The sequence below is a fragment of the Andrographis paniculata genome, unplaced genomic scaffold, assembly GCF_009805555.1.
Source record: "Andrographis paniculata isolate CXL003 unplaced genomic scaffold, ASM980555v1 Contig54END, whole genome shotgun sequence".
Lineage (NCBI taxonomy): Eukaryota > Viridiplantae > Streptophyta > Magnoliopsida > Lamiales > Acanthaceae > Andrographis > Andrographis paniculata.
Genome location: NW_026137589.1, coordinates 3,028,218 through 3,131,667, shown reverse-complemented (window position 1 = coordinate 3,131,667; position 103,450 = coordinate 3,028,218). Strand labels below are relative to the sequence as shown.

The 103,450-nt window shown below is 31.7% G+C and overlaps 8 protein-coding genes, 1 non-coding gene and 1 pseudogene across 12 annotated transcripts in view; 2 read left to right on the top strand and 8 right to left on the bottom strand.

Moving 5' to 3' along the window:
- Positions 1-650: 650 nt before the first annotated feature.
- On the bottom strand, positions 651-5,396 carry LOC127255463 (protein EARLY FLOWERING 3-like). Of its 2 annotated transcripts, none has more exons than XM_051280994.1 (5): positions 5,080-5,396; positions 4,648-4,973; positions 3,373-4,157; positions 1,896-1,947; positions 651-1,819 (listed from the first exon to the last, which is right to left on the bottom strand). In XM_051280994.1, exons 2-5 carry the CDS (start codon positions 4,861-4,863, stop codon positions 989-991), a joined length of 1,884 nt encoding a protein of 627 aa, XP_051136951.1. In that variant the 5' UTR covers positions 4,864-4,973; positions 5,080-5,396; the 3' UTR covers positions 651-988. The 2 variants fall into 2 exon arrangements, with proteins under 2 accessions (XP_051136951.1, XP_051136952.1); XM_051280995.1 differs by having other exon boundaries at positions 5,110-5,396.
- A 6,925-nt stretch (positions 5,397-12,321) lies between these two features.
- On the top strand, positions 12,322-15,071 carry LOC127255462 (glycosyltransferase BC10-like). Its single transcript, XM_051280991.1, has 2 exons — positions 12,322-13,475; positions 14,070-15,071. The coding sequence occupies exons 1-2, from the start codon at positions 12,897-12,899 to the stop codon at positions 14,682-14,684; spliced, it is 1,194 nt and encodes a 397-aa protein (XP_051136948.1). The 5' UTR covers positions 12,322-12,896; the 3' UTR covers positions 14,685-15,071.
- A 19,823-nt stretch (positions 15,072-34,894) lies between these two features.
- LOC127255461 (vacuolar-processing enzyme-like) lies at positions 34,895-40,429 on the bottom strand (annotated as a pseudogene).
- Positions 40,430-58,943: 18,514 nt separating this feature from the next.
- On the top strand, positions 58,944-64,950 carry LOC127255421 (uncharacterized). 2 transcript variants are annotated; one of them, XM_051280932.1, is made up of 8 exons: positions 58,944-59,038; positions 59,134-59,586; positions 59,762-60,334; positions 60,653-61,897; positions 61,981-62,051; positions 62,827-63,232; positions 64,191-64,570; positions 64,668-64,950. In XM_051280932.1, exons 2-6 carry the CDS (start codon positions 59,440-59,442, stop codon positions 63,152-63,154), a joined length of 2,364 nt encoding a protein of 787 aa, XP_051136889.1. In that variant the 5' UTR covers positions 58,944-59,038; positions 59,134-59,439; the 3' UTR covers positions 63,155-63,232; positions 64,191-64,570; positions 64,668-64,950. The 2 variants fall into 2 exon arrangements, with proteins under 2 accessions (XP_051136889.1, XP_051136888.1); XM_051280931.1 differs by having other exon boundaries at positions 58,956-59,586.
- Positions 64,951-65,574: 624 nt separating this feature from the next.
- On the bottom strand, positions 65,575-68,334 carry LOC127255774 (probable protein phosphatase 2C 61). The gene is made up of 4 exons (XM_051281501.1): positions 68,119-68,334; positions 67,269-67,544; positions 67,029-67,155; positions 65,575-66,162 (listed from the first exon to the last, which is right to left on the bottom strand). Exons 1-4 carry the CDS (start codon positions 68,284-68,286, stop codon positions 65,771-65,773), a joined length of 963 nt encoding a protein of 320 aa, XP_051137458.1. The 5' UTR covers positions 68,287-68,334; the 3' UTR covers positions 65,575-65,770.
- Positions 68,335-72,477: 4,143 nt separating this feature from the next.
- Positions 72,478-79,846, bottom strand: LOC127255914 (uncharacterized). 2 transcript variants are annotated; one of them, XM_051281688.1, is made up of 4 exons: positions 79,652-79,846; positions 75,338-75,744; positions 74,017-74,175; positions 72,478-73,071 (listed from the first exon to the last, which is right to left on the bottom strand). In XM_051281688.1, the coding sequence occupies exons 2-4, from the start codon at positions 75,635-75,637 to the stop codon at positions 72,709-72,711; spliced, it is 822 nt and encodes a 273-aa protein (XP_051137645.1). In that variant the 5' UTR covers positions 75,638-75,744; positions 79,652-79,846; the 3' UTR covers positions 72,478-72,708. The 2 variants fall into 2 exon arrangements, with proteins under 2 accessions (XP_051137645.1, XP_051137646.1); XM_051281689.1 differs by having other exon boundaries at positions 75,338-75,698.
- LOC127256032 (small nucleolar RNA R24) lies at positions 78,818-78,936 on the bottom strand. The gene has a single exon (XR_007839758.1). It is a non-coding gene; the product is annotated as a small nucleolar RNA R24 (small nucleolar RNA).
- A 1,454-nt stretch (positions 79,847-81,300) lies between the features above and the next one.
- On the bottom strand, positions 81,301-86,988 carry LOC127255538 (uncharacterized). The gene is made up of 6 exons (XM_051281109.1): positions 86,575-86,988; positions 85,682-85,971; positions 85,403-85,495; positions 85,254-85,325; positions 85,028-85,144; positions 81,301-82,784 (listed from the first exon to the last, which is right to left on the bottom strand). The coding sequence occupies exons 1-6, from the start codon at positions 86,870-86,872 to the stop codon at positions 81,651-81,653; spliced, it is 2,004 nt and encodes a 667-aa protein (XP_051137066.1). The 5' UTR covers positions 86,873-86,988; the 3' UTR covers positions 81,301-81,650.
- A 3,131-nt stretch (positions 86,989-90,119) lies between these two features.
- On the bottom strand, positions 90,120-91,333 carry LOC127255763 (abscisic acid receptor PYL2-like). The gene has a single exon (XM_051281482.1). It carries the CDS (start codon positions 91,179-91,181, stop codon positions 90,573-90,575), a length of 609 nt encoding a protein of 202 aa, XP_051137439.1. The 5' UTR covers positions 91,182-91,333; the 3' UTR covers positions 90,120-90,572.
- Positions 91,334-97,467: 6,134 nt separating this feature from the next.
- LOC127255757 (K(+) efflux antiporter 6-like) overlaps positions 97,468-103,450 on the bottom strand; it is an 8,051-nt gene continuing 2,068 nt past the window's right edge. The window contains exons 6-20 of the mRNA XM_051281476.1: positions 103,285-103,360; positions 103,117-103,191; positions 102,605-102,676; positions 102,294-102,377; positions 101,968-102,036; positions 101,808-101,885; positions 101,430-101,518; positions 100,267-100,363; positions 100,042-100,095; positions 99,710-99,805; positions 99,329-99,517; positions 99,160-99,237; positions 98,915-98,959; positions 98,254-98,343; positions 97,468-98,060 (exon numbers count right to left, since the gene is read on the bottom strand). Of these exons, the coding sequence (XP_051137433.1) occupies positions 97,971-98,060; positions 98,254-98,343; positions 98,915-98,959; positions 99,160-99,237; positions 99,329-99,517; positions 99,710-99,805; positions 100,042-100,095; positions 100,267-100,363; positions 101,430-101,518; positions 101,808-101,885; positions 101,968-102,036; positions 102,294-102,377; positions 102,605-102,676; positions 103,117-103,191; positions 103,285-103,360 (1,282 nt within the window). The 3' untranslated portion in view covers positions 97,468-97,970. The remainder of the gene's footprint in view (positions 98,061-98,253; positions 98,344-98,914; positions 98,960-99,159; positions 99,238-99,328; positions 99,518-99,709; positions 99,806-100,041; positions 100,096-100,266; positions 100,364-101,429; positions 101,519-101,807; positions 101,886-101,967; positions 102,037-102,293; positions 102,378-102,604; positions 102,677-103,116; positions 103,192-103,284; positions 103,361-103,450) is intronic.

Sequence of the window (103,450 nt, the reverse complement as noted above, 5' to 3'; positions counted from 1 at the left end):
CTTGTTCAAGGATATTTGATTAGATCAACTGCGAATAAATTTTAAAATTTAAATTTCTAAACTCTTAAAATTACAAATATATTTATTTTTCGTCTAAAAATACAGTAAAAAAATAAAAAAATAACTATTTTTTTGAGTATATTTACTATTTGTAGTTTTAGAAATTTAAAAATTGAGATTGTAAAAGTCAAATACAGTTAATAAGGACCACCGAACGATTAGACGTAGAATTTATAAAAGCACAACAGAGTTAATACGAAGAATTTTGCACAATTTCGTGAAACTGCTTATGAATTTTATATTATTTAGCCTTATTAAAAGGCGTTAGAATTTGGTATATATTATAATTTATTTACTGTTTATAAATAATACTCAGAACATATATATTAGCACAATAAAGAGTGCATTTGAGCACAATCCTTTTAAAGGATAGCCTTCAGGTATGAGGGTTGAATTTGAGTGAAGTCATGGGTTTATCTCATGTCATCTATCACACATGATTTGTTTGTTCGGCCAAAGGTTAAGTTCGCTTCATGTCACCTACCACACATGATTCGCTCAGCCAAAGGTTAACCCGTTGCGCACTTTCGAGTAACAGCTATAGATCCCACTGACAAAAAATAAAAAAATAAAAAAATAAAAAATAAAAAAGAAGAAAAAGTACATTTTAGCACAAAAACATTGAAGAAACAATGAGTGCAGTGTAACAACACAAAGCACTCTTTGACACTACCTCACAAACATAGAAGAAATCTTGCAATAAACAGCTCTGCAATGTGTCGATTACGAAAGGAAAAGTGCATTTGAGCACAAAAATAAACAGTGAAGAAACAAATATAACGAGTGTAGTGTATACACAACACAATACACTCTTCAACACTACGTCACAAACACCAAATCAGTCCGAAGGATCCATGGATGGACGGACAGGATCATTCGATCCAGTTCCAACTTACACCCGGTCAAACAATCGACGATCGATCGACAATCAATCACGCTGTTTTCTTCCTTCTTGGATGGCCCGGAAGATTCTCGCGGCAGACTCCGATGCCGACACGGCATTGTGCGGCACAACTCTGATAACCGTCGTTGGGGCGTGGTGCTTCGACGAGGACGTCACAAAAACCGGAACCACATCCCCTCCCTCCGCCGCGCCCCGCCATCTCTCGCTCGGGCTACTTCCGGTGCTTGCCTGCACTTCGATGTCCACGGAGACGTGCGACTCCAAGGCGTCTACAACAGCCCCGGAGGCGGCAGCGGCGGCGGCAGCGGCGGTATTCCTTCGACTCGTCTGTTCGATCGACGACCCAGAGAAAACAGCTGTGTTCATAACCGGCACTGGGTAATGCGGGAAATAGCCGTGCGGGTACGACGGTAGCTGATAATACGCCGGAGTGAAGAAGTTGCCCATCATCGGAATCGACCCGGGAGGGCCACAGCCACCGCAACCTTGGCCAGAAAATCCAGGTCCGGCGTACGGTTTGTATATCAAACCTTCGGAAGGAGACATCACAGGAACCAACCACTGGTGCCCTTGCGGCGGCGGAGGCTGGTGGCTGTAACACCATGGATTCATATTATGGTCGCCGTTCATGGCAGATGTTTCTTGAGGTTGGCAGTTAGCAGGCGGCGCTCGATTCTGAGTAGAGGAGAAAGGTGAGTTCTTGTCTTTCGGCTTCTTGGGTTCGTCTTTTTGCTTGACGGGGTTTCGAAGAGGTTTCGCTGGTGTCTTCTTTTCGGGCAAAGGTTTAAAAGGTTGATCAAGAAACGCGGAGTCCTCAAGCAGAAGATGCGGTGATGCAGCAATCAGCTTCTGAACCTGATTTAATTCCAACGCCTAAGTCAGAAGCAACGCCGGAAAACAGTATCTACGAAAAGAGGGTTCGAAAACTGACCTCGATTAATCGATGCAACTCGAATACTTGAACTGCAAAGACTCTTTGCTGACTGCAAAAAAGGACGGTCATTAGACAAAAGGCACCAGGCATCGAAAAGCAACAAGAAATCAATTTCAAAGCACGATCTTACAGTACAAATAACTTTAAACACGACGGAAACCAGATGAGGAAGGGAAAGAAATGTACAATGCAATTACCTGTAGAGGGCCTAAAATTAGGCCTGTATATGTAAGTTAGCTATAACGTATATGCAGTTAGAACAAAATTATAGCAGCAATTAATTTCAGTTGAATTCCTCCCAGCTTCCGGATCGAACTTGAACAAGAATCGAAACAGAAATTTAAAGCAACGTGAGTTTTACGTATTTCTTATATCATTCACTAGAAGAATTTCGAGATGCGCCGCTTTTTCCGAACAGACAGGCAACCAAGGTAATGTCCCCAGCCTTGCCTGTTCTTGATGCTAGACCACTAATCCATCTGCAACAAATTCTCTAAGCTACTCCGGATAAATGAAAATTTAAGAATAAAAGCATATCCCAAAAACGAAGAATATGGATAATTAAGTGGTCATGGCTAACGGACTCACCTTATATCAAAAGAGTATATTCTCACGTGAACCCACCATAATGAAAAAGACTATGCGCTGTCCGAACACACTCCGATGGCTGAGAAATAAATGTCCTCACTTTGAGGATTTAATTAGACTCTGCACCAGTAAACCCACCCACCATTTAAATATGCATAAATCACATTTTTTTCATATTGCAGAAAAAAATTTGGCGCAGCCCTTAAATGACAATGAAAACCAACATCAATAAAATCAGGCAAGCTTCTAGTTTGGTGGCTACGAGAACCCATCGGTGAGCTAATCACGGGTCACTCTCCAGCATCGTCTAGTAATCTTCTGAATGTTTGTGTTTGACCAACCAGTCAACGTTGAGGCCCCGTCAAATAATCTAAAACTGTTCGAGTTCTTAAACAAGCCTTTTGAAGCTGATGCTTGCCAAGCAGATGTAGGAAGATTAATAGTCTATACTTAACACCATAATCAGAGACACTATAGGGGTTGGTTCACGGCCAATTCATCACCACAAAAAAGATCAGACACGTTAGAGGAATACAATATTTTGGAACAATAATTTACATCTAAAAAAGCTCGAAAAAAGTAACCACACAATTACTAAAGAATTCAAATGCATTGACCTCCACAAACATATATATTTATATGCATGTGTTAAAATAGCATGTGCGAAATAGGTGAAGGGTAAAAAACAAACAGCTTCATTAAATCCTTACATTCCTGTTATTCTACTTTTTCTTGTCTAACTCCTACACTGTCATCTTCATGACATTTGACTCTTTTGGTGCATTAATTGAGAGCTTTCGGAGAACTACTAGATTCAAATAACTTCCATTTAAATCCTCTAAAAAAGAACAAAATTAAATGCGGCGGGCTAAGGATAAGAACTTACTTGGCAATTGCTCTTCTGGCTTTCCAAAAGTGTTTCTGACCTATTATGCCTACGACATCATCAGGTGTTATATCCACAGGGTATACGGCATCCAAAATGGAAGTTTCGGAAACACTGTCGACCCTCTCCAAGTCATTAGAATCAGAGTCATTACTGACATCATGGATGATATCACAATCTCCAGAAGGTAAACCTTTCGTCGAATTTTGTAAATTTCTCCTGGCAACTGCTGCCATATTTTCTTCCACAATAATGTGTACACCATTGGAAGGTCGTGAATCCGTACTGACCTCAGTTTGTAGACTATCATTTTCTGTTAATCTGTCAATATCATTTCTACGCTTTTTTCCAGGTTCATGACTTAAACAAGAAATTGCTTGCTTCTTGGGACCTTGAGACTTCCCAATGGATGATGAATATGAAACGGATTTACCCCAACCAGCCGCAAACTCTTGTGAATCATTTTCCTTCTGGTTTTGGACTTCTTGCCTCATACCATGCTCAATCGTGACTGTTTCCTGCGCCTTTTGCGAGTGAGAGGAACTATGGGTATCAGAAGGCGAAAGACTTTCCCGATTGACGTCATTACTAAACTTATCAAAGTCCTGACAAGATGTGGAGTGATCAAAAACTGGAACTCTATAGTCATCTTCATCCAATTTCTTTCGCTTCTCCACTTGTGCTAATGGAGTTCTCAAATCAGAATATTGGCTGCCTTGCTGTTTAGATGGTAGTCTCGAAGGCAGCTGACCAGACAAAAACATGCTCCTCTCAATTCCGCTAACCTGAAAGTAACAGTTTCCAGATGCAAGAAGATCAAAAAAGTGTTCGAAACAATAAAAATAGCACATCAAAATGCATTCTCAAATGGAGTTGGCATCTTACAAGCCTTACAAATGGGCATCATTCGAACTAAATTCATAATCTAAAGGACTCGAAGGAAAACTATATTAATTTACCAGCATTAGTCAGTTGAGGGTTTCTTCCTTGAGCTACCAATACTATAAACTAACAAACAAACAATTCAGCACACCAGACAGAATATCTATAAGCTCTAATTTAGTTCATTTTTACGACATCAACCAACCGAAAACAACCCACAACGAAACCAGACCAATCACGGGACAGTAAACACCATATACCCTAAAAATGGTTGAATCGACTTAAGCTAAATTAAACCTATAAAAACCAGCAAACACAATTTTTCAACTCAAAGTCAAACTTATTAAACATGCCGAATATCAAGATCAAGAAATAAAGCTTCTCAAACAACACCTGACTCCTCGGAGGCGCCGAATCGGCCGGGGAAGTGTTTTTCACATCACATGGAAGCACCACATGACTGAATCTATGAGAAGGGATGCTTAGCTGCTCATAAAGCGCCATTTTGTTTCTCGGAGGCGCTCTTGGCCCTCCCTTCTCGGTATCTTTCACATGAAGCCGAGGAAACATAGGCTCCATAATCTTCTCCCCATCTTTCCCTCTCTTCATCCTCGCAGATGTTGCAGCACTTTTTAGCCTTCACCTTCTGGTTTTGACTCCACAATTTATCCGTTATTCAGAATCCTCTCCAACCGTCGCAGAAGAGGGGAAAAAAGCACCTGAAAATTCGCAGACTAAGAAGATCAAAACCCTTAACTACACGCGAAAATCACGGAACGACACCTCCCGAATAAAAAGTGTCTCTACCAATTAAGAAACACATACAAATAGCAACGGCAAGTTTGATTTCCATACGCAATCAGAGCAGCAGAAGCACCGCCTTCCGTAATCGAACAAAATACACCAAACCCAATTTCCAAAGCAAAACCGGTCGGATTCGATCCGATCCGATCCTCCTTTGCGCAAAATAAAAAACCAACTACCGACAAGGAACAGCCGCCGATTAAGTAGCGAAGACGACAAGGAAAGGGAAGGGAGGCAAGGGGGTTTGCAGAAAATCTGCGGCCAAAAAGGGAAAGGCGAGAGAAATGGAAATGAAGATAGATTGGAGAGTACGGATGGGATGGTGAGTAAGAACGGGAAAAGAGCGAAAGGGCAAAAAGTGGTGGTCTTTGTGGGGCCAACATTTGGATAGAACAGACCTCATACTACACAGCCTAACCTAAAAAATAAAAATAATAAACCAACGTATAAACACTATAATTGTGTTCTTTGTATTTTCAAAAATTTATTATTTATTAACTTTTTTTTAAAAAAAAATACTAAATTAAATATTTTTTTATTTTTATATTATATTAAAAATTAATTTTATATTTAAAATATAAATACTTTATATCGCATTAGTTTAAAAAATTTATTATTTAAAAATTAACTCAAAATCTAAACCTCTAAACTAGTGCACCTTTATATATAGATAAATTTTATCTTGATTTCAAATAAAAAAGATCATTATGTTCTCTCAGTAGTATTTTTAAAATTGCGGTTCTTAGAAAATAGTAATAAAAAATAAAATATTTTATATAAAAGTCAAACAAATTTTAAATATTTATTACAAAAAGTAAATAAAATAAAAAAAATTAAAAAAAATTCAAATACTTTATACATAATATATAAAAATTAATTATTTAATTTAAAATAATATATTTTATAATTTTCATAGAATTATCATACCATACATAAAAATTGTATGTAATATAAATTAATTTTTTGAAAAAAATATATTAGATATTTTGGAAAAAAAAAAAAAAAAAGCCACACCCTAAAATAGATAATTTGGTTGCAGACGGGACGGGAAGAAATTAATTAAATGAATAATAAAAATAAAAAAAAATAAAAATCCCCAAACAAAAACAATTGGATTTGTTTGGTCTATGTTTTAAACCTTTTTACTGTTAGGTTTGATTTTTATTAAAAAGTTAGATTTATATAATAAATAATTATACATATATATTATTTAATTTTTTTAAAAAATAAATAAATAAATAACCCTTAATATTTGCTTGCCATTTTTACACCATTGAATTAAATCATAAATACTCCTTCTGTCTATATACACAAAGTATACATTTACTTTTGAATATTTAAAAATAATACTATCTTCGTCCCACGTACCCGTGTATGTTGCAGTAGATACAGTATTTTAAGAAGAGTGTATTAGTAGATAATTAAAAATATATTAGTGAAAATAATTATCCGATAATATAAATAATTATAAATTAAGATTAAGATAACTAATTAATTTAATTAAATTTTTTTAAAAAAAATAAAATTAAAAAGTTTAAAATAAAATTAAAGTATGTAATCATTTTCCAAAAAAGGAAAATGACATAGTATATGGGACGGATAGAAACAACAACGTGGATATGATATGTGGGAAGGAGGGAGTAGTATTTTAATTATAATAGATAGTTAAAAATAGTGTAATGATATTTTTATCTTTACTTTTTTTTGTGTAAAAATAATGATGTAATATAAAATAAAAGTATTTGTGGAAAAAAAATAAAGTATTTAAAAAAATATTTATTTTATAATTAAACGTATCAAAATAAAAATATGTACACTTTCTAACTGCACGAAACGAAGGAAGAAGTATGCAGTTTTTTTTCACCTTCGTCATGTGTGTTCGATATTTTTTCTTACCGCCCCACCTGCTGCTGTTAACATTATTAAAAATACAACCAAACACATTACACATATGTTTGAACATGTAATAAAAAATAATAATAATAAATAAATAAATAAACATTTAGATAAGTTAAAGTAATACTGTAAAGAGGAATATTTATATTTTAATTGTTGTTTTCAATTAATAAAAGCGATAGCATTGTGGATGTTTTTATACATTAATATTTTTTAAATAATAATAATAAAAATAAAATAAGAGAGGGTCACATCGGTTTGATAAAAACTAAATCAGAAAAGATACGGAAATATTGGACACGTAATAAAGATCTGGCCGTTGATTGGTGGGAGTTGGGACGAATTCTGGACCGGATATTGTGTTTTATTTATGTTTGTGCAATGCAAGGTTGTCCAACTTAGGTTTGTAGGGCCCGCTGTTGAGAAGATAATAATTAAAATTATTATTATTATTTTATTAAACTTCCTCCGGCTCTCGGAATAATTGGGGTGTGTAAGCGATTTTAAATAAAATATCATCTCATTTTTTTTATACAAAATATTAAATTAAATATTTATTTTTTATTTTTCATATTCAAAATATCATATTAACATATATTTATATCACATCATACAATTATTGTAATTTAAAATTTTTACTATTTAAATCTCAACTCAAACTCCAATCTACTTTCTTTTAAAAATATTAATACACATTCGTTTATTTTTATATTTTCATACAATTTTCGTATTTCATATAAAAAAAAACTTTTTTTTTAAATTTTTACAAAATACACGCACCGTATTTGTTTCTAAAAAAATTAGATATATTTCTCAAAATAACATATATACATACATATTACATCTTTTTATATTATTTTTTATTTTATTTTATTTTAAAAATAATTATATATTTTAATCTTATTTTAAATTTTATATATAATTAACTTTTAAAATTCCAACTAAATTAATAATTATTTTAATTTTAATTTATAACTATTTATAATATATAATTATTATTTTTTTAATATATTTTTTAATTATTTATTAATTATATTTTTTTTATTTATAATCATAGAAAAATTGGACATAAAAAATACAATGGAGGAAATAATAGTTTACATTTACATTTGTCTAATATTTTAATATAAGATATTTTAAAACATTATATAAAATTATATCGATAACATAAAAAACAATATTTTATATTAAGTATTAATTTTTTGAGATAAATATAATTTATCTATATATATTTGATATTGTAGACACTATAAATATCATATATTTTAGAAAAAAATAAAATTTTAATAAAATAAATATATGGTATTTAATTATATACGTATGTTAATTTTTATACAATAAATATCAACAATTAATGCAAAAATCTGTTCAAAATGAGAGATATAGTACAAATATTACGTACATAAAATAGAGTCATAATAAATTTGACAGCAAAATAAATTAATCTTGTCAATAAATGAAGTATATAAATTAAGATCTTCCGAAAAAAAATGCAATGATATAAAGATATTAAGGAGGAAGGAAGGCGCGCAATCAAATCCGTCAAGAATGAAAAACGGCATCTGATAGAAAATAAAATATTATAAAATCTTCCTATGGTCAATCAGGACGCGCCACGTGACATCATTCTAAAAGGAAGCCGAGGTCACCCATCCCCTATAAATAGGAGTCATGGTCAATTCATTTGACACACCAAAGTTACATCGAGGATTCAAGTAAAGGGGTAAGTCTCTACACCCTATTTGTATTGTTCTTCATGTTCTTCGTGTCATTCGAACCGTTTTTCGTCGAAAGTCATTGATTTCGACAAATGATCCAATATTGATTGACGAATAGATGGAGTTAACATTCTTCGACGTATCTCCGAGCCGGAGGAAGGATCAAAACTCTTAGAGTCGTTGAAGAATTCGTCAAAGTCAAGGGAATGTCTTCAAAGTTCTCTCAAAACCGTTGAAGAACTCGTCAAAGCCAAGAGAAGGTCTTCAAAGTTCTCTTAAAGCTTCAAGATGTTCATCGTGTTCTTCACCAAAGCATCAACTCGGTCCTCTTCGATCCAAAAGTTAAAGGGATACTCCACCAAAAGTGTTATGGAGCACTAAATTCATTTTCTCAGAGATCAAAGCCGCGGATCGTCTAAAGAAGACATCAAATCCAAAGCCGACGATCAAATTGACCACACGGAGACCGAAGCTCTCCAAAAAGTGGAAAAGGCAAACCAAAGATCAAAGCCACAGATCGTCCAAAGAATATCAAATCAAAAACCGACGATCAAATCGCCTACACGAAGACCAAAACACTCCAAAATCCGGCAAAGTCAAATCAAAAATCAAAGTCTCGGATCGTCCAAAAAAGACATCAAATCCAACGCCGATGATCGAATTGCCCACACGGAGACCAAAGCTCTCCAAAAGGCGGCAAAGACAAACCAAAGATCAAAGCCGCGGATCGTCCAAAGAAAACTTCAAATTTAAAGCTGATGATCAAATCGTCCGCACGGAGACCAAAGTCCTCCGAAAAGCGGCAAAGCCAAATCAAATATCAAAGTTTCGGATCGTCCAAAAAATACATCAAATTCAAAGTCGATGATCAAATTGCCCACACTGAGACCCAAGCTCTCCAAAAGGCCACAAAGTTAAACCAAAGATCAAAGCCTCAGATCGTTTAAAGAAGACATCAAATTCAAAGCCGACAATCAAATCGTCCACACGAGACTAAAGCCCTCTTAAAGGCGGCAAAATATAAAGCAAATATCAAAGCCTCGGATCGTTTAAATAAGATTTCAAATCCATAGCCGATGATCAAATCGTTCTCACGGAGACCGAAGCTCTCTAAAAGACGGCAAAGTCAAACCATAGATCAAAGTCGCGAATCGTCTAAAGAATACATCAAATTCAAAGCTAATGATTAAATTGCATACACAGATACCAAAACTCTCTAAAAGGCGGCAAAACCAAATCAAATATCAAAGTCTCGGATCGTCCAATCGTCCAAAGAGAACATCAAATCCAAAGCTGACGATCAAATCGTCTGCACGGAGGCCAAAGCACTCCGAAGTCCGGAAAAATCAAACCGAAGACCAAATCTTTTCGGATCAAAGAAGTCATCGAAAACCAAGTTGAAAAACAAATCAACCCGGAAGGAGAATCAAAGAACTTATTTAGAATAGAACTCGCTTTATATCCAAATTAAATATAATTTGTACAAATTTTTGTATTTATTAAAAATAACACAATTTTGTATCTAAAGATATCAATATTCTAATTTTTGCCTTCTCAATTTTTTTTTAAAAAAACTTTTAATATATTTTGTTACAATTTTTTGTGGAATTCTGGAATAAGTGGAGTTTACAGAAGTAGACAGTTTTGTGAGTAAGTTATTTGAATACTATGAAATAATATTGTTTTGGAACCAAAATGAAATTGTGATTAAAAAGATAGGTTTTGTTTACTTTTGAGGGATTTTATTTTTGATTTTAATATTTAAAAAAAAAATCTCCAAAAATATTAAATTAAATATGCATTTTTTTATTACATTAAAATTTAATTTTACATTCAAAATATTATATCAATACATCTATATTATATTAAACAATTATTTTAATTCAAAATTTTCCTATTCAAAATCAAAACAAAAAACTATTACATTTAAAACGCAGTGAAGACAACATCGATTATGGAGAGACTAACGGAACCCGAAGGTGGATGATGCGGTCGGTAGCTTTGTGTATAAAATGGTATATTTGTAATTTAAATATAAATTAAAAATATTTTAATATTAATATAAAATTACTTTTTAAAAAATTGAAATGAAACATAATAACAATGATATTTTAAATTGATACAAAACTCACTTTTCAATTTTGTTTAAATTTATTAAAGAAAATCAGTTTACATTACTTTGTATGTAAAATATATACATTATTATCTATTATATAAAATTTTAGTATTTTATAAATTTCTATTAATATTAAATAGGAGTATATTTTCTACTTTTTTCATATAAAGTGACAATTTTCTTCCATTGTTCCCCATAATTTTTTTTTAAAAAATAATTATATATTTTAATTTTATTTTGAATTTTATTACATTTTTTTTAAAAAAAGGTAATTATATATTTAATTGCATTTTGAATTTTATTAATTATACATTTTTGTAAATTTTTGTATGTATAGTAATATGAATATTTTTTAGTGAATAAAATAGTTAAAATATATTTCTTCCGTCCTAAAAAATTAGAACATTTGGATTCAGTAAGAAAATTTAAAAAAATAATATTTTATGAGAAAATGATAAAAGTAAAAAAGTAGTTGAAAGTATTTTTAAAGAGTAAGTTATGAATTAAAAAAAAAAAAAAAAAAAGAGGAGATAGAATGTAATAAATATAATGACATTTGTTGTAAAAAAAAATATAATAGTTAGATGTTGATTTGTTGACTTTGTCAAAATTAATAATACTGTAAATTTAAGGGATAGACTAAAAAAAAATAGAGTAAATTTGAGGGACGGAGGGAGTAATACACTATGCCTCATAAGAAGAGTTTTATTTTCATTTTGTCCGATATTATTTTATAATTTAATAATTATACTACGCATAATGTATACCTTACAATGTATAATATATTATACAAATATCATTATTTTTATATTATACAATACTAATATAATATATTTGTTTTTTCTACTACTTCCTTCGTCCCAACTAATTTATCCACTTTAGTTGAGGCAAAAGTTTTAGGTATTATGTAATTAGTAAGTAATTAAGAAATGTATTAGTAAAAATAATTATGTTATAATAAAAATAATTATAGATTAAAATAATTAAATAGTTTAATTAAAATAAAATTTATATATTGTGAATTTTAAATTTTGATTAAAAAATAGTACCATTATATTTCCATAAAAAGAAAAAGACAATTTAAGTGGGACGAAAATAGAAAGAGTGAACAAATTAAATAGGATAAAAAGGTAAAAATTAATATAATACTCCCACCGTCCCAGGTAATATGAGACTATTATTGCAGTTACGGGAATTTAAATAAAATATAATTAGCAAGTGTATTAATAAAAATAATTATAAATTAAGATAATTAAATAGTTTAATTACAATTAAAAAAATTATAAAATTTAAAATTTAAAATGTGATTAAAATATATTTATATATATATAAAAAAATCCAATTATATAAAATAAACGAAAATAAAAATTATGAATAAATTATGCGGGCTATGAGAATAGTAATATTAAAAAATTTATATAAAAAAACAAATATTAGGAGCCGAAACAGTATTTAAAATATAATTTTAATAAAATATACATCCGGTATATTTATATTTATATCAATGCAGATTTTACAGGACCCAAAGAAAGAAAAAACATTTATTACTCAGACATCTCTTTCATTTCCGCTAGATTTCGTCATCTTCTTCTCGTGTGTGTGCCCTTCCCTATTAAAATTCCTCCTAATTCCCATTCAAACTCGGCGTGCATCTTATTCTTTGCCATCACCATCTCCAGCTGACGATGATAATGATTGCCGGAATTTTTCTGCATACGAGGTTCCCGTTTCTGTGACGATGCGATTGAATATTTGGATACCGTGATATTTTGCGACGAAAGTCAAATCGGAGAAATCAATAAGTTTCCGCTTCAAGTCCTTGGCTGCATTCAGAGATTCGAAACCGACAGTTTTGTAGAGGAGGGAATGCTATTGCCAACCCCTCGAATTCGCCGTCTATCGATTGCACGATCCGAACATTATTTATATTCCCAAATTGAGGTCGGCTGCGACGGTTACTTGTTTCTTTCCCCTCGATTTGCTTAATTAATTTTGTATCTCACGCATACACATGTTGAATTTGTATGTAATTAACGAATTAGGGATTGGTATAGTTTGGTGGAATTTTAATTTTGGGGGTTTTGTGGAGAATTCAGAGAATCTTATAAATGCTGGAGATTTTGAGACTCAGAATCAGAGCTGTAGGTAGACATTTTAGAAAATGGTTTAAAGGTTTGCCTATGGAAGAAGGCAAAGATACTGTTATTGGTGTAGGCAGAGCCTCAGGGCAAGCTAGGGTTCTTCCCCAAAGGCTGATTCGATTACTTGCATTTTTTGTGGCTTTGAGTTTCACCTTCTCTGTTGTTAGCATTTACATGATTAGGTACTTTGGAGTTATTAATAGTTCTGTAGCTTCTGTAAACCCTACATTAGTGTCCTGTGATGAGGAGGCTTTAAGTATGGAGGAATGGATCAAGCCCCCATCCAATTTGATGCATAGAATGAGTGATCAGGAGTTGTTGTGGAGAGCATCTTTGGTGCCTCGACTGAACGAATATCCGTTTAAGAGGGTTCCGAAGATTGCATTCATGTTCTTGACCAAAGGGCCATTGCCCTTGGCACCACTTTGGGAGAGGTTTTTCAAGGGTCATGAAGGGCTGTATTCGATCTACATTCATTCATTGCCTTCGTTTGAGCCGAATTTTCGGTCCTCGTCTGTTTTTTACAAGAGACATATACCTAGTCAGGTACGTCCTCATAGCTCCATTTCTGGTATTTTTCTTGTCTGTGATGGCATGTTTACATCTTTCTTGCCTTCATTTGTGTTTCTTGAAGTAGTTCTTATGGGAATTCATTTTCTCTTTGTCTGGTAATAGAATGTAAACTTGTGTAATTTTTACGTTTTTTAGGCATGCGCAATTCGTTTCATTTCAAATGCTTGTTGCTCTCGATTATGATAGTTCTACATCTTTTAGTAAAGTTGATTGGTTGGACATCAGCATTTCCTCGTTAGGTACTATGACATGATAACGACCTTCTTAATCCTTCCACCACTTCTAGTTGAATCAGTAACAAACATTCCGATCAAAAAAATAAAATAAAATAACGATCATTTTTCATTGGTGCATTTAAAACTATTTATTATACATGAGTCCTCTAGCAAATCCAAACGGTATCCTCCAGCTCAAGTCACCGTATCAATCTTTTCGTTTCTTACGAATATGCATTATCTGTAAAATAAATAAATAAACTAATATATGCAAGTTGCTCGGTGAAAGTGATTTCTTTAGCTTCTATTGAACTTTGGCGTCTAATATGTTACGGGGTTCTATTCTCTACAGGTCTCCGAGTGGGGGAAAATGAGCATGTGTGATGCCGAAAGAAGGCTACTAGCCAATGCCTTACTCGACATATCCAACGAACGGTTTGTCTTGCTATCCGAATCCTGCATCCCTCTCCACAACTTCACGACAGTCTACAACTACATAGTAAGATCCAAGTACAGCTTCATGAATGCATTCGACGACCCGGGGCCGTACGGGCGAGGGCGTTATAACGAGAACATGTATCCGGAGGTTAACATTTCCGACTGGCGCAAGGGCTCACAATGGTTCGAAATCAACAGGAAGCTCGCGGTATATATCATCCAAGACACAAAATTCTATCCCTTATTTTCGGAGTTCTGCAAGCCCGCATGTTATGTGGATGAACACTATTTCCCGACCATGCTGACCATTCAAGCGCCGAATCTCTTGGCCAACAGAAGCATCACTTGGGTCGACTGGTCGAGGGGAGGCGCTCATCCTGCAACTTTTGGAAGCTCAGACATATCCGAGGAATTCATGACGAGGTTGTTTGAAGGCCATAGCTGCACGTACAATGATGAACCTTCCTCCTTGTGCTATCTTTTCGCGAGGAAATTCTCTCCGAGTACCTTGGAGGCTTTGCTCGTATAAGCCCCAAAATATCTTGGCTTTTAACTGACCGAGGTTTAGTTTCGATGAGAATTTATTAAGCTAATCTATAGTGTACAGGAAGCAGAAATTGGAGGATTTCGACGGATAGATTCATGGAGGTATTTAGGTAAGAAAGTTTTGATCGGTTTTCTGTCGAATATTTTTGAATTCTCTAATCTTTATTGAGCTGCCCTTTGCGGTCTTGGTTATTCTATGTTTTGTAGAATTTATATCTATATTTAGCTTTCGGGTATTTTTAGTTTAACAAGATCGTGATTTAGTTTATCGTTTTGGCTCCTTGGATAGGTGCCTATGGTTAGTTGATCGACTTGTGTTCTTGATATCGCATATTTTTGAGCTTATTATATAGTCTTGAAGTTTCTCTCATTTAGCGAGCATGATTACTATTAGATGTTGTAGCGTAGTCTTGAAGGTCTTTTTCGTGTAGACGATTTTGTAGTTTGATAATCCGTAACCCGGTTTTATTTATCAAGATTTATTGATACAAACTAACGTTTTTGGCAATTTCTAATATCATGCATTTAGGTGAGTTTACTTCTGATTTGATTTTGTCAAGGGAATGGAATAGAATCGAGTAGTGTTTTCTTTTAGGGTGTGTTTGTTTGAGGGTTTGAATTTTAAGTTGGGATTTGAATAGTAAAAATTTTGAATTTGAATAATTGTATGATGTGATATAAATAGGTGTTGATGTGATGTTTTGAGTGTAAAATTGATTTTTAGTATAATATAAAAAAATAAAAAATAGGTATTTGATTTAATATTTTTGGGGAAAAAAATAAAATGAATAGTGAAAATCCAAACAAATCCCTCAAACAAACACACCCTTATAAGATATTACCCAAATTTTACTATTGATTAAAAGTTTTTTTTTTTTTTTTTTAAACATAAATTAAGTTCTTATTTTTTATTATTCAAATTTCAAACTAAAAACCCAAACTTCCAAACAATAGCATCATTTTATAATTGTTTGGGGGTTTGGATTTTGAGTTGGGATTTGAACACTAAAAAATGTATGGTGATATAAATAAACGTTGATGTGATGTTTTGAATGTAAAATTAATTTTTAGTATAATATAAAAAATAAAAAATAGGTATTTAATTTGATGTTTTTGAAAAAAAAAAAATGAAATGAACAGTGTATTTAAAATTCAATTCCCGAACAAAAACACCCAAAGTAGACACGTTCTTCATTAGTTTGTATCCGTTATGCAATTTGAATGATATGGTTTCACGAAACAAATGTCTTTGTCTGGCTCACTTAACCATGCCTTCTAATATTGGATGACATTTCTTTATTAAAAATATTACTACAATGTATTTAAGCGTATCAAAATATAATATCTGAATTTTGAATTATTATTATTATTATTATTATTATTATTATTATTATTATTATTATTATTCTTTAGTTTAATTAATTTTATATATAAATTAATTCATTTTACTCAACAATACTGTCTTGAAATTATACTCATTAATAAATTTTAATATTAATTAACAGAAAACATGTAATATGTAAAGAGGAATAAGGTTGGAGATGAGGTGGATCGAAATAGACATAATCATAAAAAATATGATTCCATATCAGATCAGAACATGTTAGTGCTGTACAAAATTTTGTTAAAACGTATATACTAATAATAATAAGGCAAAAGCCATTGAATTATAATAATATAAACTAATTGTTCATTTAAGGATGCTAAAAATAAATATATTTTCCCCTGAAAGCTGTATATGTAAATGGACTGTGTAGCCCCCCTCCCCCCCTCCCCCTTTTTTTTAAGGCAAAGGTAAGTATGCATTCATTCTCGTTATGCACGGGAGTTTTAAAAATATTAATATTATATTAAAATATAGTATGAATAAAGTAAAAATAACTAAAATAATTTTATTAGTATGTGTAATTGTTATGTACGAAATTTAGAATTAGGTTAAAAGCCCAAGGTAAAAAGAAGAATGAGCCTGGCAATAGAGTTGATTGAACTGGCTGAAGGACGCCGTGAGGAAATCAAGGAAAATAGATTTATTTCTAAGGAAAATTCAGGACGGAAGGACCTCAGGTCGGTAAGTCCTCAGGACGGTAGGTCCTCAAGACGGAAGGACCTCAGGTCGGTAAGTCCTCAGGACGGTAGGTCCTCAAGACGGAAAGACCTCAGGTCGGAAGGTTTTCAGGTCGGGAGGTCCTCAAGACGGAAGGTCCTCAGGACGGAAGGTTTTCAGGTCGGTAGGTCCTCAAGACGGAAAGACCTCAGGTCGGAAGGTTTTCAGGTCGGGAGGTCCTCAAGACGGAAGGTCCTCAGGACGGAAGGTTTTCAGGTCGGGAGGTCCTCAAGACGGAAGGTCCTCAGGACGGAAGGTTTTCAGGTCGGGAGGTCCTCAAGACGGAAGGTCCTCAAGACGGAAGGACCTCAGGTCGGTAAACCCTCAGGACGGAAAGACCTCAGGTCGGAAGGTCTTCAGGTCGGGAGATCCTCAAGACGGAAAGTCATCAGGATAGGAAGTCCGCAGGTCGGGTAAACCGTAGATCGGATAGAAGACGAAGTCGGGCATACGCGGAGGTCTGTCAAGAGGAAGGTCGGGCAAGGAAGAGGTACGGACAGACGCGGAGGTCTTTGATCGAAGACAGAGGGCGGCTGATGCGGAGGTCGGCCCAAGTGAGGTCGGGCGAAGAAGCAGGACGGGCGAAGGACGAAGTCGGGCCAAAAGAGCGGAAGGTCTGTGGTCGGCTCGAAGAGTGAAATATAGGGATAATTTTGGTCTGCTGGGGACACGTGTCAGCATGAAAGGGGTTGGAAGACGGTTGGGAAGGAGACGTTGTAACCGTTCGGGTGACGGTTTTCAGTACGGTTTCCCAGAGAATATTTAAAGGTTTGGATCATCATTTGGCAAGGCATCTTCAATCAACTTCAACAAAGCAAAGTCAGATTTGGGGATCACCACTTTAAATTTCAGTCTTTTATTTTCCAGTTTATTTTCTGTACCATACAGTGTTTAGAGATTCCTAATCTCAGGCACTAATTAATCAAGTTTAAGGATATTTTCTATATCTTTGAATTTTACTTTATTTTTGTTGAAAAATTACATCAACAAATTGGCGACCACAGTGGGAGCAAGACAAAATTGCTCATTCCAATTCCGGCGATAATTTCATACGTCTTAGATCCGGCCGTATCATCGGAAGGGTCCATATGGCAGGTTCACAACCTCAATCATCTTCGGCACCGGTGGGAGAATCCGTTCCACCACCTATTGGGCCAACTGCCGGGGAAATCCCACAACCACCAGTTGAATGGTGGTCTTTTGTTCAACAAATGTTGCGTGAGCAACAAACGAACATGTTGCGTGAGCAACAGAATCTGATGCAGAACATGATAGATCAAGCACTGTCAAGGGTTAGTCTTCAACCCACTCAAACTCCACCAGGAATATCACCATCCAGACCACAGGCAAATTTCGCAGGGCCATCATTCGTGGATAGTACATTTCCAAGTGCCACAAATCCCAACCGAATGGATAGGGGAAAGTCTCCTCTGACTTTTCCCAACACTGTTCCACTGGGACCAAGGGTTACCAATCCGCAGACGAATAATACAAGGGAGGACAGGCCTGAAGGATATATACATGATCCTATTCATATTCCTGTGCAGGATCCGTTCCATGTTCCTGATCATCAACGCTTTCATGTAGATCCTGATGAGCTTGCACATATATTAAGGGATCAGTATGGATTAACTCCTCAGATGGCTAACCGCCCTGCATATCAGAGACCTTTCCCAGAAAGGATCATTAATGAACACCCTCTCCCAAGGAATTTTCGACCACCCGACTTTCATGCATTCTCAGGGGAGGACGGATCTTCCACCATAGAACATGTTGGTCGGTTCACAGCACAATTAGGAGAAGTTGGCAATAACCCTTTTTATAAGTTACAGCTGTTTGGGTTATCTCTTACTAGAACGGCGTTTTCATGGTTTGTAAGTCTGCCTCCTGGACAAATTCAGACTTGGGAAGGACTGGAGATGGCATTTCACGCTAGATTCTTCAATCCTTTACCAGTTGTTTCTTTAACTGATCTTCTAGAATTGAGACAGTTTCCAGAAGAATCTGCTTCACAGTTTATAGAAAGGGTGCGATTGATGAAGGGACGATGTCCTACGGTAATCAGTGAGAAAGAGATGACCAATTTAGTGGTCCGGAATATGCATACTCGTTTAAGAAAGGCACTCACTGCCCTGGATGTTGAGGATTTGGCAAGTCTTGCATCCAAGGCAGGACGTCTAGAGTCTTTGTTCAGAGAGGAAGATCAGCATAACAGGCGTAATAGAGGCCAACATATGGCGAGTATGGGAACAGAAACATGTGACTTTGATTTTAATCAGTCAGAAGAGATGGCAGCCGAAATCCTTTCTGGAAAACCGTATGTATGTCCTAAATTGAAGCCAGTACCAGGATCTGAAGGAAAGGAGCAACCGACCTTTGATAGTTCGAAAGCTGATGAAATCTTTGATATCCTACTGACTGATGGGCAGATCCGTATTCCAAAGGGGCAAAGACTTGCCACTAAAGAAGAAATCAAAGGGAGACCATATTGTAAGTGGCATAATTCTTTCACACACACTACAAGTCAGTGTACTCATTTTAGGAAGGAAATTCAAAAGGCCATCAAGACAGGTCGGCTCAAATACATCACTCTAGGTGTAGACCAGCAACCGTTTCCGAATGTAACAACGGCAATGGTTGACATCCAACCAAGTTCGGAAACAAGGAAAAGTTCGGCCAACGATGGACAAAAAGGGGAACGAACCCAGCCAAGCCCCGAAACAAAAAAGGGAAGTCGGCCAAACAGCAGCCGACCGGAAGAACGACTCAAAGTTTGTGAGAAGCCAGTTGCTGAAAAGTGGGACCATCCAGACGGTTCGTTTAATGTGGAGGTGAAAGAAAAGGTTTTGGTACGTGATCACCCGACCAGAAAAACAGGGTCGGTCGGGAGCAATTGGGCTCGAAACAAAAAGCCTTTACCAGTTGATATAGATCCTCGGTTCCCAGGTATGAATCGTACACAGATTCGCAATGCCAAACGCAGGTATGCTGCAAAGTATGGGAAACGAGTTCCTATAGCAAAACGACTAACCGACGAACAAAAAGCAGCCGACCACTTGGCAAGAGATCAGTCTATTAGAGTCTTTACAGAACAAACGACTAACGAGCAAGGAGCAGCCACTCAATCTCCAAAAGGTCGGTCCAGTCGGGTCTGTTCAGGAAAGCAACCGAACGTCGGATTAGGCGCTTCCGACTACGCCAAAGGAAGTTCGTCGGGACTGGGGAAAGGTAAAGGGATGGCAGATGAAATAATTAAAGGTTTTAGATGCCAACATTGTGAACGAATCAACATCAATCCATCTCTTGAAGAATTCCGTATTGAATCTTTGACGGTTCAATCTCAATCTCGGGATAAGACAAAGGAAGAAGTAGTAACTACAGAGGAAAGTTCAAGATCTGTTAAATCTCGTCTGGGACCACGAATCCCTTGTCGAATGACAGAGATTAATCAGATGAGTGATGAACCGATGTGGGCGAGTTTGGTAGATGAAACTATGGATGAACCTTTATGGGCATTCTTGGCAGATGGTGAATTAGAGGAGACAGAGGGGGCAAAGACCTTAGATTCCGATCCTCAGTCGGAAACACCTTCGATTGTGTTCCCTCCTATTCCAGAGGGTGCGATCTCTCATTTGAAACCTCTGTATGTTAATGCTCACATTTGTGGGAAACCAATCACAAAGGTTTTCGTGGATAATGGAGCAGTCTTTAATGTTATGCCATTGAAGACTCTCAAGAAGCTAGGGAAAGGAATTCATGATCTGTCTCCTGTGGAATTCGAAATGACAAGTTTTACAGGGCAGCCGACTAAGCCTGAAGGCATGATGGTTGCCACGATCGAGGTCGGGCCAAAGAAGATCTCCACTGTTTTCTTCATTGTGGACGCAGATACGACATACTCTCTCTTGCTGGGAAGAGACTGGATTCATGCCTCTCAATGTGTGCCATCAACCTTGCACCAACAATTAATGTTCTGGGAAGGAAATCAGGTCTTCAAAATGGAAGCGAATGACAACCCATTCGATGTATCAGAACAAGTTGAAGAGTCAGTGTTTTATTCCAGTCCTTTGGCTCCGATGTCTCAATTGTATATGGCCAGGGAATACCCAAACAAGGGTTATAAAGTCACTGGCCAGAACTCGATGTTCTATTAAAAGAACACCTTTATTGTATGGCTCATGATAAAGCCACACCCATTCCCATATAATTTGTTTGTAATGGAAGATACAAGCTTAGAAGTATGTAGTTCTCTTATTAATAAGTTCTATTTAAAGCAATTATTACATAAAGCAGAAAATAGTAAAGAAATTCTGGATGTTCACCTCCAAGAAGATGAACAATTTCGTTGGCCCGACTTATTAGAAAAAACAGAACCAACAGCTTCATCACAAGACCCATTATTGGAGTTTAATTTAGGAACCGAATTGGTTCCAAAAGTGATCAGGTTAAGTGGTTATTTGTCTAAAGAGCAACAAACAATGATGCTCGAAGTTATTAGAAACAACATTGATTGTTTAGCATGGGATTATTCAGAGATGCCTGGTTTGACAAGAAGTCTAATAGAGCATCGATTGCCTATCAAAGAAGGTTGTAAACCTTACAAACAACCTCCAAGGCGAATGAGCCCGGATCTGATGCCTCAAATCAAGGAAGAAATCCAAAAACTTCTCAAAGTGGGTTTCATTCAGCCTTGCCGTTATGCGGAGTGGCTGGCTAATATTGTGCCAGTGGTCAAGAAAAATGGTAAGATTAGGATATGCATCGATTTCAGGGATTTGAATCTAGCTACCCCTAAGGATGAATATGTGATGCCTATGGCCGACATGTTGATAGATGCAGCAGCAGGGCATAAAATCCTTAGTCTGATGGATGGTTATGCAGGCTATAACCAAATATTTCTGGCAGAAGAAGACATTCCTAAGACAGCATTCAGATGCCCAGGGGCTTTAGGTATTTATGAATGGACAGTCATGCCATTCGGGTTAAAGAATGCAGGGGCAACTTACCAAAGAGCCATGAATTCAATCTTTCATGATTTAATTGGCAGATCTATGGAAGTTTATATTGATGATGTTATTGTTAAATCTGCCAGTTTTGACGAACATTTGAGAAATCTTGAAGAGGCATTCGAAAGAATGAAGAAGTACAAGTTGAAGATGAATCCAACCAAATGTGCTTTTGGAATATCAGCCGGGAGCTTTTTAGGATTTTTAGTTCATGAGAGAGGAATTGAAATTGATGCCAATAAGGCCAAAGCCATTCTTGATAGTCGGCCACCTAAGACGGTTAAAGAAATCCAAAGTCTGTTGGGTAAGGTGAATTATTTGAGGCGTTTCATTTCTAATGCTGCTGGCAAGGTCAGACCCATTACTAAATTGTTGAAAGCTGGGAAAAATGCTTTTGAATGGGGTCCCGATCAACAGACGGCTTTAGATGCTATCAAGCAGGCATTGGTTCACCCTCCAGTCTTGATGCCTCCTAAACAAGGTCGGCCACTCAAACTTTATTTGGCAAATACATATGAAGTGGTTAGCTGTTTATTGGCACAGGATGGTGATGACGGGAAGGAAAGGGCAATTTACTATCTCAGTAAAACCCTTACAGGACCAGAACTGAATTACACTATGCCAGAAAAAATGTGTTATTCATTGGTCTTTGCTTGTACTAAACTCGAGCATTATTTGCTGCCCAGAAGAGTTGAGGTCATATCAAAGGTGGATCTCATCAAATTGATTTTACAGAGACCTACTATGAAGGGCAGACTCATGAAGTGGGCCATCAAATTGGCTCCTTTTGATCTTCAACATTCCCCTTTGAGGGCAGTCAAGGGACAAGCAGTAGCCGACTTCTTAGCAGAATTTTCACAAGTCGGGTATTCTCTTTGTGATAGCGTCCGACCACTTGGTCGTTCATCATATTTGAATAATCTACAGGTCGGATGTGTACCTTATATAAGTACCAGAACATGGTTGATGTTCTTTGATGGTTCTACCTCTGGAAACAAATCAGGGGCAGGGGTCTTTTTGCAAGGTCCTGACGGTCAAAAGATCAACTTACAACTACGATTGGAAGCCATGACCCATAATTCGGCAGAGTATGAAGCTTTAATTTTGGGTTTGGAGGCTTTAATAGCCAGGAAGGTCCAGTCTGTAATCATAAGAGGGGATTCTCAACTAGTAATCAACCAGGTAAACAATCAATATGTTTGCAATTACCCTCATCTTCGCAGATACAGGGACATTGTGGGTCGGTTACTGACGAAAATCTCAGAAGTAATAATTGAGTTCATTCCGAGGAAAGAAAACCAACGTGCTGATGAGTTGGCTCAAAGGGCCTGTAAAGGAATTCTGGAGGATATGTGGTCGGAGGTCAAGTCGGGCATAGAAGAAAAGACAGACCCAATATGTGACCGAATGGTCGGGCAGGAGACTGTCGGACAGGAGCCTGACTGCAAAGTTATGGTCGGGCAGGAGACTGTCGGACAGGAACCCGACTGCGAAGTTATTGTCGGACAGGAGCCTGATTGCAAAGTTATGGTCGGGCAGGAGACTGTCGGACAGCAGCCCGACTGCATAGTTACTGTCGGGCAGGAGCCCGACGGCGTGGTTATAGTCGGACACAAAGATACAAGCGAAACAGTGCCCGATTGGAGAACAGAGCTTATCACGTATTTACAGAATCCAGGCGCAAGTGTTTCAGTTGCGACACGTTTGAAGGCTTTGCGTTTTCAATTGATAAATGGAATTTTGTATAAGAGATCATTTGAAGGTTTACTTTTGAAATGTTTGGGGTCTAAAGAAGCTCTAGAGGTAATGACAGAAGTACATGGTGGGATATGTGGAGCTCATCGGGCAGGTCTGAATATGCGATGGGCCATTCATCGTTTGGGTTTTTTCTGGCCTAAGATTTTCGAAGATTGCATACAATTTGCCAAAGGCTGCCAGGAATGTCAGAGACATGGAAATTTAAACCATTTGCCAGTAACCGAATTGCAATTCTTGGCAAAACCATGGCCTTTTAAATCATGGGCTATGGATATTATTGGGAAAATACATCCTGCTTCATCGAAACATCATTGTTTCATATTGGTTGCGACTGACTACTTTACCAAATGGGTAGAAGCAATTGCTTTGAAAAATGTGGATCAGAAAGAAGTGATAGACTTCGTTTTGAATCAAATTATTTACAGATATGGTATTCCTCAGTCTATAACAACCGACCAAGGCTTGGTTTTCACAGGGGAAAAGTTCTCTAATTTCTTGGCAGAATTCGGTGTTCGATTACACCATTCGTCACCTTATTATCCCCAAGCCAATGGACAAGCGGAAGCAGCAAATAAGATCATTATTGGGATTATAAAGAAGATGGTTGAAGGAAACCCAAGAAAGTGGCATTTGTTATTGTCTCAGGCTTTATGGGCACATAGGAACACCAGAAATACGGCCACAGGGTTCTCACCTTACCAACTCACGTTTGGCCAAGATGCTGTTTTACCAGCCGAAATTCGAGTATCATCTGGCCGAACAGAGTTTACTGATAGTGATCTTACAAAAGAATACCAACAACTTATGTTGCAACAGTTGGAGGATTTGGATGTTAACCGACTTCATGCAATAGGTCGAAGTGTGAAACAGAGTGAAATCAGAGCAAGGACTTACGGAAAGAAAGTTCTTCACAAGACATTCCAAAAAGGAGACCTAGTCTGGAAGACCATCCTTCCTACATATAAGAAAACTGACCAATTGGGAAAGTGGTCACCGAATTGGGAAGGACCATACATTGTTCAAAAAGATATTGGGAATGGCGCTTTCATTATTGTAAATCATGAAGGGAGAAGAGTACATGATTGTATTAATGCTAAATATCTGAAGAGGTATTATCCTGCCTTTTCAGATAGCAAAACTGCCTGAAACAAAATATTATTTTCAGAACCCATTTATGGGGTTCGGGTTCGAACCTATTTAAAGGTTCATTTCTGTTAGTCATCATGTATTTGTGAGAAATTTTCTGCCTCTGAATCAGACTTTTCATCCCAGTGAGTGGATATTAGCTCTGGTTCTTCTTCAATAAGATCTTCCAAATCTGGTCGGTACCTTTCCCATTGGCTTTGCATGTCGTCTAGATCTTGATGGGTACGTGCTTGCATGTCTGTTAGGGCTTGATGTTCACGGTCAACAATGGTGCGCAATCTTGAAAAGACTTTTCGTTGATTGGAAAATATATTATCCCAACCAAGATCTGGAAGTATGGTTGCTGCGTGATTTTCGATCATTTCCATGTGATGATGAAGATCAGGAATGCGGCTAAGGATGTCACGAAGAGGTTCATATCCCTCGATGATTTTTTCCATCAGGCGGATGACGCGATGAATGGTTCTTCTACCTCGTTGGGAGAATCGGAATTTGAAGTCTAGTTGCTTGAGTATATGTAGCAAATCTTCTGCATGGCCTCCAATAGGGTGATTACCCACAAAGAAGGGTTGAAGAACACCTTCCCAGTTGCTTGATGGAACATGAGGTCGGTCATTCGCCATGTTTGTTAACACTTTAAGTGTTTTTGATTTTCAAAATATGCCTTGGAATGTGTTTCTTAAAATGTGAGAAACAATGTTCTTTTAAAGAAGGAGTTTGTTTCGATTCCTACAAAGTTGGAAATTGAAAGGTGATCCTTGTCTTGAGAGAAGAAAGAAAAAATGGATTACTAAGTCAAATGTTGTTACAAAGGGGGAAATATTACAACAGTGCCCCTAGGGCAGTTTTTATATGTGTCCATTTGATTTCATCCCTGGATAGCCTTCTGGTATTGGCAGCCGTCTGATATCTTATGATGAATTGGGATCGGGCTTGGGTTTTCAGCTCTTGATCCAATTCAGCTTCATTCTTGGTATACCTCTCAAGCAGACACTGCTCATTGGTAATGTGCTTATCCAGGGTAGACTGTTCTTTCCTTAGCTCCCGCAATTCTGCCTCCTTTTTCTGAATAGCTTCATCAACTTGAGCTTTCGTGCTAAGGAGACCGCCCAGCCTTCCAGTAGTCTGCTGAAGGGATTCTCGGGTCTTAGCCAAAGAGTTCTCCAGCGTTGTTTGAACGAAGTCGGGCTGGGGGGTTTCGGCTGACAGGAGTCCAATGACTAGTATTTCAGTCTTGAGCTCTGTAAGTCTTTCCATCAGCCGATGCAGAATGGGGACGGCTGGCGATTCCGTCGGAGTGTAGAAGAGAAGGCCACCAACCGTCTGAATGAGTTTGTCCACTAAGTCGGATCTCAATTCTGACAGGGGATGGTTAATGGCCTCAGTGAATATAGTTCGGGCCTCCGCCGGAACCGGAACAGTCGATAGGACAGCTAAGTCCGAAGGCCCCTGCAAGTCCTACAATATCAATAAGTATTCCAAGGGAGGTGCAAATTTATTCAGATAAGATATGTGTTACCTCTGGGCGGACTGCTGTCAGTGAGGGGGGCAGCAATGAGGTCGGTCGAGTAGGGCAGACCTCTGGTATAACAGCAGCCGACTCGTCGGCTGCTGCGAATGGTCGCTGAGGTGCCGACCTGGGTCCCTATTGAAAGTAGTATGTAAAACAGTTAGTGTTTTCTGAAAGAAACATTGTAGCATGGATTGGTTTAATCTTACCAAATTCACAGAAGTCTCTGATTCGGATGAAGACATTTCTTCCATTTCTGGAGGTTGGGCTGCCGCAGGTGGTTCTTCTGCCTGCCACTCGATGGCTAGAGGGAGCGCCGCTGCTGGCTGGGCGGCTGCAGGTTGGGCGGCTGCTTCTAGAGCCACTGCAGCCGGGATCTCTGGGGCACCTTCGATTTCGGGATCAGCAACATCAAGGATGTCGTTTTGAGGGTCAGCTTCGGCGAGGGCAGTTGGTCTTTCCTTCGAAATGGATGAGTCTGATGCCATGTATGGCGGGCGACCCATCTGGGAAGTAGTCCCCTCGCTGGCTGAAGAGACCCCTGCTGCTGACGCGATGGGTGAAGGTGTCTGTTGAAAAATCATGGAAATGTTGTTGTTAGATATCTCAAAGATGATCATTAGAATCCTAAGTTTTGCCGATGAGAGAACTTACAGGTTCTATAGGCGCTGCTGGTAAAGATTGCCTCCTGGTCGGGTGCCTGGCCCGACCGCTCCTCGGTGCAGGAGGAAGAGTTTGCCTCCTCGTCGGGTCCTCCGCCTGACTGCTCATTGGCAAAGTGAGAAGTGGAGTAGGGGTTTGGAGAGGAACTGCCTCAGTCGGGACCAAAGGTTGGTCGGCTGGGGCTGATGTCGGTTGTGTGGTCGGTGCTGCCAAGGTCGGTTCTGGTGAATGATATGTGAAATCAAAGTTAAGATATAGTGAATTGGTTCACGGTTTTAAGAAAAATTACCTATTCGGGGTCGGATCCTTGCTGATGTTTTAGTAGTTCCAAGGTCCGCTTGCGCTTGCTGGTCGGCCCTAGAGGTCGGGGGTGTTTGCAGCTGGGAAGCTTTCCTTTTTCGTATTGGAACACTAGATCCGGTCCCCGGGGCGGCTGTTTGTTGTTGAGTGCTAGTATGTCTAGCCGCCCCTAGAACCAATCCTTGGGGTGGAAGGAGTATGTTCAGCAACCGACCCTCATCAGGGGAAATCAGGGGCCATACAACCGACCACCATTCATTGAATGTTTCTACAGTCTCAGGGTTGGAGCGGAAAGGAATATAAGAATTGGAAATTATGTACGTGGTGAGCTGGGAGATATAAGAAGGGATTGAATTTGGTAGGACTCGTCGGTCGGGACTTTGAAAAATTATATGAGGACAAGCGACGGGTCCAGGGATACCTTGGCAACAGCCGAACTGGCGTGCCATGAATTGAGGTTCATAATTAAAAGTGTAAAAGGTTTTCTGCCCCTTTTTATCAAGTTTCTTGCTACTAAAAAGAGACCTGGGCTTGAGGGCAACGTCCCAGGCAAAAGAATAGGTGGGATGAGGACAAGGCTCAGGAGTCGGAAGAGGATTTGGTGCTGGAAAGGGCCAAAAATGGTCGGGAGCATAACCCGCATATTTTTTATACATAGAAAATCGAGAGTTACTGCGGGTATCTGTTAAAATTGCGGTTATTATTGGATCGGAAGATTGGAGTTTATTGCGTCCTGAGCAGAGTCGGTTGAGGGCTAATCCCAAATGTTTTTCAGCTATTGGCATAGTGGGCGGAGATCCTAGGTTAAACGCGTTGGGGAAGTAAAGACGGAGCCAAAGTTCTAAAAACCAAAAAGGACCCGACGCGGCAGTGTCTAATTTTCTACTATCATTATCTGTTAGACGAAGGCTAACCCTGGTGAGTCCTTCAAACAGATTGGCTAAAAACAGGGTGCCGAGGGAGAAGAACCGACCTGACGCGATATGAATGGCCAGGTCGAGATGCGAAGGAAGAACACATTTGGAAGGGGAAACAGTTACGTACCTACAAAGCCAAAAAATGATAAAGGCAGTATGCTCCCGGTCGGTTACAGGGGTCCCTGGAGCCCCTTGCTGGTCGGTTGCGAACTTTGTCCAACCCCATTCCTTTACACTTTGTAAGGACCACCCTGGATGGTCTTCTGATGGCTCCTGCCCATCTAGGGCTCCCATTACAGGGTCTTCACCCACGACTGGGAGATGTGCGATCATTGCCACGTCCATAAGAGTTGAACCAAAGGGGCCAGAGGGTAGGAGGAAAGTCCCATTTTCTGCATTCCAGAAGGCAGATATGGCCAAGAGCACCTTCTCATGCAGGTTGATAGGCATGGTGGATAGTAGTATTGCTTGGTCGATTTTTTGAGATCGCCATTGGGTCTGGAAGTGTTCTGCTACCCGTCGATACCAAGCGCGGTAAGGATCTTTTGGGTCCGTGAGATGGGTTTTGATGCTGTCTCGAATGCGAACTGCTTGATAGTTAGGATTGTTGATAGCCAAGGCATTTCGGGATTCCAAAACTTCCCTCATCCGATTTGAATCTTCAGGGGTAGTGCAATATGGGCGGATCGTCGGAGTTAGTACTTTCGAGGCTGAAAATGGGCCCTCTGGGAGAGTTCCGTCGAAAGGAAGGGCAAGAATGTATTGATTCGCCATGTTTAGAGCGTTTTGGGATTGTGATTCACAAAAGCTCGTATTGCAGGGAAGGGAGTTACTCAGGAGTGTTGCAGTAACTGGTGCAGTTGCTAAGGGAATTTTTCAAGAGGGTAATGATTTATGAACTTCCAAACATTGATTGTTAAATGGCGTTTGAAAGTCCCTTGGCGGCGGGCAAGTTGTTACGTACGAAATTTAGAATTAGGTTAAAAGCCCAAGGTAAAAAGAAGAATGGACCTGGCAATAGAGTTGATTGAACTGGCTGAAGGACGCCGTGAGGAAATCAAGGAAAATAGATTTATTTCTAAGGAAAATTCAGGACGGAAGGACCTCAGGTCGGTAAGTCCTCAGGACGGTAGGTCCTCAAGACGGAAGGACCTCAGGTCGGTAAGTCCTCAGGACGGTAGGTCCTCAAGACGGAAAGACCTCAGGTCGGAAGGTTTTCAGGTCGGGAGGTCCTCAAGACGGAAGGTCCTCAGGACGGAAGGTTTTCAGGTCGGTAGGTCCTCAAGACGGAAAGACCTCAGGTCGGAAGGTTTTCAGGTCGGGAGGTCCTCAAGACGGAAGGTCCTCAGGACGGAAGGTTTTCAGGTCGGGAGGTCCTCAAGACGGAAGGTCCTCAGGACGGAAGGTTTTCAGGTCGGGAGGTCCTCAAGACGGAAGGTCCTCAAGACGGAAGGACCTCAGGTCGGTAAACCCTCAGGACGGAAAGACCTCAGGTCGGAAGGTCTTCAGGTCGGGAGATCCTCAAGACGGAAAGTCATCAGGATAGGAAGTCCGCAGGTCGGGTAAACCGTAGATCGGATAGAAGACGAAGTCGGGCAGACGCGGAGGTCTGTCAAGAGGAAGGTCGGGCAAGGAAGAGGTACGGACAGACGCGGAGGTCTTTGATCGAAGACAGAGGGCGGCTGATGCGGAGGTCGGCCCAAGTGAGGTCGGGCGAAGAAGCAGGACGGGCGAAGGACGAAGTCGGGCCAAAAGAGCGGAAGGTCTGTGGTCGGCTCGAAGAGTGAAATATAGGGATAATTTTGGTCTGCTGGGGACACGTGTCAGCATGAAAGGGGTTGGAAGACGGTTGGGAAGGAGACGTTGTAACCGTTCGGGTGACGGTTTTCAGTACGGTTTCCCAGAGAATATTTAAAGGTTTGGATCATCATTTGGCAAGGCATCTTCAATCAACTTCAACAAAGCAAAGTCAGATTTGGGGATCACCACTTTAAATTTCAGTCTTTTATTTTCCAGTTTATTTTCTGTACCATACAGTGTTTAGAGATTCCTAATCTCAGGCACTAATTAATCAAGTTTAAGGATATTTTCTATATCTTTGAATTTTACTTTATTTTTGTTGAAAAATTACATCAACAGTAATATAAAAATAATGATATTTATGTAATATATTGGAAGTTGTAAGAGTATTTGTAAAAAAAATAGATACTTTGTTGTGAGACAGACCGAAACAAAAATATGGATACTTAGTTATGAGAACGAGGGATTATTACTTTAAGGAAATGAGATCATTTACACTACATAGCTTATTAATAAAATAATTTATACAATGTGAATAGCGGCAGCAAATTTACATATTATATAAAAATAATAATAATAATAATTTATCATACAATAAAGACAATTAGTCTGTTTATATATATATATATTTAAAAATGTTATACTACTATTTAATAATATTAAATTTTTAAAATATATTATATCAAATATTAATTTTTTCTGCACAAAATATCAAATCAAATACTATATAATATTTTACTCTTTTTCAAAATTCTCTAAAGCTCCAAAAATTTTATAACTGCTATAGAAACAGAAACAAAAAATGACAGGAAAAGTTTGCTATAAAATAAACATGGATTTGTATTATCAATTACATTTATGTGTGTAATTTTTAGATTTTTTATTTTATTTTATATTTGATTTGAATAATAGTTTAAAGATGATATTTTGACATAAAAATAATTATTTTTATAAATAATCATAATAATTAAATAGTAAAAAATAAAATAATTATTTTTAAAAAAACAGAACTTTATATTATACTAGTATAATCTAAAATAAAATAAAATTTATTGAAAGCATATTGGATTGAATTTTTTTTCTTTTCGAATTTGATGTATGATGAGATATTTTAGAAGAAAAGAATATATTTTTTCTTTTTAAGAAAAAAACATAATCCATATAATTTTCGGAGATGGATGTGTTCCTTTAAAAAAAAATAAAAAAATACACCCATATTTTTCAAAAAATATTAACATATTATTTTTTATATTTATTTTTTATATCTTATATAAAAAATACAATCAAATTTTTTTTTTTTGAAAATCCAATTTTTTTTGTTTAAAAATAATTCCATTGTATTATAACAATATTTTATTTTATTTATATATATATATACATACATAAATAGATAGTTATATTTAGCCAGCGGTAAACAGTGATTATCGCGCTAAGCTGTCGTATCAACGACCAGCTGTACGCCAGTCTGTGAATTCGGGCAGCTGCCCGTGCACAACGGTCGTCTTCCCGCTGCCCTACTCTAAACTAGGGTAGCTTCTTCCGCTATATATACACGTTGCATTTCACCTCTTCAAATCAAATCAATTCAATAACCTTCAATAAAACCAATTGAAACATTCTCTTCCTTTATTCTCATCTACCTCACCGTTCGTCCTAAAACAGCAACAATGGAGGTTCCTCAGATCAAAGCTTTGGCTATTGCAGTTGCGATGCTGACAATTTTCGCTCTCGCGCAGACCTCACTCGCGGCGGAGGCGCCGGCGCCGGCTCCAGAGTCGTCCGCTGGAATCGCGGTTCCGTCGTTCGCCGTCGGTTTCGCTGTAGCGGTACTTTCATTTATCTTTGGATCCGCAGTCAATATCTGAGTTTTCTGTGAGGTGAAGCGCGGATTGTGGAGCGCGCGTACGTAATGACGTGTAGATAGGGAAGCAATTGTTATAGGAATTTGTGGAATTGATTTCTGCAGATTCGTAGTTGTTGCTCAGCATTTGCGATGTTTGAGCTATGTTCTTTGGATTTTTTTTTTCTATTTATTTATTTCATTTATTTGTTTTTGGAATAATGTTGTTTGTAATTTGGTTTATTTGGAAATAAAGTGACCTATGATTTGTTTTGTAAATTGTAATTGCGGTTTCGGATATGATTTCTTTTCCGTTCTTAATTTGGTGTGTTTGTTTGTTTATCTATCCGCATAATGCTGTAGAGGTCGTATCAGATCTAGGTATGATTGTGGTTTTGGAATTGTGCTCTGTTCATGCTATAGCAAAAATAATTTTGAAAGAGGAGCATATTAGCAATTAGCATATGAATTTGTCGGGACTTGCACTGCCATTAACTCTGTTCCTTTATTCATAACAATATTCCCCTAACTTATACATCATTCACATCATAATCACCGACACAAAGGACCGACGGCAACTCGTCTATCTTCACCCAAAATAATAGCACAGACCGGCCATGGCTGAGGCGCAGAGGTTGCTCTCACACCTATAGCTTTCTATAACAATCGTGTTGTTTCTAGAAGCGTACATGTTAACATACTCGTAGTACAATTGTTTCTTCTGACAATTATTACATGCAATTTTGCAGTTTAGCAATTGATGAGGACGAGAGTGGGAAGCACAAACGAAATGAATGCAGAGCTTTGATTGAGGTTGGTAACGCGTGAGCTGTGCCATATATATATGATACATAGTACTATATAGGATGACGATCATTTCATTGTTTGCTAATTAATTGGCAGATGAAGTGTAGTTCCACTAATATGAATATGAGTACTCCTGATTGATTAAGAAGGGGATTTCTAGGATTGTCCTCCAGGCAGTCACGTTCTTAACGAGATTCTGAATATGAAGTGTGTGCAATGCAGTGCAGATGGAGGTAGGTGGTTGTCATCTATCACCATGTAACTCCAATTGCGTGTATGTATGTATACTCATGATACAGCATCCGATGTTCCAGATCTGCTGCCATCACTGACTGACTGACTAGCAAAGGACAATAAGGTACCGGACCTTGGATATATTTTCCAATTTCATGCATTTCATTTCCCTATGAGTATTAATTATTATTTGGGGGGTACTGTTGTATGTATGTGTATCTGGTTGGTCTGTGTGGGGTCGGGGTGAATGTGGTTTTCCTTGGAGCATATATTGTCGTTATACCATTAAAAAAGAAAAAGAAAAGGAAAAGGAAAGGCTCTATTGGCTTACGAGAGTTTTGAGTGTCACAGACACTCAAACTAAAGACATAAGAGAGAAATAATTATACACTGACTTTAGAAAAAATCATGAAATTTACTGATTTAAAGAAAGTCTAGATTGTGCCTCTATATTCTGGCTTTTAAAATTGAGTCACTACATCCTTATTTTGAGAGTTTGTAGTTAGTAAGATTTGCACGCACACTAAAGAGCATACACATACACAATGGAGCTTATATCGTTGTAACATCAAAATTTTGTCTGATTTGATGGAACATTAAAATTTTGTCTTTTGACTTTGCTGTGTGATTGGGGCAACTCTAAGAGCATCTCAAACCGAGCGCCGCTAATGGCGTTGGGTTATTTGGCGTCGGTGGTCTCCAACCGACTCCAAATTTTGCGCCACTTTTTTGCATTGCTACAGTGCAATGTCAATTTTGGTGTTGCACCGGCGTCACTCAATTTTTTTATTTTCAATTTTTCTAAATTTTTAAAAAATTTATTTTAAATTATAAAAATAAAAAGTTGTTTGAAATAGTAGGAAAAATTAAATATTTGAAGAATAATAGTGAAAAATGGAGTTATGATTGAAATAAAATTTTTGTAGCAACTTGGATAAATGGGGTTAACGGATTGGAGATGGCCTAACACTATAATATCGTCTTTTTTGGATCAAATTTGTACGAACTTGCTTTTGAATTTTTTTTAAAAGAAAAAAAAATAAATTTCATACTATGTAAAATTAAATATTATTTTTATATCTTCGATATAAAGCTTGAGTTTATTCTTTATTCTAAACAAATCTTGTGATCACAAATTTACCTACCACACTCATTCGATCACCCTTAAATTCTTCCAGCATTCTGTTTTTCTTTTATCATAAGTCTTCCAGCAAAATTTAATTGTATGAGGGTTGGATTATAGGGTTTTTTTTTTTTTTTAAATTTAACTTTTGAGATTTTACTTTTATTATTTATTTTTGATTCAAAATATTGTTACTAATTATTATTTTACTTTTTAATAAATTATGGATATGCTAATTAGTTGATTTGTATATATGTTTTTTTTTTTTTATTTTGAAAATTGAGTTTTGGTTTAGATAAACATTGAATATGAAAACAAAATTTATATTTGTACAATAGAAAATTATATAACAATAATTCATAGAAAGCATAACCATTATTTTTTTCTTTTTTTGTATTGTAAATTTATATCTCGTGAAAATAGAATTGATATGTGATCAATTTAGTTACATAGGATTGTTGTATAAGAGGAAAATTAAATAGTCTTGAACTTTTATATAAAAGTGTATATGAGTTAATTGGGAATGGAATGGTTATTAACCTACATCAATTGTGGCATGTGAATGTCAATTCATCTATTGTATTATTAAATTATATTTTGTCACTTTATATCCAATAGATTGCTTATATATATATTTATATTATGTACTGTCATGTGACATCAGTCAAATTTCTTCAATACTACAATTTATTATAATAGCAAGATCACGGGTTCAAAAGCTCCTAATTATTATATGAACAGCATAATTTGCTGATTATTCCAGTCAGTTCGGGTGTTCAAACATTTTGCAATAATTTTTAAACTTAAGTGATAATTAGTCAGTTTAATCTAAAAACACATTGTATATTAATAAATATTATATAAACTCTAAATCAAAATGCAAAATCTATCAACCTTATTGTTTTACCTCTTTCCCTATACTGTTCATTCCAACACCAATTATTGTAAATCTCAATTTATCTTAAAAAAACACCCAGGCCAGGGGTTTTAGAACGTAGTAACCATTTATATCTTTACACAAATCAAAAGGGTCCTTTTAGAATACAGTCCCTAAAAACAATAAATAAAGCTCATAAAAACTCTATATATGCTTCTTTTAGAACACAAACGCTCTCATATAAAATATATCTATGCTTCTAAGCCATCTGTATATATACACAAACATAGCCATAAAGATGTAAGTTCATTGTAGTTAAACATCTCATTCCCGCGTTAAATCTTCAGTATATATATATATATACACATATCGATATCGACATATATATGCATATGCTTGCGCGGGAATGAGCGAGCATTAATTAATCCGTAAACGCATACCTTAAAAAAGTCACGTGAAATCAACCGCTGAATCCGGCCTGGAGAGAGCTCCAAGGATTGGCCGGGAAGCTAGCGCAGGCTTGCTCCGATGCCTCAGCCATTCGCTGCTTACTCACGCCGGCATTGCAAAGGTTGGCCAGTGACCGCATGTGTTTAATCCCGTATTGCGACAGCGATCCACAGTGAGTCTCGAACGTCCTAACCTGTAGTCGGAAAAATCCATAATTTAATTACACAGACGCAATATGGCAATAAATGCGAGAGTCGAAACATAACATCATTGACGTGTTACCAGAGATTTGAGGCAATCCCAATCGTCGACTAGAGGCTGTCCGGAGGGTCGAACGGTATTCATCACTTGAGGGCTCGTCTCGGCTCCGAAGAGGAGATTACCGATCAGCATGATACTGTTGTCGACGTGTGTACGGTGAGCCACCGCTTCTCCGAGCTGCTTCTGAGCTAAAAATTTCCGGTCGGAGCCTTCTGGAGCCTTCCGGAACTGTAAGTATAGTAATTCACATGGTTAAATGACCATCTCACTTACAAATTTAAACTAATAAAAAACTGCATCATTAATTTACATATTTCATCCATCAAATTTCTATTGTCCTAAAGTATTTTACTATAAATTGACAAATTTATCTTTTATGGTAAGGTAAAAATTAAAAGTACTAAATGAATGAAAGATAAAAAAAATAGAAATTGTGTTTAAAAGAAAAAATAGAATATTAATTTGTAAACGAGATGATTATTATTATGTAGATATATATATATATATGTAGAACGTATAAAATTATAGGAGTTTAATTATGTTCTGAGAGAGAATGAAGAAACCTTATGCCAATAGTGTAGAAGATCAGCGTCACGCTGATTAACAGCCTTCGAAGATGGCTGGAGAGAGTTGTCATCGACAAAAGTACGATTGTCGTTGGCAGGATCCGTGCCCATATACAGAGAAAGAACCTTGGCATTAAGCTTGAGATCGCCGTACTGCATGACATGGGAACTGTAAAAGTTCGAATAGGCTGTTCGCCGCTTCACCTGAAATTCCCAACGCATAAAAACATCGGTTTCTTATAAAAAAAGACGCAAAAGAGAAAACTTGATATCAAAATACTCCCTATTTAGCTCAGCACGGGAATTAAGGAAAATAAATATTTTATTGAAAAATTAAAAAACGTAAAAAATAGTTGGAAGGTATTTTTGAAAATTAAGTTAGTAACTAAAGATAACGAATAAAAAGAATGTAATAAAGTTAGTAGTATTTATTGTAAATAAGTGTTGAATGAAAAGAGTAATAATTACTCCCTCCTTCCAGCTCTAGGGTCTTATTTACCTTTTCTCATTGTACTTAACGTTTAAAAATATCTTTATATTTGTATAATTTTTTACACAAATGTCATTATAATAGCATCATAAAACACTAATATAAGTATTTTTGTCATTTTCTCTTAATTTGTACTATATTTTCATATAATAATTAATATTCAAAGATCAACATGTAAATGGGACCTTAGAGCAGGACGGAGGTAGTATATAGTGACTTTTTTTAATTTTCCAAATATAGTAATAGGATAAATTTGACGGATGGATGAAAAAGAGAAGTGAAAATAAATTTGACTAACGGAGAAAATATATCTCACCAGCTCGTACTGCTGCTTCAAAGTTTCCGTGCGAAGATTGTGCACATCGCTGATCAATCATTAGCACAATATCAATATTGGCCGAAGATATATATATATATATATAGATATAGATAGAGAGTACCTGTCTTCCATCCAGGCGATGCTATAGAGGTCGCCCAAGCAGACGTCGTAGTCGGGGGGTGGGCTGGGGTACTCCCCCGGGCAGTAGGTTCCCCAGCTACTCTCGACAGCGTTTGATGCAGTTGTGGCGTAAATATTCCAGTCTTTGGAAAGAAGGCCTTCGAATATGCTTCCGGCTTCACAAGCTTCCAAGTAAAATACCTAAAACAACAACGACGATGTCAATTTTCAGCTCTTGCTAGTTAGTTACGACGAAAATTATACGCAACAACCGGCTTACCAAGCTCTTGTATGTTCCAGAAGCATGCTTCTTTTTCAAGACATTATTGAGATCATCGGCGTATATGTTAGGGAAGTTCGGCATTCCTGCACGTATTTAACATAATCATGAACAAGAAAGCCAGTTTGAGCATCGAGAAGAAACATAAAAGGTAAACCGAATGTGCTATGCAAAAATGTCAAAAGGAGTCCCAATTCAAAAGAAGGCTAATATACCGAGGAAAAGACCATCATTTATTAAAGGGTAAATTATATAACATTCTCCTTTGTTTGAGTGAATGCATAAAACAACACCCTGCGTTTTATGTATGGTATGAAACTTTTGTGTTAATGTAAAATTTGTAGAGAACACCCTATTCGTCTAAAAATGATATTTAGTTTTAAATACGAACTTTTTATACAAATAAAAGAAGTAAATATATTCAATAGTCGTTTTTTAATATAATAAACAAGTAAATAATCGATTAATCCTTCCTTTTATAGTGTTTTTTTTAGATGAATTCATTTTAGAAAAAACTATAAAAATGAAGAATGATCAATTATTTATTTATTTATTTTATATAAAAAAAGATTATTTAAGATATTTTACCTCTTTTTATTGTGTAAAACTTGCTTAATTTAGATCGATATTTACAGGTAAATATCAATTTTGGACGAAGAGGGTGTTATGTGTAAAATTTACATTAACACAAAGGATTTTATGCAATAAATAAAATACAGGTGTTTTATGCATTTTTACTATAATAAGTGGGGTGTTACATAATTTAGGATGATCTAAGGTTAATCAATGTAATTTTAACACATTCATAATGCATAAGATGGCTTCTTTGTGCAGATAAGTAAAGATGAAACGACGAGCATCGACAAGTGAACATTAAGTAAAAGGGATTTACTGACCGAGTACCCCAGGACCGCCGTGATCTGTATAATATACAAAGATGTGATCATTCGGGCTGCTGTCTACCACCTTCCCGCTACCCCCGGTCAGAGCAGTTTTATTACCAAGAAGCACGGCATAGAAGTTGGCAGCAGTAACATCACTTCCAACATAATCCTGTTCCAAGATTTCGACCATGTTAGGAAAAGTTGAAGAAATGCAGAGCTGGCACAATCAAGAAACCATTGAAGGATAATTTGGAGTGTTAAACCTTTGGAACTCCATGGTATACGTCCTCGCCCTGTGGGTTGTTGATGATGATGCCGGGCCGAGGGTTCTCCATGTTGTGCGCGATGTCGTCATACATAAATACGATAATATTTTCATCCTTTAGGCCACCTCTTTTCAATATTTGATATGCATGGCATACATCAGCCTGAATGATACAAAGCCAATATTCAGTCTCTAGTAGGAAAATTAAGATGCTGAAACGTAGCTGATATTTAGTTGGTAAGTTTTTTGAATTTTGGTTTTGGTTTGAATACGATGTTTTGAGAGAGAAGAAAAGTGTATTTTTATACGGAATCAATCTTAAGGATTGAATTATAAAAAGAAAATAAAAACAGTTACCAAATGAACACATAAGATAGCTTATATTTGTCCAATACAACAAGCATTATGATTTATGAAGTAACAACAATCACACAATAAATTTGTGAAAGTCGTATGCAGTCACAATCATCTCCAGCAGCAATTAGCATTATTAGCCTTTCAACTGGTCCACCCCACAACTTGTGACTCATTCAAAAGAAATTATTTTTTAAAACAGTATTATTAGCTCTGTTTACATATATTTTTTACAGCTTTAACAATATTCATCAAAACAATATCCAGTAACTTTGTAAAAATCAATCATATTAAATACTTATTTCAATCTATATCCGAATCAAACTTCTTACTATTTCAAAAAATTTCCGAAACTACAAAGCTTTCAAACCTCTGTATCCAAACAGAGCCTTGGATGGCTGAAATATTATATTGAGCCGGGCCCCTAATTCCTAATCTTTCCAAATTCAGGTGAGCTGTTTTGTATGACTATAATTGATTATCTAACACAATATATATATATATATATAGATATTTAACCAATAATATCAATAAATAATTCTGTCATCGAAGGTATCATCACACAAAGTAGCGTATCAGATAACTGTAGTATACCACAAGCAAACGCCCCTTCCAGACAAAAGAGATTTTTAACTTTCTGTACAAAAAGTAGTTTGTATGTTGGTCATAATACTTGTCTCTTTCGCGGGGCCAATACAGTGACAAAAAACTATAAAGTATTTTGGAAGACAAACACTCATTCAAAGTATAATTATAACAATGAAATTCTTTATAGAATAATAACAGAGTAGCAGTAGAAACTTGTAGTCACACTAAATCCATTCTATGGCAAGAACTACATCGAGGATTCGAGGTAGTTTCAAATCGACAATGAAAATCTTAAAACAGAACAAAGTGCTCCGTTTCCAAACAAGCCTACTAAAATTCCTTATAGAAAAATCACAGTAGAAACTTGTAGTCGCACTAAATCCATTCTATGGCAAGAACTACATCTAGGTAATTTCAAATTGACAATGTAAATCTCAAATCAGAGCATAATACTCCGTTTTTCCGAAACAAGCTTACTAAAATTACTTATAGAACAATCACAGTAGAAACTTGTAGTCACACTAAATCCATTCTACAGCAAGAACTACATCTAGGTGATTTCAAATTGACAATGAAAATCTCAAATCAGAGCACAGTGCTCCACTCCAAACAAGCTTACTAAAATTATGCAATTCCACATCGACACATCAACCGATTGCCTCATAATCGAAAGTTTTCCGCACGTAAATCCTAAACGAACACAGTAATCTTAACGCAAGGATCAAAAAGCCTCAAATCGGATCATCAATCGCAACACAACACAAAATAAATCCGAACAAACCAAAATCTTTGTTGAATCTTATTTTAAAAAGAAAAGGAAGAATAAATCGTTGTTACCTGATGCCTGTAATTGACGTATCCATTAGATCCTGCCACGAGGACGGCCCACCTTGTCCCCACGGAATCATCCTCCTCCCCTCCTTGGAAGAATCGGCGTGCGTCTGAGGGAAGGTGGATGAGCCTCGAGTCGGCGAGGATCAGTATGGAGAGCGCAAAGAGTAAAACCGCACCGGCGGAGTAAAAGTGATTCATCTTGGGCCTTGCTGTGAAGCATCCCAACGAACTAATGAACGTATATATAGACGTAGGCACGTAGCTCAGTGATGACGTTCTTGACGGGTGACAATATTTATTTATTTATGACAATATTTATTAATTAATTAATTTATTTATTTATTTATTTATTTATTTATTATTATTATTATTATTATTATTATTATTATTATTATTATCGTTGTTGTTGTTACAAAGGTTCCCAGTATTTTTTTATTTTTTTTGGATAAAATAATTTTTGGGGTATGATAAATGAAATTGTGTTAGGAATGAAAATTTTCAAATAGTTACAATTAAATAACAAATTTTATTTCAAATATAAATGAATTTTAATTGGAAAACTATAAATTATATTAAATATATTTTTATCTATTTATATACTTCTGTCATAATTTAAAATACTGTTTTTATTATTTTAGCTTATTCATTCAAAAGTAATTTTTTTTAAGTAAAAATAATCATGATACATACAATTATTTTATAGTCAAATGACAAAAATATTAAAATTTTTTAAATACTTCAACTAACTAATAAAATAAGAGACGATAAGGTAATGGGTTCAAACTCCGAAAAAAATATTTAAACTTTTTTTCTAAAATATATTTTTTGGTATAATAAATTACTTATATAATATAATTTTAATAATATATACAAATTGTATTAGCACTTTAGTTATTATCTATAAGAGGCCAGTATGAGTTTCGTTACGTATATATATTTTTTAATCAAAATAATTATATTATCACTCATAATTATATTACTTGAAATTCAAAATTTTAAATATTATATTTATAATCAAAATTAAATATAATGTTTATGACCGGAGATTACCTACATTTAATCATAGCACCGACAATTTTGCTTCGGATATTAATTGTTCCGATGCGCATGGTGGAGGTGCCTATAAAGACTATTTCCTCATCACATTTCAATAACACATCAACCTACTCTTCTCGCCGTTTTCCTCATTTTCTTCGACAATATTTTTTTCGGCGAATTCTCGATTAATATTCCATCAACGACAATACATCGTTTTAAAGTATAATTTATTTATAATATTTTATTTTATGCGTGTACAAATAATTTAATATATATTTTTGTATATTTATTGATATTTTCTTGTTATTTATTCTTCAAGTAATTTCCTATATTAGTTTATATTTAATAATTAAATAAAAATTAAAAATTGATTTATTTTTATTTATAATATTAATTATATTTAATCATCGTCAGTTGCCAACTATTTTACTTCAGACATTGATTATCCTGACGTGGGTGACAGAGGTTCCTATAAAAGGCTTTTTCGATTCTGATTAATATTTCGGCAACGTTTCTCTTTTCTTTATCCATCCGATACGGTTCTTTTCCCCCACATTTTAGTTCATCGAAACTCTAAAATATTGGGATGTCACCTAATCCGAACACGATACAATATTTTAAAGTAATTTAGTTATAACTTTTTAGTTTGTTATTATTTTGTACTATGTATAAATAATAATATAATTTTTTGTATATTTATTGATATTTTCGTGTTATTTATTTTCAACCAATTCTTATATTAGTTTATATTTAATAATATTAAAATAAAAAAATAATAATGTGTTTTTATTTATAATATTGATTATATTTCACAATTAAAATTGTTTCGAACAAGTAATTTTTGCATGTGAAACATATACTTAAATATGATATATGAATTCTATTAGTCACGTTTTTATATTTAAATTAATTTTAAATTGAAATATAGATTGATGATTTTTAATGTGAAATTTTATAATTTTATTTCAAATATATTTGTTTATATAAATTTTCAATAAATTCACACTTTTTTTATTTTTTCTTTATTTTTTATATTTTTAATAAAAATAAATTTATATTAAATATTCATAATCAATATATCATTATTAACATACTTAACGTCACAATCAATAATATTATAAATATATAAAATTTGATAAAATTATTAAGAATATGGTATTATAATGTATGTATAGAATACTTATTAATTTATTTTAAAATTAAATATTACTTCTGTCCCGCAAAATAAGTAACATTTGTTTTTTGCACTTAGATTTTTTAATATTAGTATTATATTAGTTTATAATGGAAAATACAAAATTGCCCATATTAGATTGTGTGATAAAGTAATATCATTTGTGTAATATATTGATTAATTATATTAAATAGATAGTACAATTTCTAAATTAGTAATCGATATATTTTTTTTTGGACGGACAAAAATAAAAAATTGATATCCTTTTAGTGGGACAGAAAGAATAATTAATTTTATTTTATATTAGAAAAACAAATACTCTATTATACATATATATTAATTGCATGACTATTGATTACATAAGTTTTAATTTTTACTTTTAAGATAAAATTATGTCTCTTTTTGAATAGATATTTTATTTTATAATTTTATTTAGATCTTTTTAGATGAAAATAATTGTTCCATTAAATATTTTATATATAAACTAAGAATGAGTTTTCTAAAATATACAATTTAATACTCCCTCCGTCCTAGGTAATTTGGGCGTGTTACTGTAGACACGAAAATTTAGGTAAAGTATGATTAATAAGTAATTAAGAAATGTATTAATAAATAAAATTATTGCATAATAAAAATAATTATACATTAAGATTAAGATAACTAAATACTTTAATTTAGATTAAAAAAATAAAACTATAAAATATAAAGTTTAAAATGTAATTAAAGTGTATAAATATTTTTTCAGAAAATGAAAGGACAAATTATGTGGGACAGACGAAAATAAAAAATAGAGATAAATTATGTGGGAACGGAGGGAATAACAAATTTTATTTAAAATATAAATGAATTTTAATTGAAAAACTATAAACTATAGGCTTGTTCCCCGGATATTAATTTTCAATACAGATTCTTCAAAAAATAAAATAATAAATACAAAATACCTTTATTAAAGTAAAAAAGAAAAAAAAATCAAATATTCGTTACAAAAAGTTAAAAAATCAAAATATTAAATTTAGAATAATACTATTTTTTATATTTTTAATACAATTTATCATAACGCACACAAAAAATCAATTCATTTAAAATGTATTGAATGAACGGATGTTTTTATCTATCTATATATAAAGATGTCTGTAAATCCCGTGATTTCAATTTTTTTTTTATATTTTTGCATTTTTTAAAATATCATGCACATAGACCAAAAAATCATCATTTTTTAATTTTGTATTAATAATTTATTGATCTAAAAATATTTACTTTTTTTAATATATTTATAATAAATTACTTATATAAGATAATTTTTAATAATATTTACAAACATGCAATGTATATATAAATAGATAAATAGAGAGTTACTGAGCATATATAGTGCAAGCATAACAATTTTATAGTATATATATATCATGAAATTGGTCCGAAAATCACAAATGAATTTGGACGTATAATAATGATGAATTTGGACGGGAACATGAGCCACGTTAGTGTAGGGTGAGGGTGGCAAATTGAAAATTGAGCTTATATTTAGTAGAGTTATTACACGGATCGAGCGATTTTCAATATATTTTGTTCGAGTTCGACTCAAATATATTATCGTCAGAGACTCAACTCAATTTATTTTGAATTCAAATTAAAACACACTTAACTTATTAGTCTCAATTTTAAATTTGAGATTGGTTCTCAAGATTCAAATTTGAGCTCGAATTTGGTTCCATACAGAGATTGAAATAAATATATATTTTATTAAAAATAAAATTTAGTTATAAATTTTAAAAAATAAAAAAATATAATAAAGATAATGATATTTATTGAGAATAATAATAAAATAACTTTGTGAACATTAATAATTTAATAAATTTAATAGGCAAAAAAAAAAAAGATAAATTTGACTAATTAGATTTTAGTATACATAAACAAATATATCTAATTTTATTTATAAATTCTTATAATAAAATATTCAATTTTAATTAATAAATTCAAGCCTATTTATAAAGAAAATTACATATATTATATTAATATATAAAATAATATAAATACATCGTCACTAACAATCTGAATTAAACTGTCTGCGAATATAGCTTAAGCTTTGATTATTTACGGAAACAATAATTTTGAATTTGAGCTCGACTTGTTTATACTTATAAATAACTTGTATTGAACACTAACCGGCCAACTTAAGCTTGATTCTTGAGTTATCTAATTCGTTTAATAACACTAATCAATATATACTCTCTCCGTCTCGAAACTGTAGTATTAATTGGATTGGGCACGAGATTTAAAGAATATTAATATTATATTGGTAATTGGTAAAAAATATAGATAAAAGATTTTTTTGTCTTTGTGAATATATTAGTGTAAAAAGTAGTGACAATTGTATAATAAGAATGAAAAAGTAAGGATTGTTTTATGGTGATATGGTTATTTATGAAAATAAAACTATTGTTTTGGGACGAACAAAAATAGTAAACAAGACTATTGTATTGGGACGGAAGGAATATATGTTATTATAATATATGATTCTATTTTTGTGTTAAATGAAATATCATTTTTTTATTTTTTTTTTTTGTGTACTTTCTTTGTCTTTAATCAAATGAGTCATTTGAGATTTTGTAATAGATTAATACTGAATCATTAGCATTTTATAAGTAAATGGAAATGTGCAAGAGTTTTAAAAATTTTTACCTTTTGACTTTATCTATAAAATACTTATATGTGTAATGATATGTTTGTAATTTAACTAAATGTTAAAAGTATTTTGGTATTAGTGTATGCTTATTTTTTTTTAAAAAAAATAATAATTTGAAGTTGAACAAACGAAAATTGTAAAAATAGTATTTTGAATTGGGATGAATAAAATATTAAATAGCAATAATTACATAATAAAAATTAAAAATCAAATTAAAAGCTTACGATCAAATCGCCCGCACGGAAGCCAAAGCCCTCCAAAAGCGGCAAAGACAAAGCAAAGATCAAAGTCTCGGATCGTATAAAGAAGATAATAAATCCAAAGTTGATGATCAAATCGCTCACATGGAGACCGAAACTTTCCAAAATACGGCAAAGCCAAAGCAAAGATCAAAGCCATGGATTGTCTAGAGAAGACATCAAATCCAAAGCCGATGATCAAACCGCCTAGAAGACCAAAACTCTCCAAAATGCGGCAAAGGTAAATTAAAGATCAAAGCCGTGGATCGTCAAAAGAAAACACCAAATCCAAAGCAGATGATCGCCCACACAGAGACCAAATTTCTTCAAAAGACGGCAAAAGCAAACCAAAGATCAAAGCCGCAGATCGTTCAACTAAGACATCAAATCCAAAGCTAATGATCAAATCGCCTACACGGAGACCAAAGCCCTCCAAAAGGCGGCAAAGCCAAATCAAATATCAAAGCCACGGATCGTCCAAAGATGACATCAAATCAAAGCCGACGATCGAATCGCCCGCACGGAGACCAAAGCTCTCCAAAGTTCGAAAAACTCAAACCGAAAATCAAATCTCTTCAGATCAAATAAGCCATAGAAAATCAAGTTGGAAAATAAATAGACCCGGAAAGAGAATTAAAGGATCCATTTAGAGAATATGACCCGCTTTAAATTCAAATCAAATATAATTTGTACAAATTTTGTATTTATTAAAAATAACACAATTTTTTGTCCACAGTTATAAATTTAAAATTATTTTTTAAATTTTGACACTGTTCATTAATAAAATACTTTTTTAAAAAATATTATATCATATATATATAATATCATATCATATTCTTAACTATTTACTTTATTCATCGATTAAATATATGTACTATCTTCGTCCCATAAGAAGAGTACTATAGAGTATATTATCTTGTGTATTTTTAGGGTATATTGTATAATTTTATTTTTGAAAAGTAATATATTATTTTTTAAAAAAATATATATATAATTTCTTTTTGAAAAAAAATTATATATAATTTTATAAATAAAATATAAATTATATTATCTTTGTTCCAATACAATAGTCTTGTTTATCATTTTTGTCTATCTCAAAACAATATTTTTATTTCCATAAATAATCATATCACTATAAAACTACTCTTACCTTTTCATTATTCTTACATAATTGCCACTATTTTTTACACTAATACACTCACAAGGGTAAAAAAAAATTTTACCTATATTTTTTACCTACTACCAATATAATATCAATATTTCTTAAATCTCGTGTTGAACACAACCCAAATTGTACTTTTTGGACGGAGGGAATATATTTTTTAGCAATAATATAAAAAAAAAACTAAAATTATTGTGTAATTTACAAAAATAAAAAATTATATAAAATAATAAAAGAGGAATATATAAGAAATATATTCTTAAGATAACAATTGAAGTTTATGACAAAATAAAATTACTGTATAAAAAAATTGTATTGTACTTTTACTGTAGCTATTGCAAAAATAAAATATATTAGCTTATATATATTTCTTATTTTATATTATAATTAACTAATATAATATATTCAAATAATCATAAATTTTATGAACGAAGGAAATACTGTTTTATTATAAAAATTTTCCAAAATTAAAAAAACGGAGCGTAGCGAGCTCAAGCAAACACGACCAGAGATTCTGGAATCAAACATATCTCTTTGGGATATTTTATACAAGATAGTGCCAACTCATAATAATAGTATGTCGAACTCAACGTCATTGACTTTTATTATCATTAATTAATTATATTTAAATAAATAAATATATATATTTATGTTGAAAAAATAATACTTCTGGATTTTTTATTTAAATAATTTTATTATTAGTTATAAAAACTATAACAATATTTATTTTTGTTATTTTTTAATTATTTTATGGAAAAAATACTAATATTGAAAAATAGTAAGCAAACATACCGATAAAACCAGGTATAAGTTTAGTTATTAATTTATTATTTTTAATTTAATAAAAATAAATTATTATGATTTTATAAATTAATTGTAAATATTATTACTCTATCGATTCCAACATAATGTATCTTTTTACTAGTATTATATACTCCATTCGTCGCATTGAAAGGTTGTCATTTTTCATTTTTGTCCGTTTCAAAATAAGATTACTATATTCTAATTTAATAATTGTATTACATACCTAACATAATAAATATTACACAAATATCATTATTTTATATTACACAATACTAATATATAAAACATTGATACAAAATTAAAATTTTAAACACATATATAAGGTTTTATTTACTTAGAATATTGATTTGAGTTTATTTGATGTGTAATTTTTATAATTTTCGGTGTAAATATATTATTTTATCTGATAAAATACTATATAAAAACTATTTGTTATTTCGTTTGTAGGGTAAATATTTATTTTTATCTGTTCAATCTAAAGCTATATATTTTATTTTGTTTAGTATTTAAAATATTTAAATTTACAATTTTCTTTTATCAATATAATTATATTAAATTAAAAAAAAGTAAACACAAAAAACAAAAAACTTTACATACATAAAAATACTACTATCAATTAATATTTAAATATTACTATTTTAACATTTTCATCGAAAAATAAATATATATCTTAAGGAAGAAAGTAGTATTAGTCAAACCTAAATTCAAAATAAAACACAAAGCCAAACATCAATTAAACAAAAATCACCATAATTTGTTTCCTTGATATGTATATGCTTCCTCTGTCCCAATACAATAGTCTTGTTTATCATTTTTGTCAATTCTAAAATAATAGTTTTATTTTCATAAATAACCATATCACCATAAAACTACCTCTACTTTTTCATTTTTATTACACAATTGCCACTACTTTTTACACTAATACACTCAAAATGGCAAAAAAGTCTTTTATCCATACTTTTTACCCACTACCAATATAATATAAATATTTATTAAATCTCGTGTCCAACCCAATTAAAACTATATTCATGAGACGGATGGAGTATATAGCTTCGGTTATAGTACTTCTTGAAAATTTATAAATATTATGCTGATTACTATAGGTAGTAAATAAAAATTTAAGTGACACTATATGCTACATAAAATATTAGTATGTGCTATCAATTTTATTTTATATATGTACTGTAAATTTATATGTATATATTATTATGTTGTAAATACAGTGCTCCATAATCGCCGCTATATATATCAAGAGTTGGTGTGTTGTTGATTGTGTCAAAGTGACACAATCAGTACACATATGATTGTGTCAAAGTGACACTACTGTAAGGGATGACTTGGTGGTGTAGGGGTTGGACTTGTGACCGTGAGGTCATGAGTTCAAACCCCCGACGCTTCAGGTATTTCACTTTTTCTATTTTTGTTCGTCTCACATAATTTGTCATTTTTTTCGAAATATAATTATACACTTTAATCATATTTTAGATGTAAAATTTAAAATAATATTGCTTTTAGTTACTGTGCACATATTTATACAAAAATAACATATACTTCCTTTATTCTACTTAATTTGCCAAGCTTTCCATTTTCGTCACACTCTACCTTTTAATTACTATTTCGTTCATTTATTCAATTATACATCTTCTATAATATTATAGCAATATCATATGCTCTTTATATTTTCATTTAAAAAGGATCAAATGAGTTGTTGTGCCTATGTACAAGTTCATATTTTGTGGATACTACCCAACATACACTTATATACATGTCTTTTATATACATTATTTCTAAAATTTATAGTATATATCATAGTTAATATATACTCCGTCCGTCCGTCTACTAAAATTATTCTATTTGGGCTCGGCACGTGAATTAAAAAAAATTAATATTTTTATTGAAAAAGTGATAAGTAGTTGGGGTATGTTTAGAAATTTAGTTAAAAAGTAAAGTAAATGAAAGAGAGATAATGTAATAAAGTTAGTGATATTTGTTGTAAATAAGTGTTGAATTGATGGTAATAATTAAATATTAATTTGTTGACTTTGCCAAAATTAGTAATGAGATAAATTTAGTGGACGAATTAAAAAGAAAAATGATAATAAATTTGTATATTCTAGTGAAGCAAAAGTGTTGGTAGTATAATATAGGAGTACATGTAAATTCTATAAGGTTGCAAAATTATGTTATTGTATGTTTAATTATACAAAACCAAATTGATGCGGATTAAAAATAACATTAATGTTGTGTTCTTTTGTGAGTTTTAACCCACATTTTTATTATTCGTATTCTTTTTTCTCTTAAAAAATATCAAAGCAAACAATTATTTTTTTTATATTATACTAAAAAATTATTTTATATTCAAAATATCACATCAATATCTATTTATATCATGTCAAACAGTTATTCAAATTCAACTTTTTACTATTAAAAAATTAACCCAAACCCCACAAACAAACACACCCTTAATTGATTTTAAGATAAACTGTTTTAAATGTCATGTATTTAACCTTATTGTTTACCTGAAATTTATATACATTTGATCCCCAACTGCAAAAAGTTGACAAAAATGATTATTCGTCACCAGAATAGCCATGTTGCTGTTTTGTTGGCTAGTCGGTGCTATTTAGCGCTAACGTGGCTGATACAATAAAATTAATATTTAATATGATATTTTTTATTTTTTATTTTTTTTAAAAGAAAAGTTATTGAATAGCATAATTAAAAATTTCAAATATATATAAACATATTCATAATTTTGTTGAATTGCACAATAGTTTTATTGACCTATAGTTTAAATATAATAAGTAATTTTTACTTTAAATTTATCTTCATTTCTTTTAATATTTTTTAATCAATAATATTATATGTCATGATAATTTCATAATTAAATATTAATGTATAGTTATATATTAAGTTACTTTAAATAGAAATAAAAATACTCTCCCCGTTCCATTGAAAGATTATTATTTTTCATTTTTGTCCGTCCTATTGAAAGATTACCATTTTTCATTTTTATCCGTCCTAAAACAAGATTATCATTTTCTAATTTAGTAATTGTACTGTCTATTTAACATAATAAATACCCTTTCAACTTATAATATATTACACAAATGTCATTACTTTTATATTACACCATACTAATAAGGATATTTTTGTCTTTTTTACTATAATATAATATAATAATAATATTAAAAAATCTACGTAAAAAAACAAACATATTAAAAATAAACTATACTCCAATATAAATATAAAAGATAAGATTATGAAAGGTATTAAAAATAATAATCATCATACTATACAATTAAAAAGTAAATATAATATAATTTTATTCAGCATTTAATAAAATAAATTAAAATCTATTTTAATTACTATATTTATTACTCCTTCTGTTCCGGATACCATGTCCATGTTGCCCTTTTTGTCCGTCCCACGTACCATGTCATTTTCTTTTTTTAAATACGATTATACACTTTAATCTCATTTTAAAGTTTTTATTTTTATTTTTTCAAATTTTAATTAAACTAATTAATTATCTTAATTTATAATTATTTATATTATAGAATAATTATTTTCAGTGATACATTCTTAATTATCTATTAATTACACCCCTCCTAAATACCGTGTTTATAGACACGATAGATGGAATGGAAGTAGTACTATTTAATAGATTAAAATAGTTTTAAGGATTATAATGTCCTACGTCAAAATAAATGATGGAGTAGGAGTACTATTAATTTGTAAGATATTTTGTAATGAAATTGAGAGATGATGTAGAAATGGCAACTTGCAATTCAGTTCCGTGCACTACTTGGCTGAATTAATAAGACACGCAATAATTCTACCATGACTATAATATTTATTATAATTAAAAAAAAAAAATATTAATAATTCCAAATTTTATCTAAATATGACTATCATTATGGTAATTTTTTATTTTTTTTATTTTTTTTGAATAAATTAAAGTATATTCTACAATGTACTATGTTATATTGATTAACATTTATTGTGAGTTATATATTGTGTTTTGTTGTATTATAATACTCTATTTGTCTCAATACAATAGTCTTATTTATCATTTTTGTCCGCTTCAAAACAATAGTCTCATTTTCATAAATAATCATATCACTATAAAATTACCTTTACTTTTTCATTATTATTATTACGCAATTGCCACTACTTTTTACACTGATACACTCACAGGGACAGAAAAATCTTTTATCCGTACTTTTTACTCACTACCAATATAATATCAATATTCCTTAAATCTCTTGTCAAACACAGACTATAATTCTGGAGGGAGTATGTTTATTATGTTGAAATTATAATATATTATACTACATGTAATTATATATTATATTGTCAAATATCTTACTATATATTATATTTTAAGATGTGTTATTAGATATACTCATTTTGTCGCACTTAATTTATCTATTTTAGATTATGCGCGGAGTCTTAAAAAAAAACGTGTTACTAAAAATAATTATAAATTAAAATTAAAATAAGTAAATAGTTTAATTAAAATATAAAAAAATATAAAAATGATAAATTTTAAAATATGATTAAAGTGTAATATTTATGAAAAAATAACACATACTTCATTCATCCTACTTAATTTGTCCTATATTTCTACTTTCGTTCATCTCATTATACCTTTTAATTACTATTTTTTTTAATATTAAAATATATTAAATTGATATGATTGAAGGAGCAATTTTTTTTTTCTAAGGGTGTGTTTGTTTGGAAATTGGATTTTAAATACACTATTCATCCAATTTTTTTCTCAAAAAAATCAAAGCAAACACCTATTTTTTATTTTTTATATTATACTAAAAATCAATTTTACATTCAAAACATCACATTAACACTTGTTTATATCAGATCATACAACTATTCAAATTCAAAATTTTTACTATTCAAATTCCAACTCAAAATCCAAATCCCCAAACAAACTAGTAAAAATTTTGAATTTGAATAGTTGTATGATGTGATATAAACAAGTGTTGATGTGATATTTTGAATGTAAAATTAATTTTTAGTATAATATAAAAAATAAAAAATAGTTGTTTGCTTTGATTTTTTTTTTTTAAAAATGAGATGAATAGTGTAAATCCAATCCAATCCCCCAAACAAACACACCCTATATAGAATCCTATTCTATTTTAATAAAAATAATACACAATAATTGGTATTTTATTTATTATAGAAAATTCTATTGTGTTAAATTAAAGTAATATTTTATTCATTCCAAACTGATATTTTATTGTAAACACATATTGAATTATACAAATTTTGTACAAATAAAAAAATACTAAAAATTGTTAAATAATATTTTTTGAATAAAATAAATAAATAAATTTTTTTTATCATTCATTCATTTACTAATTTTTCGTAGAATTATTTTTTACAGAAAATTATAAATGAATGAATGGACAATTATTTATTTTATTCAAATAAAATTATTTAAGAATTTTAATTTTTTTTATTAATTTATATTTACCCGTCTCACATAATTTGACCATATTTTATATTTTTGACTGTCTCATGTAATTTGTTCCTATTTTATATTTTTGTTTGTCTCACATAATTTGTCCTATTATTTTTTTAGAAATATGATTATATATTTTAATCGCATTTTAAATTTTATAATTTTCTTAATCTTAATTAAACTATTTAGTTATTTTAATCTTAATATATAATTATTTTTATTAATATCCTTCTTAATTACTTACTAATTATATTTATCTAAATTCTCGTATTTACAGTAATAGGCTCAAAATATATAGGACGTAGGGAATATAAAATTTGTATTATTAGATGTGTAATTACAATTAAATATCATCTTTAAACTAAGAAAATATTTTATGCAAAATTTAATTTAACATAAAAATTCACATAATAAATAAATACAAAATATTTTATAATCTCCCAGTTCTAATTCAAAGTATTTTTTTTTATCGTATGTCTCATTTCGGAGTATCATTTTTTTTTAAAAAAAAAATTATCATAAAATAATATAAAATACTCTTTAACTTTTTATCTAAATTACAAAAATACAATTACTTTATGCAAAAATTAAATAGCAAAAATGTCAATTTCTTATACACTTTTACTATTTAATACTCCATCTGTTTCAACCATCGTGTCCTCTATACTGTAGACACAAGAATTTATCAGAAATATAATTAGTAAATATTTAAAAATATATTAGTGAAAATAATTATCGTATAATAAAAATAATTTTAAATTAAGATTAAAATAACTAATTAGTCTAATTAAAAGTAAAAAAATTATAAATTTAAAATTTTAAAATGAGATTAAAGTATATAATTATTTTTATTTAAAAAAAATGACAGAATAAATGAGATAAATGAAAATAAAAAGATTGACATGATAAATTAAACGGAGAAAATAAAATATTACTCAATTCGCCTCATAAGAAGGATACCATTTTCTAATTTTGTCCGTCCCAAAAGAAGGATATCATTTTTTAATTTAGTAAATGTACTACATACCTAACATAATTAATGCCCTTACGACTTCCAATAAATTACATAAATGACATTTTTTTTTATCACACAATCTAATAGGGGCATTTTTGTCTTTTCTACTTTAAACTAATATAAGTACTAATATTAAAAAATCTACTTACAAAAAGCAAATATTACTCTTTTTTCAGTACCTCCGTCTCAATACAATAGTCTTGTTTACCATTTTTGTTCGTCCAAAACAATAGTTTCATTTTCATAAATAATCATATCACCATAAAACTATCTCACTTTTTTATTATTATTACACAATTCTCACTATTTTTTTACACTAATATACTCACAGGGGCAAAAAAGTCATTTATCTTTACTTTTTACCAACTATCCATATAATATCAATATTCCTTAAATATTGTGCCCAACGCAATAAGACTATACTTTTGGGACGAAAATAGTATTACTTTTTAATATAGTGTGAAATAATGACCTCCTTACAAGGGAATGGAGGAGAATATTTATACTTGCTAGAAATTTTAGAGAAAAATAATAAAATTGTATTATTAATTATCAAAATAAATAATATATATATATAATACAAAATTGATTCGATATATTCAAATTTAAATAATCTAATATATAAATAAAATCAAATTTAAAATCGAATATCTAAAATATTTCATCGGTATAATTAATTTTAATTTTGAAATAAAAGAAATTAAAACCAAGAGGAGTATTAAAGTGGATCAATAATGACAGGCCACATGGGTGTTCCTACACGCAACTTGAAAATCGCTGTCGTTTTCTGTCTCATTTAGACGACAGCTTGGGATTCCGTTCACACTCACATACTACAAGATAATACTAAGAATCTTTATTTACCACGAAATATATATAATTATAAATATGGAATCTTTATTATCTTTAATGAACCACCGGACAATAAAGCGCTGGCTGTGCTATGGCTGAATATGCTTTTTGTTTGAGTATTTTTATATAAATTTGAATTTAAATAATATTTAAATGTAGTTTTTTTATATTAAAACATTTGTAATTCTTTTGTCCCATTTTAATTATTTTATTTTATTTTATTTTTGTATTATTTTAATTAATATATTTTTATTTTTATAAAATTTATTAAATTTAAATATATTTTACAAATATAAATCAATTTAATTAATTTTATATTATATAATATCACATCACCTCCGACACACTTAAAACTATTTCTTCATATTTAAAACTTCACATTTCTTATAAAATTAATCTATCTTAATTATAAATATATATTTGTATTATTTAAAAATTTATTCACTGATTTTATTATTTTTTAAAAAAATATATATTTTTTCAAAAATATTAATAAATTACACGCAATTATTATTTTTATATTATCTATTTAATTCTTATACCTTGCATTATTTTTTGTTTTTCAAATTAAATCACAAAACAAACGCACTTGTTTCTAATTTACTCTTATTTCTTATTCCCACTAATTAAATAATAACGAGGAATAAAGAATACACACGAACTGGGTGTGTGTATTTGTTTTTTTTAATAATAAAAAAAAATTGATTTGAAAAATTTTGGTTTAAATTTTGATATAAAAATAATATTTAATAGAATATTTTATGATAATAATTTTTTTTATTTAAAAAAAATTACAAAATTCAAATAGAAAAATTAGAGACAAGAAACACTACCTTTTTATTTTTTAAAATATATTTCTATTATTTATCAATTTATAATTTTTTAAAATAAAAGTTATATTCAAACTTAGGCTTTATTTACATAATTATTTTTTATTCGTTTGATACTATTTAATTTTTAAAAAATATTACTCCTTTCGTTCCATAAGTAAATATTTATTTGTTTTTTGCACGTAGTTTTAAAAATATTAGTATTATATTGAAATATAGTATGAATAAAATAAAAATGACTGAAATAACTTTATTAGTACGTGTGATATAAAAGTAATGACATTTGTGTAATACTCCTTCCGTCCCTTAACAATCTATCTATTTTTTCATTTTGGTCCATCCCATAACAAAGTAATTGTACTATCTACGCAACATTACAAGTACCCTTCTAATTTACAATATATTACACAAATGTCGTTACCTTTATATCATACAATACTATATGGTTAATTTAGTCTTTTTACCTTTATTTATAATTTATCTCAATATAATACTAATATTTTTAAAACTCAGTGCAAAAAACAAAGAGATAGATAGATTGGGGATGGAGGGAGTATATTGTAAATTGTAAGGGTATCTGTAATGTTAGGTAGATAATATAATTATTAAAAAAAATTGATATTTTATTATAAGACGGACTAAAATAAAAAAATAGATACTTTATTATGGGACGGAGGGAGTATATCAAATTATAAAAAACAAATCAGATTCTAATATTTTAATTTTTTTTTTCAAATTTTCAAAAACTTCTGTCTAAGCCTATCTAAGTTTTCATCGCAAGAGAGACTGCCCTGGCCTGTCATTTATTCCTTTCCGTGCCGGGCTTGTTCACAGATCACAATTGGGTCATAGATTTGATTTGACGTGGTTTTGTGGTGTGATTTTATTTTTATTTTATAATTTTGATTTTAAATATATAAAACTAAATATTATTTTCGTTCCATTTTAAAATATCATTTATTTTTTTTACGTAAATAATAATTATTATAAAAAATATAGTACAAATAAAAAGAAAAATCATAAAATTACTTTTATTATTATGTTATAGACATTTGAAAAAAAAATTATACATGTGAACTTTGTATATACTTCCTCTTTCCCAAATAAAATGTCTATATTATTGTAGACGTAAAAATTTAAAAATAATATTATTAGTAAAAAATAATTATTATACTCCCTTTGTTTCGGTGCAAGGTTGTCGTTTACTTTTTGCACGTAGATTTTTGAATATTAGTATAATAATAAGTTGTAGTAAAAAGACGAAAATATCCCTATTAGTATTGTGTAATATAAAAGTAATGACATTTGTGTAATATAATGTAAATTTGAAAAGTATTTATTATATTAGGTAGATAGTACAATTACTATTAAATTAGTATTTCTTTCCGTCCACATTAATTTATTGAGACATAGTTTTATAAAACAAAATTTTCGAAATATTAATATATTATTATTAATTGGTACAAAATATTGGTTTTGTTTGTCCAAAAGTTTTGATTTGAGGGTTTTTTTTTTTTTTTTTTTAAATGTGAGATACAAAAATTGTATGAATAATATTTTTGAAAAATAATACTCAATCCGTCTTAATACAATAGTCTTGTTTACCATTTTTGTCCATTCCAAAACAACCGTTTCATTTCCATAAATAACTATATTACTATAAAACTACCCTTATTTTTTCATTATTATTACACAATTGCCACTACTTTTTACACTAATACACTCACAAGGATAAAAAAATCTTTTACCCATACTTTTAACCCACTGCCAATATACAATATCCATTAAATTTCGGGTCAAACACAACCCAGACTATAGTCTAGGACCGAAGGAGTAGTTTATATTGAATATTAATTTTTGTAATAGAATAAAATATATATATTAAAAATTGTGTAAAAAAACTTTTGGGCAAACAAACTCATTGATCAAAAATTTATTTTGTCTATGTAAAAGTGTAATTTAATTCAATTGTAAAAAATGATAACATTTATATAATACTAATAAATAAATAAAAATAAATTTATAAAAGATTACTAATAATAATTTTAGAAAAGATTATTCATGATTTATTAATAATAAATTTTAAAAATATTATACTTCCTCCGTCCCATTGAAAGGTTACCATTTTCCATTTTCGTTCGTTCAAAAACAAGGTTAGTATTTTCTAATTTAGTAATTGTACTACCTATCTAACGTAATAAATACCCTTCAAATTTACACTATATTACACAAATATTATTACTTTTATATTACACAATACTAATAGGGGTATTTTCGTTTTTTTCCAATACGATCCATTATAATATTAATATTCAAAAATCTATGTACAAAAAGTAAACGGCAATCTTGCACCGGGACGGAGGGAGTATTAAATATATATCTATTTTTTTTAAATATCATATCAAATATATATGTTTTATTTTAAAAATATTTTAAAATTCCAAAATATTTCTTTGAGTTTAGTTTAAAAAGATTTTATTTAAATTTTATATTCGTTTGATGATATATTTTAAAAAAAAAACAATTTCCAAATAATAAACTTTGTGAATAATGGCTCCCTTCTAGTGTTTTTGGATAAAATAATGTTCAGTGTGTGATATTAAAAATTATGTCAAACTTATATAATATATATAATTTTAAGTGAATATTTGATTTTTTTTTTACTTTTTTTTATAATGAATATTTGATTTATTTTTTTTTTAATTTTTGTATAAAATATTTTGTATTTTTTAGTATTATATATTGAGAATTACAATTGAAAATTAATAGTGTGGATGCAATGAATTTAAACTTTTGATATTTTTAGATTTTTTCTAGTTTTGCGTATGCTCTATAAGACTATAACACGTTGTTAGTTCATATGTTATAGTTTATACTAATTATATATTATATAAAATTTTATTTTTTTATAAAGATATATTCATATTGCAATGGTATATTTGTAATATATATTGAATAAAACAGATAAAAATAATAAAAATTTAATTTTTGTTGAGACAAAAAAAAATATATATATATATATTTTACATATTATATAAGTATACTATTTAAACAAAAATTAAAATTAATAACCAATTTCAAATATAAATTATAAGAGTATGTTTTCTTTAGCAAAGTTTATAGGATTTTATTATTTGGACTCTGCAATTTTCGAAATAAATACATTTTTTTTTATAAAGTATTCAATCAAATATTATTTTTGTATCAAATCCAAAATATATTTTTTCAAAACTACACACGTATATATTTATAATTCAATTTGATCAATTTAATTTTTCATTTAAAGTTTCTGTTTTATTTTTTATTTTTTGTTTTTTTGTGATACTAAATATTTATATTATTTTAAAATGATATAAAAATGGTTTATATTTTATAATTACAGCCCACTTTAGCATAGCCCAAATCCATTTTCATTCTGTTTTCAACCTCATGTCTTTCCTTCTCTGTTTATTCATTCTCCGCCAGAGCTTCGGCCCAGGCCATCGACTCGTCATCTTCTCCGCACTTCGTATCTCTTTTTTCGACGTCTCCTTCTTTTACGGCTTCGCGGGTCTTTGTAAATTCAAATTTGCCTCAATTTCGAATTGTTAGTTGTTATCAATTTCAAATTATTGCTGAAAGCTGAATGGATTTGCTTTGGCACTTACTCAGATAGGATCGACGACGCCTCGGTCGGAAACGTCGACGCCTCGCCGACGACTCAGGAACTGCACTTCGCTGACAGGCGGGAGAAGAGGCTTGATGCGCTTTTGCGCCGGCCGACGTACTGGTCTTCAAGGATAATGTGGGCACTTCTGTTGATAGTGTGGCCTAAAGTAGGGATAGCGTGATTTTTGTTCAGATTCCTTTTCTCTTGTCGGACGCCGCCGGTCTCGTTGTTGAGCGGGAATGAATTTTTAGCACAATAGCTACATAACACCAAAACGAGACCAGAACCAGACAAACCCTAATTTCGTTATGGTTTCTTCGAATGTCTCCGGCAGTAGGCGTTATGGTCGAAAAAAGAAGACAAACGGCGCTCAGACGACAAGCTTGAATGAAGATTTTTCCGGCAAGTCAGGCTGCTGCTTGAATGCCCTTTTATCCGTGATTTTATCTCCTGTGGTTAGGGCTTCTACTCTGGACTTTGGATTCTTTTTATTTGCTAATCTTATTTTTATGATACATTTACTGCTGAATTTTGATTCTGCGTGGCTGTTGGGTGTGTGTGGTTGATTGTTAGGGCAAATAAATTTGCTATCTGGAATTTCGTTATGTGATACATGTTTCAATATTTCAGGGAATGAAAGCACCGGTATTGAAGGATTTGTATGAACTCCTCCTTCGTTTATCTTATGATTCGCAGTGGGTTGTCAAGAATGCTGCAGGGTCACATGATTTTGAACTCAGCATTTGTAATGGTGGGATAACAGCAAGTTTTCAAAGTATATTGGAACTCTCAAATGTACTATTTAAAGAGCTGGATGAAAGGTTTGAGCAATTCTTGAAATATTATAGCATTTCTGTTAGCAAGGATTGGGAAAGGACTTCTTACTCGGGCATATTCGATTCTTTTGAAGTAACAGTTTTGTTATTCAGAAATTGTATGTTGCTCTTGAGTTTGCTTGAACCCCAACAAAATCTCATCTTGGAAAAGGGGGAAATCCTCTTTAGGATTCTTCGAAAGTTGAATATGCCAAAGGTGCCTCAGAACACAGGGAAGCATAGATTCTCCTATGAGAAGTCAGTTTTTCGTGAATGTTCACCTGGAAATAATGGTTGCTCTACATCCTGTGCTGAGGATTTCACAGCCTCTTTACAGTTTTTGGAGCCGCACAACCCTCTCCATTCTGTCTTGACCACAATGCTCGAGGTAATTTAGAAACCTTCAAAATGCATATTCCATACTTGTATACCTCAGTTTTGGTTTCTTATTTCAAGTCTTCACCATTTTTAAGATTTTATATACACACTTCATTTGATATAAAATTAGAAATTTCTTTGCACAATGGTGTCGCTTGACCTATTGTGCTATTATGTAATGGGTAAATTGGAAGTTTGGAATGAAAATATTATCTGTTGTAACATGTTTTATAATTGAGTTGGGTGAGACGTATGGTTGATAAACCTGGTTTTGGTTAATCGTTGATGGATTGCTGCTATTTTACAAGTAGTCCAATGTATTTTCCAGGTATCTGTGGATGAATTGCTATCGAATGGGAAATTAAGAGGGTGCTTTAAGGTTTTAAATTCTATTGCTTCTGGGGATAAAATTCTGTTCAATCCTAGCTCTAATCAAGAAGATATAGCTATTGTGATGGAAGCAATATGCAGCCATTTTATTCTATCAATGTCAGATATGCAAGTATTTGGTGATTTTTTCAATCAACTGTTTTGTGCACCTTCCAAAAGACTTAGATATCCAACCAGAGAGCCGGCATTAGGTGTTGCTGCTGCTGTATCAGTATTCCTCAGTCCTGTAATGGATTCAGCCCCTAAATACATGCAAGCTCACTTGTATTCGCTTGTTTCTGAAGCTATTGATATCAAGATTTTGAAGCCCGATCGAAAACACATCAACTACTTCTTGTCAGCATTTGAGAAGTCTGTCACTATGTACATGAAGCATATGACTTGCTTACGAACAGATGTCTCTTCTACTGTTTTCAAGGACCTCACGTCCAATTTTTCACATGGTATTGCTCATCTACCATTTGAATCGTACATATTACCAGAGACAAAACATAAAGTTGACAGTCTAGTCGCCAATTTAGACAACTATTCAGATACGACTATAAATGATTGTTGTTTCAGAATGAAATCTGATTTGGTGAGTTCATCCATGAGATTTGTGAAGGAATTCCAAGATGATTATTCCATGCCATGCAAAGATGAGATTTTGATCATCTTAAGTTGCCTGGTTCTTAAAACTTCTGAATGCTTTGATGAAAATGCAGTACACCAGATCAAGGGTACAAGTTTGCAGCAGTTGTATCTTCTTGCTTCTGTATTGAGATTAATGAGCATCTCACTAATACAATCCATTTGGTGTTTTAGACATAAAGATGAGTCGGGCAGCATGAAAACGTTGAAAGACTTTTCATCATGCAAGGAGTATGACTTCCTTTTGGGTGTAATCTCATGTTTCAGAAATTTGGACGTCAGTTTTCCATTGCAAAAGGATTTATTCAGTGCAATGTCAAACCATTCAAGGCAACATATGGATTCCAAAATGATGTTTTTGCATTTTTCAGGCTTGATGTTTATAAGTTTTGTAAGTGGTCTTGATTGTCTAGTGAAGGCCTCTTTGTTGGCAAATCTTGCACTACTAAATTTATTTGTTTTTGAGGAGGGCAACGTAGATGTACTACAATCATTTGTAGATTCCAACAAAGAATCTTTTTCATCCAGATTATCAGGTGTAAGACTCCAAGAGGTAAATATTTTCTTCTTTCTGTAGGCATTTACAGATGGCATCTTTTTGGGTTTGAGTGTTCATATACTTTTCTAATGATGCAGACAGTAGCAGACCAAAGTGTCAGCCTTGTGGTTGCTTCAAAGTTTCAGAAGATACGAAATCTATATTCAGGGTAAAAGATGATACTATTTATTCCATGTAGCCTGTTGTGTGTTGTGTATCATTTCTTACTTTGTATAATTACCAATTAACAAAAGTATTAGTGGCTCTTTAGACTCTTATGGCAAATCTTTCCACGTCTCTTTGATTTCATTCTAGATCTATGCGGGTGTAATGCTGAAAGCCATCCTGTATATAAACATATATAGATTAAGAAATGTTGACCATTAGGCCCTTGGTTATGCAAAACTCAAAGATGGATAAACATGGTGGTTTATCACACATACGCCTATATATGTTTTTATAGTAAAAATATGTATATTGCTTTACAGAAAAACTCAAAGTGGGATATGGACAAAGTCTATTCTCCCATTCTGACCACTATTTCTAACAACTTCAATATACTTCATAACTCATCGCCCAGAAGACAGACCCCTAATATTTCCATTTATTATACACTTCCCTGTTGAGATCAATATTTTAAAGTTGATAAGTTACCAAGTTCTTTGTGGGTTTGAGGCAGCATCACCTTTTGTGATAGGTATTTATTCATTGCTGAACAATGAATAAAATCAATTCCTGTTCTAGTCTTTTACAGTCCTATTCATTAATATAAACTAAAACAGTTGAATGTTGCCTAGGTTATCAGTTGAATCCAGTTTCCATATATGGAGCATTCTGAGAAGTTTGTGACCATAATAATCTGTTGTGTGTGTGTGTGTGTTTCATTAGTGATGCAGTTGCTTGGGCTCTAATTTCCTTGCTTATGGTTTTAACTGTTTTTGCAGCTCATTGGAAAACAATAGTAATGAAAAGGAATGCCCTAGCTCACAAAATTTCACAAGCACAACATCCACAGAGGCTGTTGCAGGCTTGGAAGAAGAAACCGAGGAGACGACCAATGGGGAGATATTCTTGAGGTGCATGTTACAGACAGATGGTGTCTCTGATTTTGATGATTTGGCTAGCTTTGTTGAATGCAAACAAGGTAAAGATTATTCAGCTTGGTTAAAGAACCGACAAAGATACCGAAGGTGGAAATCAGAGAAAATGGCTGTTTTAAAGTGGAAAAAGAAGAAAAAGACATGGAAAATCTTAAAAGCAAATAGAGATTGATGTGCCATCATTTATCGATAACCTTAATGCATTCACATGGAATCAATCTGCATTGCAGATGGAAGTTGATCCTTTCAGGTTAGCGTAAAATTTCATGTTGCGTACAAAATTTGTTGATTTTGTAGATTCTGCTGTATTTCATCTTGCTATAATCTCTGTTGCTATTTTTGTGGCAAAAGGGCAAAAGCATGAACATATCATTTGGTGGAGTTCTAATGTTAGTTTACTTTGTCTATCTGTCATAATCTGTGTATGGTGCTTGCAAACTGGCTATTGATATTTATTTAAATGATATGTTACTTCTACTTCACAACTGTCAATTTCTATTTCAAAACTATCTATAATTCAGGGCTGACTGCAGACTGCCAAAACACATTGAAATCCCTGCCAAGTCTAGATAATGTAGTAGTTAGCAGTAAAATTAGTAGTGGCAATGACAAGAAATGCTAGTACCAAAAACAAGGAGGTAAAAGGAATAGGTAAATTATACAGAAGAAAATCTTGTGTATTTGGGGTTTTTGTCTATAGTGAAAATTGCAGTCAGATCTTATTAGGCTTGAGCAGAACCATTGACTGTACCTTTGCTAGGAGTAGGTTATTATCCTTATAATATTACATTATTTGAAGTTGCTTTGATTTCAAATTTTTAATGTTTTAGATCCATTTAACATGCTTTTTGGGTGTGTCTATGCAACTTGTGATGAGTTCTCCGTGAGATTAATGTGCTTCCACAGAACATAAAAGTGTGGAAACCAATGCAACCAACCAGAACATAGGCCGGCGCTGAATTCTTAGGAAAAGCAAAAATCTTGATGTAAACCTAGGCATATATATACCTACTTCAAAGCTGATGTTTCCTGAACACCTCTCATTTCATTTTCTAGATGATTAATATCTCCCGGTGCATCTACTTATGATTTACTAAACATTGTGTTTATGTGATGAGTATGTGTGCACAAGCACGAGGGAGTAATAGAGGGGGAAAACTGAAAGAGGGTGCCGACATTTTTAAATTAACAAACACTGCTGTCTACAGGGATTCTTCTCTGAGGGATTTGAGAGCTAAATTCTGTGGAGCTTTCGAAGAGTTACTGGTGGTACTAATACCTTGGTCAAGCATGACCAGGGACCTGAAAGCAATCACCAGAGTAAGAAAGACACCAGCGAAAACTCCAAACCACAGTTTTAAAGTGGAGTTCTGCATACCAACTGCATTGGCTGCTTGGATAGAACAAATGCTACTCAACATGCTTATGGTTTAGCAGCTCTAAATTGCCAACTTCATCCATTGTGTTTGACGGACAATCGAAAAGTGGATGCTGACAGCAGGATTGTTTCTGCCTTTTATGGATATACACCAGAGCATGGGTGATGCCTTGGCACAGCAGCATGGGGGTTTCAGCAACACACAATACTGTATACCCTGTTCCGGATTTTAAATTTGTTTCGGTATTATTGTCTATTTCTTCAAGAGATATTTATGCATCACATGTTATCCTTGCTACATTTTTAGGTGTTCCCAGAGACAAGGGAAATGGGAGCTACAACACAGTCTAGGGAAGTTTTGAACTCTATAAAGATATATTACAGCAATGCTTATGCAGACGGTGAAAACTGAAAAACAAGATGTAATAAGTTTGTGAGTTTTAATTTTCTTATATACACAAAGCTCTTTCACCTAGTTTTTCTATTTAAGGTTTTTGTTGCATATGAAAAAGTACTTTCCGATTATGTTTAGTATAGCTACTGTTTTATAACTTCAACAATCTATAAGGGAAGAATGAGATACCAATAAAGTTGACAAAAAAATGTTTACTCCGTGCCTTAATAATTTATCTATTTTTTTTAGTTTGGTCCGTATTATCTGTCTAACAAATGGCTAGCTAGATATGAGACGGAGGGAGTATTTACCTTAAATGAAAAGAGAGTTAGAAATAAATGAATTTTTGAGAAGATCTATATTACTACGTGCAAGAAGGTAAGAATTTAATTGAATTGAATTTCATATATCATTACAATATTACATATTGATTTGTTTGGTTTGAATTTTAAATAATTTATTTTACTATTCATTTTTATATTTGTAATTGTTATTCGAACAGTAATAAAAATATATTATTTTTGTATAAAATATAATATCAAAATATTGTAAAATTCAAATAAAAAGGTCGTAGACAAACCAAACAAACGCCATGGTGCTTATTTACCTAAATTTTTCTTTACGACGCGATTATATATATATATTATTATCTCACAAAAATCAACTTTAACATAAGATATTATTTTTTACATTATCAATACAATTTTCAATGCATCATATAAAAACCAAATTCAAATCAAAATACTAAACAAACCAACCTTACATAAAATCATTTAATACTTTCTAAATTATCCTACTAAATTTGGTTTTAAAAAAAAAGAGAGTTTAAATAACCGAAATTTATATTGTTCACTTGCAATTCCATCAATTCAATCAAAAATTTGAAATTGGAAAATATAAACCTTGAAATTAAATTTTTATTTTTATTTTTTCAAAAAAAAAATTCGAATTTTTATATTCGAATCAACAGATTCGCTTTCAATGCACATCCGTAACCATATAAGACGCATTCAATTTTATCGCAAAAAAAGACAAACAACAGTACAATCATCCCTTCTCGAATTCGGGTATTTGCTCTCCCACGCGGCTGCAGCCTCCTCGACCACAAGCTTCGCAGCTTCTTCTTGGCTCCTCGCCGACGAGACAATGGACACGACGGTCTCATTAGTGAGGACATCCCACACCCCATCGGTCGCTATTACAAGAAACTCGTCATCGGGACTTAAATGGTGGTAAGAGATATCGGGGGTTGCAATAACGCCGTACTGCTTGAGCATGAAATCGCCGAAGGCCCGTGACATGGCGAGGCCCGGCGAGTCGTCGTACGGCAGCCATACTCTTAGAATATGGGATTCTTCTTTAAGTGCAAGAACTCTGCCTTTGCACTTTCTTATTCTCTCTGCTTCGCCTGCAGATATTTGAATTGAATCGAATTATTTATTTTTATAAAATTTCGCTTTTTTTTTTTTATCAATATTATTTTTCAATTGAAAATTTCAAAATAAATAATACAAAATATTTTTTACAAAAGTAAAAAAAAATCAAAAAAACATTCAAATACTCTATATAAAAAGTCAGATATTTAATTTAAAATAATATATTTTATACTTTTACACAATTTTCATACTACATTAAAAAAAAAAAAAAAAAAATCTATCTAAACACACTTTTCATACCCTATTGTGTTTTGTAGACTTTGAATTTATTTATTTTTTTTCAATAAAATAGTAATTGAGTGAAATACTATTTTTTTTTTATAAAAATGATGCATAGTAACATATATGCATATATATATATAATATACACTTTAGCTCAACCGTCAAATTAAATTAATCACATAATAAGAGGATGTGTTTACTAAGGATGTGTTTGTTTGGGAGATTGGATTAGATTTACACTATTCATCTCATTTTTTTCCCAAAAAAATATCAAAATCAAAAATCTATTTTTTATTTTTTATATTATAGTAAAAATCAATTTTATATTCAAAACATCACATCAACACCTATTTATATCACATCGTACAACTATTCAAATTCAAAATTTTTATTATTCAAATCCCAACTCAAAATCTAAACTTCCAAACAAACGCACCCTTAGTAATTTTCTTAATTTTTAAAATTTGTATAGTGAGTTAAATATGATATTGTTATGAGAAAAATTAATATTATTCTGTCATCTAAAATTTATTTTACTTTTTTTATTATTAAACTTTTTTTTTTTGCTTTTTTAGTTAAAAAAAATAAAAAATAAAAAAATAAAGTTGTTGCTTACATGGAAGTCCGGGCTTGAGGTCCGTGGTTAACTGAAAAGGGACGACTTTCTCTCCCTTCTTCCCATCGCTTCGTTGTCCTAAAATAGCTCGAGAATCTCCAAGATTCGCCACCACCAACTCTTCTCCCTAATAAAATTAATTAATTAATTAATTTAAGAGATTATTAATTTTAAAGATCAGAAGAAAATATTTAAATAATTAATTAATTAAATCTATTAATTTGATTAATTATTACGTACATGTTTGATGACAAGTGCAGCTGTACTTCCGCTGGAGGCCAAGTCGAAGGTTGTCTGATCATGAAGAATCTTGATATCTTTATCCATGGCTGTAAATGCACTTATCACACATGCTTCTTTAATCATATTATTATTCTCGCCGTCGCCGGAGGTGTTGTTGTGGTGGCGGAGAAGCAGCTCCGGCAGGTGGTTCCGTACGAGGTTGCTGACAGCGTGGCCGTTCTGACCGTGCCCGTCAAACACCGCACACAGCACCCCATCCTCACCCCCGTAACCCTACAAAAATATATATATATTATAGAAATTCACATTAATTAATTAATATGAAAATAATTAAGGTGGTGTTTTCACTAGATTTTAGTGTAGATTTTTATTATTCATATATATTTTTTAAAAAATATCACATCAAATAATTATTATTTTTTTATATTTTCTGTTCCATATGGATTTATCAATTTATTTTTTTTATAAAATTTTAGAAATATTAGTATTACATTGAGATGCAGTATAAATAAAGATAAAAGGATTGAACTAACCTTACTAGTATTAGTATTGCATGATACAAAAGTAATGATATTTGTGTAATATATTGTAAATTGAAAAAATATTTATAATATTATGTTGATAGTATAATTATAAAAAAAAATGAATATTTTATTATGAAAGACCAAAATAGAAAAATAGATAAATCACCGAGCGATAAAAAAAAATAATACTATAAATTTACTTTATATTCAAAATATTATTATATCAACATCTATTTATAACACATAGTTAAACTTACTGACAAAACACACCCTTATTTATTAAACCATATATATATATACATCAAAAAATGAAAATTACGTACCTGGTAAAGAATGGCGGAATCTTGGTTGAGGCCTTTGCTTCCGGTGAGGGAGTAGGCGGAACCTCGCCGGCCGGCGGTGGTTTTCGAGCAGTAAACGACGGCGGCGCCAAAAATGTCGTCGGCGTCTGAAGAAGAATGAACAACGTTTGAGGAAGCACAGATCCCCATTTTTGTATTCTTCTTCAGATAGTTTAATTTGGAATCCAAATAATATATATATAGAAGAATATTCAGGCAGGCACCCAGTCCCAGTGTCTCAATTTAATTTAATTTAATTTAATTTAATTGATAATGGTGTAATTAAGAAATTAATAAGAGATTGGAGAGAGTTGAAGAAATCCCTAATTAATTAATTGGCTGGTTGGTTGACTTAGGGGCTAGTTCAAAATCAATAATTGAGGTTTATTATAATTGACTAATTAATTAATTAATATGTGACGTGTTGTTAATTAAATAATTAATTAATTTAATTATTGTTATTATTTTAGGTTAGCCCAAGATTCAGTTCAAAGGGCAACCGTCCATCCATCCTATTTGGAATGACGTGTGCTTTTTTTAATATGTAATAAATGTTGGTATTTATTAATTAATTATTCCTTTTTTTTTCCATATTTATATATTCATTTATTTTTTACATATATTAGTATTATATTGGGATAATGTAGAAATAAAGGTAAAAAACTAAATTAACCCTATTAGTATTGTATGATATAAATGTAATAACATTTGTGTAATATATTGTAAATTGGAAGGGTATTTGTAATGTTAGGTAGATAGTACAATTACTAAAAAAAATAAAATAAATACTTTGTTATTAGACGGACCAAAATGAAAAAATAGATAGATTGTTAAGGAACGAAGGGAGTAATTAATAAGGAAGGAAAGTCCGCCAGAGAATTGACTTAATGTAATGTTTTATTGCAAGAAGAAACAATAAATTAGACTTTCTTTACATAACACAATTTAATTTATTTTGCCCTATTCATTTTTTTAAAAGAATATCAAATCAAATATATTTTTTCTCTCACAAAATATCGAATCAAATACCAACTTTTTATTTTTTTAAAAATTTTTAAAATTCTAAAAACCTCCAAACACGTCTAAATTTGTTTATTGGATGTGTATTCTTGTAGGGATTAATGGTTCGTTTGGTAATTATTACTAATTAATACATCAAATATAATTTGATAATGCATTAGTAAAATATGTATGTATAAATTGTTATTAGGTGCTATTAGTTTAAATATATTTTTGTAAACATATACTTCATCCTCCGTCCTATAAATATAGTTTTAATTGAGTTGAGCACGAGATTCAAGGAATATTGATATTATATTGGTAGTTGATTAAAAAAAATATGAATAAAAGACTTTTATGCAATTCTGAGTGTATTAGTGTAAAAAGTAGTGACAATTGTGTAATAAAAATGAAAAAGTAGGAATAGTTTTATGATTATATAATTATTTATGAAAATAAGACTACTGTTTTAGAACCAACGAAAATGATAAATAAGACTATTTTATTAAAACGGTGGAAAGTATGAATTATTATCATATATACCGTCAATGTGCACACTATATGTTATCGATTGATACTTCATGTGATTATTATTATTATTATTATTATTTTTTAATAATGTGAGAACCGACTATTATTTATTATAACCTGTTTATAACGTCTAGCTTAGTGGTAGAAATTAATAATAATAATAATAATAATAATAATAATAATAATAATAATAATAAATGACGACGATGATGATATACATGATATGTAGGCCAACATATATTTTCAAATTTTCATCTGTTGCTTATTTTCAACTCTTACTAATTAATCTATTTGCAAATTGGGTTATTTAATCTATAGTCAATTTGAATTTGAAATAAAAAAAAATATATATAAACATAAATACGACCAACGTTATTAAATTAAATTTGTCCTTTCTTATGAGCCTAAAGTCAGCATATACAAATAATAATAATAATAATAATAATAATAATAATAATAATAATAATTGTTATCAATAGTAATCTGTCCAATAAATTATCAATACACTCACAACTTTTTATCAAACCCATTAACACATTATTAAATAAATAGATAATTATAAACTGCCCTAACTTTCGAAATGTTTGAAAACTCCTGCATAAATATTAAAATGTATATGTGGACGCGGCGATCGAATTATGTGTTAAATTTTTTCATAATTTTTTTTTTTTTTAAAGAAAAGATTTACATATAGCATAATAATAATAATACTAAATACATTAATTTATTCGAACTTGACATATTCCCTTCGTCCCGGTGCAAAATTGTTATTTAATTTTTGGGTTATTGTACAATTATTACATTTGAATAATTTACCTTACAAATATTATTATATTTGTATTATAAGATTCTAATAAACATATTTTTATTTTTTTCTCTTAATTTGTATTACGTAACTAATATAAAAAAATCAACATGAGAAAAATCAATGACAACTTTCTTAATAGTATAATATTTGTAATCAAACCAAAAGCCAATTGATTAATTAAAAATTCAAATTGATTTAGTTCAATTGAAGGATTTTGATTTCAGTATTTGTTCATCCCTACATAATATACAAAATTTATAGGGGTGTTTGTTTTGTAAGATAGTTTGAATAAATAATTTTTTTCATGTAAAACATAAAAAATTGTATAGAAAATATGAAAATAAACAAATACATGTGATACATTAATATTATTGGGCTAAATTGCACAAAATCTACTTGTGTTTTATAAAATTGAGCCAAATTCCCCGTACTTCTAAAACTGTGTGAAAACTCTTTCGTGGTTTCATAAGCTTGCGTCTAACCCCCTTTGCGGTTCTTATTTAACGGTATTTGACATAAATGCTCCCAAACTACGAATAAATTTTAAAATCTAAATTTCTAAACCCCTAAAATTACAAATATATATATTTAACATAAAAAAAATAGTAAAAAAAAACTGATAAAACATGAGAAAAATAACTATTTTTTTAGTATATTTACTATTTTTTTAGGCTAAATATAAAAAATAAATATATTTGTAATTTTAGGGATTTCGAAATTTAGAATCTAAAATTTATTCGCAGTTTGAGCGCATTTATATCAAATACCGTTTAATAAGTATCCTTAAAAGAATTAGAAGCAAAGTTTATGAAACCACGCACTTTTAGAAGTATAGAAATTTGACGAAAGTGCATGAAACTACAGGTAAATTCTTTTGCAATTTAACTGTATTTTTGAAAAAATATTTTATATATTGTTTTGTTAAAAGAACACGTCCATAATAATCCTCCTCCGTCCCAAAAAATATGCTCATTTACATTTTGAATAAAATTAAATATTAAATATAATGCTTTAAAATATATGGGACGGATTATAATGATGAAAAAAAGGAAATCTACACTATGTTAAAATTTTCATTCTGCACATATAAAAGCACTATGTATTTAAATCAATTATATATATATATATATTGTATTGTATTTGATTATGACATATGTTGTCCGTCTATATATTGTATTTATATTATATTAATATAAAACATACAACACATATCATATATTAAAAGACAATACAATTTATATTTCATAGTTGATTTCGACACATATTTGTTGTTAATATATATATACATATATTAATTTGTGGACTAAATTGCACAAAATTTACCTCAACGCAACTAGATCAGATCATCCCGGACACCCAAGGGCCTTATTTGCATTATGTAATAGTGTTAACTAAAGGACTATGATACTTCTTAAAATTGTAGTTATTTTGTAAATATGTTGTTAAAAAGCTTATGTAATAAACCAATCAATTTACTTTTAAAATTTAAAAATACAAATAAAATTACTCCTAAACCCTAAACCACAACAGTACAATTAACAATTAAATCTACAGATCCAATAAATCTTAAACCCCCTAACCCACAACAATGCAATTAACTAAAAGTTGGTCAGTTGAAACAAAAAGCTTCAAATCCAATAAATCTTAGGGCTATTTCATTGAAAAAAGAAATCAATTGTGAACTTCAAACATTAAATACTGTTTCAATCAATGTTTTTATTATCATCAAATTCCCAAAAAAAAAAAAAAAAACCCAAACCTTAACACAGCATGTATGTCTAAATTAAGCCAAAATAACAAGTGGTAATTGAACAATTACACCCCATAGGATGCTCAAAATTGATCAAAAACATCAGCACAAAAATAAATAAATTAAATAGTGTTCTAGCTTGATTAAGACATATATATGAATTATTGAATTCGAAGCGTTTTGGTTCGATTTAAGAAGTTTCTAATTAATTCTATTGTCGCGGGTTTTGATTATAAACAGGCCAACAACCTCAAACAAGAACAAATTGACTTACTAACGAACTCAAAATATAATCGGCACAACTCGGCTACTAAAAATGTGTATCTAAGCAACAGCAACAAGTAAACTCAAAAACAATATTCATGCTTTCCGCATCATTCAAATAGCATATAGGCAATTTTGGCGCAAAAAAACCAGTAAATTTAGCTCCAAAAGATTACGTGCAAGTTTTATCGATAAAAAAAAGAGATAAGTTTCAGCATACTTACCTGGGGGAGGCAGCAACAGTATTGGAATTGTCCCCTGGGGTCGCCTCAGCTGCAGGAGTCTTCTTTGTCAAAGGCTTGGGCAGGTCGACGTCATCCTGCAAGCAGCGTTGCTGAGGGTGGGATAGCAGAACACACATGTGGCGGAAAAGAGATCGTGTCAATCCCTGCCCGCTCTCGAATATGTAGCCCTCGAATTCGCTGACCCTCTCGAGGGCATCCACCATGGAGTCGTACACCTTTTGTGGGCAATTATCAGGTCCGGGTTTGTCGTGGAGGTACATGACATCCATGGTGAAGAGTTTTGTGGCTGAAGGTATTTGATATTGAGGGATGGTGGACGACCTGCAGTAGAGCAAGATCTGCGGGGAAAGAAATAGGAAACCAGTCAATGTTTCTGCTAAACCATGGAGTCTGTCATAAGCCGGGAAGATTGTGAAGATGTTAAAAACATAACCAGAAGAATAAATCTAGAATAAAAACGGAGTAAATTTAATAAGTAACTGGAATTAAGATCGAATGCACGATTAATAATTTCTCAAATGACATTTTAACACAAATACCACAAACTTAGCAGCTTAGAACCAGGACTTTTTGCAATATTTGATACCTAAAGAAAAAATGGAGATCTCCCCAAGAAGGACATTTAGTTTTCAAAAATGTGTCAACTATGGAATATTTAACTTCTTCTATATCAATATGCAGCCAAGATAGCGTTCGAATTTTTCTTAATAAAATCTTGAACACAGATCATGCTTTACCATTGAAATAACTTTTTTCCAAGAAGGGACAATGCGTTAGGAAGGAAAACAGAAATTTCTTTTAGCAGAAACACGTAAGGATGTTTTAGACGTCTGTATGAAATTTCATCTAAGCATTATATTCAAGCATCAAGACACATAGGATAAGCTTAGTAAATAAAGGAGTGTAATGCATAGATCATTAAAGCTATTACCTGATTACGAAACGATGCATCTTTTATCCTTTTGGACTGTGGAGACATCCTCAATAATTGATACAGATGAATCTTAGTTTTACTATCTATATGCTTCCATTTATGAGTTTGATTGTAATACCTCAAACTTTCATTCATTTTCACATGGCATAACTCATGTTAATACCCTTCCTTCAATACGTACGAGAATATGTATCCAAAATTATTTTGCAATCTAGTTGACCATAACTGGACTAGTAATAAATTTTCTACAATTTTCTGGCTCCAATACACTGGTCAATTCCAGCTTGCTTAATCTTAAAACAGTATCATTATTAAGAATCAGAAACAGTTGCTTCACGGATATACTCACCACTCGGAATATTCGATTCTGTGAGCGGGATTTCTTCGCTTCATGATTTGCTAGTTTAAAGAGGTGAGTGAGATCTGCACTAGTGGATGATGAATCCACAGAGATATCTCGTAAAGCAGCAAGTGCAGAATCAACTTCGGAGCTGAACTCCTTTTTTAGCTTAACAGAAAAACAATAAATGGATGTCAGGATGACGTCTTTAACTAACAAAGGCGGATTTCTTATTAACTAAACAAAATTACAGGAATAAGGGAGCATATAAGTGTGTTTAATATGTGGAAAAGGCTGCCTCTTAACTCTGACAGAGTTAATATACCAAAGTAAGATAAAATGAAAATCGAGATCCAAAGAAATCGTATAACAATCATTTTAGCACTCACAAGTCACCTCTAGCAGATTTGTTAACTACTTCAACAAAGTTAAACTTTCCAACCAATGCTTCACTCATAGTTTTATCATAAAGCTCGCAGTGGGCCAATTTGTAACATTTGAGTAACATGACTGGATTTATAGAATTGTTCTTGACCAGGACAAAATGTAACAATCAAATATAACATTTGTAGAGGTGGCACAATCAACATAATAGCAGGGCATACGGCAGCAATCTATTACTACTAAGGTATATAACTAGATTTTATCACTAGCTTTCGATGGCATTTATGATAAATCATCAAAAACAACTTAATCCTCATCAAAATTTTGGAGTAATGTGCTCCGTTCAGGTTTTACAGCCTTAGGCTATCTCCAGAAAGCGAGTAGTTTTCCCAGTTTCACAAAACAGCCGATCAACCTAGAGATCTTTTTATATTCTGATGAGCAGTATTACAACAACAATTTTCCCATACATATATACATATATATATATATGTATAAGCATGTAAACAATGGCTATAGAAAACTAAAAGGTGAAAATCTCATCAATCGAAAACTAAACGTACACAAGGGCAACCAAAATTAGGATGCAAAATGGCCTTAGATACATAACAAGGTCTGAATAATATATATATATATATATATTCTCAAGAAGCTAACGAAGCCGAGGAGGCGTTTTTTAGCTCGATTAAGCATTTCATGTAACTTAAGACACAATTGAATAAGTCTAATTTGAGATGAAATTTTGAAAGAGTGAATGTAAGAATTTCAACAGTTCCAAATGCCGAGATAGTTAGCAAGGGATCCTCAACGAGGAGCACCTAATAAATGAACGAATCAGTGCTAACAAGGCTTTTTGAGTTAATTAACAAACGAACTTCAACCACAAACTAGATAGTAAGAAAAAATCTGCAACCTAACAGTACCAAATCGAAGATAGAATAAATACCCAATAAGTGGATTTCGCGAGAGCGGTGAAGGCAAATCGATGATCAGGATTAATTGTGAGCTTCGCATGGACGAATAGCATAATCGCCTGCTTTATGGAGTCCAATCTGGTGTACGGCCGGCCATTGGGCACGTTCACCTTCATCTCCACCAGCATTTCTGGTCCGACGTCGATGCAGAATAAAATGTCCTCGCTCGAACATCGGTTGGACGGAAGTATGTACTCGGTTCCGGTTCCGGTTCCACCGCCGCCATGCCCCGCCGCCGGTGGAGTGAAGGTCGGGACATCGGTTTCCTGCATTTCGCTCGGCCTGTGTCTTCTGTCCTTTGGTTATCCACGCCGTCGCCGATGCTGTTTTTGACTGTTTTTGGAGGGTACTTTTGTCATTTCAGTACCAACCTAACATTCTAACAATACAAAGAGTGCCTTTAGACCTGTTAGTTAATTTGATTAGCAATAGTAACCAATTCATATTACTCCCTCGTTTCAATAACAAAATTGTCTATTTTTCCATTTTAGTCTGTGTGATAACTATTATGTAGTTAACATTACAAATACCCTTACAATTTACGATATATTACACAAATGTCGTTACCTTTATAGTACACATACTAATAAGGTTATTTTAGTCATTTCTATTTTATTCTTACTATATCCCAATATAATACTAATATTTATAAAACTACATAAAAAAGCAAAAGAATATTTAGTTCAGAAACAGAAGGAGTAGTTATTTATATTAAATGACAAATTAACTATATTTTGTTTAATTTTGGTTTGAAATTTATAGTTTGATTTGAATTTTAATTTCAATAAGTTAATACTCTCTTTGTTAATTAATATTTAAAAATTAATAAATAAATAATAAATATTTAATAAAATAAATATTATTTTTATGTGAAAACCATAATAATTGAATATTATTGATTTGTGTTAGAAATACAAACCAAATGCATTAATTTTATTTTTAGAATTGTTACATGTATATAATGTTTAATATTGATTAATTTATAATTTAATTATGTTTATAAGTTGGAATAATTTTTTTTTATTTAATTTATATTTATATTAAATTAATGTGATAAAAATATATATATAAAAATTAATATTTCGTTTGCCGCAACTTAAGGTACCTTTTTATATCATTTTCGTTCGTCCCATTCTAGAGTATTTGTTTTCTATTTTAGTAAAAATAATCATATATCAATACAATTATTAAAATACCCTTAACTTTTACCAAAATACCTTAACTTTTACCTAAATTACAAATATATTATTGAATATACAATTATTTTTTACATAAAGTCAAACTATAAAAATATCAAAACCTCTTTAACATTTCCATTAACTATAAAATACTATTATTTTTTAGTCTACTACAAAACTCTAAAGAGCCATTTGGACGGAGACAGAGGGAGTAGTATTTATATATTTGGGAAAAAAATCAATATTATCTCAATACAATAAAAAAATTATCAACGATGATCTCTAACATAAAATATTCATCAATCTATTGTAAATAAATTCAATCAATTGAAACATCACTAAAAATACTGACATAAACTTAACGAAATCTGATGTAACAGTTCACAACGGCATTCGCTTTGATCAACACAACCTTGTAAAATTGGATCAAATCACCTACATTTTCTATGATCATCTTTATTTTAGGCATTCGGAATATAGACCGAGATAATTGTTATGTAAGGTATAAGGAATTATGGGTGTGTTTGTTCAGTGAAAATAGTTGGAAAAGATATTTTTTTTTATGTAAAGTATAGAAATTTTGTATGTAATATATAAATAATAAATATGTGTAATATATTAATTTATTTGAAAAAAATATGTAAGAGATAAAAACAAAGTGAACACACCCGTGTTCCTATCGTTAGGGGAATATCTGGAGGCTCTTCCTTATCTATCTATTTCTAGCCGGGAATCCATTTGAACTAACGATGGGGCAACTAGAGCTGGCAATTGGTTGATTCGTATTGGGTTAAATACTTTAAACGGATTAAATTATTCAACCCTAACTCGACCGTTTATTATCGTATCAAGTTCATGTTAACCCGTTTATTATCGTGTCGGGTTCGGATTGACTCATGTTGACCCGTATACATAATTAAAGCTAAATTCTTTATTCAAATTAAATTATTTTTGGTCGTATTGCATCCCGGTAACATGACCCGTTTATTATGTAATTAAATTGTTGATACAATAATAAACGGATCGTGTTAGGGTTTATATAATATAAATATGTGTTATGTTAATTTTTATTGGTTTGAACGTAAATTATGTTAAATTATTTAAAATTGAACTTAATTTAAATTAATTTATGAGAAAATTATTAAATTATAATTATTTTACATATATAATAAATATATTAATCAATACTAATATATTATAATCGGATTATCGTGTCGAGTTCGAATTGAGAACCTCAACCCTAACATAACCCGTTTATTATTGTATTGGGTTCATGTCAACCCATATACATAAACAGGTTGAAGTCTATGACCCAAACTCAATTATTTTGTATCGGGTTCATGTCTAGTTGTCGTATCGAGTCAATTTTTGTCAGCTTTAGGGGCAACAACCGATCATAACCACGGTAGGCAAAGGTCAAGTGGGATTAGCGGCGCCAGTAATTGAATTTCTTTACCGATAAGAGCTAGCTAAAGCAAGCAGCAGCCTGAGATCTGTCGATTAGCTCCAACACGGTCGTGTTTAGTTCAAGTTAACTGCCAAATCATATTATGTTATGTCCTAGTCAATGTTTTTTGTTGATTTTTCAACAAGAAGATCAAAATTAATTAAATTTATCTACAATAGAACTAAAATGAATTGACTTTTTTAAATTGATCACTTTTGTTTATATTGTAAATAGTGTTTTTCTTTTTTTTATATATATATTTTTTACTTATAGCACAACTCCTAACAAATATTCTAAAAAATATATTATAAATTCATATTAATACAATATATATAATATATATTTTCTTATTCATTATAAAAAATCAACAATACACAAAATATATACACAATTCTCCATACTTAATATAAATAATAATAATAAATATCATGTGAACAAACCCTTAAATTTTTACAAATTTATATATTTACAAATAAAATAATTTTTATATCAAAGAACTATTTATTTCAATTGTTTTAATTTATAAAATTAAAACTAATTTTTAATTAAAAAAAATATTAAGTATTACTAAAGGTACGTTTCTTAATCCCAAATTTTCTTATATGAATTCTGCATTTTTCGGAAAAAAAAAAAAAAAAAAAAAAAAAAATTTCTTTTCACAAAACATCCCATCAAATATTACTTTTATAGCAAACCCAAACCACATCTATTATATTTTTTAAAATTAATTTTTTCACTAATAAACTATTTGAAGATAATGATGGAGATGCCATACTTGATCAAAGAGAATCAAGAACAGAACAAACAATATGCAAAATGAAAGAAGACAGACTCAGAAGCCAAGCGTAACAAAGAAATTTCATTGAAGAATCAAGAACCAAACACAAGCTATCATTGCATTGTGTTCTTGATCCCTTCTTACATGTTAGCTCTTCATCAATGTCAATCAACTTTCAAAATTCAAATAGATTGAATCTCTAAACACCCAATTTCATATTTCTCAATTCAAATCCAAACCATAACCAAGCCAATCAAAGCATCAGATATTTATTATCAAATATTTATTCTTAGGATTAAATGCTCAAATAGGAAGCATACTGCTAGATCTCATATTCATCGTTCTTATTTGAACCCTAACACCAATCAAAGCATAAAAAATGAACATAATCAAGCAGTTCGTTTCAAGAATTGAAACATGTATTGCTGCCACAAATTTGAAGAGAAACTATAACGATGACGATGAACATCAATCGATCGAGCTTCCTCCAATCGTGAAAGGCAGCGTTTGATTTTGGCACCGTGCAAAAGGCGGTCTGCTATGGCGGATTTAAACAAACACCGGTTCTAAGTGCCGGACATAAACACACGCAGAGGTGTGGATGTAGAAATCCATATATTGCGAAATCGCGTGGAATTAAATCAATTTTTGCCCGAGCTATTGTACCATGAAACAGCAATTGAGAAAATGCATTTCATGGATCTTCAAATCGGGTATCGCGATTTCGGCTCCAAGCGGCAGACAGATTGCCATTATAGAGGCACCTGCTGCTGACTCGTATGGAGCCATCCCCAAATCTCAACCTAAGAAAACTTGAATTAAGCAAAAGACGCCATATCTGCAAACAATTTCTAGAAAAATTTTCAAGAGGAAATGCAGAAACCTGGGAGGATCGAAAATTAATATGCTGCAAACAAATCTAAGAAGCGATGAGACTGCGGCGGCTGGAAGACGAAGAAAGGAAGGAGCGCCATGGAAGAGGCTGCAGGCGACTGCGCATGTGTGTGGATATATATAGTGGGAGAGAAATGGCAAAGAATGAAACCCTAGAGAGAAAGTCAGGGAGAGAGGGGTTGTGAATTTGTGGTGTATTTACTCAGAAGGACATTACTTTCCAACTATTTATAAACAGCCTCAATTATTTTGTAGTTTTGTTTGAAATTTGATTTTACTTTTAGAATTATATTTTCAATTTTAATTTAAATAGTAATATCTTATTATATAAATGAAAATTAAAAATCCTGTATAATAAAGCCTGTATCTTAATTAAGTATTATTCTACTTCTAATATACTAGTTGTGTTTTAGCACATATATATGCCTTTTATCAAAAAATATAAATAAATATTAATGTAATATTTTAAATAAAAAATTAATTTTTTTTATAATACAAAAAATAAAAAATAAAATATTTGATTCGATAATTTAAAAAAATAAATAAAATTGAGGGAATCTGTTTTGTTCTTTTAATATTTTTTTCATATTTTTTCAAAAACAATTAATACACTACACACATTCATTATTTTTATATTACATATACAAATCTTTATACTTCACATAGAAAAATTTATATTCCAACAATCTCAAAAACAAACACCAAGCAAAATTTGCCAAATTTACTTTAAAAAAACAAACCCATAATATACAAATATTACTGTTTCCTTTAAATATAATTAAAAATTCTCATAAATAAATAATATCAACTTTAAAATATCTGTGTAAACAGAGGTATTTTTTATAAAATTTAAATTGCATACTTCTATTATATTAACAAATTTTGTGCATATTTGGTTGACTTGTGCATATATATAAATAAATTAATAATGTGTATTGCTATAAACTTAACTTATTTTTTCTATTTTAAAATTTTTTTGTGAGTTACCTATCATAATATGCATGTCATTGTAAGTTGCCACAATAATACCACTGCTACCACTAACAATAATAATACTCCCTCCGTCCCATAACAAAGTATCCATTTTTTCATTTTAATCCGTCTCATAACAAAGGTCCCATAACAAAATATCCATTTTTCCATTTTAGTCCGTCTCATAACAAAATATCCATTTCCTTTTTTAATAACTGTACTGTCTACCTAACATTACAAGTACCCTTACAACTTACAATATATTACACAAATGTCATTACCTTTGTATCACACATATTAATAAGATAATTTTAGTCATTTCTACTTTACAGGGAGTAATAATAATGATGAATATTTTACTTACATATTTTTGTTTTATTATGGCGTTGTTTGATATTAATTTTAATTAAATTAAGTATTTTGATATCCCTTTTCCTGATACTGCAACATATTTTGGCACACTTGTAACATATATATATAAACCAGATATAAACAGATTTAGAAGCCAGAATCAATCAAAAGCACGGAAATATTGGAATTCATGGCCAGCAAGGACAACAAATGGCTGTTCTAATACAGAGAAATGGGAGGATGACCAAGCAAAGCAAACATCGAGCCCAACATCCAAAAACCAAAAAGGCTGGCTCATTGCTTTTTGGATGGCGCTCGGCTAATTTGCACAATTCTAGGAAGCAGTCATTTCATATTTTGGTTTAATCCTAGATTACTAACAATGTCAATAGCAGTCTCATCACAAGTTTACTAAAATTCATACAAGAGAATTCCCATCATCTAAAACAAATAGTCGGGCATTTGCAAGTACAACAGAATTTAAATGAAAACACTACTCGATCCATAAAAACACCACCAGAATAATAAAACAGATAACAAAAGCACACAGGAAAAAAGTAAAAAAAAGAAAGACTAGAAAAACTAATTCCACATAAAAGATACACCTAATAAGTCACAGGATAACAAGCTAGAGAGCGTACCATATACGAAATAGATTGTCACATTCAATTGGCAGGAGAGGTTTTGGCCGCCCCGGAAGGCTGGGCTGAGTGGGGTGGGGTGGTTGCATCATAAATCCCTCTGGCATTGCCGCCAGCAGATCCATCGCTGGGGTAGGTTGCAGGCTGGGAATATCCGTCACCATAGGCACTGTTATATGGGGGAGGTTGTTGTCTATAGCTTTGTTGAGTTGCTGGAGATGCTCCATAAGGCGGGGCACCATACCCCGGATATCCGGATGCCGGAGGTCTTTGAGGACCGGAATCAGTCTGAGCATAGCCTGGCTGAGTAGGCGGCGGCTGGGAATAAGGGTAGCCTGACTGAGGATAGCCACCACCGCCACCTTGAGTACTCGGGGACTGCTGTGGTTGTGCATATGCCAGCGGACCACCGGACTTCTGAGTCTGGGATGATCCGTAATTACCATAGCCAGATGGTGGTTGAGTACCGTAACCACCCTGGGAAGAAGGGGGTAGCCCATAACCAGCTGCACCAGAAGCTGGTGGTGGGTAATTAGGGTTTACAGCAGGTTGACCACTAGTATTGTATGATTGTGCGGGTGCAGGCGCCTGATTGGGGTCCACCTGAGCTCCGTATGAAGCGGTGTGGCCGTCGGGGTTCGGGTTAGGAACATTGGCATAAGAGGAATTGTATTGTTGCTGCTGGTCATATCCTGCAGACGGGTTTGTTTGGGGCTGTCCATAACCGGATTGAACTGTGCCGGCATTGTAGGCCGCATAACCATCTTGACTATAGCCCTGTCCCTGGCTGTACGGGGCGTTGCCGCCGTATCCGTAGCCAGAACCATCTGTTGGAGCAGCAGAGCCTCCATGTGGTTGCTGGGATGGTGGCTGCTGCTGGTTGTAGTAATCGTAACCGCCTCCTTGAGCAGTTTGCGGGTTTTGAGTATTAGACTGATCCCATCCTGCGGCATACCCACCAGATGCGGGGGGAGGATAACCAGAGTAAGGCGGTTGATTCATGTTGTATTGTGGTGGACCGGAGTATGCGCCAGGCTGGACATAACCGTAACCAGATTGCTGCATCGGTGGACCAGGTTGCCCCCAGTTTGCGGGAGGTCGGGATTGATAACCTTGCTGTGGGTATCCTCCGGACATTGATGGATTTCTTGGACGATTCTGCACAGAATTGTAATGACAAATGAATCTAGTTCTATCTGAATCCAGAGTCAATTACATACAGAAACTAAAACATGTAATTGATAAAATAAGACAGCCAAGCAATATATCAATTAGCGAATAAAGGATCTCACAGCACGTCACCATATGTCGAGCACTATATTCATACATGGAAGAAAAAGATTAATGCCTACATACCGTACTTGTTGGACCGTATTATTCGATAACTCCTGCAGAAGCCCATCCTCTCCCTATTCGAAATGAATGGGCACAAAAAAAATTGCACAATACTATACATCTATAGCAATAATTCGAAGACTAAAGGTCCAATGGTGGAAATGGCAGTATAAACAAGGGGACTTCTAGACAACAATAGGCTTCAATATTAGATCCATCAAACAATTTATCAGGAGATATATTAAATTTCAAGTAAAATATCCAATAAAAGTTAACATCAGATAATAAGACCCCAAGATCTTGCTCTTGTCTATGACATGAGAATACCAATTCTCCAAAACAAAATGCAGATAGAGAGACGACACAACTAGCGGAAAACATTGGTATATTATATGCATGAGCATAATAAAGACGCATACACATTTATATGAAATGTGTAACCTTATCTAAAACTAAAATTATGAGTGGCAAGAAATAAAGATTAAAGAAAAGAAACTAAAAATAAAAATATTAAACACAATATGAAGAGGCGTGTCTCAATAACTTAATATGTATAGTATATGAAATGGAATACGTGCTGTCCCAACCATAAGGTTAAATATATAATATAAATAGTAGTGTTGGCAGCACCAATTGCAGCGGTAGCAACAACAGCATTAAACCTAACACTAAGACCAACAAGACGAACAAGAACAGCAGTATAAAATATTTTGTACAGTTGAAAAGAGAAAACAGTTGTACAAAGTGAAGCAAAAAGATAATTAAATGAATATATATAACAGGTTATAATCAGAAGTAGAGCTCAAGCTGGCAGCATTAAGCACAACAATAGAAAAACACTTGAATGCAAGAGTGGCAGCATCAAGCACTAAGATTTTATAAAATACTCAAAATACAAGAGTAATATAATGGGATAGAGAAACCAGAGTAAACCAAACTCCAGATTTCATAAAATGAGCTGTAAACTTAAATTCAGCAAACAACATTTTTGCAGTTTACTGGAAGTTGAGAAATAGAGAGCCAAATACTCTTCATGTATTGCACATTTGCAGCGTACTAAATGTATCTTGAAGACTGATCTCTTCAGTCTAGCGGGTCCACTCAAAGTTAAACTCAATAATCCAGAATGATTTATGAAATCATACCAGAAAATGTGGAAGAAACAACCTTAAAGGACACCATGTTGGCGTCAGACTGCCATCAATTGTCTCACGTCCTTTAACCCCTAGACATTCTCCATAAGAATATCAACTATCACATAGTATCGACTATCATATCAGCCAATCATATTATCATATAGCTGTCCAAAATCCTAGATAACAATCATTTACCAATAATATTAACTTCAAATGCATCCCAGTTCTGCCAAGAAACACTCAAATCATATCTATCGGCCTCGATGAGAGGTATTCAAGACAACCTCCCCCATAAAACAAAATATCAAGTATACCAATATATATATATATTTATATATATATATAAAGAGAGAGAGAGGGAGAGATTATACTTAAAAATTCCTGGGCTCTAGTCATAACCCACCAAGTTAATATGTTGGGAACTTTACTAGTGATAGATTGAATAGTGGAAGAACCAACATCTTTGAGAGTACATTAATGAGGTGATAATGGCCCCTAACAGAAACTATAAAGCAAAAGAACATGTCCAAACCAGAAATCAATGAGTTCTCCCTCCCATGAGTAGATCAGCAAAGGCTGTCCGCATCCAGGGAGCATTTTGACAGGGGCTAAACAGATCTGCAAGTCTCCATATTGACAAAAATGCAAAGAGGAAACGAGGCAGACGAAATTGAAATAACTTGAATAATATTTTAGAGGGCAAGCAATGTTAGTGGGGACAAGGAGAATTTTGCAAATTCATTTTAGGATATATAAAGAAATTACCCTATTGTGCACAAACTAGCAAAACCATATAGAATAAGCAAACAGATGAAGAGAAGGCATCAAATTGGAATAATCCAGTATAGAAGCATCATATAAGTCAATTTCAACAACTTGGTGTAGAACACCAACACATGAAACAAGTGAAATAACAACCCTAGAACAAACCTCACTAATGACTTCGAATACCAACTGTTTTGCAGCTTCGATCTGTTCAGTAGTTCCTTCAATTTGTACTGTCCTCTCTTTTGACATATCACCAGGTGGCAAATGTAGAGGTATAACCTGCAAGGTTTTAGAATGATTATACAATAAAATCATGCAACAAGAAAAATCAACCTGTGGATGACATATCAGTAATTTAGACACGTTTATAAAAAACATAGACAAGAACCTGAACACGTGCCCCGGTACTTGCTTGCATATTTCTAATAGTTTCACCTCCTTTTCCAATAACAAGCCCCACCTGAAAATCTCAATTGTTTTTACTAACTTGTCTACGCACATGAAACCATCAGAACCAAAAGGAACTATCTGACTTGCCTTATTGTTGGGGATCTTCATCACAAACTGATCAGAACCAGATGATTGGCCTGTTACACGGCGAGATGCTATGCCAGAGCCACCTGCATCAGCCTGTCATCAAGTTGCAAACTGTAAGGATAAAAAACACATTTAACTGATTCTCAATAAAATCCCCGTCATCACATAGCACGCCCTAATGGTACCACAAAGGAACTAATAGAAAAAAAAAACAAAAGATGACAGCATCATTAAGTTAGGGCATTGAATAGAGCACACAGTTACACCAATATGAAGTACCTCAGAAAGAACATCATTGATTAATTGCTCAGCCTTCGCTATTTGATCCTGAGTCCCCATGAGTTCAACCTCTCTAGTTGCAGAATTTGGGTCTGCGTCCATGTCTCTAGTGACCTGAATCTTAGCTCCTGACTGCAGTTGAAGGTATTTGATCGTTTCACCACCTTTACCAATAATCACACCAACCCTTCCATTGGGTATCTCAATTTTCTTGCTTGGACCTGGATATCCATAAGATGGAGCTTGTGGCGGACCACCAAAACCTAGACCCAAATGCTTCTGGCCACTACCTGCATCCAGATCAGTGATTATATATATGTCATCTCTCAATCTCCCTATATCAATAGAATATAATAAAAGGCAAATCAAATGAGAGAATATTTTACCAGCGGAAAGGTAAACGCCTGTTTCACACAAGAACACATTTAAAAGTTTGTCCAAAAATAAATGAACAAAGAAATACTATGAAACGTATGCAGTTAAACCGCAAGAAGAACATAGTTAATGTCTCCAAGGCAAAATAATAGCACAAAGTCAATTTACACTAACAGAAAGTTAAACAACAGCGATAAGCTACATAAAAGCGTATTAAGACCACAATAATAATCGCCACTTTTCCATTGAAGCAAGATGTATTAAGCGAAATCACATTCAGATAAGAACATTACAGGCGTTAAACAAAAATCGGTACAATCAATATGCAACACAAATACGTCAATGACCAGAACAAAAGTTGATTTTAACAGTAAAAACGAGCAAAGATTCATACGCAGAGCCGAGCGAAAAGCACAGGAAACCCCCAAACTCATCAATGCACAAAAACTTATACCTTACTTCGTGAAAAAAAAAAAAAAAAAAAAAAAAAACTAATGCAAAAAGGAAGTAACAGTAACCTGAATCAATAGCATCAAACCCTCCCCCGCCAACGCTAGGCGCATTGTCAACTCTAGTTCTCTTCGACGGATCAGCGTTGTTCAACAGCCTCGCAGCGATCTCCTGCGCTTTTTGCTTAGCCAGCTCAATCTCGCTCAACGGAGGCGGAACACTGCTGTATGATGGCGGAGGCACCGCGGAGTCGGGTGGCGACGAGAAACCTGTAGCCCTACGCGCCACCGGGGACGGCGAATCTTCTTCGTACTTCCGTTTGTTGGATTCGCCTCTACCCGAAGAGTAGGCCACTTCCTCCGCCATGGATGCGAATCGGATAAACTCGGAGTTGTTCGATAAGTTTGGGAGGGAGGAGCAGCTGCGAATAAACCCTAGATAGATAGATAGAAAAGAATAACGCGAGGGAGGGTAAACTCCAGTGCCGCGAGAGCACATGCACCCGCGAGCATTGACCCACGCTAGATATTTATGTTGACTTTTTTAATTAAACAAATTCCACTTCAGTCTCATATGTATCGGGCATAATTTTTCGTACATAATTTCAGGATTTTTATTTTTTAAATTTAAATTAATATTATTCATTTTGTATAATTGTAATTAAAATACATAGTTTTTTTTACAAACTATTATGTCAAAATATTTTTTAAATAAAAATTTTAATTTAATATTTTATTTCAATTCAATGTTGAATCACAACTAAATAAATTCTAGGCAAATGATATTGAGTGCAGCATGCTCTCTCTGTCCATATAATTTAGGTATATTACTATATATATATATATACACATACAAAAATTTAGGTAAGTAAATAATTAAAAAATATATTAATAAAAATAATTATAAATTAAGACTAGTATAATTAAATAATTTAATTAAAATTTAAAAATTTATAAAATTTAAAATAATTATATTTTTAAAAAATAAATAAATTATATAAGAAGATTGAAAAAAAGAATAGACACAAATTATATGAGTCGGGAGAATAATACTTTACATTGTTAAATTAGGGAATACATGTGTTAATTTATATAGAAAAAAAAAAATAGTATTTGTTATAGTATTGAAAAAATAAGAATGATTTTCCATAAATGTAGAAATCATGTTTATTTTTATAGTAATAAAACAATATATTTGAGATGGGACAAAAGTATTCTCCATTCGTCCCATACAAAAGTATCTATTTTTCTATTTTACCATTTAAGTCTGTTCAATAACAAAGTATTTATTTTTTTTTTTTAGTAAATGTACTATCTATCTAATATTACAAATACCCTTAGAACTTACAATATATTATACAAATGTCATTACCTTTATATCACACATACTAATAAAGTTATTTTAGTCATTTATACTTTATTCTTATTATATCCCAATATAATACTCATATTTCTAAAACTACGTGCAAAAAGCAAATGAATACTTAATTTCGGGACGGAGGGAGTATTCTAAACTCATTGTATTTATTTTATTTTTTCATTCAAAAGTAACTACTTTTAAATAATTTATATATAAATGTCAAAATATTTTAACTTTTTTTTAAAAGAAATCATTTTCTTTGAACTTTAAAAAGTAACAATGTCAATACAATATTGCACATGTCCACTAATTAATAAAATTATTATTATTTTTTAATTTATTAAAAAAAATATTAACGAATAACTTATATAATTTTTTTTTTATGACATAAAAATCAGCAAAGTAAATCATAGGCAAAAAATTGAATTCATAACCTCATTATGAATTCATCCTCGCATCAGTCGCCAGCGGGTCACCATTTACGGACTTGTAATAATATGTTTTGTTCATATTTAAAAATAATAATAATAATAATTTTAGTATTATACCCATATGGTATATAAAAAAATGTTTCATAAAATTTGATTAATTCACTGATAAAACATCTATTTCAATAGATTTATTTGTACAATATATTAGCAAAAACTACATAATCAAAATTTGGAGAAATCAAATAGGTAGATAATAACCAATAATTTAAAACTAGATCAATTTAAATATTTTATTATAAATATATATAACTATATACTCGTTTAGATAAATCTTTTAAAACAAACATTATAATTAAATTTGATTTAATTTTTTAATTAAAAATATTTCAAAATATAATTACACTTGAGGTACTATATATTTTATGATGTAATTTATTTGAATTGTGTACATGTATTAATTGAATTCAAAAAATATATATATAAAATAAAACATATAACAAAAAATAATAGAGAACTTGAATCCTACAAGTCCAACAGCCCATTGCTCTGCCATTTTATTATATGGCCCAATTGATTTTTATTTTTTATTTTTTTATCTTGACACCTCTGGTCCTCCTTTTTATAGGGTAAGACATGACCATTTAATTTATAGGTGAACATTAAGCTGCTATGTAAGAGCGTCTTATTTATTGTGTTCATATTTTCATATATTTTACTACCTCGTTGAATTTCTATTGTCCTAAAATATATTTGCACGATTTTTTAGGTGATTGTCTTTTTGTTACGAATAGACAAATTTGCCCTTAATCGTATGGTAAAAATTTAAAGTAATAAATAAATTCATGGTAAAAATATAAAATTTACATTTAAAAAAAAAAAGGACAATAGTCGTTGGACTTTCCAAATAGGAAAGTAAGACATTAGTTTGTGGACGGGGGTGGAGTATTTATGTTGTCAATCTCTTTATTTGGAAAAAAATATATATATATACACTTTAAATATATAATTTTTAAAATTTTAATGAGACTAATTGGTTATTTTAATTTTCATTTAAATTATTTTTATTATACAATAATTATTTTTACTAATATATTTTTAATTTAAAATTATTTTTATTTATTCATATTTTCGGATAAATAATTAATGATTGTATTGCTCTAAAAATTCGAATTTTTAAGTGAGACTGATATTTTGCATCCTACCGTCACCTCTAAATGAGCTACTACAAGACCAACAAAATTTTTTACTTATAGCAATTTCGATGCTATTATAAAATAAGTATAAATAATATGTATAAAATAAATTTTATATTAATAGTTTCGAAATTTTTGAAACTAATGTTTTATATAACATTATTTAGTTCTAAATGCATAGAATATTCGCGACAATTTCATGATTATTACTATAAATTTCAAAAATTTTCGAGTATATTTTAAATAAACTTGAAATTTGATGCTTTATTATATATATATATTTTAAATAAAAGGAGTTCACAAAAAATTCGAAATTATCAAATAATTCAAATTCTCCGCCTTCGACTTCCTCCTAATCATTCAAATTTTCTATAATTCATGAAATTCCATAATTTAAAATATTTCATCCGTCATTCAATTATGTGTTTAAAATACTTTTTTTTGTCATCCAAATCCAATTATGTGTTCATTTGATAGGACGTTAATTTTAAGAAAAATCGATAAAAATGACGATGAAGTAATTAAATTATATAAAAATTATTTTTTTAAAAAATAATCAAAACTACCCAAAGCCTAATGAATCCACACGCCTCTTTCTTCCTCCATTCCTTTATTCCTTATACCCTCGTCCTTCTACTTCTACTATTGTATTCTCCTCCTCCTTCTTCTTTGTCGGCGGCGACGGCGGCGGCGGCGATAACAGTGGGCCGGTGGCAAAATAGTGATGTCGTCTGATTATAATATTATTATTATTATATTAATATTATTATATAACTATATAATTATGTCAACGAATCTGTGGTGACGACGAGCAACATTGTCACTAATGCGCACTTCCTTATTCTATTTCTGACCAATTCACAATATTATATAAATCAACTCCAGCGAACAAGCAAACCCTAAAATTTTTAAAAATAATAATAATAATAAAAATAAAAAACAGCAAAAGACCGGCGCCGCCGCCGCAGTACTTTCTTCCACCGCCATCGCCGCCGTGCTCACACCTCCCACTTCCGGCCTGCGTTCGCCGCCGGCCGCCGGATTCAACCATCGTCTCCGAAATCAACCAAATCTCCCGATCGATCACGATTCATGGCGGCCGTGCAACGCCGCCGTCGCCACCACCGCCAGCTTCTGCAGATTCAGCTTCACCACTGTGTCGGTGAACATCTTCGTGTCCTCGCCGGTGTTCCCCTCCGGTATATCGACGATGTACGATTCAATCACAACAGTGTAAACCTTCCCGCCGCCGTCGCCGGAAAATTCGTTGACGGAGGTTACCGACCGGTAATTATTGAGCCGGTGCTCGCCGCCGACGACTCGGAAGCTGAGGACATGGTGGTCGTCGTCGAGAATCTCCAGCCGCTCGGTGGAGGTGGAGGCGGGGAGGCCGGAAACCACCGTGACCTCCCTAACGCTGCCGACTCCGACGGCGTCGCCACCGCCGTCGCCGCCGTCGAGCAGGCGGCAGCTTTTTATAAAGTGTTTGTACCGCTGGGGATTGTCGAACCGCCGGACGATGGGCCAGACGTCGTCCGCCGGCGCGTCGATCCGCTGCGTGATGAGTGAGGTGCACGTCCTCGGCAATGGCGGGAAAGTATGGTACGTGCGGATCACGTGCTCCACCTGCGCGTACTCCTCCAGCGACATGGCTCCCTGCGGTATCACCATTTCCGGCGACTTCTCCGCCATTTTTGTTTTTATGCAACAAATATGTATATATACTCAAAGATTCAATTTTTATTTTCAATTAGAACAATGATCAAAATCGATCTTCTGATATATATACAGAAAATGAAAATTTTTATGGAAAATTTTGACTTTGTAGAGAGAGAGAGAGAGAGTGGAAAGGACGAGGAAGACAATCAAATTATAGGAGTTTGCGACGAGCAGTGGGGTTTTTTAGGGTTTGTATAAAATGACGGATTTGTCCTTTGGGAATTGAGAGGTGAATGGAATACGGTGAGGGCAAAGTTGGAATTTAAGGTTAGTGAAAAAGAAACAAATTTTAGGGGCATGGAAATGTGAGAAAAGGACAAAGCTAAGGTCGTGTGGGTTATTAGCTTTGGGCATTTTCTGTGTTTCCATATTGGGTAATACACAATATAATAATAGTCCCACCGTCCCATCTAATATGGGTGTATTAATGTAGACACAGAAATTTAGGTAAATAATTAAGAAATATATTAGTAAAAATAATTATTATTTAATAAAAATAATTATAGATTAAAATTAACATAATTAAATAATTTAATTAAGATTTAAAAAATTTTAAATTTTAAATTTTAAAATATGATTAAAGTGTATAATTAATTTTCCAAAAAAAAAATGACAAATTATATGAGACGAACGAAAATAAAAAATAAAAATAAATTATGTGTAAAGATGGAGTAATAAATAATAATAATAATAATTAATTAATTAATTTTGCAAGTTGCTTAACAGCCATAATTAGCCCTACACCTTAAAAATTACTACAACAACTTTACATTGGGATTCGGTGGTCCACAATCGTACGCCTATTTTATTTTTTATTTTATACTTCATCCGTCTCAAAATTATAGTTTAAATTGTGTTTGATATAGAATTTAAAAAAATATTAATATTATATTAATAGCGTATAAAAAGTACGAGTAAAAAATATTTTTATCTTTATGAATATATTAATATAAAAAATTTGTGACAATTACGTAATAATAATAAAAAAAAATAAAAATATTGTTTTATAACAGACAAAAATAATATTGTGTATTGGGACGGAGACATTAGTACTTGAGTAAGAGATTCTTTTGGCCGTATTTGTTTTGAGATTTTCTAAGAATTTTTACAGTTTGTTTTTATCGTAAAATATCAAATTATTTCTGTTTTAATTTTATTATTTTTTTAATCCAAAATTTATGTTTATGTTTTTAATTATTAAAGAAAGGAATATCATTTTTTTTTATATAAGTAAAAAAACTATCACTATGTTGATTTAGTATTTTAGAATGAACAATATTTTATAAATATTATTAAAAATATATAAATATATATATATTAATATAATATATATATATCAACTTATCAAAAATTAAATATTCAATATAAAATATTATTTTATTTATCATTTAAATTTATTTTTTTAGCTTGTCATATAAATTTATTATCGTTTTTTATTTTTAATAAAAAAGTATTACTTTATTTTATTTTTTTATCAAAAAATAAAAATATTATTTTTATTTATTTTCTTTAAAATTTGTGTCCGTTCAAATAAGTACTCAATTGGACGGAGAGAGTAATATTTTTTATATTATCAATATGCTCTCCCATGCCACACAAAAAACTGAGTAAACAAATTAAATATATTATTTTTTATTTTTTTACTATAAAAATAGAAAACCGCTTATGGACATGGTTTTTTTATTATTATTTAAATAATACTACTTCTGTCTCACATATCTGTTATACTATAAATACGGTATTTTAGAAGGAGGGTAAATAGTAGATAATTAAAAATATATTGGTAAAAATAATTATCCTATGATATAAATACTTATAAATTAAGATTAAGATAACTAATTAGTTTAATTAAAATTTTAAAAAAAATTTAAAAAGTTTAAAATAAGATTAAAGTGTGTAATTATTTTCCAAAAAAGGAAAGTGACATGGTATGTGTGACGGACAGAAATGGCAACGTGGACATGGTATGTGGGACGGATGGAGTATTTATTATATATTACAAAAAAATTAATACTACATTCGTCTCATAAGAAAAGTACCATGGGCTTTTTGCTTTTTGCATGTTCATCTTTGAATATTAATTATTATATCAATACGGAGTACAAATTAAAAGAAAATGACAAAAATACCTCTATTAGTCTCTTATAATACAAATATAATAACATTTGTGAAGCAAATTATACAAATATAAAAATTATATCAGCTTTATGGGACGGGGGTAGTACTATTTTATTATTATTAAAAACTGTTAAAATTACTACATAAGAATAAAATAAAAATAGTGCATAAACCAATTGTTTAGACATGATTTTTGTAGGTTTTTGGAAATTTGAAAGTTTAGAAAAAGTAAAAAATTGTAGTATTTGATTTGATGTTTTGTGAGAGAAAAATGTATTTACTGTGATGTTTTTTTTTAAAATAAATAGTGTCAAGTAAAAATGTATTGTGTAAAAAGGGCGTCAAAACTACGATGTTTGTATATAATGAAAATGTGTGTTTAGTTTAAGTTTGAAATAATATTTTACTCCTTCCGTCCCACATAATTTGTTCCTATTTTTTATTTTCTTCTGTCCCACATAACTTGTCAATTCTATTTTTGGAAATATAATTATGCACTTTAATTGCATTTTAAATTTTAAATTTTAAATTTTATAAATTTTTTAATTTTAATTAAACTATTTACTTATCTTAATCTTAATCTATAATTATTTTTACTAAATGATAATTATTTTTACTGATACACTTCTTAATTACTTACTAATTATACTTTACCTAAATTCTCGTGTCTACAATAACACACCCATATTACACGGGACGGAAGAAAAGGAGTATTTGAATTTTAGATTAAATATCAATAACATTTGTGAATATATATATATATATATGTAAAATATATATTTTACATGTGAAATGATTGTGACCGTTATGAAAACCAAAATTGAATAAACGTTAGGATTTGTTTTTGTTTTATTTTATTTTCTTTTAAAATCAATTTTACACTATTCAACATACATAATTTTTAATAGAATTGTAATACTTCTTCCGTCTCAAAAGTATAGTCTTATTGTATTAGTTACAGAATTTAAAGAATATTGACATTATATTAGTAATTAGTAAAAAATAAAAGTAAATATTTTTTTTGCCTCTGTGACTATATTAGTGTAAGAAGTAATATCGATTGTGTAATAATAATAATGAAAAAGTAGGGATAGTGTTATGGTGATATAGTTATTTATGGAAATAAAACTATTGTTTTAAAACGGATAAAAATAGTAAACAAGACTGTTATGTTGAGACGGACGAATAATTTTTTTTATATAAATATCATATTAAAATTCTATTTAATTTAAATTTCAAATCAAAATCTCAAATTGAGACCAAAATCAAGCACAACCGTACAACTTGCAATGACCAAAGACACTTTTTTGTTGCTGCTTTTATAATCACATGTGTAAATATCTTACAAGAAATTTTATTTAGTTATGGTTTCAAAATTAAAATTTTATTATTTATTTCATATGATTTTTTTTTATCAACATTTATGTTTATTCTTATAAAATATTACATAAAAATATTATTTAAATTAAAATTTAAATAAAAAATATTTTCTTCATCCCCAAAATTATATTATAACTATTTATTTTTTATTATATACTAAATTTATATACAATTTATTTATGATAAATAATTTTATCTCGATAATTTTATTATCTTTAGTTAACCAATAATAACAAATTTGCTACTATTTCTTTTCTACTTATCCAACTATTATTTTATTAATCATTTAATAAATTTCATATAATATTCTAATTTTAATTTTAATTTATCTCATTTTAATATTAAATATCATTATTTTCTAATATCTATCTCCAAATAAATCTACAAAAAAAATTTACTAGACAAAATCAATTCACAAAATCGTTTATATAAAAATAAATAAAATTATTCAATTATCCTAATATTTTAAGCATTGTTAAATTGACTATTTTAGATAATGAATTTTATAAAATCAACTTATTCATCTTTACATTTTAATTATTATATCAAAATATAATATAAATTTTTAAAAAATACTGCAAAGTTATTTTTTATTAATGTCTTATAATACTGATAATAAAAGAACATTTATACAAAAAATTATACAAAATTAATGATATTTTTAACGTTAAATACAATTACGTAAAAGATAAATGTTACCTTTACATACGTACAGAGAGAGTCAATTTTTTTGTTTCGTAAAAAAATAGTATGATAAGTGTGAGGTGGACATATGACAATAAAGTCATAAGTTTAAAATATCAATACCTTCGGATCTTATCTATCATATATTTGAAAGCTATTAGATTCAATTAAAATTTCCTAAGGACTGATATGAATTTTCATAAAAAATAATACTCCATCTGTCCCATAACTAAGTATCCATTTGCTTTTTGTACGTAGTTTTAGAAATATTAATATTATATCAAAATATAGTAGGAATAAAATAAAAAGGACTAAAATTACCTTATTAGTATTGTGTAATATAAAAGTAATGACATTTGTGTAATATATTGTACATTGTAAGGGTATTTGTAATATTAGGTAGATAGTATAGTTACTAAAAAAGAAAATTGATAGTTTATTATGGGACGAATTAAAATAAAAAAATGAATAATTTGTTATGTGACGGACAAAATAATAAATAATTAGATATGAATGGTAAAAAATAATGATTAAAATTGAATGGAAAAAGAAGTGGAAGGAAAATGGTTGAAAAGAGTTGGCGCAGATATCATGTGACTACCTCGCTTGATATCATTTCACTTTTAATAAGATATTGATTTTTTTTTTCTTTTTTTCTAAATAGATATAAAATATATTTTTTAAAACTATAAAATTATAAAAATTAATAATATAATTATTTAGATTTTATTTGCAATTTTTAAATGCTATTTTTTGAGTACTTATTGGATAAATTTATGACCAAATATAATAGTATGCAAATTACGGTAGAAAATAATAATAATAATAATACTAGACAACAATGTAACTGGCAAGAGTTTTGAACTATAATCTCACATTCAGAAGATTTTATTTATTTATTTTTATGATATGGAAATTCGTACCTGTAATTTTTCTAATATGCTCTAGTAAATTTATAGACGAACCTAATAAACTACAAATTAAGCACGATAAAATAAGTCATATTGGATAAATTATATATGACAGACAAGAACTGAAACGTCAAAAATTTGAATCCATAAGATTCTTTCTTTTTTGCATGTATATTTGGGCTTTACATTTTTTGTGTAGATGTTTTTATATTACTATGAAAACATATATTAATAATATTATTTAAATATTTAAATATTTTTTAATATGTAAATAGAATATATATATATTATATATATTGTATTATTTAATAATATTGATAAAAAAATATCAAAAAATTTGTTGAATAAACACCCTCTTTGTACTTGTATTTAGATTTTTACATTTATATTTTACATAGTACTTAATATTAAAAATATTTTTATATTTGTATTATAAGACACCATTTGAAATATTTTTGCAATATTTTTTTTTAATTTTTACTAAATTTTGATATAATAATTAATATTAAAAAATTAATACGCAAAAAAAATAAAAATATATGAGACATTGGGATGGAAATAGTATATATAATTCAACTCATCGTATATTTATTTTGATATAATAATTAATATTTAAATATCTAAACACGAAAACTCAATATTACCCATAATAGTACAATAAATCTCAACTAGATAGATGAGATTTGTACTTAGAAGTCTATACTATCCTATATTTAATCTAGCAAAATAAACTTGATATAAATTAATCTCATAACTATATAATCTATTAAATCAGCATTGAACTATAATCCTATCCTGTTACATTTATATTACTCCTTCCGTTCTATAACAAAGTATTCATTTTTTCATTTTAGTCAATCCCATAACAAAATATCTATTTTTTTAATAACTTATTATCTACCTAACATTACAAATATCCTTACAATTTACAATATATTACACAAATATCATTACATTTATGTTACACCATACTAATAAAATTATTTTAGTCATTTCTACTTTATTCCTACTTCATCCCAATATAATATATATTTATGAATTGTTGTCAATAATTTGTGGACGTGTACATATTACCCTATTATCACTCTTTTCAGTCCAACAAATTTAGCCCTAAATTTTAACAATTTACACAACATAGCCTTCAAATGCACCATCAAAATGTCTAATTTCAAAATCACCAAAGCAACATATATATATATATATATATAAACAAGTGTATGTAATGGTTGGTACCTGGAAATATGACGAAACAACAATGGCTTCAACTGTACAAATTTCCAATGAAGAACACAATACATATAGAAAGCTCTTTATCTGAAAAATACCGGAAAAAGAAAAAAAAAAAAAAAAAAAGAAAACAAAAACACGGGCGTAGAAGAACAACAAAAGCCGTGGGAAAAGAAACGAATAGCATACCGAGCTGGAATACAGAGCTTACGCCGAACACTACTTTACACCAAACACAAAACACAAAACAAAATTAACAGAAAGTTAGTGGCATTACCTCGACATCAACTGTTAGTACCTTCTAGCAGTTAGATTACTCCACAGCAAGTCTGTATCAATCCATTCGATCATTCTTTTTTTTCTTTTTCACTCTTTAGTTAAGAGATATATAAGCGATCATGTGTGCAGGTAGGATGGTCTAAAAGGACTGTAGATAGGAAAATCATCCTTCGTGTATCAAGAGATCCTTGGAGATTAAAGCAATCCTCTGCTTAGCACTATCAGTGCGCAGAATTTCGCCTTTGAATCCAAGCTGTATGTATGTAAAAATCCGATTTTAGAATATGGAGGGAGTCAGTAAACTCATAAAAGATCGATATCAGGATAAAGTCCGCATATAATGCAAATGTGCTTTAGATTAAAGAAGAGAATAAATAAACTGCTGAAAAGAATTGTTCTTCTGTGTCTATGAATGTTTAGAAATGATTGTTGTATATAAATTATACCTCGACTGGTGCGTCTGGAGTGAACCATCGTAACAACACGCCAAGGTGCACAACTGCTGGTATTAACTTAAAAAGCAATGGAGTAGTTACCTGCACAAGTATTTTTACTAATTTGTTTACATCTCAGCTAAAACAAGATATCAGCATGTGCCATCATATTAAATTTAAAAAAACAGACGCGTCTAAAAGAAAAAAATAAAATATCATTAACAAGTTATGTACGAATATTATTCCCCAGCCACGGGCATTCCGAATTTTATTTTTGGCAGAAAGTATACTAACTAGAGCTGAATTATGATCTCTTTTGCCCTTAGTAAAGGTAAATCATATGCTTAAGGTCTCCCGTAATACGGAAGGTAAAATGTAAATCAGCAGCCAGTTAGGGATTCATTAGATACGAGCAATCCAAGCCATGTAACTAACAGCACGATTTTTAGCAATTTACTTTCCTCTGTCCATAATTATTGGATGTCAATAAGAAACCAGATATTGCATGCCGAGTACTAAACAATTATGAGAGAGACTATTGACTAGATATGAACTGGAGATGTAAATATATGTGATGTAAATCACGACAGGCCATCTGTATATAATAGCAAGTAATTACGGCATCAAGTTTGTAATGAGAAATAACAGCAAGATAAAGATAATTATTATTCACCAGACTGAGAGCAGTTGTTCCAAGCAGCAGCAGATACACTTTCCCCTAATCGAGCAAAATATAAGAAAGATTAGAAACTATCACGAATCATCATACGGTTCTAATTTAGAATTTTATTGGGTTACAACTCGTCGTATAATTGCATCAATCACTGCAGAGATAGCAGAGGCGCTCTCTCCAATCCACGACATGAAACCGAAAAATTAAATGTTGTTTGTTAAGTTCCATTAGAGAAGAGCATGTACCTCAACAAGATGGAGATTTGAAGCACGGCTGAGCAGTACAAAAGCAAATTCCCCAATTTGTGCTAACGACATCCCTACCTGTATGGGGTGGTTAACGACCAGCCGCATGTTAATAGCCAAAGGTACAGACAACGGCTAAATATCCCATGTAAACAAGATAAAGTCTTACAAGAAGTGAAGTTTTGTTGTTGTAGCCAAAAGCCTTGACAACGGCAGAAATTACCAAAGTCTTAACAGTAACCACTAAGATAACTGATGCAACCAGGATGTCGACGTGATTCCATAGAAAGTGAACATGGATTAGCATTCCTATGCTGGCCAAGAAAAGGGCAGCGAACATATTACGAATAGGTTCAACCTGCATATATAATAAGTCTAGAATCAAATATAGTTATAGTAAATATGTGGGCAATGAAAATATTACAGCAGTAGAACATATGAATAATTTCCTTTTTACTATTCACGCTTGCTCGGGCATTTGAAGATGTAAGTACATTCATATGATATATTACCCACAAAAACTTCAATAAATAGTTACAGGTAGTCATACTTGTTCAAGGGTATGCTGAGCAAGGTCAGTTGTTGCTATCATCACTCCAGCAGCAAACGAACCCAACTCTAAGCTAAGACCAAGCTTATCACTACACTGAAAACGGAACAGAAATATGGATGTTGCTTCAGTTAGTTAAAGGCCCTCTGAAATGAACAGGAGTAATACAGAAAAATGAATGTCTGTATCATGACGGCAGTGGAGTGCACAATTGACAACAAACTGGAATCAGAAGCTAAATTCGACTCAACCATGAAAAACGATAAACATAGCATATATTGATTCATGAAACTAAAGATGAAAAATAATTTCGAAAGGGGAAGGAAACAAACCCAAGCTACAAGTAGACAAAATGCAACTGATGCCAATTGATAGAGCTCATTAGTCTGCAAAAAGAAACAACATACATTGTTAAATTTGACTGATTGTAGCAGTTTGGTGAAATCCGAAAAATGTTGCAGACCGTGTAACAACAGTAAAACCCAAGCCACCCCTCCCCCCCCCCCCCATAAAAGGAAAAAGAAAAAAAAATCCAAAATGTGTTCTTGTTTTTGTACCTGCGATGATAAACTTATCATAAGTTTAAGGAGCCATGGTAGACAGGTCCGTGATAATATTGCCAAAGCTGTCAAGAAAGCAATCAACACCACCAACCTGGCTGATAGAATAATCAGTATAGGATTTACCAGATTCAAATATCAATGCTATGATAGATCGGAATATAATGTTATCAATTTCTCCTACAAAGCAGTAAATATAGACAACAAAAATTTGTAAAAAAATAAAAAGAATGAAGAGGCATCAGTAAATTAATTTCATTCACCGAGAACCATGCCTAAAATAAATAGATCTCCACTATGATCAACCACCCTGTCAAAGTCCTATACCTAGAACATCACTGAATAGGATGGCATCAACCTTTCTCTAAATCTACTGAGCATTCATGACACCACTTTCATAGTATCCACCCATATCTACCAGGACAATTACATTGAAATATATTCCATCACGATAGCTGAGTATCAGATAGAAAATTAATACCAATTAACTGTGCCTTTCGGAACAACTTACAAAAATGATTGCCAGTCTGGACAAGTTCATTATACATTTGTAATTTCTATCCATATCATATAATTATTGACTTAGTCAATAATGCCTGAGGATTCTCTCTCACAATTGTAAGAGAAAATAGATTTACCAAACAGTCTCGGCTCGACCTCACTCAACTTGATTAAGCATAATTTCTAATTTTCATGAAAATAATTGAACTATATTAAAATAAAGTACTCCCTCCGTCCGGCTAATTTGACTCATTTAGATTAGACACGGAATTTTAGGTATTGTGTAATTAGCGAGTAATTAAGAAGTGTATTAGTAAAAATAATTATGATTTAATAAAAATAAATTTAGATTAAGATGACTAAATAGTTTAACTAAAATAAAAAAAATTATAAATTATGAATTTCAAAATGTGATTAAAGTGTATAATTGTATTTTCAAAAAAAAAAAGACAAATTAAGTGGGCCGGAGGGAGTAACATATAGTAGCACATACTTATCCGCACACACAAAAAAATGCAAATATACATATATTTGTGTTTGATTGAATGAACAGAGTCAATTTTTATACATTACAATCTATATATTTACTATATCTATTATCAAAAGGCAGGAACAGTTTAGGTTTGTTAAGGGAAATGAAGGAAAAAGATTGAACATACGATTTGGTCATGGACACCACACCCTGCATCACACCAGATGTTCCACCCAATACAGGAAGCAATGCGAATAATAATCCCACAGCACAGTCCTGAATATAGGTTTTATGACATTTTACAAGAAGCATCAAAGCTCAAATCAAGAATATGCTTATTATAATAAAACTGAAACTGAAATCATGCCCGCTGAATAAAAAGTTCTGGCTTCCATGGTACAAAAAATAAAATATAAGTTGAGTGCCTGATTAAGATTGGAATAATAAAATAAATATGCAACATATAGGTGAGTTATTGAAGCTTTAAAGAAATGTTATCAGTTGAATCACTATGATTACATATGTGTCAGAGTGAAATGGGGGTCATCAATCAAGAAAATGATACCTGTAAAATCAGTGTGCCAATGGTAACTTGACCATGCAGAGCATTCGTACTGTTTTTCTCCATCAAAAACTTGTAAACCTGCAATAATGTTGAGGGAAGATGTTAAAGGGAAAAATTAATAGGAACAATGTCCAAACATATGAACAAGTTGCAATCTTACCACTGCTGTAGATGACATTGAAAGGAAAGCGCCAACAAAAACCCCCTCAGAAGATCTACCGCCACACAGCTGCAATTACCAAAGCAAGCTATACATTTTAGTTTCAGCATACGTAGTAAGGACAAATCCTTCACGCTGAAGATATTAGACATGGAAACGCCACTAGTAGTATCACCAAGCCACTGTAAAGGCGTGAAAATCGAAAAGGCTCAAACTACCAATTAAAATAAAGAAAGTTTGCAATACTCAAACTTGTAGCATTTTCACATGTTCCCCACAAAGTTTAACAATTAATCAATTTTCTCAGGCTAAAATTATGAACTCACCGAAGCTATAATTCCACATAGGCACATGAAAAGGAGAATTTGAAGCAAACCCCCAAGAACAGCAACTGCACGCACAACTCGAAGCTGCAATATGCAAAATATGAAGGATACATTGATGAGAAGATTATGAATGTTGCTCAAATGTAGAGTTACATGTACGTACAACTGATGCGGAATAGAAATCCGGCATGTAAACCTACATATTCTATGATCTTTTCTATACAAATTATACATCTTGTAAGGAAAAAAAAAAGCTTTTATACAAAGAGAAAATCAACACATAACAGTATAAGTATACAACACCACCAAACCTTTGTTGTGGAGAACTCCAGGCCCAAAGCAAAAAGAAGGAAAATTACACCAAACTGAGCTACTGTTTCGACCTGCACGCAGCAGTTACATAAGGTGAATAAATATGCAGGTTATTTAGATGGCATCGTAAACAGAAATCTTCTTGTTCTACATGCATGCATATGCTAAACATCAAAACAAAATCATTTTGTATTCTTAAAAAACAAGTTAGTCTAAACAAATGTATGATAACCAGATCATTTTACAACTGCTTAATTCATTAATATTGGCCAAGCTTGCCAAATCATATTTATTTTGGAAATTAATTTAGGTTAAAACTCCTACTACGTGCCTTCTATTGCTATTCTACAGTCTAAATAAATAATACGTTAGCATCATCCATTAAAGTTTAAAAATAATAGGAGTGGCCTTTGAACCATTAGAGGCTTTCATAAAAAAGAGTCCACAGCATTTAAATTAAATGGAACACAATGATACACAATACCAAGAACTAATGTCGTGTGCTACATACTTGCACCATCTCACTGATAACATTGAAACCTCCGGGTCCAACAATTGATCCTGCTAGTAAGTATCCAGTAATAACCTGTCAGGTACATTAGAGAATTAGAAAATTAAAGAGATGAAGAGAGTCAGAATATGGGTAATGAGAACTTATCGCCTATCTCAGGTATCATACCGGTTGTCCAGCACAAGCAAATGCAATTCCACCACATGTAGCAGAAACAATCACAACCACCAGATCTGATATGAGCCTGAAAACTCACATATTAGCTAGTCCAGAAAATAGAGGGAGGGGGGGGGGGGGGGGGGGGGGGGGGGGAACGAAGAAAAAAGACAGAATA

What these genes read in the sequence shown, in the direction of transcription:
- LOC127255463 (XM_051280994.1), bottom strand. Translation starts at nt 4,863, where the DNA reads ATGAAGAGAGGGAAAGATGGGGAGAAGATTATGGAGCCTATGTTTCCT. An exon ending in GCCAGAAGAGCAATTGCCAA is followed by an intron (nt 1,948 to 3,372) that starts GTAAGTTCTTAT and finishes CCTTTTTTGCAG; the next exon opens with TCAGCAAAGAGTCTTTGCAG. An exon ending in AGTTGCATCGATTAATCGAG is followed by an intron (nt 1,820 to 1,895) that starts GTCAGTTTTCGA and finishes GAATTAAATCAG; the next exon opens with GTTCAGAAGCTGATTGCTGC.
- LOC127255462 (XM_051280991.1), top strand. Translation starts at nt 12,897, where the DNA reads ATGCTGGAGATTTTGAGACTCAGAATCAGAGCTGTAGGTAGACATTTT. An exon ending in AGAGACATATACCTAGTCAG is followed by an intron (nt 13,476 to 14,069) that starts GTACGTCCTCAT and finishes TATTCTCTACAG; the next exon opens with GTCTCCGAGTGGGGGAAAAT.
- LOC127255421 (XM_051280932.1), top strand. Translation starts at nt 59,440, where the DNA reads ATGGTTTCTTCGAATGTCTCCGGCAGTAGGCGTTATGGTCGAAAAAAG. An exon ending in CCGTGATTTTATCTCCTGTG is followed by an intron (nt 59,587 to 59,761) that starts GTTAGGGCTTCT and finishes TCAATATTTCAG; the next exon opens with GGAATGAAAGCACCGGTATT. An exon ending in CAGGTGTAAGACTCCAAGAG is followed by an intron (nt 61,898 to 61,980) that starts GTAAATATTTTC and finishes CTAATGATGCAG; the next exon opens with ACAGTAGCAGACCAAAGTGT.
- LOC127255774 (XM_051281501.1), bottom strand. Translation starts at nt 68,286, where the DNA reads ATGGGGATCTGTGCTTCCTCAAACGTTGTTCATTCTTCTTCAGACGCC. An exon ending in CTGCACTTGTCATCAAACAT is followed by an intron (nt 67,156 to 67,268) that starts GTACGTAATAAT and finishes TAATTTTATTAG; the next exon opens with GGAGAAGAGTTGGTGGTGGC. An exon ending in CCTCAAGCCCGGACTTCCAT is followed by an intron (nt 66,163 to 67,028) that starts GTAAGCAACAAC and finishes AAATATCTGCAG; the next exon opens with GCGAAGCAGAGAGAATAAGA.
- LOC127255914 (XM_051281688.1), bottom strand. Translation starts at nt 75,637, where the DNA reads ATGCAGGAAACCGATGTCCCGACCTTCACTCCACCGGCGGCGGGGCAT. An exon ending in TCGCGAAATCCACTTATTGG is followed by an intron (nt 74,176 to 75,337) that starts GTATTTATTCTA and finishes TTTTCTGTTAAG; the next exon opens with CTAAAAAAGGAGTTCAGCTC. An exon ending in AGAATCGAATATTCCGAGTG is followed by an intron (nt 73,072 to 74,016) that starts GTGAGTATATCC and finishes CTTTCCCCGCAG; the next exon opens with ATCTTGCTCTACTGCAGGTC.
- LOC127255538 (XM_051281109.1), bottom strand. Translation starts at nt 86,872, where the DNA reads ATGGCGGAGGAAGTGGCCTACTCTTCGGGTAGAGGCGAATCCAACAAA. An exon ending in TCAATGATGTTCTTTCTGAG is followed by an intron (nt 85,496 to 85,681) that starts GTACTTCATATT and finishes ACTTGATGACAG; the next exon opens with GCTGATGCAGGTGGCTCTGG. An exon ending in GTACCGGGGCACGTGTTCAG is followed by an intron (nt 85,145 to 85,253) that starts GTTCTTGTCTAT and finishes AAAACCTTGCAG; the next exon opens with GTTATACCTCTACATTTGCC.
- LOC127255763 (XM_051281482.1), bottom strand. Translation starts at nt 91,181, where the DNA reads ATGGCGGAGAAGTCGCCGGAAATGGTGATACCGCAGGGAGCCATGTCG.